The 129,748-nt window shown below is 44.7% G+C and overlaps 2 protein-coding genes across 2 annotated transcripts; both read right to left on the reverse strand.

Moving 5' to 3' along the window:
• Positions 1-40,624: 40,624 nt before the first annotated feature.
• tspan17 (tetraspanin 17) lies at positions 40,625-78,131 on the reverse strand. The gene is made up of 8 exons (XM_056288957.1): positions 77,977-78,131; positions 67,928-67,978; positions 55,452-55,598; positions 47,998-48,168; positions 45,625-45,750; positions 44,198-44,245; positions 40,952-41,068; positions 40,625-40,690 (listed from the first exon to the last, which is right to left on the reverse strand). The coding sequence occupies exons 1-8, from the start codon at positions 78,058-78,060 to the stop codon at positions 40,625-40,627; spliced, it is 810 nt and encodes a 269-aa protein (XP_056144932.1). The 5' UTR covers positions 78,061-78,131.
• Positions 78,132-80,284: 2,153 nt separating this feature from the next.
• On the reverse strand, positions 80,285-95,765 carry LOC130121943 (synaptopodin 2-like protein). Its single transcript, XM_056290934.1, has 3 exons — positions 94,404-95,765; positions 86,425-88,580; positions 80,285-83,397 (listed from the first exon to the last, which is right to left on the reverse strand). The coding sequence occupies exons 1-3, from the start codon at positions 94,576-94,578 to the stop codon at positions 82,525-82,527; spliced, it is 3,204 nt and encodes a 1,067-aa protein (XP_056146909.1). The 5' UTR covers positions 94,579-95,765; the 3' UTR covers positions 80,285-82,524.
• Between the last annotated feature and the right edge of the window lie 33,983 nt (positions 95,766-129,748).

Consider the following 129,748-nt stretch of genomic DNA (forward strand, 5'->3'; position numbering starts at 1 on the left):
TGAAATTGTTTAACCAACACACATCAAAAGCTTGAATGTTCTAATAAACAGTTGTATGAATTAACCCCTAGTGCAGTGTTGGTTTCAAAAAGTCGTCTCACAGATAATTTTTCAAAGTATGACTAGATAAGGATCTGCCTTCTCATTTTTTTCCTTATGGTTTTAGGAGACTGTCAGTGGTCTAACCACAGGAGAACTACACACTATCTCTTTCTCTTTTTACTTCGGAAAAGGTGGAGGGATACCAGAAAAGTGTGTCCAATGTCGAAATGTTCTTACATTTGCTTCTATTATGTGGTCAACTGCCTTGTAATTAATGGATGTTCTATGTAATTCAGTTTTTACACTGTAGCCATGGTTGAAAATAAATTAGTACAGTGGTCCAAACTATAGCAATTTATCTAAAATTTTCTTTTTTCTATTTGTGAAGACCGTTGCCTCGAGGTAAGTCCCTCATGGTTGTTAGTTCTTACCAAGATTGAGGGAACTGAAGTCCAACCAAGTCAATTCTTGACTGGTCTGAAAAATAAATCAAATATATATATCACTGGAAATGAGATAAAGTGGATTCCCCCCACACAGGAATAATGTAGAGCAATAGCAGAGGAAATCTGTATAATGGAAAAACTTACACGTCGTTTGAGATTGCAAGAAACACAGCTGGAAGAAAAGTGGGAGAAATGGACATTATTCAGGACCCAAAACAATGACCAAAACTATGGCAAGGACAACTGATTTAGTTGATGAAACTGTGAAAATGGACAGACTACTGAAAATGTAACTCACAAACAAATTTTATTTTTAGGTTTGTTTGTTCATTTGCATGTTCATCTGTTGGATGTACACTACCGTTCAAAAGTTTGGGATCACATTGAAATGTCCATATTTTTGAAGGAAAAGCACTGTACTTTTCAATGAAGATAACTTTAAACTAGTCTTAACTTTAAAGAAATACACTCTATACATTGCTAATGTGGTAAATGACTATTCTAGCTGCAAATGTCTGGTTTTTGGTGCAATATCTACATAGGTGTATAGAGGCCCATTTCAAGCAACTATCACTCCAGTGTTCTAATGGTACAATGTGTTTGCTCATTGGCTCAGAAGGCTAATTGATGATTAGAAAACCCTTGTGCAATCCTGTTCACACATCTCAAAACAGTTTAGCTCGTTACAGAAGCTACAAAACTGACCTTCCTTTGAGCAGATTGAGTTTCTGGAGCATCACATTTGTGGGGTCAATTAAACGCTCAAAATGGCCAGAAAAAGAGAACTTTCATCTGAAACTCGACAGTCTATTCTTGTTCTTAGAAATGAAGGCTATTCCATGCGAGAAATTGCTAAGAAATTGAAGATTTCCTACACCGGTGTGTACTACTCCCTTCAGAGGACAGCACAAACAGGCTCTAACCAGAGTAGAAAAAGAAGTGGGAGGCCGCGTTGCACAACTGAGCAAGAAGATAAGTACATTAGAGTCTCTAGTTTGAGAAACAGACGCCTCACAGGTCCCCAACTGGCATCTTCATTAAATAGTACCCGCAAAACACCAGTGTCAACATCTACAGTGAAGAGGCGGCTGCGGGATTCTGGGCTTCAGGGCAGAGTGGCAAAGAAAAAGCCATATCTGAGACTGACCAATAAAAGAAAAAGATTAAGATGGGCAAAAGAACACAGACATTGGACAGAGGAAGACTGGAAAAAAGTGTTGTGGACGGATGAATCCAAGTTTGAGGTGTTTGGATCACAAAGAAGAACGTTTGTGAGACGCAGAACAAATGAAAAGATGCTGGAAGAATGCCTGACGCCATCTGTTAAGCATGGTGGAGGTAATGTGATGGTCTGGGGTTGCTTTGGTGCTGGTAAGGTGGGAGATTTGTACAGGGTAAAAGGGATTCTGAATAAGGAAGGCTATCACTCCATTTTGCAACGCCATGCCATACCCAGTGGACAGCGCTTGATTGGAGCCAATTTCATCCTACAACAGGACAATGACCCTAAACACACCTCCAAATTGTGCAAGAACTATTTAGAGCAGAAGCAGGCAGCTGGTATTCTATCGGTAATGGAGTGGCCAGCGCAGTCACCAGATCTGAACCCCATTGAGCTGTTGTGGGAGCAGCTTGACCGTATGGTACGCAAGAAGTGCCCATCCAACCAATCCAACTTGTGGGAGCTGCTTCTGGAAGCGTGGGGTGCAATTTCTCCAGATTACCTCAACAAATTAACAGCTAGCATGCCAAAGGTCTGCAATGCTGTAATTGCTGCAAATGGAGGATTCTTTGACGAAAGCAAAGTTTGATGTAAAAAAAATCTTATTTCAAATACAAATCATTATTTCTAACCTTGTCAATGTCTTGACTCTATTTTCTATTCATTTCACAACATATGGTGGTGAATAAGTGTGACTTTTCATGGAAAACACAAAATTGTTTGGGTGATCCCAAACTTTTGAACGGTAGTGTATATGTTTATAAATGTTGAAATCATCAATAAATTCTAAAGTGCACAAAAAAAAGATATATATCATTAGAAGATGGGATCATACAGTTGCATGCATGTTCCCAAATTGACATCATGCATACCTTAAAATCAGGAGATTAAACCAATGGCATTATTCAAAGGGCTTTGCTTGAATGCCGGTATGATTTAATTTACCTCTTCTACCTGCTTCTTGCAGCAAAAACACCCTCATTAATGAGCTGCCAAGGGTATATTCAATTTCTGTGAAAAGGATCAAAGAACACCTCTTGTCCCTCTAGGTAAAGTCAAAATCCAAGCAAGATTACACATACGTTTCTAAAAACTAGTTTCTTTTAGGTCACAACACAGCTACGTGAGCACTGTTGCCAAAGATGAGGCTGTTCAGAGAGAAGAATGATGTAAGTGTAAGGAGAGCAGTCCTCCCGTGTCTATGTTTCACCTTGTACATCTCAAAAGATTTTTTTTCAATCTTTAACGAAAGTTGAATCTGACTGGATGGCTGAATAAAAAGTATTGACAATACTTCATCTGATTTTATCTTCCATTTAGTACTGCTCTTTGCCTTTTACACAGATTCACAATTGTGATTCTCCCCACTTCGTCTTGCATAAGTATAAATAAATATAATATTCTGTCTCAGTAAATAGCACAACTTGTTTTGTGTTGACAGTTGATAAAGGACATGAGCCAGCTGCATCTTTCTACCGTCCCCTTCACCTCCATAGAGAACACTTGTTCTGCACAGGTGCACACTGTCCTGATACAATATACACTGCTCAAAAAAATAAAGGGAACACATAAGCAATGCAATGTAGCTCCAAGTCAATCACACTTTTGAGATATCAACCTGTCCAGTTAGGAAGCAACACTGATTTGTAAATCAATTTCACCTGTTGGTAAATTGTCTAATTTCCACCAGGTGGAAATTAGACAATTTGCAAGACAACCCCTATAAAAGGAATGGATTTGCAGGTGGTGGCCACAGACCATTTGCCTATCCTCATCTTTTCTGGCCGATCTTTGGTTAGTTTTTCATTTTGCTAGTGCCCTCACCACTAGAGGTGGCATGAGGCGGTATCTGCAACCTACAGAAGTTGCTCAGGTAGTGCAGCTCATCCAGGATGGCACATCAATGCGTGCTGTGGCAAGAAGATTTGATGCGTCTCCCAGCACAGTGTCCAGAGCATGGAGGAGGTACCAGGAGACAGGCCAGTACACCAGGAGATGTGGAGGGGGCCGCAGGAGGACAACAACCCCGCAGCAGGACTGCTATCTGGTCCTTTGTGCAAGGAGGAACAGGAGGAGCACTGCCGGAGCCCTACAAAACGACCTTCAACAGGCCACTAATGTGCAGGTTTCTGCTCAAACAGTGAGAAACAGAATGCATGAGGATGGTATGAGGGCCCGACGTCCACAATTGGGGCCTGTGCTCACAGCCCAACACCGTGCAGCCCGATTGACCTTTGCCAGAGAACATCTTGGTTGGCAGATTTGCCGTTGGCGCCCTGTGCTCTTCACAGATGAGAGCAGGTTCACACTGAACACATGTGACAGACGTGAGAGAGTCTGGAGACGCTGTGGAGAACGTTCTGCTGCCTGCAACATCCTCCAGCATGACCGGTTTGGTGGTGGGTCAGTGATGGTCTGGGGAGGCATATCCTTGGAGGGCCGCACAGACCTCTACGAGCTAGCCAGAGGTACCATGACTGCCATTAGGTACCGGGATGAGATCCTCAGACCCATTGTCAGACCATATGCTGGTGCAGTGGGCCGTGGGTTCCTGCTCATGCATGACAATGCTCGTCCTCATGTGGCCAGAGTGTGTCAGCAGTTCCTGTATGTCGAGGGCATTGATGCTATGGACTGGCCTGCACGTTCCCCAGACCTGAATCCAATCGAGCACATCTGGGACATCATGTCTCGTACCATCCGCCAACGCGATGTCGCACCACAGACTGTCCAGGAGTTGACCGATGCCCTGATCCAGGTCTGGGAGGAGATCCCTCAGGAGACCATCCGTCGTCTCATCAGGAGCATGCCCAGACGTTGTAGGGAGTGCATACAGGCACGTGGAGGCCACACACACTACTGAGCCTCATTTTGAATCGTCTTGAAGAATTTCCACAGAAGTTGGATCAGCCTATGTTCTCATTTTCCACTTTGATTTTGAGTATGATTCTGAATCCAGACCTTAATGGGCTAATGATTTTGATTTTCATTGATCATTCTTAGGTTATTTTGCTCTAAACACATTCCTCTGTCTAATAAATAAAGATTTTCAGCTGAAATATTTCATTCATCGAGGTCTATATTGTGTTTTTAGGTGTTCCCTTTATTTTTTTGAGCAGTGTATATGGAGGTATAGAAGTCCTCCTATCCTATGACCAAGAAAAAAATCTATAAATCACATAATTTTCCTTTCCAATAAACTCCAATGACCTTAGACCAACAATTGCCCTTTACTCTCGCCACAAACCAGATCAAACAGACTGAAGAAGAGAATAAAGTCATGCTATTTTCACCATGACAGCACCACTGGAAGGCCATAAGAGACCTACTATGGCTTCACCATACATGCATTCAGCTCTCCCTTGCAAATTAGATCCTGTCATAGTTGTACAGTTGCTGCTGTAGCGTTTGAGAAATTAATGTTTGATTTATTTATTTATTTATTTATTATTATGCAGCAACCAGGACACATACCCACATCCGGCTTCCCACCTGCAGACACGGCCAATTGTGTCTGTAGGGATGCTCAACCAAGCTGGAGGTAACAAGGGGATTTGAACTGCCGATCCCCGTGTTGGTAGGCAACGGAATAGACTGCCACGCAATCTAGATGCCCCTCCACCAAATGCTTTTAACAGTCTCACAGATTAGTGTCAGGACACTGGAAGCCTTTGCGTAAGCTACACTCATCATATTTGATTTGATTTTTATTTGGATTTCTTTTAGGCCAAGAGCTAATATTCCAACAGTCCAGGTTCAGAGTTCAAGTTACATTTGCCTTATACGAACCATGACAAAAACAAGGAAATGTAAAGAAAAGAGGGAAAGACTACAAGACATTAAATTTTCACAGCAAAATAAGCTTCAGACATAAATTCCAGGAGGACAAATGCTCTGTGCTGTATCCTGGGTGCACAGGTTACAATTTTAAGCAAATTAAACGTTTCTAATGGGATGCCCACCAGTTTAAAGCATACTACTGCCATTGATGAAAAAGGCAATGAAACGATAACCCTTAAGGTCACTCTTAAGCTTTCATTTAGCCCACAGGCCTCTCTTGTTGTTTTCATGTTCCATAGCAGTACTCATGTTTCCCAGTCACCAGAGTGGGATTAAGAATGAAATTTGATTATCGCCCGAAATAACCCAATTTATTTACTCAGAGACGACAAAGAAAAATTATTCAATGAAGAAAACTTTAGAAAAACAAGAGAGGCCAAAAGGTTTTTGTTTTTTGGGTTTTTTTTGGACATTCACTTGGCTCATTCTGAGGAACATCAAATGAAGACACAGTCCAGAACGTCCGTCCAGTACGGCGAGGCTTTGTGGTAAAATGTGAAGCTCAGGCCTTCATCAACGTAATGGTAGATAACAGCAGCCATTTTGTCAAAAGCCCTGTATTTTTCTCCCTGGCAGAGAATACGCACAACCTCCTGAGGATTTAAGAAGTGGTATTTTGAGGACTTTCTCCTGTGTTTTTGTTTTTAGTACTGAGTAGTTTTCAATGCTAACGTGGAATTAGACGGGGGCAACCGCCTGTGAAATGTTCCTGGTATTCGGTTGATTGTGCACATAAAAGTTCAATGCTGGAAGGCATTTGTGCATTGAACTAAGTGCGTAAATTTGAATGTCATGCCTTCTGCCCAATGAGACATAATGACCAGCCTTGTACTGATAAACGCTTTCCCTTGGGCCTCGCTAAAGATGAGTATAGAGACACAAAGCAAGCTTGTACATCCTGGCCTCATGCAAGCTATTCTCTATAACACTATTCAAAACTCGCAGCGAGGAAAAAAAAATGTTTTTGAGGGATTCCTGCATGACTTAGAGAGATCACAAAGGTCTAATGTGAACTTTGAGTAAACATAATACAGACCAGTATTGTTCCCTCCTCGCTGGGTCTTACTCATGAGGTCAGTGTTCAGAAAAACAAGCTGTGCGGCAGTGCTTCAAGCCAGCGCTATAGTTTGCAGTGGGTTTTTCCACTGCACCACCACACTACATTATAAACAGTGTGATGTGGCAGTGAATGGGCTACTTTGACGTGTCACTAGCTTTATTGATGCTGTGTATAAAATATTTTTCAGCATAGCGCGCTTTTCCTGAGCAAATATGATTACAGCATCTCTGGCTGAGAATCACACAAGAGAAAGGTTGGTTTAAGTTTCTTTTACAACCCCCCCCCCAAAAAAAAGAAATCGCTATGTGTTATCTTTAGAAGAGAGAAAACAGGCTGCATGGCCACTTAGCTTAGCACTTACTTACACCGCTCAGCACTGTCGCCTCAGATGAATGGGATACTTGCTTAAAGGTGTGTATCTCTGTGTGTCCACATGTTGTCTTGACAATGCGCCGTGACCTGTCCAATGTATCACCTTGTCTTCTGTCCAAAGTATGGTGGGAGAGGCTCCAGCCCAGTGACTCTTAAAAGAAGTAAGCAGGCAAAGAGAATGAATGAATGAAGGAAGGAAGGAAGGAAGGAAGGAAGGAAGGAAGGAAGGAAGGAAGGAAGGAAGGAAGGAAGGAAGGAAGGAAGGAAGGAAGGAAGGAAGGAAGGAAGGAAGGAACGAACGAACGAACGAACGAACGAACGAACGAACGAACGAATGAAAGAGCAACAAGTTTTTACAGACACAAAAAGCTGTAATTAGATCCAATGACTATATAATGTTTCTTTTGCTACCCTGTATTTTTACAACAAAAATTATCCTGTGGCTAATCTATCTACTATTAGTATGACTTCACCAATTAAAAGACTACAATTACAACCAGTATGCTCATCCTACAGCTTAACAATTCCACATTGGAAATAAGGATGGCCCAGTGGCCCAGTGGTTAGCGTTGTCACCTCACAGCAAGAGGGTCTTGGGTTTGAATCCCAGGGTTGTAAAACCTTGGGGGTCATCCCAGGTCCTTTCTGTGTGGAGTTTGCATGTTCTCCCTGCGTCTGCGTGGGTTTCCTCCAGGTGCTTTGGTTTCATCCCACCATCAAAAAGACATGCATGTTAGGGTTAATACTCCTGTCTGTGCCCTTGACCAAGGCAATGGAAAGAAGAACCGGAGTTGGTCCCTGGGCGCTGCAGCTGCCCACTGCTCCTAACTACACAGCTAGCATGGATTAAATGCAGTGCATGAATTTCCCCCAGGGGATTGATAAAGTATAAAAATAAAATAAAAAATCAAAATATAGTCCAGTACTGCTGTTTAGTTGATTATTCTCCCTTTGTAAGAATTTCACATATGCTAACCGTATATAAGCCACTGAAGAGATTCCAGAATGTAGTATATATGTAGTATGTACTGCAACGTATTGTTACAAATGTATTTTGTTGTAGATTTGTTTATCCCTCTGTTGTCTGTGAGGCAATACATGTGCTGTTCTGTTCCACTCTGTACTTCCTCCATTGGCCCATCCATTCATTCAGCAATCAACTAATCCAACAAAACAAGATGGATTACTGGATCACTGTAAGCAAGCAAGCTAACGACAAACTAAAGAATCCCACATTTTACCTCACAAATACACACTGTTTTACTTCGATCAGGCATCTCCATTCATTTGTTTGAATGAATGGAGCCTATAGGGCACAAACGGAAGTGCACTAAAACCAATCAAACATGGAGCACACATCCTTTTGTACTGTAAATAGCAACATATCCAGTCAGATGACGACGGGCATGGAGATGGGTGAACCGCTGTCAGGCGTGGACACAGCCACATTTGAGGCAATTGAGCGATGTTGACTGGTACAATCTCTCCATTTAGATAGACCACCTCTTTAACAGGTGGCATCAGGGTTGGTGTATAGTGATTATACGGCTGGAGCCGACCTCATCTTCTATAATGAAGAGATTCCTTTCGCCAATATTTTCTCTGTCTTTTCCAGCTCACATGAAAAGCACGTGTCTAGGCAGGGAGAAAAACAGAGCACCCAAAGGAAACCCACATGACATGGGGGGAATATCTTTGTTTTTAGAATAGGCATTGTATGATGAGGTCCCTGAATATATTGCTGAACGGTTGTCCCCTGTTGTAGCAGGTGAAATCTCTTAGGTCCTCCAACCCGGGGCTGCTGGTTATACCAAGTTCAAGTTCAACTTTATTGTCATATGTATTTTGAATATAATGAAATTCTTGTTCTCTGGCTCTCTCTGCCTTAACACAAGGGACACAAGGACAAAGGAAACCCCCCCCCAAAAAAAAAACCTCCACTACAGATCTATATATACTATGTACACATTAATTCGTACATTATATACACAATATACAGTACATGATAACGCAACAATTTAAGGTGCATATGGTTATGTCAGCTCTTCAGCAACCTGACTGCCTGTGGAAAGAAACTATTACTGATATGGGTGGTGTGTGATTTGATGCTGCGGTAACGTTTTTTAGATGAGAGGAGTGAGAACAGAACATGAACGGGGTGGCTGGTGGCCTTTATGATGTTTTGGGCTTTCCTTTTGCAGCGAGTGGTGTAAATATTATGAAGTTGTGGTAGTTCCATGCCGATGATTTTTTCTGCTGTCTTTACAGTTCTTTGAAGCAGTCTGCAGTCAGGTTGCCAAACCACACTGTGATACAGCCTGTCAAGACACTCTCGATGGTACTGCAATAAAAGTTCATAGGAGTTTTGGTCCTCATACTAAAACTCTTGAGACACCTCAGAAAATATAGTCTCTGCTGTGCCTTCTTGAAGATGCAGTTGGTGTTGAGAGACCATGTGAGGGCATCTGTGATGTGTAAACTAAGAAATCTAAAATTGTCCACAATTTCAACATTGAACATTCCAACATTCCATTGATGGAAATAGGAATGGAAATAGGAATTTGATTATGGCTGATCTTTCTGAGGATAACAATGATTTCATTTGTCTTACTGACATTTAGAGAGGTTGTTATCATGGCACCATATGGTTAAATTTTCCACTTCCCTCCTATAGGAGGGAAGTGGAAACTGTCGCTTATTCATCCTATCCCTGTGGTGTCATATGCGAATTTAATGATGCTGCTGTTGACATATTTGGCAACACAGTTATATCAATCAATCAAGTTGCATTTTTATAGTGCTTTTCTAGCTGCAACAGCCACTTAAAGCGCTATAAAACAGTTGTGTGTAAACAGACTGTACAATAGGGGACCAAGACAGCAGCCCTGAGGTACCTCGTCTCAACTAAAACTAAAGAGCATGTGCTTTTGTTGTTTTTGCCCCTTCACTATGGCACAATCTTCTTCTTGACATAAGATTATCCAACTAAACGGACATGTTTAAAAAATGTTTTTTATATCTTGCTTTTCATGGTTCCTCGTGCTGTTTTGTGTCTTTTTTATTTGTTGTGACCGATTTGATGAGCTATTTTAAATAAAGTCTATGACCCAATTTGTACTATTGCTTTTTATTGGGGGTCAAGCAGCAAGTTGCATAGGCATCCTATGTGTTCCTACCTTTTTTATTATTATTCCTCATCATCATCTTTTTCTTCTTCTTCTGGCTAGGGTGTCTAAGGCAGCCCCTAGAACTGTATTGTAAAAAAGTTTTGAAATTTAACACACTTGACAATCCCATGATTCTTTTCAACAAGTTTCATGTCTGCGCCTTGAGCGCTCTAGCGCCACCAATGGGTCAAATTTGGAGGTACGTTTATGCATGTTACCTTTGAACTGTAAGCCGGATTTTCGAAAATGATGCGCCATTGGATTCCTTGGATCAAATTGAGTTCAGCGCACCCCATGACGTCAATTTCTGTCATTTTGGATTTCCGCCATATTTGATTTTAAGAAAAAGTGGGGGGGGGGATTAACAGGCCACACATTTTATCCAATTTTCACCAAATTGCCGCATACAGGTGATCATCAGGCCTCACAAAAGTTATATGGATTTTTGATTTTCAAAACTGTTTGACCGTTATAGTCAGTCGAAATTGGTGGCAAAGCTGCCAAACAGGGGAGTCATATCAGCAACTGCATTGACGCCAAACTTGGTACACGCACTCAGGACTCCTTCCGGAGGTTTTGCAAAAACAAATTGCATCGTTTGACCACTGGAGGGCACTTTAATAAGCTAAAACGCGTTTTTCCTATTAATTTCTAATGTGTTTGCCTTAAAAAAGTAATTCTTGTGGTCAATGGAGATCCCAAGACAAAGACACAAGTGTACGTCCATTACAGTCAATTGAAAATGGCAGCGAAGCCACCAAACAGGAAGGAAGGCCGTAACTCAGCGACCGTTTGATGAGTCAAAATCATGGATGTATTATAAGCGGCTTGGATAATGGATGGATGGGTGGATACCGGACCTAAAAACGGCGCCTGTTCATTCCTATGAGAATTGCTCGCCTGGCGCATACGCCGAAAAAGTTTCTGGCTTCCAGGTTACTTCCGGATACAATGTTACTCCCATCACGCCTATGAGAACGAGCGAACCTCGTTCAGGTTCCGGCGCTGCGCGTTCATGAATGCTATGCTCGCGGACTTCATGGATGCATAATAAGACTACTACGGGACTTGGGACTTGAAGCCATGGATGTATTTATACAAACGGCAAAAAAACAATTACGTTCAAAACAAAGTCTAACAAGTGACCAATAAATGCGCCACAAAACCACAAACTCAAAATAGCTTGATGTGTGAAAGAGAAGGCTCAGCTTTGTGTCTTTTATTCACCTTTACCTTTGATTTTTGTTCATCCGATCCGAACAGCGTTTGTTTAACCTAGCAAAGATCCTCGTTCCCGAGACACAACATGACCGCGCGTAGAGCGCTAGTACACAGCCGTGACGACATGCAGAAAAAAAGTTGTTTTTTTTGGGAGGGGTTTCTGGGCTTCGGAATTTAAAAAAAAAAGATTAAAACCACATGGCTTAAAAATATACAATACAAAGAGTAACAATTGACCATGACTATAGCTGCAGGTGTCCTGTTTTACAAGCATCTCTTTTACAAGTGTAACGGGGGCAGTCCTATGCTGTTCTATGCTGGTCAGCCTGCTGCATGCCCGTCACTCTCATCAGTAGCTCTGCGTTGTGTTCTAGTTGTGTGGGGCCCCAGGTGTTGTGGGGGGCCCTCAGTCTCTCATCATCATCATCATCATCATGATCAAGGAAGGAGCGGGGACACACAGGACTCTATTTGGCCCACCTTGCCATTTATTTTGGTTTCAAACCCTTCGACAACCGTCCAGTCCTCCAGCGGGAGCGGTGTTTCTTACGGACGTGGGGGTCGAAGTTCAACCACTGCCCGGACTCCACTCGTGTGCGTTAGAAGTAGAAACCGTTCACGGGACTCCGATGTAAGAAAGGATAAACAAGTATTTTATCCCACAGCTTGCAGTATCTTCTTACAGGGATACTCAAGGTTACGTTCTCCTCAACCAGCAAAACTGTCCCACGGTAAGAAACACATGTGGCTCGGCTCGATTGCTGCTTGAGACTCCTCCCACAAAACAAAAATGGCCTCTCCCGCGTTCCGTCTTCCGTGTACCCATAAGACCTCTCTCTTAAAGCGACAGTACACGTATATGACGGTCGTTGTAAAACGCATAAAAGTAAATAATGACATAAAATAAAATGTAGTAAACACAAATAACAGCACACAGACAGGATTTGGTGATATTTCATACTCAAACAAAATAAAATAAAAACATTAATTTTAACCTGGTTACATTCACCCCTCCTGAAATTCACCAACATCCTGACAGCAGGATAAAAAGAGAAAGAGGAAAGGAAAAGCCCATCACTGACTACTGGCACAAGTGAAAAGAAGGACCTAGTCCTCCAGTCAACTTAGGAGCTACCTCGGTTACGAGGTCCAGAAAATAATGAGGTTGATCAAGTCTCAGAATTCCCTTAGATCAATGTGACGCCTGATACGCCACACTATGCACTTGGCCCAAAACAACCCTGTCTGATAGACACCTAATAACTCACATTAAACTAGTTTGAATGACTCCAACCTCCATCAAAGTTCAAACCCTCACACTCCGTAGAAATGGCATCTGAGCCATAGATTCTATTAACCTGTTCACTGACCTCACCACCCTCCCTGTGCGTGTCCTAACCCGACCATCGCTCTCTACTTGTGTGCGTGAGACAGTGCGAGCTGCAACATCTGTATCGAGTGAGGGTGGTGCCCCTGTGTGCGAATCAGTGTGAGATATAACACCTACATCGAGTGAGTGTGATGCCTCTATGTGTGGTGCATGTGTGTTGTGTGGTGCGTGTGTGTTGGGTGGAGACTGAGCAGTGGCCCCCACAGGACTGACTACCAGACTAGACGGAATGAACTCTTCCGCTTCTGCCCACTCAGATCTAGGTGAGTCTCCAAGTGATGAGACTGCTAGCCCCACTGCATCCCCTGAGACCGTCAGGCCATCTGCACTGTCCTCCTCATCGGACCCTGCGCAGTCAAGCAACTGACTGGTTGTACTGGACTCCTCACCCTGATCTAACTCAGGAAGGGGCAAGAAGTTGACCTCCAACAAACGGTTCCTGTGCACCACCCTGGTGTGCCCCTCTGCATCCTGAATCTTGTAGACGTGGATATTGGGGTTGACACCGACAACCGTGTACACTCCGTTCTCCCATTTGTCAGCCAACTTTCTCTTCCCTCGCTCACTCTGGTTCGCAACCAAAACACGATCCCCGACAGACAGGACAGTGCCCTTGGCATGTCTGTTGTACTGTCGCGCCTGATGCTGCTGCTCAGCCGTGGAGTGCTTCTGAGCGATCTCCATTGCACTCCTTAGACAGGAAAGCAGAGCCTGAGCATAAGAGTCATAATCAACAACGTGAGGGTCATGCAAAACCTGCCTGAACATAACATCCACCGGCAGTCTTGGGACACGCCCATACATCAGGAAGAAAGGCGCGTAACCCGTGGTCTCGTGAACAGTGGCATTGTACGCGAGCGTGAGAGAATGGATCTGCTGAGGCCACTGTTGCTTCTGCTGAAGCGGAAGGGAACGGAGCATATTCCCCATCGTGCGATTAAACCGCTCTGTCCCGCCATTACCCATAGGATGGTAGGCCGTCGTGTGGGACTTCGCTACACCCGCCAACCTGAGAAGCTCTGCAATCAGGTTGCTCTCAAAGTTTGTGCCCTGGTCAGAATGTATTCTCTCCGGAAACCCGTAAACACAGAATACATGATCCCAGAGTTTCTTGGCGACCTGCTTCGCTGTCTGATTGGCGCAGGGGAATGCGTGAGCAAGCTTAGTGAAGTGGTCAGTAACCACTAGGACATCGACTGACCGCTGCTTACTGTCCTCAGCGGACCAGAAATCCATACACACAAGCTGCATCGGTGCGGAGGTTTTAATGCTCTCCAGGGGCGCGCAAGCAGCTGGCTCTGGGGTCTTCCCAAACACACATCTCCGACAGCATCTGACATATGCTCTGATATCCCTCTCCATGTCAGGCCAATAAAAACGCTGCCTTGCAAGAGAGAGAGTACGGTCCTGGCCCTGATGACCAGCGTGATCGTGGATGCCAGACAGTGCCTTGTCTTTCAGACTCAGAGGTAAAACATACTGAGACCTCCTCTGCTTGGACACTGGGTCCTTTGTCACCCTGTACAAGACACCATCATTGACTTCCAACTTCTCCCACTGTTTCAACAGCCTGAGGACCTTCTGGTCAGCACCATGCCTCTCACGCCTCGATGGCCGCTTCCGAACAGCGACAAAGGGCAACACCTTGGAGATGCAGGGGTCCTGCTCCTGACTCAACCTGAGCTCCTCGGTGGATAACATTGGCAGTGTATCCTGACCACCCGACAGATGCTGAACGTGCTGGACCAAACTGAGTGCTGTGAATACTGATGCATCAGGCCAGTCACATTTGGCTTGACAAAAAGCCCTGACCTCAGCTGCATCACAAGCAAACCCAGATCGCGCACTACTCAGTGTTTGGGACTGGCAACTGAGTCTGAAAACATCCTGCACAGAGTCCCCCTCAACCCCGTCGGCTTCCTGAACAAGGGCCGGGTAGGGCTCCCTAAGTAGCCTCTGACTGACGGGCTTGGAAAAAGGGTCGCGACTCAATGCATCCGCCACCACGTTTTTCTTCCCTGGCAGGTGTTTGAGATCGAAGGTGTAAGATGCCAACTTAGACACCCAGCGGATCTCACACGCGTCAAGCTTCGGCTTCGTTAGGAGATAAGTCAGCGGATTATTATCTGTCCAAACGGTGAAGCTTTGACCCTTCAGCCAGTGGCTGAACTTTTCACAAACACTCCACTTCAGCGCCATGAACTCCAGTCTATGAGCTGGATACTTCCGCTGTGAGGCACTGAGGGACTTGCTTGCAAAACCAACAGGTCTGGCCTTGGACTCTCCTCGGGGCACTTGAGACAGCACCGCGCCGAGTCCGTCCAAAGACGCATCGACCGACAAAATGAAAGGCACCTCAAAGTCTGGATGGGCAAGCACCACACACTCCAGTAACATCGTCTTCAACAGATCAAATGCTTCCCCACATTCCACCGTCCAGTCTGCGGAGGTAAGCTTACGGAAGCTGCCATGGGGCTTCTTATCCTTAGCCGACCTCCCCCTCCTCTTTTGTCCAGCTGTAAGGGCGAACAGGGGCTTAGCCACGGAGGAGCAGTTCGGGAGGAAATGCTGGTAGTAAAATACCATACCAAGGAAAGATTTGATCCTACGAACAGAAGGCGTGCACCCATCACCTTCCATGAGATCCTGCACTGTCATGTTGGAGATGACCTCTACTTTGGAGGGATCGACAGACACACCTCCGCCATCAACCACGTGGCCCAAAAACCGCACCCGCTTCTGCAGCAGATGACACTTCTTCGGAGCCAGTTTCAAGTTGTTCTCCCTCAACCTCTGAAACACAGTGCGGAGCCTCGATAGAGCCTCAACCTCTGACGGCGCGAAGACAAGAAGATCATCAAGATAGCACAAAAGCTTCGTGAAGTTCAGATCCCCAAAGATCCCAATCATCATTCTCATGAAGGCTGCAGGGCTATTACAAAGGCCCTGTGGCATGCGATTGTATTCATGCAACCCAAGGGGAGTCGTGAAAGCAGTGTACTTCTTGTCATCTTCATGCATTGGGATGTTGAAGAAGCCAGAGGTGAGGTCCATCGTACTAAAGAGGCAGTTACCACCCAGCGCGGCAAGGGATGAGCGTCTTTCAAGGTCCGAGCATTCAGCCATCTGAAATCAGTGCAGATCCGAAGCCCGCCATCCTTCATCCATACCATAACCAGCGGTGAAGCGTATGCGCTCGAGGACTTCCGGATAATCCCTTTCTCCTCCATATCAGTGAGAACTTGTCTCAACTTCTGATAGTGGGCTGGGGGAACCCTCCTGTAGGGCAAGCGAAAGGGGCGCTCATCCACCAGATGGATGCGATGTGTGTATCCTGTGACCTCGCCACAGTCCAGAGAGTCCCTGGAGAAGATGTCATGGTACTCGGTGAGCAGCTGAGTGAGCTGGGACTTGCATGCCTCACTAACCTGACAGGAGCTGAGGTCAATGTCACTGAGTCCGAGCTCTGACAAACTCCTAGCTGGCTGGACAGGGGGACAGGCACTATCTGTGGCGTTGGACTCATGCCTCCCTGCAACTGATTGCAGTCCCTGGAAAACATTAAAGTCCTCAATCGCCAAGCATGGAAACACATCAGCCAACTTGCAGTTCCTTTTCAGTGTGATGGCTTTGTCAGATGGATTGACAACAGTCATGGGTACCCACCTATCACCCCAGAGCGGTGTGACAAGTCGACCTACGAGGACACTGCGTGGCATGGCCTTGGAGTCTGTCGGCTCCACAACAACAGTGCTTCCAGCTGACATAGGCACCTTAGCAGGAAGTCTGCCCCAGACTAAGTGCTCGTGCCTCGGTAAGAGTGTCACAGCCTGGGTGAGCTTAACAGTACCTATCTTCTCAGGAACTGCACCACCCCTCCAGCGCTCTACATTCGTGAACATGGACAAGAACTGTTCAACGTCAGGACTAGACGGATGTTCCTGTCTGGATGCGATGTCCCAGTACTCAGTACCACTCTTGAGTACATGGGCCACATGTTTAATGACGTTTATGCCGACTATCAGATCATCATGCTGACCGGGCACGACCAGAGTGGGTATGACAAAGGAAACACCATAAAGCTGCATGTTGAGGTCATAAAAACCATCAGGCCTAGTCTCCAGACCACCGCAGTCAATCAAGACAATGTTCTCTTCAGGCTGCTGCTTCTCAGGTAAAACACCCCCAGAGCGGAGCTTCTCTACTGCATTTTCACTGATACTGCATGACATAGAGCCAGTATCCAACATGCCATTAAGCTGCACACTCTGGTTGATAAGAACAGGAGCATAGAACAAGTCACTGAAAGCCTGAATCCTCTGTGTCGCCTGAATGACCATACGCGAACCCTGAGGTGCTTTGGCACACTTGTCTTCATACAAGTGAGCCAGGTCGGAGACATCAGTGAGGGATACATCTACATTACCCACACCATCCCTCTCTAGGTGTGGGTTTAGTAGTTTAACGGACGAAACTGACGACCAGCTCTTCCACCAGGCTGAGAATGGAGCTGGTTGGGCGGCTGAGGGTGAGGACAGTCCCTCTTCCAATGACCAGGAGACAAACAGTTTATACATCGGTTTCCCGGCTGCAGTGGGAAAATGTGGAGTGATCCGGAGACTTACAAACCCTGCACAACCGCTGCGGTGCGTCTGGCACCCGCCCTGCGGCGCTAGCTGGCGGTTGAGTCCGCGTCGGTGTCTGGACCGCAGCGCTAACTGGAACCTGAGTCTGCATTGTGACCAAATGGTCTAGCAAGCTCACCAAACTCCTCATATAGTCATCACCGCCAAAGACAGGTGCGGGAGACGGTGTAGGACACCTTGCACAAAATGGTGTAGATGACGCATGAGCCGGGACGGGAGATGGCACCACCGGCACGGTCGTGTTCAAGTCGGGAGCCACGTCGACTACAGGGACATGAACCTGTGAATGGAACCTACGCTCTACCGCGCCTGCTTCACGTTGTCCACCTGCAGCAACACGGTACTTCCTCTCCAGCATGTGCTCATCAAGCCTCTCTTGGATCTCGCTAGCAGACCATTTCCCTGCGGACTTGAACTTAAAAACATTGGCAAGAGACTGATCTGGACAGTGTTTGATAAACATCATGCTTACCTCATGGCTTGGGTCTTCAATACTACGGCCTTGCCGCTTCAAGCATTCGTCAGCCACCTCCACTGTCTTATTAAGCCTAATCCAATACTCCATAGCGTCCTCACCTGGCTTGGGCAGCGTACTGTAAAAGTCCGCCAGGGGCATGCTCGAGTATGTGAAGTCACTAAAGTGTTGCTTCAGTACATCAAAAATAATGTGGGGGTTCGCTATGTGGTCGACAGATGTGTTGCGCAGCTTTATCCTCACCACGTCCCTTGCTTTCCCCATAAGCTTAGCTAGAATCTCATGTGACTGCTCACTAACTGGAATGGCTCGCTTCCTCAAATACAAAGTCATAAGGCTCTCCCACTCATGAACTGTAAACTTATCAGAGCTGTCGCCCCTGAAAATAGGAGGCTCCCTAGCGTCTGTCTGCATTACTACTCTAACACTAGGCACTGTCTCCGAACACTGTTCAGCAGACCTAGCACTGTCTGTGTGTGTGTTTCTAAGCATTTGTGTTTCCTGCAGCTTAGCAGTGATTGACTCTCCTATCTTCTCTGCTAACCGAGTAATGAGCATGGCTAACTCACCCACTGGCTGCTCGCTGTTACCTAGCACAGCCCCTTCGCTGATACCTGGCCTGGCCCGTTCTACGTAGCGTGTGGAGGTGAACTGAGGAGTGCCAAATGTGGTCGGGTCTCTAGGTCCTGGTGCTCTGGTGTCTGGTTCCCCGCCCTCTAAGAGCTGCCCGAAACTCCTACCTACACCTAGCCGTAAACCCCCACCCACATCTAACTGGTACCCCCTCTCCATAGCACACTGGCGATCCAAAAGATCCTGATCAGCAATGTTACCCCCACCTACGTACGAACCACCCTCTGCCATGTTCCTACCTCTAACACTCAGATAAAAATAAAAAATAAAATAAAAAAGTGAAAAGCTCAATTCATTTAAATAATTGAATCTAGAAATCACTAAGAGATTGAAACAATCACACACAATCAACAAATTCACCAATAGATTAATCACATATGCACATATCCAGTAGCTTAGATCAATAGATTATTCACACGAATCCTTCAATCACATCAACATTAACCTTTTTTTCCTTTTTTTTCGTGTGTTTTTCTTCCTTCGGTATATACAAATGTCCTGTTCACAAGCCCAGTCCATGGTAACCACAGCTATGACTGTCCAGTGTCCACACAGCTCAACTCCAGTCCACTGTAACATGAGTGTACAGTCTGTAGAAATACCTGAGGACGTCTGGGGCTTGATGACGACAGCAGCCTCCCGCGGCGAGCAACTGATGTCACTCTCAGGATCCAGGAGGGTCACGGCACTAATGTAACGGGGGCAGTCCTATGCTGTTCTATGCTGGTCAGCATGCTGCACGCCCGTCACTCTCATCATTAGCTCTGCGTTGTGTTCTAGTTGGGTGGGGCCCCAGGTGTTGTGGGGGGCCCTCAGTCTCTCATCATCATCATCATGATCAAGGAAGGAGCGGGGACACACAGGACTCTATTTGGCCCACCTTGCCATTTATTTTGGTTTCAAACCCTTCGACAACCGTCCAGTCCTCCAGCGGGAGCGGTGTTTCTTACGGACGTGGGGGTCGAAGTTCAACCACTGCCCGGACTCCACTCGTGTGCGTTAGAAGTAGAAACCGTCCACGGGACTCCGATGTAAGAAAGGATAAACAAGTATTTTATCCCACAGCTTGCAGTATCTTCTTACAGGGATACTCAAGGTTACGTTCTCCTCAACCAGCAAAACTGTCCCACGGTAAGAAACACATGTGGCTCGGCTCGATTGCTGCTTGAGACTCCTCCCACAAAACAAAAATGGCCTCTCCCGCGTTCCGTCTTCCGTGTACCCATAAGACCTCTCTCTTAAAGCGACAGTACACGTATATGACGGTCGTTGTAAAACGCATAAAAGTAAATAATGACATAAAATAAAATGTAGTAAACACAAATAACAGCACACAGACAGGATTTGGTGATATTTCATACTCAAACAAAATAAAATAAAAACATTAATTTTAACCTGGTTACACAAGGATGGTCTATGGGGGAAATGCTTTTTAGGCCGCAGGGTATTTGTCGCTGCAATACCGCGAGTGACCACTGGAAGAATTGGCTGCAAGGCTGAGTGGTGGCGCCGTATCCAGTAAGTATGGTCAAAACCCGACAAGGGCCCAATGTCCACATTCAGAGACTGAGACTTGGAGGCACGTTCCCGCTAAATCCATGAGGATTTAGAGTTGTCCCACTGTCAACCCGTCAAGTGCATGAGGGCTCTGTTGCAGACATTTTGAGCCCTTTATGTTATGCACATTTTCTTAAGTCTAAATTTCTGCACTTTGCCTGAGGGAATTACCCACAGTTCATAGTATTGTGATGTTAAATACGGGGTTACCAGGAGAAGCCCGGAAGCGTTTGATTAAAAAAAAACAAAAAAAACAAAAACAAAAAACGGTAAACAATCTCTGAAGGATACATGGGCCCCCGGGTGTTCAGGTTGTCATATTGGGTGTGCTGGTATGCCTAAATTTACAAATAAACACTACATTAACAAGGTTTTAGTATGGTACATAAAAACAAATGAAATCGGAGGAATGCAAGCATGTACCGTATCAACCATTTATTTTTATTTTTGCTTGATTATGCTGTTTTGACAAAAACTAGTAAATTGATTTTTTTTGACAATTACCTCTCACCCACTCTGTAAGGCAAGAGCCTGGAAGACGTTCAAATCAGGCAGTCGGTCCTTAAAGTGCCTGTAAAATAAAAAGTCCCAAACCCACAATAATACGAAATATGTTTTGATATGTTTTGGCATCATCAAGGTCAAGTCAAGTTAAGTCAAGTCAGCTGTATTTGTATAGCCCAATATAACAAATTACAAATTTGCCTCAAGGGGCTTTACAGCGACACAACATCCTGTCCTAGACCAGGGGTGGGCAAACTTTTTGGCTCAAGGACCACACTGGGTTTTCGAAATTGAAAGACTGGCCACTAATACTAGTTGATGAGGGGAGAAATTAACTCGCATAATTACATGAATGTGAAATCTCTTTCCCAAAAAGTAATGAAAATGAAATCACCCCGAGTGTTTGATTAAATGGGAACAGTTGTTGCTGGTCACCCTTTGTTGCGAGCGCATCAAAGTCCGGTGTGATTGTTGTGGCAATTCGCAGGACAGAGCTCAAGTGTTCATCAGTAAGCTAGCTCTATGGCGTGCTTTGTTGAAGTTCATCACACTGAGCATTTGTTCACACACATAGGTAGAGCCAAACAACTCCAGCATCTTCTGTGCCATCTGTCGGATATTTGGAAACTTGGTCTCGTTTAGTGAGGCATAAAACTCATTCAGTTTGAAGGAGTTGAACTTCTCCTCCAAGACAGTCACACTGGAGATCAGTCAGGATGACAAATTGCTAGCGTAGTTAGCATGCTTGGTGGAAAAGTGTCGGCTGATGTTGTATTCTGTGGCAGGAATGAGAAAAAACACAGGAGACCAAGGCGAGTTCGATGTTTATTCCTCAACTCCAAAAACCAACTGCAGCAGGAACAACCCTGCACCGGCAAGCCCGGGAACGTAAACCACGCCCCCAGCTCACAGTCCTGCTGGGTGAGAGGCATAGCCCCCAGTGTCAGCCACACAGCCCCCCCCCCCGAACACCCAGAAGGGACTCCTGGAAAGAAATTAGTGTCTCACTGGAGGCTTAAGCAGCCTGCCATAACGGCTGCGCCGTCCCTCAGCCGAAACAGTAGGTGAAACACAGTCCAAAGCCGGCTGAGAAGCAGAACGCTGAACCCATGAAGACACTGCCGGGGTCCTGGAAGGAGGGTGACCCCGACGGGGAACCTGGGCCGGAAACACAACTTCGCCTGCCACCCTGTGCGCCGGTTTAAGCCTATCAAGCGTGACACGCTCCCTACGCCCACCCATATCTAGCACAAAACCCTTAGGACCCGTCTCAAGAACCCGAAATGGGCCATCGTATGGGGGTTGGAGGGGCGAGCGGTGAGCATCATGCCGTACAAAAACAAAACGAGCCGACATGAGCTCCGCAGGCACGAACGACCGCGGAAAACAGTGGTGAACGGGGCCTAGAACCCGAGTGCTGTCGGACAAAAAAGGATAAACGGCCGGACGGGGTCGAGGAGCGGAACTCCCAGGCAAACATTCCCCAGGGACGCGGAGTGGCTGACCGAGCACCAGCTCAGCGGGTGACGCGTCGAGGTCCTCCTTAGGAGCCGAACGCAACCCGAGCATAACCCAAGGTAAACGATCCACCCAGTTACCATCCGAGAGCGCAGCGCACAGCGCTGCCTTGAGCGACCGGTGAAAACGTTCACACAACCCGTTAGCCTGAGGGTGATACGCGGTAGTGCGGTGTACCTGCACACCCAAGGATCGCGCAAGACCAGAGCTGACCAGAGCTCTGACACGAACTGGGGGCCCCTGTCTGAGGTGATATCTGGCGGAGTGCCGAAACGGGCGACCCAGGACGAAAGAAAAGCGCGTGCAACATCCGAGGATGTTGTGGAGGATAGAGGGACAGCCTCTGGCCACCTGGTGGCCCGATCTACCATTGTGAGCAGGTGCGTAAAACCCTGTGAAGAAGGTAGAGGGCCCACCAGGTCCACATGCACGTGGTCAAAACGTCTGGCCGGGATCGGAAACGGTTCGAGGGGCGATTTAGTGTGCTGGTGGACCTTAGCGCGCTGGCACGCCACACATGCAGCTGCCCACCCCTTGACGTCCTTGCGGAGGCCAGGCCAGACGAACTTGGAACCGACCAACTTCACCGACGCCCGAACTCCAGGGTGCGAGAGGGAGTGAATCGAATCGAAAACTCGACGGCGCCAGGCCACTGGAACAACGGGGCGGGCACGGCCGGTGGAGACATCGCAGAGGAGGGCAGGACTGCCTTCCTGCATCACAGCGTCCTCTAGCTTGAGACCGGTACGCGTTGACCTAAGGGCAAGGACGTCCGGAGAAATCCACACCGAGGTGCACAGGACACACAAGCACACGCGACAGACAATCAGCAACAGGGTTGGACTTCCCGGCCACATGCTGAATGTCCGTTGTGAACTCGGAGATCGCCGCTAGGTGCGCTGTTGACGAGCAGACCACAGCTCAGTCACCTTGGACATGGCAAAAGTCAGCGGCTTATGATCCACATAAGCCGTGAAGGGCGACCCTCCAGCAGGAAGCGGAAATTCCGGGTTGCAAGGTGCAGTGCCAGCAACTCCCGGTCAAAAACGCTGTACTTGCGCTCGCTATCTCGCAGTTTGCGGCTAAAAAATGCGAGTGGCCGCCACGCATTCGCCACACGCTGTTCAACCACAGCCCCCACGGCTATGTCAGACGCATCGGTTGTTAAAGCTATGGACGCCGTGGGTGTGGGATGGGCGAGGAGGGCAGCGCTAGCCAGGGCGCACTTAGCTCCGTCAAAGGCCTGGACCTGTTCGGGAGTCCAGTCGACAGGGTCGTTAGCCTTCTTAAGCCGCAGGGCTTCGTAAAGTGGCTGAAGGAGGTGGGCAGCGCGAGGGAGGAAACGGTTATAGAAATTCACCATGCCCAAGAATTCCTGCAATGCCTTAACAGAGACTGGGCGGGGAAATTCCGCCACCGCTTGCACCTTAGAAGGCAACGGGACCGCGCCTTGCGGCGAAATGCCGTGACCCAAGAAGTCAATCACCGGCAGTCCAAACTGACACTTGGCCGGGTTGACTATCAGGCCGTGTTCGTCCAGACGACGGAAAACCTGTTTCAGGTGCTCTTCAGCTGACGGACTGGCCACTGATATGTCGTCGAGATAAACGAACACGAAAGCAAGGTCACGCAACACCGAGTCCATCAGCCTCTGAAAGGTTTGCGCTGCCCCCTTCAAGCCAAAAGGCATGCGCATGAACTCAAAAAGCCCAAACGGGGTGATTACTGCGGTCTTGGGTACGTCCTCTGCGCGCACCAGGTCCACCTTAGAGAAGATAGTGGTACCTGCCAGGCGTATGGAAAAGTCCTGTATGTGTGGGATGGGATAGCGGTCATTGGCGGTGACGTTGTTCAGGCGGCGAAAATCGCCGCAAGGCCGCCACGACCCATCCGCCTTGGGCACCATGTGAAGCGGCGAGGCCCACGGGCTGTTGGAACACCTCACTATACCCAGACGCTCCATGACGGCGAACTCCTCCTTAGCTGTAGCCAATTTTACTGCGTCGAGGCGCCGCGCGCGCGCGCAAAAACTGGCGGTCCCAGAGTGAGAATGAAATGTTGTACCCCGTGTTTAGTAACCGCGGTGGAAAAGGCAGGCGTAGTCACCGATGGAAAATCCGCCAGCAAACGCTGAAAAACATCCCCTAATGCTAAAAAGTTAGCGTGTGTTAACGGCCCGGCTCCCCCTGTCTCGCACGGAACAGTGGCGAAAGACACAGCATCAATTAAACGGCGGTTTGCAACATCAACCAGCAGACCATTAGCACACAGAAAATCCGCGCCGATAATAGGAACAGTAATGGCGGCCACTACAAAGTCCCACTCAAAATGGCGCCCGTGGAAGCAAACAGTCACCAACCTTGTGCCAAACGTCGCAATGGACGAACCGTTAGCTGCACTTAACTGTGGGCCGCCGCCTTCGGCCGACCTGTCTGTCTTAGCAGGAGGGAGTAGGCTCTTTTGCGAGCCTGAGTCCACCAGAAGTCTTCCTGACAACGTGTCCTTAATGAAGAGCAGCTCGCTACGTCCGCCAGCGCCCACAGCTGCTACTGAGCGCTGGCCCTGGAGTTTCCCGCCGCCTCAAACGTGCACGGAGGGACGCAGCGCCTCGCCTTGCCGCCGAACCGCTGGTGGAAGAAACAGAGGCCTCTCCCGCGCCGTCTCCGGGCAGTCACTTCAGCCACCACTGCCGGGTCCGCGTCCTCCGACGTCGGCTGCAGAGGCTCCGATGCCACACTCTGCACAGAGAACCGTCTGGTAGCCAGCAGGACCCGATCAGCCTCCTCAGCCAAACCTCGGCAGTCACCAGCGGCCAGACACGGGGAGTTAGCCAAAGCCGCGCGCACTGGAGACGGGAGCTGGCGCAGGAAAACGTGCGGGAAAAGGAACCCACCTTCGTCTGAGCCTAGCAGCGACAGCATATTGTCCATGAGAGCCACAGCCGTCCCGTCGCCCAAACCGGATAGGGAAAGGATTCTATCTGCCCTCTCTGCGGTAGATAGGCTGTACCTCCGGAGCAGAAGATGTTTGAGGGCGACGTATTTATCGTGTTGCGGAGGGGCGCGCAACAGCTGCATGGCCCGGCGTGTGGACTGCTGGTCCAGCGCAGCGACGACCAAATAGTATCTGGAGTCGTCCGCGGAGATTCCACGCAGGTGGAACAGCGCCTCGACATGCTGGAACCACGAGGCCGGGTCGCTCTGCCAGAACTCTGGGAGTTTCACAGCCGCGGCGAGAACGGCCGGCTGTGAGAGTTGGGGCGGCGTGGCCGAAGTGGATTCACACTCCTCTTCTGCTCCAAACATGTTCAATTCGGGGTCACCAATGTGGCAGGAATGAGGAAAAACACAGGAGACCAAGGCGAGTTCGATGTTTATTTCCCAACTCCAAAAACCAACTGCAGCAGGAACAACCCTGCACCGGCCAGCCCGGGAACGTAAACCACGCCCCCAGCTCACAGTCCTACTGGGTGAGAGGCATAGCCCCTAGTGTCCGCCACAATTCCTTGAATACCGCAACGTTTCCTTGACAAATCAGACATATGGTCTTTGATCGGACTTCAGTGAAAAAAAATATTTTGCCGTCTACTCTTTCTTAAAACCCCGGCACTCACTGTCGACTTCGCTTCTTTGGTCCGTGTGAAAGCGGGCGGTTGCTACATGCTCTGACGCTCAATGCAAGAGGCAAAAGTGAAGGTCAGGTCATGTGAAGAAGAGACGAGTGACTATTGGCCTCTACATTAGAAAAGGCCTGTTGTATTTGCAAAGCGCCATCTAGTGGAACCAACCGTAACGTATTGCAGGACAAAAAATAGCGAATACCAGTCATTTAAATTAATTTAAATGCCCGACGGGCCGGATTGAACAGCCCAACGGGCCGTGTCTGGCCGTAGTTTGTCCACCCCTACCTTAGACCCTCGCATCGGATAAGAAACAACTCCCTAAAAACCCCTTTAGAAAGGGGATAACCACACTGGCTAACACACTGGTTTAGGGTTATGGTTATAGTTAGGATTGGGTTAGGGTTTGGGTTAGGGGATGGATTTTGGAAAATGCTGTGTGCTTCTTTTCCTCCGTGGGGAGTTGCTGGCATTGAGTTAAATCATCGCCCCCTGCTGGCACTGCACCTTCATACACGCGTGTACTTTTCATGCCTGAGCGGAGGCAAACCGTGACACTGACACGATGGACCGGCGGGTGTATTTATTGTATTTAGAAATCACGTCAGGACACAGCGCTGTCGCTCGACACAACCGCTACGTTGCATTCTTTATTTAGACTGACACAGCATCACAGGCAGACCCGATCAAACAACCCAGAGCCTGCAGGCATCACCAATCGATCCCAGCACAATAGAACAGCACCAAATCAAATGCAGCACTGTCGATGTGTGCAGACATAACAGTATTCCCTCTGCAACGCTTCGATGTATTGACACCAAACTTGGTATATGGACTCCGGGACGCCTTCCTAAGGATGTGCTTGGACCTCTTGGTCCCCTCCTATAGTTGTAGTTGATGCTGTTTTTGATGTTTTTCTTTAAAATTTTCTTTTTTTATTGCGTGTATGTTATGTTTTAATGTTTTCAGTCACCTCAACATTGTGGATTTTTTATGTTGAATTTTTAAGCAAGCAAACGCCACACAGAAAGTGTTGGATACCGCCAACACTTTGTGCATAGGCTGCTTGTTCCAAGTAAGTACAGCTTTATCTAAAAAAAATTTAAAAAACTCTTCACAAAGGTTACGAAGTGCTTCACAATTGGATATTTACAAAAATTAAAGGGCTTCCGGGTAGCATGGCGGTCTATTCCGTTGCCTACTAACATGAGAATCGCCGGTTCGAATCCCCGTGTTACCTCCGGCTTGGTCGGGCGTCCGACACAATTGGCCGTGTTTGCGGGTGGGAAGCCGGATGTGGGTATGTGTTCTGGTCGTTGCACTAGCGCCTCCTCTGCTCGGTCGGGGCGCCTGTTCAGGGGGGAGGGGGGACTGGGGGGAATAGCATGATCCTCCCACGCGCTACGTTCCCCTGGCGAAACTCCTCACTGTCAGGTGAAAAGAAGCAGCTGGCGACTCCACATGTATCGGAGGAGGCATGTGGTAGTCTGCAGCCCTCCCCGGATCGGCAGAGGGGGTGGAACCGCGACCGGGATGGCTCGGAAGAGTGGGTTAATTGGTCGGATACAATTGGGGATAAAAAGGGGGGAAACCCCCCCAAAAAAGAAAAATTGGATACCCCCAACACTTTGTGCATTGGCTGCTTGTTCCAAGTAAGTAAGTACAGCTTTCTCTAAATAGCACCTCTCTTAAGCAAGGTTACAAAGTGCTCCACAATTCGACATTAAAAATAAATTAAACATGGAGCACAAACAACTAAGAATCATTCTTGACTGCACCGCAGACTCACCAGAATATCTCTACATCTTTTAAACACATTAGCTAACATACAGCTATTGATCCCACTAAATCTAGTTACTTAGTCTGATTAAGTTGTTCTCAGTCTTAATGAGTGGCGAAGGCCTTCCAGTCATTGACTGGCCCTGTGTAGGGTGGTCATGTGAGGTGAAATAATTGAGATTGGCTATTGATCAGATCCCTGTGTACAGCCCGAGAGGCACTTCGATAACCCGCTTGTACACTTCCTCTGTCTCCCGCTGAGCTGTGTTGATGAAGTGAGTGACAGACAGACAGGAGACGGAGTGTTTCCAGTTGGGGCCCTTACACTGTGGAGTCGCCTTGTCCTAAACCGCCTGAATCAGCTGATGTTTTTAAATCAACCAAAGTTTGAGTGATATTTATGACATATTATTACTTTCCTTTATTGTGAAAAGGGGATGATAAAGATTTCATAAGTGAAAATGCTTAACCATATTGAAACTGAAGTGGGCCCGACATCATCCACTGAATACAGGGTTTTATCAATGCATGAATTTCACTGCACTGTCAGCAGACTTTAAAACACGCCAAACAGGCAAACAAACAGTACGTAGGCGGTGTTGAGATGGAGAGAGAAAGGTGAGAGTGTCTCTGAGTCATATTGATCAGTTGCTCGGGGAGGCGAGGATCCTCCATATCAGAGTTCCTGGCAACACCTCCCAGGAGGCATTCATCTTAATGTGATATGACAACTCTCAGCTATGTCAAAACTAAATCTGGACATTGATTTCGACAATCAATTGCGGCTTTGAAAAAAACCCTTCTTCGCTTTCATACACACAGCTGGACAGAGCCTCGGAGGCATCGGGTGTTTGTCTTGCAGCGAGGGACTCCTGCTAGGGACTTGCACAGTTCCTGGTGGCAACACAATACGTATCCCCAAAAGCTTTTCTGAGACCTTTCAGCAACTGCAATTTGAATGCTGATTTTTTTTTCTTTCTATAAATTGAATAGTGTCTGACCGCAAGCCAAAGCCATAAATGGATTCTTTGCAACAGGCGTTCTAGGAAAGGCCTTTATCTGTTTGTCTCCAAAAGGAATGCAAGAAAGTCCAGCGGCAAGCTGATTAGCATTTTTTTCTATGTTTAATAATGTCCACCTTACACAGCAAATTCTTATGCAAGAGTCATCCATGTACCTTAAAATTGGGGAAGGACAGCACTTAAGTTACAGTGCATGGCTCAGAATAGAAGCGGCAATAGAGGATCAGGAGATACGAGTTTCAGCGGCAAAGAAATCCGTTGACCAGGTCTAATGAGCAGAGAGGCACGCAGGTCCAGGCAGTGCAATAATTTTGGCTGACATTAAGAGATAAAAATACCACCCGCTATGACATTCGTGGTATGCTGGAGCTGACATGTCCATTTGCTGTACAGTACGTCTCGGGAACTGATCATTAATGGCACGGGAAAAAAGATGGAAAGAAACTTAATTTCGTAAGATAAGAGAACACGATATTGTAAGGAGATAGAAAACAGCAGTTTTGATATGACCCTGAGTCTGACATGCATGCATACATACATACATACATACATACATACATACATACATACATACATACATACATACATACATACATACATACATACATACATACATGCATACAAGCCGTGAGTCATACGAGAGGAGGTGTTAAAAGGGTTAAAAGTCATTGGAAACAGATGAATAATAACTCTGCCAAACCTTGAATTAATTTTTGAATTAAAGACAGAGATGACAAATTAGGTTTTGACCACTATGGAATTTGTGTGTCTGTGAGGAGCAGACTGCCAGCCTGATGCTGAGCAATAGATTGTAGATGAGTGGGTGGACAGTGTGTGTGTGTGTGTGTGTGCGCGCGCGTCAGGTTTTAGTATCCTAATGAGGACGTTTGGTCCACATTAGGATACTAAAACCTGAAACCCCCTACCTTGTGGGGACATTTTATGGATCCCCATGAGGAAAAGAGCTCATTTTAGGACTTGGTTTTGGGGTTAGGTTAGATTTAGGATGAGGTTAAGATTAGGGTAAGGTTTAAGGTTAGTTATGAAGTTATGGTGGTTAAGGTTAGGGTTAAGGGCTAGGGAATGAATGTAGTCAATGGGGGTGGGGGGGGTCCCCACAAGTATAGGGTGACGTGGTGTGTGTATGTGTATGTGTATGTGTATGTGTGTGTGTGTGTGTGTGTGTGTGTGTGTGTGTGTGTGTGTGTGTGTGTCTCTCTCTCTCTCTCTCTCTCTCTCTCTCTCTCTCTCTCTCTCTCTCTCTCTCTCTCTCTCTCTCTCTCTCTCTGCTGGTGCTATTTTACCTCCGTATGCCACACTGACAGTCCCACAGTTGTCATTCTGAAAGGAAATTGCTCCTGTTTCCTGACATCAATTGAACAAAATAAGGACCAAGTTGTTTATTTATTTGGTTTCGTTTTTAATGATATCTTAGCTACCTGCGGGTCATTCCTCTTGTGAAAAACAACAATAATGGAAAAAAAAGAGTAGGTTAATTTTGTCAACAATATATATTGCATACTGTGTATTATCAACAGCTTCTTGATCAATGATATAACATTGTGATTACAAAGGGAGATAAACGTGTGTGACAATACTGTACAAGACTGGTATAAATTGAGTTGATATTCTGGAGAAACCTCACACCATTAGCGCACATCCTCAGACACCAGCAACATGGTGAAGTGTGACTAGCTGACAGCTGCTGATGCGATACAGCCAGACCACTGCTCAGAGACAGTGTGCATTTATGTAATAAGGAGAAATGTCCTCTGAATAGGAAATCATATTCACACATAGACATAAATATTCAATGAGTTTGGTACCAGAGCCCTTGCTATGTGTGGAGGTGAGCCCAACTATAGCTAGTTGGTACCGCTCCACCTCCCTCACCAGCTCAGGCTCCTTCCCTGCCAGAGAGGTGACACTCCACATCCCGAGGACCAGTCTGCGATGCCGGAAGTCGAAACACCCTGGTCCCCGGGGCCTTTGCCTGCCGCCCGGTCTGCACTACACCCTACCCCAATGCTCACCCCCGCGGGTGGTGGGTCCACAGGGTCAAGGATGTGTACAATGTGAGACTAGAGATGCACCCCAGCTGTAAATGCCGTCAGAAGGAGACAAAGCCAATCCCGCTGCAGCGTTATGAAAACTGACATATGCTTAATTTTCAGACAAAGTGCAGAATAATTCAGCTGATAAACACAACCAACAGCCATATTGTTGGTCTTTATGCATGCTCATGCCTACATCTGTCGCCATCTTACATCTTACATCTGTGATTGCAACTATTCCCCAACCCTCTGTCAACAGTACACGTGGCCTTTGTAACTCTGGTTAATGATCAGGGAGTAATTTGCATATGAAACTGGTTATTAGCTGGGGTCGCTATGCAGCTATTGTTTATAAAGGTGGGGATACCTCTAGTCAGTTTAGACTGCAGGTGTCACTTAGATGAGTGGTGAAACATTTCTCTCGTTGTGTCCTGATGAACTGATTCAACTTTCTGTGAGCCGTTTTATTTATTTCTGGTTGCTGCTTTTCTTTTTTTGCATGACAGCTGGGAATAAAACTATTGTTTTGGTATTTTTGTTTTGTTTTGTTTTTTTGGGGGGGGGGTAAGGTCAGAAAAGTAAGTTCAGAGAAGTAACTATGTCGGCCATTGTGTGAGCCACCGCTCATCCTATTCGATCTGATCCAGAGCTGAGAGCTGTTTGGATGGGTTGTGGTTTGCTCCAAGTCTGTCCTCCAATGTAGATGGATTAATCTGTCAATGCCAAGTGTCAAGCTGCCCCCTCAGTGAGGTGTGGGCGGACTAGTGCTATGAGTTTAGGCTTTGGGCGATACCCCCCCTTTTTTTTGCCATCAATTGAAAAGTCCCCCTGATTTGATCATCGCTTCCTGGTGGCCACTAATGCTCATTCAATTACACCATCAGCCAGTAAGGTCCATTAGACCACAACACACCCTGCAGAGGCTGCAGCTCCCATGACATCATCTGACACTTCTGGTTTAACCAACATGTTTTAATGGGGGGAGGGGGGGGCAATCGCAATAGATGTATAGATCAGGTGTATCTCATATTAAGATACGGATCCTGCTCCCTTTCTTTCCGGTCTATAAATTAGATAAAGACGGATTATGTCTCCTTGCCCCTTGCGACTGAAAAAAACAAATAAGCCCATTTATTTTATAGAAAAGGTGTGTTTCATTTTCAAAACCTTTCCAGGAAACGTTTATCATTGCTGCCTTCGCCGTGTCCGTCTCCCTCCCTCTCTCTCTCTCTCTCTCTCTCTCTCTCTCTCTCTCTCTCTCTCTCTCTCTCTCTCTCTCTCTCTCTCTCTCTCTCTCTCTCTCTGTGTGTGTGGCTGCTCTGAATGTGTGGCTCATTCAACACACCAGATGATGAAAAGGCAGAGGGCTAAGCACTGTCATGTGATGGCTGTTTCCCCAAGTTCGCTGACGCATTTATGACGGCATACTATATTGAATGGGTGCCATTGAAATAGTTCGTCTGGGAGGGATCACTCTGCTCCACATACTTTGGAGGAAATTGATAACCTTCAAGAATAGGGGGGCTAATAACTTTATGTTCCTCCCTGCTGGTCCACATCAGGGCCTCTTTTCCACTGGCCATTAATATGTGTGAATTTTTCATGAACTATCATTATTTGTTCATATGGATGAATATGTCTCTGTTGTTATGGTGGGCTAACAGTTAGTATAGAATAGAATAGAATAGAATGAGAGGGAATAGAATAGAACAGAATGGGAAGGAATAGAATAGAATAAGAGGGAATAGAATAGAATAGAATAGAACAGAACAGAATGAGAGGGAATAGAATAGAATAGAACCTAATGAGAGGGAATAGAATAGAACAGAATGAGAGGGAATAGAATAGAACAGAATGAGAGGGAATAGAATAGAACAGAACATAATGAGAGGGAATAGAATAGAGTAGAACAGAATGAGAGGGAATAGAATAGAATAGAACAGAATGAGAGGGAATAGAACAGAATGAGAGGGAATAGAATAGAATAGAATAGAATAGAATAGAATAGAAAGGGGTTGAAGAGAAGAGAAGAGAGAAATGTATTTTTCTCAGGGGGAACTTCAGGTGTTGTTAATAATGATGATAACAACTGTGATAGTAAAGAATATAAGTAGAATATAAAGAAGAGCATATAGAAATTAAGGGAAAGTGTATCTGATAATATTTTAGTGTATGGTGAATACAGGTAAAGTGGGACACTTAATTTTCATCATCTTTATATTTATGTGTATATACTTCCATCACTAAAATCAACTCCAAGTTTATATTATGAGTGTCCTTATTATTATAAGTGTCCGTAGCTCTGACACTTCAGCCATTTGGATCATAATCTAAAACAATGCAACATGCAAAAATCATCAGGAAGTGTTCCACTTTACCTGTATTCACTCTACAGTTTGAGGTCTGAATGATTTAAGAGCCAGACGGATGTGGGCCCTAAGATACCGGGAGCTCTCCTTGTTTTGAAGGGCAAAGACCTTAAATCTTCACTCGGATGGTGAGGATTACAACTCATGTTTAAGAGGATGTGGTTGAGGAGCCATTATCCTTTCTCCTGCCCCTCTTTGTGAAGCTGATTGAATTCTTTCAGGTTTCGTAAGGATTCTTCCACATAATGATGTCGCCCTCTCCAGTTTAATTGGTCAGATAAAAAAAAAAAAAAAAAGACACCCATCCAACGTGTTTACTTTTAGGAAACTATGATAAAATGTCATCAGAAAAATCTGGCTTCATACATGCAAGTGAAAACAGATTCTGGGAAGCTTTAGTTTGTGGACTTCAATCTTCTTTTTTTTTAACTGATCACTTTCTATCTTTATGCATGCTCAATAATGCAGGTAAGGAAATCACAGGAAGTTGAATCAGTTCATCTGATTCAACTTCCTGTGACCACTTTCTAGCTTGCAAAATTGTGTACATAAATAAATGTGTAAATAAATAATGCAGCAGCACGGTGGCGCAGTGGTTAGCGTGGTCGCCTCACAGCAAGAAGGTCCTGGGTTTGAGCCCTGGGGTAGTCCAATCTTGGGGGTCGTCCCGGGTTATCCTCTGTGTGGAGTTTGCATGTTCTCCCCATGTCTGCGGTGGGTTTCCTCCGGGGGCTCCGGTTTCCTCCCACAGTCCAAAGACATGTAGGTCAGGTGAATCGGCCGTACTAAATAGTCCCTAGGTGTGAATGTGTGTGTGTGTGTGTGTGTGTGTGTGTGTGTGTGTGTGTGTGTGTGTGTGTGTGTGTGTGTGTGTGCGTGTGTGTGTGTGTGTGTGCCCTGTAATGGACTGGCGGCTTGTCCAGGGTGTCTCCCCGCCTCCCGCCCAATGACTGCTGGGATAGGCTCCAGCATCCCCGTGACCCTGAGAGCAGGATAAGCGGTTCGGATAATGGATGGATGGAACAAGTGATGGATGAGGCCCAATGTACTCATAAGCACAAGCGCAGTGAAAATCTTAGACAGAAATCTTCATGTTCGTCCTTTCACAGAGGTCATATTTTGAAGAAACTACCAGGCCCTCCGTTGAATAACACGGCGCTACACTGAGACGTCTTACTTCCAGTACTCAGACACGGCTGGCTGCTTCTCTGACTGTGCCTCAAGGTAACGTCTGTTTTGTGGTTTGTATGTCAGCCCAAGTTCCCACCGAGCCAAAAGGGAAATGTCAGTGCATTGCTTGTTAAAGGTAGAAACAAGGTTAAGGAAGACTATCCATGCACGTCAGGGACAGCGAGGACAGATGTGATATTGTGGCCTGTGGTTTCGAAGAACACACGAGAGGGAAGCGAAGCACGAACACGAGAAGGAAGCGGAGCATGCAAGAAAACCCTGTTCCCCCAAAAGAGCACGATGATAAGCAGCATTACCACTTGTGTTATTATGGGTAGACCTTCTTTTGCTCGCAGATAGCGCCAACGGGACAATGTGGAACGGCGGCATCCTGGTGGGGCCTTGGCAGGAGTACGATTACAGTCTTGCCATTAAAGTGGTGAACTTCATTCACAGAGGAAATGGAGTTGTACCTAGGGCCAGCATCACTGAGCTGCACCCCTTTGATAATATAAATGGTATTTTGAAGGGTAAAATGATATCACACTGATTGTCTACCGTGCATTGCATTTCCCGTACAGCAGTGTACTACCTATTGAATATGCACGCTGTGTGTGGTAGAGAGAACTTTAAATCAAAGCAGCTGCAGCCGTGAAAATGTTTTATGTGAATAAGAACATCGTCGAATATGTGAAATAACATTGTTCGTGCCTAAGGACAGTTACGTTTCCTTAAGTGAGCATTCACTGCAGTTTTCCCATGGCCAGAAATGAGAGATGAAGGTTCCCATTACATTCTCTTTGAAAGTTTTCTTCTGCAGAAATGCCACGACATAAAAGCCCATCTGGGCGTATTACCATGTGTCCTCCAAAACATTCTGCCGGTTTTGTGTCTGTTGCACGGTGCAGACTTTCCGTTTTGGGTTCAAGTATTATTATTAGTGTTATATATTATTTAATATTATTCATATATTCTCGGTAGTATTAAGACCAATTTATTAAATTAAGACTATATATGTATATAAAGGCTCAAACGACAGCGGTAACATCAGGTCTAGTCATGATGTTTTTGTCCAACAATGACTGAAATAACAAAAGACAAAAAATTAAAAAAAAAACACAACGATGTCAATTTAGCAACGTGATAATCTAGCACTGCGTTTTCTGTGGTTAAAAGAGTGACGTCATGACACGATTTGACCATAAGGTTTAGAGAGTAACAATTATTACCATTTGTCTCCCCCTACTGGCTGACTCACAAACTTTTGCTGTAATTTCAAGTTAAATCTCATTCCTTAATTCTTTAGATTACTTCTAACATCCCTAGCGCCCCATGAGTAGGAAACTTTGCCTGCAACAACACTTTTAAACGCCTAAGAGAAAAATACTGGATTTTTTTTTTTCATAAATCCTTTATTTCAATATATGAAAGGAGCATTTTTTCAACATAATAAACAGTGTAAGAGACCATGTCCACAATTATTTTGACACTTCTTCACAAGACTACCCTTTTAAAACAGGCAGGTCTAAGTAAAAAAAAAAAAAAAAGGAAGAGAAGAATGACTGATAAGTGCAATGTTTCCTACATTCTGCTGCAATCCTGGATGAGAGCTGAAAACAGGATACAACAGTGAGTAAAAAGCTAACATCGTTCAGCTTAGAAGACAAATATGGCTCCAAACATTGCACGGACAAATATATCAGAACTGAGTCCATATCTTTTGTGAGCAATGCAGTTAGTTTAATGTCAGTTTCACAGGTCACCCCCATTTTAAGTAAAAAAAAAAAAACTTAATGAGAAATGAAGAAAGCACGCAAAAAAGAGCGACATTCACTCATATGAAACCAGACTTGTGTCTCAGTCTGCAGTGGCACGGGCTGTCATGAAATGCTGGTAATAGCCTTTGTAATGCTTGTGCCACAAACAAGCCAATTACGGGGATTGGCTCTGGCTAAAGCCAACTCTGATGTGAATAAAGTTGGCTCACAATGAGGTAGCCATGGAAATGTCTTACAAAATGCTAAGCTGAGAGAAGCAAGAACAAATATGCCTTGCTATTTTAGCAGAGCTGCAAAATAAGTTTTCAAACCACAGAAGAGATTAACAATGTCACCACAACAGTCATCCTTTTGTAACATATTGGGGAAAAAAAAAAGTTCAGTCAACTTGTATGAAACATCAACCAGGTAAAAAAATGAATCCTAAATGCACACGTTCAGAAACAACATAAACATGTCATGTCTATATAACGGATTATCAAAACCTCTCGGGGCAGATGGGGCGATACAGGAGACTGAGATACTGCCCACGGTGCTTACAATTTTTGAACGGAGATGAACACATAGACGTCTTTTTTTTTTTTTTTTTTTTGGCGGCTCCCGATGGTTAAAATGTATGTGTATAATTTGACATGTAGGTCCGTACACATATTTAATGGAGAAAAAACAGAAAAGACCAAGCCCATAATGGAATGCTCATCTGCTTCCACGCTCACCAAAAAAACATCCATTAAAAAATAAAAGTAAAAATCAGAATAATCATCTCATGAGAAAAAAAACGCCCATTTTTTCACATTCCTTATTTTCACATCAATTGTGCATTGTGCTGCATAAGAGTGGAGAGAACAGTTAAGTAGGGGTGGAGGAATAGGTCCATAGGTTTATAGACATGTACATTCATGGTATGCATAAGGCTTCTCCTTTGGAATGACTTAACTGTCCGCAGGGAAGACAGAACTCAAGGTGGCATTTCGTCTTGCAAGGCCTTTATGATAAAAGGCAAAACATAATCGGCAACAATCTCTTTCGCCGCCTTCCCCTAGATAAAAACGATACAAAACAGATTTTTTTTTTGTAGCAATAATAAGTAACCATTGTAAAGACTGCCACACCGCCCGCTATTGTGGCGTTAATGCCAAGGTAACTGCCTGGCCTTTCTCATATCCAGACAAGATCATGGCTGCGGAGTGAAGAGCAAAGTACATTTTATTGAAGTCTGAGGTCTGTAATGCAGCAATAACTTAATACACACCGGATACCACTGGCCTCTCCCATCTTCCCTCAGCCATGCCCACTTAATCGCTCACGGAGGCTTTTCATTTTATAATGGAAAAAAAATCTTGCATGCATAAGTAAAACTTAACGGGGAGGGGACATCTTTTAAGACCCTGAGAAAATAAACTTCTAATTAAGGCAATAAAAACAAAAACCAAAAAAAAAAAAAAAACCCAAGCCAGGTATTCCAACCAGCTTTAAGGAAGACCAGGGTACAAGTGGTAGAGAAGAAGAAAAAAAGAATAAAGATCCTCTATATTTTCAACAGACGGTATGATTTACCGGTCGAACTGACACTCAAAGCAGCCCTGTGTAAATTCAGTGTATTGGTGAAATATGCATGCCGCAGTTGCCCTCCTGCAGATTTTCACATCCACCCCAGAATACACAAGAGTCTGGGCAGCTGGCTGTCTGGGTCGAGTGAGAACTCACAAGTATCCTGCATTTTCCTCCACAAGGGGAACGCATCTGTTCTAGCCGATAATAAGATAGGAAATATGTTTGTACCCATAGATCACACTGAAGCGTCGAGATGATAAATTCTCGAAAACTCTTTCATTTCGGGTTGGAAAGGTTACAGTGAGGATAATACACGTGTTAGAACCACTGGACTGGTGCGCTGAGCATGTATAGCCACATTAAAATGAATCCCGTCTTAACCCATTTTCTGCTTGAGCTTTGCGAGGTGTGTGAAAACATTTGGTTGGTGAATGAAAGTTGCCATGGAAATCCAAGTTGTAATAACAATAACTGACGGGCCACAATTTGTTTGTTTCCTCTTTAAAATGAATGTTAAAGCCATGGAATCTTTGAAATGAATGTATTGTAGCCCAACAGCGATGCTGGCATTATAAAAAAAATAACCCACCATCTTATTACTACAGCCATAGAAATGCAAATTAAATGCTGATTTCAAGTGTGAGTAGGCCTTCTTCTACACCAGCTCCTAGATAACTCCAGGCCAACTTTTTTTTTTTTTTTAGTTTTAATACACATACACAGTCCTGCATACTCCACTAGAGGAGGAGGCCTTGGGAGGGCAGATGGTCTGACCACATCCAGACACCACCACTCCTGCTTTCCTCTGCATGGCCTGCATAGGCCAGAAAAACCAACAAGCCGACCACAAAGATTCAGAGGGAAGATGTGAAAATAGTACAGAAATGTGTACAACATGCCACTCAAACCCAACCTATAGGTGCAAATGGCGGGGCTGCGTACTTGTGGTGTACAGCTCACTAGCCATTCTTCCAGCTTGTCAGCCTACTTTGTGTGTCTGAGTACTGCTCCAATCTCAAACAACTTTAGTGGTTACATGCAGTCACTAATGTACAAATCATAAAGTTAAACAGGCCACGACAGCTGATCTTAAGAGGGACAACATACTACTGGGATTCTTGGTCCAAAGTCAAAGGGGCAAGGGGTACACTTCTTGCCATTTCAAATTAAATGGGATTCTGAAAATCTGAGTGCTGTGTATGATAATGAACAATGTTGGGCAAAATTAACTGGGAAGTACAAAGTGTAAAATGTTTCTTTCGTATAGACAAGTAGAATGATGCCCCAGCCTACTTTGTATGTATGTTGATAGTAACAAGGTGGCAATATATTTCCTATCTCGTCATTGGTAAGCATCATTAGCCTAGTTACTGAATTAAATATCAATCTAGTCAAATTTAAAGCAGCATTCATGTTAGATTAAGATTGCTGTTATTATAAAAAGGTTAGCATGAATTTACTATGTCATCTATTTACAAATGTTTAAAACCAGTCCAAACTAAAGATGGACAATTCAAACACAAAACTAACGAAAAAAGCATTATTGTGACATTTATCATTTCATTTGTTATTTGCTGTAATCGGGCCCTTGTTACATAATGGGAAACAGTATTGACATTTGGATTGTAGATAGTAAGAAATGGCTTGCCAAGATTATTGGAAATTCTAATGGAAACCAAACACTAGCAGCTAGATAAATGTTACTTGCAAATTTGTTTTGTTGCTAGCTGACAGCATTTAATTTTTTGATTTGGCTTTGTAACAACACTAACAATCAATTTAGTGGTTGAGGAGTGAATGGAAAAATGTGTTCCTGTTATGTGGCAAAGACCCAGTGAAATAACACCAAAACTGAAAATGGCACAGCAACACTAAAAGGACAGGAAAGAGATTTAAAAAAAAAACTTCAACTGGCTTATCCTCTTTACTTCTTTGCACGGTGGAAAAAATAAAAGCATAAAACCATACTTTGTAACATAGGTCAAGTGAAAAGGTGTTGAACCAGCAATCCCACGTGCTTCAGGGATGCTCAGAGATATACAACAATCTTAAGGATGAAACTCTTTCCCATATGTACTGTTTAGCAACTCTTCTGAACAGGCCAGCCCACACATACACCACCATGTATATTGGCCAACAATAGAGCAAGAGACAGAACAATCATAATGGAAAGATAGGATCCCCTTTGAATCTTTATCAACACTTCACTTGAAAAGTTGACCCATCAAAGACTAACAATCCATTAAGGATTATTAAAACTGTGCGAAAAAAATAGACATTTTTTAATCTGCTTCATATCAGGCTGAGCAACACATATGGTTGGCCACAACCTACATTGCTCCACATTGGCACCTGTGCCCAGATGGCACCGTTTTTACATTTATGGATTGGGAATTTTAATACCTACCCCTGACTAAATGCTTGGGCATTGCCCTCTTGACCAGCCAGTGTTCAGTTTTTCAGTGGTCATAAAAAGCTCTGATGGAGAAAACGACACCCATAGGAAAGAGAAAGTTAATCTGCTCGCCAGCCTCCCATTCTCCACAGCAGGAAGTGCAGACGCAAGGGAGAGTATTTCACGACCTAGCCTTGCTGGCATTTTTTGGAAGGATGTTATGCTCGAACCCTCGCTGAGAGGACGTAGGCTGCGTGATACGCAAACAACCACTTTGGAGTTAACCTCTCCTTATCCTACCTATTCTTTTTGTCCAACTCCTCCCCAACTGTCGTCCGAGGCTTCCTTCCTCCCTGTTGTTGGGAGTCCTATGCAACAGCGTCCTGTAAATAAACTTGTCCAAAGGATGAAAGATTAAAAAAAAAAGATATCAAAAGAAAATACAAAGAATCCAACTGTGGAACAAGCAGAGACACGCAGCCACCAGGGTCCCGTGTGCGGGAGTAAATCCCCAGTACAATGGTAAACAAGGCTTTGTGTTGATTGAGTTAGTGTTGTTTTTCTTTCATATCCTCTGCAAGAGTCACTCATAAACATGAACGTAAACTTGTGTGTTTGCACGTTTGTAGGTATGTGTAGTTGTGTTTGTATAATCATGCTGCCCACTGGGACTGAGTTCTGTGTTCTCAGCTCTCGGTCCTTAGATAAGTGGGAGCTGTTCTGTCCTGAGCTGTCACAGGCAGGGTCCAAGGAGGGGCTTCCTGAAGTCACCCCAACCCTGGCGGATGGCGTCACCAGTTGGCTTTGACAGCTTTGACATCACTAACCAGGTTCTGAGCAAGGCAGATCCCAAATATCTGCACAGGAAAACACAGGACGTGAGGTCAAGTGATAGTCACAGGAAATGAGATCACAGTTAAAAACATTCCTGTTGAGGGAGGGAATGCATGTGATCAAACCATAGCCAATTGATTGCATGGTATACATGATGAGACTTCTCACCAGCAGATGGCAGTAATGATCTGAAACCGCCACACATACTGCTGGCGTCAACTCAGGACCTATAATCTCAATGTGAATGCATAGAAATTATATAAACCCCGAGTTTGACTCCTTACCTGTAAAAGTGCAACACCAACAAAGATTCCAGCTACAACAATCAGGTTATCCTGAAGCCACTTCTCAAACTGTCCAACACAACCCTTGGTGTAGATATGTTTCTGTTGCTCCAATTCCTTTTCATAATGAAAAACAAACAAATGGGAAATTTTAAACAGAAGAAAGACAAATGTAACTTTTTCAAAACCTCATTAACTAATTATCAGGAGGGGCACTTGCATGAGTCAAACCAAATGCCCGAGTCTTGATCTACAGAAAAAGCTGGTGCATCCCCTTTGGAATAGGACTGTCTTCAGTCCTGTCTCTTCTAACCATAGGAGGAGGGAATGAGGTTAGCCAACAACACAGCAGTATTTAAATGTTTGAGAGAATAGAATATGTTTACATGAAACCAATAAAATTTGATTTAGGTGAATGATCAAATTAAGAGGATAGCGTTATTAAGGTGTCTACATGTGCTTATAATTATGTGGTCTCTTCAATAATTTGAGTTCAGAGCTGCGCGAGTTTACAAGACTCGCTGAATAGTCGACTTGTGGAACGGGAGTTGCGTTGTGTCCGACCACACTTCCTACACTGTGTTCCATATTACACTCCATTTTATTGCACATGAATGTACAATGTGTTAGTCACGGTCTAGAAACGCAGTGCTGGGTCTCCCTATTTGTATAACATTTCACCCGAATGATGTCACCTTAACAACCTCCAACTTTATAATTTTCTACTTTAATCCCCACCCCAACCCCAGCCCTAACCCTAACCTGAACCCAACCTTAACCCGTATGTTAATCTAATGTTAACCCCTGGACGAAATGGTGTCCCGTTGTTACTACCATGTTGTCCTTTTGTTTATCATTTCTGGGTCAGATACTGGTAGCGGAAATCCCTAACTTTTTGGTCCATATGCACAATCAATTCTCCAAAAGAACTCTGCTTAAGGTAGAAAAAAAAAGAAAGTACAATACATTGAATGACTGAATATCTAGCTTTGTTAATTTCATTATGCTTGCGTTGATTTAAACTTCGATTTGATTAAAATAGCTCGATTAAGATGTTTACATGGCAGTTGCGATAGTCCAGTTATTGCCTTAATCTGATTTTCAATTTGCATGTAAACAGTGATTGATACTGAGGCAGGACCTTGTCATGGTTGACTAGAAGAACAGAGGATGTTGTGTTCTGCCAGATTAAACTGATGACCCTGTTTACACATGACATTTGGATGCATCTTGGCTGATCTGACCACAAGTGGACAGCTCTAAGTATGTCAGTTCACACCTGGCATTAGAATGCATCTCCACATGCGTCTTCGAGTGACCATTTGTGATCGAATCGCAATTCCCTGCTGTATATGCAAATAAACACATACGTCATGTCTGTTTGCAAAGACCAAATGCGTTGTTTTTAACTGGTGAGAGATAGCAATGCACTTCCTGTGCAGCATATTGTTGTGGCTTCTTGTTGTTTCGTACTTTAATGGTCTTTTCAGGAGAGCGATTGACACACCTAAATAATTCAGTTTCAATGAAAGGCGAGTGGGTGGGAGGCGTGGGCAATCGGTCAGGCGGAAGTCCTCATTGTCAGGTGAAAAGAGGCTGGCGACTCCACATGTAACAGAGGAGACACGTAGTAGTCTGCAGCCCTCCCCGGACTGGCAGAGGGGATGGAGCAGTGACCGGGATGGATCGGTAGAGTGGGGTAATTGGCTGGATACAATTTGGGAGGAAAAAAAAAGGGGGGGGGGATAATATGATGCCACTGGCATGCGAACGAGTATGTACTTCTACTTACACAGAGGATATCAGTTGAGTAGGTGGTCCTTCAATGTGGCCCAGGACACATTCGCATATACACTGCTAAAAGAATGTGGCCAAATGCAACCCAGACCACCTCCAAATGTGGTCCAAGCGATCGGATCTCAATGCTTCCCCAATGCGTCTTGGGTGCTTTCGCACCTGTACTTAGAACTGTCCACTAGTGATCAGATCACCTCCGACGCATGTTAATGCCAGGTGTAAACAGGGCCTTATAGCCACCAATGACACTATGAGGTAGCAAGAATGGGTGCAGAGAAAGAGCTTTCCACAATGCCCTCTTTGTTAATCTGAGTGACAACCCCACCAAAGAAAACATTTGTTCTTTCATAAAACCCAAGGAGCCAAATCTCAACCAATGGGAGGTCACAGGAGTCCCCTGGTAGCCAATGAGATGGCAGGAAGCCGTGCGTTGTTCTGACCATGAACTTCCCCTGAAGCGGTTTCAGCCCCTCTGCCTTTGTTCTTCTGCCACCCTCCCCATATCCCCTGCTATTCCTCTTTCCCATCCTGCTCCAACCCTCCATAAACAATCTGCACAGGAACTGATTGGGCTTCACCGTAGTAAATGTCCCTGGCCAGCACACTGGCAACAGAGCACACATAGAAAATAAAATCATATAAAGTCAGTGGCAGGTGGTTCACTGTACTGCAACGCGCCTAGCAACAGCACTCTCTCACTGCAGTGCAATGAGTTGTAAACACCACACCCACACACAGAGGAAAAGGCAGCGGACAAGCATAACCCACCAAGTTGCCAATTACAGAGTGTAGTAAGGCTGTTCTCTGGGCTATAACTGGAGCTTAATTATCCCTGTTAGAAGAACAATCTGTTATTAAGGCAAGAAAGTATAGGAGTACATCTGCTATTTAACCCTGTACAATCTCTTGTTCCGCTTGATGACTGTGTCTAACTATACATGTTTGTTTCTGAACAACATGGAAATGGTTTAGAAGAGCCCTATTATAGGAGTTCAAATTCTATGTTGTTTTTTGGACATAAATTGCATGTTAAAACAAGAACATTACACATTAGAATTCAATTTGTCCTTTTTGGCACTCTGCCTGTGACAACTGCTTAAATAATTTTAATCGGGAAGGCTTGCAGCATTTAAATTAAAGCAGCTTCTGAAATGCCTCCACTTAGCAGCTTTGCATCATTTTAATCAGGAAGGTTGGCACTGTCTCCAAGCCATGGCCAAATATCATGACTGCAGGTGTGAACATATTCTTCAAATTCCTTGAAGGTGTTGTATTATTTAAATTTATTCCAAAAAATGTAGTGGAGGGACACAAATTCCTATCCAGAGCCACAGTGCATTTATAAGCAAATTCCCTATAGGATTATAGTGACCTTTAAAAAGTAAAGAAAAGGCATGCAGACCTCATAAACAGACCAGAGGTAATGGAGGCATGTTGAAAGATACTAACCACTTTAAGTCGAACGTCATAGCCACATTGTGTGTTGATAACGTCCTCCTGTAGGGAACAGCACAAAAGTGCAAGATGTCAATGTTTCAACCACTGCAAATAATGTAACAGGGCTTCACTATGCATCACTTTGTCATCACCCAACAATGAGATCAGCTAACCTGTGACATTTACTGTCCACTATGCACAAATGTAGAATATGACATACACTGCGGCTGCCTGAATAGGTTAAAGTTAGAGACCACATCAAAACATTATGATGAAGTTGAGAATAGGTATTTTTTTTTAGATGACTGAGAGAACAAAATCATTTTTTTGCTTCTTTTAATAACATTTTGGCCATTTCAGCAGCAGAAAAGAGGGCTGTCTGAACGATGCTTAAAAAATAAAAAAATAAAAAAATAAGCATTGCGATATTCTTGTTTTTTTAAGATATATTTAAGATACTGGCCCTGTGATGGCCTGGCGGCCTGTCCAGGGTGTCTCCCCGCCCGCCGCCCAATGACTGCTGGGATAGGCTCCAGCATCCCCACGACCCCAATTGGGATAAGCGGCTTGGATAATGGATTGGATTTAAGATACTGCAATTTTTAAGAATAAAAAGGAGTTACATGATTTCATCAGGTATATGCAGCTTTTAAATTTCAAAGTTCCATCTGCAAAGAATTTATCACTCTAGCAATGATTCGATTTTAGGGGAGAAATAAGGCTGTTGTCCAACAAATCACTAAGCCAGACTAAAATATATTATTTGTCACGTGTTAAAATATTTTTCTTCAAGAGTGGTCATAAAAAGGCAGACCAAGCTGAAAAAACATGTTTTTATATTACTGATAAGCCAACATCATTTGATTTGAGTGGAGAAATAAAAATCACGATGTGTACGATTATACATTATAATAAGATTATATGTTAGGGCATACTTCTGCCATTGCCCTTGACCAAGACGCTGCAAGGTGGCTGCCCTTTGCTCCCAAGTAGTTAGGACGGGTCCAATGCAGAGGACAAATTTCCACATGATTAATAAAGTATAATTTAACATAATTAAATACACAGTACTACTATCCAACCGAATTCGGAAAATCTTGTTTTCATCCATCATTCATAATTCTCATTCATGAATTTCATTCATAATCCATAATCATAATCATGATGATCATAATAATCTCAGTGGGCTTTCTCCGGGTGCTCCAGTTTCCCCCACCATCAAAAAGACATGCATTTTAGGGTTAATACCCTTGTCTGTGCCCCTGACTGAGGCATGGCAAGACGAACTGGAGTTGGTCCCCGGGCGCTGCATGGCAGCTGCCCACTGCTCCTAGCTACAAAACTAGGATAGGTTAAATGCAGAGAGGAATTTCCCCACGGGGATTAATATAGTATATTAAAATCAAAAAAGAAAAAAAAAAGTGTTTTGGATGTCTCACAGCAGGGTCTTTCACACAGCAGGAGAAGGGAACTCCACAACGCTCCCTGCTGGGGTTTAACTCTGTGCAGTTGAAGTAGATGTTCAAGTTCCAGTCGTTAGGCCCATGAGCTCCACAGCATGACCACTGTGCAGAAAAGAAACGTAGAAATTAAATAAACTCCTATTAGCAGTGGAAAGAGTTCCTTCCTCTAATCTGGTCTCAAATCAGCTCTTCCAAGCCGGCTCAGGTCAGCTTGAATGATCAGCCAACCTGCTGTAGCAGGTTTGAGCCACAAGTGGTGAGATAACAACAGATTAACAGCCGTTACGTCACAGCAGAGCACAGTGATTACACACCTGAGCCAACTATCTAAATTGGTTTCATTCAGATAACTGGATAATCGTTTTAATTCATTATAATCATATTATTCATGAGATTTACTCCACGACGACCATGTTCATTCATACCCAGATATATTTAGGAATACAGACCCAGTCTGGAAATTAACATGAATATAATTTATTTAGAGGCCCATGAATAATCTTGTGTTGGTTGTTTTGCAACAATCTTGATTGTGTTTTGTTATCTAATGAATCCTCTCAGATTGTCAGTTTTCTAGCGCTTTCCTCATCACCAAAAAAAAACAAAACAAACACATAGGGGTTTTTCCATGGCAAAGCAGAACAGTTCTGAGTACGGAAAGAGCCATTCCAATCACATTTCCATTAATGTTTAATCTGGAATGGTTCCAAACTGTGCACAGTCCTGGACTGCCGGCACTGTTTGGTAACCTAGCTCAATGCAGTCGGATTGTGCTGGTGGAAAGCCCTAATGACAGTGGTATTCAATGATTTGCTTTACATTCATGTGACATCCAGTGATGCCCCAATCTGATACGGTGTTGATTTCTAACTACGACATCATTACCGATTCTACAGCATGTACTGAAATCACAACAAGCAGGCGTTTGTCTTTTTCAATCAGAAAACAAAATAAAAATGTCTGAATTTGTGTCATAGTCAAGTGGGTAGACGCTGGCGTTGATCGACATCTGGACCGACAGCAGTTGTTAGCGTCATTTAAGTTTCTCTATGGCATTTCCTAGTCAAGATTTCAACTCCAATGCTAATGGAAATACAAACAATTACCATGCACACAATTCTTTGTTGGCACGTGGCCTCATTATGGCCTCAGCATCATAATGGAAAAAGAGACCGGTTGAACGGAAGTTTTAGCCATTAATGTTGTAGTATGAGTTTGATATTCTTAGATTGAATATTGCCTTAAATATGCCAGCAAGTATTAAAAAGGATATTTGTTTGGATGTGAATCTAAGATACTAACATTAAGTTATGTATGGGGTGGCAGTGCCTTAGGGAGTAGAGAAGGTTGTCTGGTAACAGGAGGGTTGCTTGTTCGATCCTCATCTCCTCCTGGCAAAAATGTTGAGATGTCCCTGAGCAAGACACTTGACCTTATCTGCTCCCAATGAGCTGGTTGTTACTTTGCATGAGTGACACCGGCACTGGTGTGAGTATGTGTATGCGTGGGTGAATGTGAGGCATTGATTAATAGTAAAGCTCTTTTTGAGTCGCTGTTGCAGCTGGAAAAGCAATGTATGAAATGTAGTCCATTTACAAGGAAAATTATCATTATCATTGGGACAGATATTAAATTTGCACACTACTATGCTGTTTTCTGTTCAGATCTTTATTTCTCTATAGGTTTCGAATCAACTGGCAAATAATGTTCTTACAGCGTCCAGGTAGCGCAGCAGTCTATTCCGTTGCCCACCAACATGGGGATCGCCGGTTCAAATCCCTGTGTTCCCTCTGGCTTGGTCGGGCGTCCCTACAGACAAAATTGGCCGTGTCTGCGGGTGGGAAGCCGGATGTGGGTATGTGTTCTGGTTGCTGCTCTAGCGCCTCCTCTGGTTGGTCGGGGCGTCTGTTCAAGGGGGAGGGGGAACTGGGGGGAATAGCATTCCCCCCAGTTCCCCACACGCTATGTCCCCCTGGTGAAACTCCTTACTGTCAGGGGAAAAGAAGCAGCTGGCAACTCCACATGTATCGGAGGCAGCATGTGGTAGTCTGCAGCCCTCCCTGGCTTGACAGAGTGGGTGGAGCAGCAACCAGGACGGCTTGGAAAATAGGGTAATTGGCCAAGTACAATTGGGGAGAAAAAGGGGGGAAAAATAAAAAACAAATAATAGTAATATTTTTACCTTTCTTTGCCACCAGTTTAAATTGAGGGAACGTGGATCACAAAAAAGAAAAAAAATTACAAAATAATTAAGTGGGCATTCCCAAATTGATCCTTTGCAGTTTGACAGTGACTTTCTCAAACTTTCTACTGACTTTCACTAGTTCAAGTCCAGAACTGCACACTCACATATTCCTGAGCAAAGTCAATAAGATTCTGCAGGTCGATGTCATCCCGGTAGGCCTTGACGTTGTTATTGATAAAGAAGTTCAACTGGTCTTTGATCCAGTCCTTGAAGACAAAAGCGAGGATTCCTGCGGTCAGCTCCAGGAAGAAGATCAAACTCAGGAACACTGAGAACTGAAGGATACGGATACACCAGTTTTAATATGTGTGCACACAAATGTGCGTGTAAAAACAAACACTAGAGAAACACACGGACTATCACGCACACAGAACAATCACATTGGATGTTTCAATCAGGGTGCACCCAAATGGGTGTACCCATACTGAGAAAGTGGGATGAAATGAAACACAACACAATACTTTTTTCTATGTTTGTTTTCTACAAACTAAACACAAGAGGACGGCAGTGGTGTATTGTGCCCGTGTTTATCTATCTACAGCCTTTATCCTCACTAACAAACTGAGAACATGGTTATGAGACTGTATCCCAGGGTAGCCTTTTGTCAACCCTTTACAGTAAATGCAAGAGAGACATAGGGGTAATGATAAATGCATAGGGTCATAAAGAACTTCCCAACCTCCACTGCCAAATAAGCTCCCCATGTCTCCTCTGCAGTCTGACCTACTGATGCTAATGGATCTTGGTGGGAGTTAATAGCCTTTCAGAGTGGCAGCCAGCTATCAGGCCACTTTGTGTCCATCAGTCACACATTATCAGTGCAGCTGAACCAAAAAAGCTTCTCAAAATGATGTGTCATGGCTTTGGGTTATAAAATGACCCTTGGCTTAGTTCCGATCATATGCCAAAATTCACTGGTGGAGAAAATATTTTGACAAAGTCTGACAACGACAAAATTTGATTTTTGATTCGTAGGGCAGGATCCTTGTTTATGGCAGTAACTTTTCCAATACAATGAGACTTGGTTTAACAATGCAATACGACACATTTGAGACATGCAATCACCCGTAAAATTTCAGTCCCTAAGAGTCAAAGTAACACCTGCTGCAGTGACAGCCTCAGCTATGGTGTGAACAGCAGATTACAAGGTTTAGTCCATGGGCCAGAGCCCAAAATTTCCTATTTCGGTACACTCAAGGTGGCAAAACTTACTTATAATTTTTGAAAGGATCCATGTCTGTAGATGATATTTTGGTATGATAACCATTCCTGAGTGGCAGCTGTATCACAGTTATCAGCTCATGAAGTTAACCACCCCCTAAAGTAAATTGCATTTTAGACGCTGGTGCATATCCTGGTTTAGCCTCATGGTCAGGACATTTTTCAATGTTCTATAATATTGTCTTTGGTATCATTTTAAAGGGGACCTTCTTAGCTTTCATTCAAGCCCTGTTGTGGATATTTCTCACAAATATAGAGGTCACTTGAGCTCTTCAACCCGTCAATAACACACATCTTTCTGCAATGTTCGCCTAAACTATATACTTTCTTTTAGCCCTGTGGCATCTAGGAATATCAGGGACACAAAACACAAAAACTGGAATACTCACAGGACTGTAAAGATTCAGGAAATGTATAATATACCCATACTATTTCATTGTGTGAGGTGATTGTGAACCTTAAATTAGAAGGGCATTATTACTAAGAAACTAACTAGACCAAAGCCAGTTAGTCCATGGGTCAGACCAGATATCGATATCACCCAAGGTGACACAACTTCACTGGTGCCATTTTATTTGGTACACTAACAGAAGTAAAATAATACATGATAACCTTTCCAAATGAGCAGCTATTTCATTTTTCTTTCAGGAAACCTGTTTCTGTGCCTCTCACGATTGTGTATTTGCCCAGATTTTTACAAATATAGCATTTCAACACCCCTGGTACTGATTAGCCTAGCTTAAACTCTGGGACAGTTCTTAGTTGGCCAACAACCAAGGATAACCAGTACTGTGTACTTCCATTCATTGTGCTAAGCTAGGCTAACGTGCAGCCAGATAGCTTTCTACTAAACACATATAGAGGAAACTGGTATCTATCTTCTTGTCTCACTCTGGAGAAGATTGTAAGCTAATTTCCCATAATGTTAGCATGTTCTTTTAATGTATATGTTAATATGATTAGTTAAAGTGGCTACGAGGAACTTTCATCTTGTGTTGATTTTAGCGGCCACATGTGGACAAAATACAGCTGTTGCATAGCAACTAGGTAATGTATCTATTTGTGGCTATGTAAGATAAATAATGGTAATATGACGCTGGTGAAGCAAAGTAAACTTTGTTTTAGTAGTGTTCATACACCTAAGTTACATGTATTTGTTTGTATGTGGCAGGTGAAAACTGACTGAATATGGCCACTGGTGAACAAGCAAGTTTTTACCCAATACCAAAGCGCCCACGGGTGGAGTGCATTATCCACTGTTCTGATGATACAGATAAGCTGGTTTCACTACAAAGTGTCGACTCATGGAGAACTCTGCTCAGGCCAGCTCAGATACGAAATCATGCGCCAGTTTTGAAACTGGCAAAATACATTCCTGAGGGACAGATTCCAGCAATCTACTACCACAGAAAGTGTCGCAGTATCTTCACTATGAAGCAAATTCTTGATGGCCTCCTTGCAAAAGAAAAGAAAAGTTGTGTCTCTGCTGAAGAGAAACAATCTAAGAGAGTAGCTCGACATGCTCCAAGTACATCTAGGACTTATGATGCAGAGTGCATATTTTGTCAGAAAAACAGCAAATATTCCAAGAGACAGAATACGAGAGAAGTACTGGTGCAGTGTCGAGAACTGCGAGCTGATGCAAAGATCAGGAGTGCAGCCACAAAGAAAAGGGACAGCAGAATCCTTGCCATTGTGAGTAGAGACCTTGTAGCAGCTGAGGGGCACTACCACAGGTCATGCTATAGACTTTACACCAAAGAAGAGGTTTCCAAAGGAGAGGTCGCCAGCAATGAAGATGATGATGCTGCAGCCCAGTATGAAGCTGCTGTGAATAAGGCATACAATGAGCTGTTCCTCTTCATCAGGATGGAGCTTTTTGGCAATCCTCAAGTGATGACAATGACTGATCTCTCTTCTAGACTGGTAGCTTCAATGAACTCCCAAGGCATTGCCCAAGTCAAGGAATCAACCAAGAAGCACATAAGGCGAAACCTGGAGAGTGAGTATGCTGGAGCCTTGCAGATATTCCCTGATGAGAAAGGAAAATTCCTCCTCTATCCCGATAACTTGTCCATGAGGGGACTTGCCAAAGAGAATCAGTCTATCAAAAGGGAGCTGCAGACCCTGAAAAGTGTCAGTGCACAAGATGTTATAGCCAAAGCAGCCATCAAATTGAGAGCAGACATTAAAAGTCAAGATGTTCCTCAAACCTGGCCACCTGAAGTCAAACCAGAAGCAGAATGTCCTACCATTCCAGAGTCGCTCATTATCTTCCTGTACTCTCTACTCACAGGCTCAAATGATCCTGATCATGCATCCCAGAGAGTGCAGTGCCTTCTGCAGTCATTTGGCCATGACATAGTATATGCAGTGACATGTGGAAATACCAAGCCTTCCAAGCACATTGTTCTGCCATTCAGTGTCAAATCGTTGACAGGAAATGTAGAGTTGATAAACATCCTCAACCGACTTGGTCACAGTGTGTCCTATTCACAGATGGAAGAGATCAACACTGCCCTGTGTCTCCAGAAACTCTCATCATCAGGGAGTGGCATTGCCCTTCCAGCTAACATCCATCCTGGCATATTCACAACTTTAGCCTGGGACAATATCGACCGTCTTGAAGAAACTGTCAGTGGTGAGGGAACATCTCACAGAGTCAATGGGATTGCTGTGCAAGCAAAGCCAGTCAACCCACTTCCTGTCCAACCCATGCCCACTGTTCCCAAAACAAAGAAGAGAAGCATTGATGGACCCCCACCAATGTTACCAACTTACAATGCTGGACAATGGGTAGGGCCACCACAAAGCAAAAAGTCGAAAAACCTTCTTTGGGTCCTAGCACGCATGTCACAACAAGAAGAACAGTCAGTCAGCAGCTGGACAGGCTTCAACATCCTGACTCGAGGAGAGATGACGGTCATCCCCGACAATATAGGCTATCTGCCTACCATCAATGCTCCAGCGACACAAATGTCTACTGTCAACGAGGTGCTTAACCAGTCACTGAGCATCATGCAGTGCTTAGGCCTGAGGAAGATTGTCTGTGTCTTTGACCAAGCCCTGTATGCGAAGGCTGTCGAGATCACATGGAAACACCATGACAAGTTCCATGATATCATCGTTAGGCTTGGGGTATTCCACACCATCTGCACACTGCTGGCAATAATAGGAAAGCGTTTCCAAGATGCTGGACTCAAAGACCTCTGCATTGAGTCTGGCATGATTGCAGAAGGCTCAATTGCTGGTGTTATGGATGGCCGCAAGTACAACAGGGCAGTGCGACTACACAAGCTCCTGTATGAGGCTCTCATGCGACTGACCTTGAATGGTTTCCTGTCCTGGTTGGAAGAAACTCACAGGAATGACATGGTTCACCTGAATGAGACACTGAAGACCATTGACAGCCTTGGGAAAGAAGTCTCACAACATGCTTTGAAGGAGGTCCTCGAGAACAGCTCTTGTACACGCATCATGGATCTATTTGAAGTCTACCGTGAGTTCCTTAGAGGTGGAAACGGCAGCCTCTCGAACTTCTGGATGTCCTATTTGGACAAATGGTCTCATCCAGATCTACAGAGTCCAAGGATCAAGAGAGATGAAGCAGATGTCCAGTCTCTCATGGACCTTATGGAGAATAACTGGCTCAATCCTATGTCCCCTGATGAGATTGATTTGGTTAGCCTCTCCACTGGCAACATGGCTCCACCTGATGTGACCATAGATCTCTTGAGAAAGGAGAAGAGGCCTACCAAACATTCCAGCAAACAAGGTTAGATGCAGACCCACCACCTGTGAAATTCCACGACAAGATGACCAAGCAAAGTCTGAAAACATTCTCCAATGTCAGCACAAAACAAGCTCATGGAAAGAAAGCACAGGATGTGGTTCTGAAGGCAGATAGAAACCTTTTCAGTCACATGATCCTGGTGGCTGAAAGCAGGAAGGTGAATCTGAAGGATGTCCTTGCCTACCCATTGGGCCCACTACCATGGGCACTGGCAAATGCTGATGGGTCCTTACGAAAAACAAACAAGGCTGCACTTGCCAGAGAGCTTGAAAAGAATGTATCTCCTGCAGAAGACATCCCAATCCCATCTACTTCCATCATTGATGGGATGAGCCTGGTCCAAAAAATGAATGGCAACAACAAAACCTTTGCACAGGTGGCAGAGTCAGCCTTGACCCAGGTCCTCCATGAGGGAGCACAGAGTGGGAGGATTGATGTTGTTTTTGATGTCTATCACCAGACTTCGATCAAAGATGCTGAACGACTGAACCGGGGTGGAGACATCACTCTCCAGTACAAGAATCTTGCAGGGGGACACCACGTCCAGCAGTGGAGAAAATTTCTGTGCAGTTCCTCCAACAAGACCAGTCTCATCAAGTTTCTGGTGGAAGAGTGGAAACTCCCACGATACAGAGCTATGCTGCATGGCAAGGTGTTGTACATGACCTGTGAGGAAACCTGCTACAAGTTGACAGAAGATGGGTGTGAGGAAGCAGCAGAACTGCACTCCACACATGAAGAAGCTGACACCCGTCTGCTCCTGCATGCATTGCATGCAGCAAATGCGGGCTCAAAGTCAGTTATCATCACAGCTGAGGACACTGATGTCATGGTGCTTTGTCTTGGCTTCCAGAAGGACATCACCTGTCCCATCTACCAGAAGTGTGGGACTCAGAACCGCACACGGTTTGTCGACATAACCAAACTGGCAAGTTCACTTGGAGACAGCATCTGTGACAGCCTAATTGGCTTACATGCCTTCACAGGCTGCGACACTGTCAGTGCATTCGCTGGTCGAGGGAAGCTGAATGCCCTGAAGATAGTGAGAAAGCACACTTCCTGCCAAGAGACTTTTAGTCAACTGGGACAGACATGGAATGTGAGTGATGAGCTGTTCCAGAAAATTGAGCAGTTCACCTGTCGGATGTATGTTGCTAATAGCAGCACTGCTGAGGTGAACAAACTGCGTTACCAGCTCTTCTGCACCAAAAGGGGAGAGGTTGAGTCCAGCCAGCTGCCACCATGTAGAGACTGTCTCTTTATGCATGTTCAACGAGCCAACTATCAGGCAGCAATATGGAAGTGCTGTCTGCAGGCTAACCCTGTGGTGCCAAGCCCTACTGAGTATGGATGGACAGACGATGAAGGCAAGCTGGCCATTTACTGGATGCGCTCCCCACCTGCACCAGATGTGGTCTTGGAAATCCTAACATGCAAGTGTGTGCATTCATGCAAAATGCCAAGCTGCATGTGCCTGTCAAATGGACTTCCATGCACAGACATGTGCAGGTTACAGACCTGCAGTAACCAAAAACAGCAGGATGGTCCAGAACTGGACTTTGAACTTGGGGAGTCAGATGATGAGAGAAACGAGCAGTTTGATGAATGACAGTGTGATGATTCTGATGGTATTACTGTGGTAGTAGTCTATTGATGCACTGGATGTTGATTCTGGACTTGGTTACCCAGAGCTTGATAACAATAATGTAACCATATTCACATATACCCATTACCCTACCCATTACCATTACATATACCCACTAATGATATGGGATTACATGTATCATTGCCTAAGTATATGTAAATGTCAATGTTGTTTAAAATATTAAAATAGTTCATTACCTCACTATGGTATTCCTTTTTATCATGTATTTTGATTGTGTATTTAAACAAATGTATAGAGACCAGTTTGTGACCTAACTGGCTTTGGTCTAGTTCTCATTTAAGGCTCACAATCACCTCACACAATGAAATAGTATGGGTATATTATACATTTCCTGAATCTTTACAGTCCTGTGAGTATTCCAGTTTTTGTGTTTTGTGTCCCTGATATTCCTAGATGCCACAGGGCTAAAAGAAAGTATATAGTTTAGGCGAAAATTGCAGAAAGATGTGTGTTATTGATGGGTTGAAGAGCTCAAGTGACCTCTATATTTGTGAGAAATATCCACAACAGGGCTTGAATGAAAGCTAAGAAGGTCCCCTTTAAAATGATACCAAAGACAATATTATAGAACATTGAAAAATGTCCTGACCATGAGGCTAAACCAGGATATGCACCAGCGTCTAAAATGCAGTTTAGTTTAGCGGGTGGTTAACTTCATGAGCTGATAACTGTGATACAGCTGCCACTCAGGAATGGTTATCATACCAAAATATCATCTACAGACATGGATCCTTTCAAAAATTATAAGTAAGTTTTGCCACCTTGAGTGTACCGAAATATCGTCTGGCCCATGGACTAGTTTGAAGTGCATGTAAGGGAGGTGTAAACTGGTTAAATTCTACACAGTGCTTGGAGCGAAGGGGCAGGAGATGACTTACAAACTTCAGCAGGAGGGTGTTCTCCCGGAGCGCACCAATACAGCCAGCAAAGCCCAGGATGAACATGACACCTCCCACCACGATGAAGAGCCACACAGGGTCAAAGCCCCCCAGGTCTGTGATAGATGACAGGTTGGACAGCACCCCCTAGAGGGAAGGAAGGCAGACGAACAGCAGCAGTTAAAATCCTTAGGGTTGCGATCCCAATTAGGCCGACAGCTTTAACAGCTTGCTTTGGTGTCCCTCCTGCTGACCTGCCATTACCATCATATAAAGCGGACCTGGTAGCTTTCACAACTCTTCTGGCCAGACGCCTCATTTTATTATGGTGGAAATCACCCACTGCTCCATCTCACGGTATGTGGCTCAGGGACATTTTGTATTTTATTAAGATGGAGAAAATAAGATGTGTCACAAAGGGTTCAACAACCAGATTTTATAAAACATGGCGTCCTTTCTTATTTGTGGTGATATGCGTGTATCCCTTAACTATTTTTTACCGTTATATTTTTTTCTGTATAATCTATAATTTCATTTTATAATATTGTTTATTTGTCTTGAGTATACAAGCTGTGTTTTTTCTAATTGGCTAGGCGGCAAGGCTATGTTTGTTTGTTTGTTTGGGTTTTTTTTGTTTTAAGTTGAATTTTGGTTGCTGTTTTTTCTTTAAATGTTAACATTGACTTCATATATGTATATACAATATTTTGATTGTAAAATTTCAATAAAAAAAGTGGTAAAAAAATAAAATCCTGGTTCCTTCTATTTAATCAGTCCTTCCTATTCAGCTTACAAGGTCAAGGGACGTGTCACTCTCTAAGTTCATACAATGTAAATCTCAAAACACGTTTTTGATGAATAAGCAAAACTTTTAATAATAATAATAATAATACAGCTAAACACATAACTGAACAGCTAACCAGAGAGGCCCCGGGGTTGCCATGTTTTGGGGTCAATAGCAGTACAGCTAAAATGTATATACATATAAAAAAAGTCCCCTCCCTTGCCTAGAATGTTGTCTACAGATATTATTAAAAAAACAACAACAAAACAAAACAAACACGGTGATAACTTTTCCTAGATGTATTCTAAAAACTGGCATTTCTCTTTCTCTGGGCTTTGATCTATCAGTAACAAAAAAGGAGGCGGAGTTAGGAAACCTTTTCAAGTGTTGTAAAAAAAAATCAATTCACCTTTCCCTTCTGACAGCCCTTCCCCCACACAACCAGACAGTCGGGCTGCTATGTGTTAAAGACGTCTTCCTGTCAGTCTCTGGATTGCTCTAATTCCTACATCCTGTTTGCTTCAGAGATTGTGTGCAAATCGAAATGCGGATGAGACCCACTGCAACAACAGACTGCCTGCAACAGTGGCAGCATTTGGGCCTTTCATTGTTTAAACTCAACTCATATGACAGACACTGAAGAGACTGGTTGGAATTTAATTATGAAGCTAGAAACAATAGCACAGTCTGTCTGATGACAGCAGGGCTAAGACTATCCAAGACCGAGACCAGATGCTTCCATTTCCAAGAACCGCGATTCATAATCAGGCCCATTCCTTTTAAAAATATTCACACTTCCCTATTAAAGCATTCACATGCAGGCCCAGTTGCACAGAATTAACAACCAGACGTTACAAATCAAGTCATATTTTTATGCTAGCACAACATTCACTGAATTAACTGGTACAATCATTTCTGGCTAATTATTGAGCACATTGACAGTTAACTCGGTTGGAAGGAATGCCATATTCCTTCACACGACAAGGCTCTGGCAGCATCTGACCTTTATAGGGTCCTATAGTGTACTGTGAAAATTAAAACAACCAAAGAGGATCTTTAGTTGCTATAATTTCCTCAAAAGTCAAAGCTTAATCCAATTTGTCGACAAACCCTCCTCAGCCAAAGATCCAGCATGCCTTGTGACTGTGTGTCAAATTAATATGCAATATTCACCATAAGGCACCTCATTTGTGGTTGTGACCTTAATATCAGTCAGCTTATCAGCTGTGGTTAAACCTCTGCTTAAAAAAATGCACCTCGATCCAAGGTCTCTTAATAACTATCGACCAGTCTCTAATCTTCCATTCTTTTCTGAAGTACTACAGAGAGTTGTAACTTCCGACCCAAAAAGAAGAAAACCATCTATATGAACCTTTTCAATTGGCTTTTAGGGCCCGTCACGCCACTGAAACTGCTCTGACCAGAGTGGTGAACAATCTTTTACTAGCTATGAACTCTGATCAGGGTTCAAAATTCGTTGTTTTTAGGGCAAGGCAACTTTGCCTTGGATGACGCCTAATTTTACCAGAGCACCAAGGCAAATAGCCAGGACACCAAAGGCAACTGAGAAATCCAAGCCCACAACACCATTGCGCAAATAAATACCACAAGAAAATATTACAAGATTGATTTCAGGGGTCTGCTGGCTAGAGTGAGAACACTCCCTGTCCAGCTGGCTGGTCAGGCTGATTTACTTTATTCTGACTGAAACATATTAAAGGGATCAGAAGTCAACTCTAATTAGGTCTAAAATACAACAAACCATCCAGCCCAGTCATATCAATTTTTAAAGATAGTTGTACAATTTTTATCATACAATTTTTTTCATACAATATACACTGTATATCATTGTGAATAGATTAAATTGATTTACAGTGAATTTTATAAACTGACTCTTTATTGAGAGATAAACGCTGCACATAAGATTATTCTACCTAGCCAGCTGTCTAGCTACTTTAAACTCACCTCATGAAAAAGGAATCCAGTGTTCCGCTTTGAGCAGCAGACATCTGGAGTAGCCTTTCATTTTGTAATCGTTTGCGTTCTTTTCGCGGCATAGTGCTAGAAAAAAAATTACGTAGCATCTATGAATTAATGCGTGCAGTTAATTGGGCTGTCATTTTTTTTAATTCCAATTTGAAATTATTGAATACGTTTAATGCACATCAATATTCCTACATTATAGGTAGTATTCAGATTGAATCATGTAAATGTAACGGTCATATGGTCGACAAATGGAGCTTTGTTTATCGTTATTAATGCCAGCAGACTACATTTCTTAAATTTATTTCTGATTTTTCCCTTTTTTCTCCCAATTTAGTGGCCAATCGATCCCTATTTTTGTTCAAACACCCACCCTCGTACTGCATGTGTTCGCCAACTGTTGCTCTCCGGCCGGCAGTCTCGAAGGAGACTGCCTCGCCACTTTCGTGACAAGGCGAATCCAAGCCGAACCACTGCTTTTTCCGACACACAGAGACGCATTCATGTGACGAACACAAGCCGACTACGTCCCCCTCCCGAAGTGAGCGTTGCCAATTATTACTGCTTCATCGAGTCCGGCCATAGTCGGATCTGACGAGACCGGGGCGCGAACCCTGGTCCCCAGTGCACAACTGCATCGACTCAAAGCCGATGCTTAGACCGCTACACCATCGCGGACCCCAGACCACATTTCAATTATTATAAGGACGTGGATTCTTTTTTTCCTCCCGATATGGAGAGTGGTGCCATATCGACACTGGGCATGATGAACGCTTGCTACCTAGCCAACACAGCGATATAGCTAGCTAAATTGGTTAACAGAAAGATATGAACTTCCAGCAAAATAAACAAAAACATGGCCAATTATTCTTACCAATTCGTTTAAACACACCATATAGCTATGTAGCTATGTGGTATTTGCAACTGTCTATTGCGTTTTAAATACTTTGTGGTGACCCACATCTATATAACGAGAGACATTCACCTAAGAGGACGGTGTACCTTTAAGGGAAGAGGCGAGGGGTCAGACAATGCACTTCCGCTTCCGGTTAACAGTTCAGTGTCGTTGTCGAATGTATGACATGCTAAGCTGGAGCTAGTAAACTACCTCGACTACGTCTACTCTCACGTCTCCTGTCTCGTTGTTTTCTAACTCCACATTGGTGACCCCGACGTGATCGAACTACTAATACCAGTATGTCTGACAACGAAGACGCCGGGAATAATGCTGCCGCGGTACCCGCTCCCGACGCCGGTGCTAACAACATGGCTATTGCTAACGCTAGCATTTACGCCGCTACTGTGAAGCTACCCGACTTTTGGCAGCATAATCCACGGCCGTGGTTTCAACATGTGGAAGCCCAGTTCCAGCTGAGAGGGATAACGCAGGATGCAACGCAGTACTTCCACGTAGTGGCGGCGTTAAGACGCATCGACAACGGCGCGAGCAATGACACTGTTGGAAGCTCCGCCAGCTGCTGGCAAGTACGATGCTATAAAGACATTCCTCCTGAAACTATTTGAACTGTCGGAGCTGGAGAAGGCAGACCGTTTACTGTCCCTGAATGGCCTCGGCGACGGCAAACCGTCTGAGTTAATGGAAAAAATGCTGTCTGTGCTGGGATCGGCTGATCCGGCCTTTCTTTTCACACACATTTTTCTGAGGCAGCTCCCCGCACCTGTATGCACAGCACTGGCCAGTTCTCCTCTCGCCGCCTCCAAGGACTACCGTTCTCTGGCTGCTGAAGCAGACAGGGTTTTCCTGGCCAACCGGCAACAGTTTGTGCATGCCCTGCTACCCCACCAGACCACCCCACCACCACCTGTGTACGACTTATATGGACACCACGGCTGCGGTGACAGCCCGCCGCCAACCTGACGACGGGCTCTGTTATTACCATGCCAGGTTTGGGGCAAAAGCAAAACAGTGTCGCAAACCCTGCAGTTACAGGGTTCAGGGAAACGCCAAGGCCGGCGCTCGTTAACGGCTATGGGCGCCGGCCGTGACTGCAAGCTGTTGTTCATCAGAGACTCCTTGTCGAGCCGGCGGCTGCTGGTTGACTCTGGCGCTCAACGCAGCATACTACCAGCACAAGCTGTGGACACAATGACCGACAGTCACGGCCCCCAGATGGACGCCGCCAACGGCACGTCCATTCGGACGTACGGTATCAGACATGTGGACGTGTGTTTTGGCGGCCGACGTTTCGGCTGAGACTTTGTGATGGCTGCTGTATCCACCCCGCTCCTAGGTGCGGATTTCCTCTGTGCTTTCAACCTGCTGGTGGATGTTAAAAACTGTCGCGTGATTGATGCCGTCTCGTTTGCGTCATACCCCTGCACGCTTGGGGGGGGCTGGAGCGCTGTGCCTCGCTAACACACTCTCCACCGGGGATCCATACCAACGCCTGCTCGCAAATTTCCCCGAGCTCACCACACCCACCTTCTCCTCGGCGGTGGCCAAGCACGGCGTGGAACATCATGTCACCACAGTGGGCCCCCCAGTTTACGCCCGGGCCTGACGCCTCGACTCGGCCAAGCTCGCAATAGCCAGGGAGGAGTTTTCGACTATGGAGCGCCTCGGCATTGTCCGCCGTTCTGACAGCCCGTGGGCTTCCCCTCTTCATATGGTTACCAAGGCCGACGGGGGTTGGCGCCCGTGCGGGGACTACCGTCGCCTAAACAATGCCACGACCCCGACCGGTACCCCATACCGCACATACAAGATTTCTCTACCCACCTGGCGGGCGCTGCCATCTATTCCAAAATCGACTTAGTGCGGGGGTATCACCAAGTGCCGGTCCACCCACTGGATGTCCCAAAAACGGCTGTCATCACACCCTTTGGGCTCTTTGAGTTCTTACGTATGCCTTTCGGCCTTAAAGGGGCGGCGCAGACGTTTCAGCGCCTTATGGATTCTGTGCTCCGCGACATGCCATTTTTGTTTGTGTACTTAGACGACATCCTCGTGGCCAGCGCGTCGGCGAAGGAACACATGACGCACCTCAGACAGCTGTTCGACAGGCTCAGCGAACACGGCCTCATCATCAACCCAGCTAAGTGTCAGTTCGGGGAGTCGTCCATCACCTTCCTCGGGCACCACATCACTCCACAGGGGGCCGTTCCCCTCCCTGCCAGGGTTGAGGCTGTCACCATGTTCCCCCGCCCCCGCACTGTACAGTCGCTGGAGGAATTCCTGGGCATGGTGAACTTTTATAACTAGGGATGCCCCCCGAAACCCGGTTCTAAACGGGAACCGGTTCTAAATGAGTAAAAACCAGAGCATTTTTAAGATCCGACGTTTTCGGTTCTGCTATCGGTAGTCGGTAGGTACTCGAGAAATCATGGAGTGAGATTTATATTGTGGCAATTGTGTTTTTCGAGGAACTTAAACGTCGCGAACATAATCTTGTTTGCCGTTTTCTCCATCTCTCTGTCTCTCTCTCTCTTACTGCGCGAGGGGCGGGGCTGTGCTGTGCTCCACACACTCGCTCAAACACGCACAGACAGCTCTGCTCAAGCGCTCATCATGGCGGAGAGAACTAAACGTTCAAAAGTTTGGGTATATTTTTCAAAAGTCGATGACAACCATGCTCGTTGCCACAAGTGCAACAAATCATTTGCCAGTAAGGGTGGCAATACAAGCAATCTGTCGAAACATCTTTTGTCGAAACATGGTATTAATCTGCAGAAATGCGGCGTTTTCCACTGCTTTGCTCGTAGTGTTCCATCCACATCCACTGCAGGTAAGCCGCATGAGCCATAGATACGGAGTTAGCTAGGCTAATAACGAATTATTACGAATAGGCCAACAAATAAAATATAATTGCTTAGCTAATTGTTTAGCTACAAATATATAAGCCATAGATACGGAGTTAGCTAGGCTAGTAGCCGGGGACACTATAAGTCAGGAGAGATCACGACTCCTGCCGGAGAAGGCAGATATGTTGATTTTTCTGCAGAAGAACTGTTAGGATAATGTTCTAGGTTCTTGTTTGTTTGAACTTCCGTTAGCCTTTTGCTGTAAAAAAATATTTTTAATATATATAGATATATTTTCTTTATCTTTATCTACTTTTATTTTTTATCTTATTTGTTGTTGTTGAATGTTGATTATAAAGTCTATAATTCAGACGCATTTAAAACATTGCTGCTGCTGTTGAATAAATAATATTTGTTTATATTTATATAAAGTTATATAATAGAATAATAAAGCAACGTCGATTCTGTTCTTAATTAAGTGTCTTTTTTCTTGCATAATAATCAAAAAGAACCGATAAGAATATCGATAAAGTACCGAACCGATAAGCAGTACCAATAAGAGCAGTAGTATCGATAAAATCCTAACGATACCCATCCCTATTTATAACCGTTTCCTGCCCCGTGCCGCCCACATCATGCATCCCCTGTATGAGGCCCTGCGGGGTAAGAAGTCTAAGGACGAGCTGGACTGGTCTTCGGGGATGGACGAGGCTTTTGTGGCGGCCAAGACCGCGCTGGCCAACGCTGCGCTGCTAGCTCACCCGTCGCCTGCCGCCCCCATAGCCCTTACAACGGATGCCTCCGACTATGCTGTGGGGGCCGTGTGTGAGCAGTGGGTGGGGGGGGGGGGGCTGGCAGCCGTTGGCGTTCTTTAGTAAACAACTCCGTGAGAGCGAGCGCAAATACAGCACCTTTGATAGGGAACTACTGGGTCTCTTCCTCGCAACCAGACACTTTAGGTTCCTATTGGAGGGCCGACAGTTCACCGCTTTTGTGGACCACAAACCGCTGACGTTCTATATGGCCAAAACCTCAGAACCGTGGTCTGGGCGTCAGCAGCGCCATCTCGCGGCGGTTTCCGAGTTTACCACGGACATACAACACGTGTCGAGCAAGGATAACTTCGTCGCCAACTGCCTTTCACGGGCGGTTGTTAACGCCGTTCACTTGGGACTCGACTACGCCGCTATGGCAGCGGACCAAGCCAAGGACGCGACCGTTCAAGACTACCGGTCGACCCCTACGGTGCTACGGCTGGAGGATGTGACGTTCGACGCGGCCAACACCACCCTCCTCTGTGACATCTCCACCGGTCAACCGCGCCCCCTGGTGCCTACTTCCTGGCGGCGCCGAGTTTTCGACACCGTCCACGGCCTTTCCCACCCGGGAGTGAAGGCCTCGACCAAGCTGGTGAGCGTCAAGTTCGTTTGGCCTGGGCTCCGTAAGGATGTTAGAGTCTGGGCCGGCTCGTGTGTGGCGTGCCAATGCGCCAAGGTGCACCGCCATACCAAGGCCCCTTTGGCGCCGTTTGTGGTTCCAGAGAGGCGGTTTGACCACATCAATGTTGACCTGGTGGGTCCCCTGCCCCCCTCCCGTGGTTATACGTTCCTCCTCACTATTGTGGACAGGGCCACCAGGTGGCCAGAGGCTATTCCCTTGTCCTCCACGACGGCAGCAGAGGTAGCACGGGCGTTCATCGGCTGCTGGGTGGCCCGTTTCGGCACGCCTGGTGACATCACGAGCGACCGGGGCTCCCAGTTTACCTCGGAGCTCTGGACGGCGGTCGCTGAGCACCTGGGGGTGAAGATCCACCGCACTACGGCGTACAACCCGCAGAGCAACGGACTTTGTGAGCGGTTCCATCGGGACATGAAAGCCGCTCTGCGGGCAAGCCTCACTGGCTGCGACTGGATGACCGGCTCCCGTGGGTCATGCTCGGCCTGCGTTCGGCCCCGAAGGAAGACCTCCAGACCTCCTCCGCTGAGCTGGTGTATGGCCAGCCCCTGCGGGTTCCGGGGGAGTTTCTTCCAGATGCTACGGCTCCCTGGTCGGCCGCCTCTCACCTCAGTGCGTCCCGGAGCGCTGCCGGTGCCTTCGCTCCCGTTCCGATGTCTCAACACTGCCTCCCCCGGTCCTACGTCCCCAAGGATCTGCCATCGGCGAGGTACGTCTTCATTTGGCACGACAGCCATCGGTCCCCGCCGCAGCCCCCATACGACGGGCCTTTCCGCGTCCAGGAGGCGGGGGATAAGAACTTTGTGGTGGACATGGGGGGCAGGCCGGAGCGGGTCGCTATAGACTGTCTCAAGCCCGCTCACTTGGACATTGGGGAGCCAATGCAATTGGCCCTACCCCCGCGGCGGGGGCGCCCTCCTAGGTCGGCCTCGGCACCTGCCTCTGTTCCTGCTTCGGCCCCGCCTATGGCCCGGGTTTCGGCCCCATCCGTTTCCCCTCCTGTGAAGCGCAGCCGTTATGGCCGCAGGGTCCGCCCCCCGACTCGTCACCTGTTTTCCCCGTGACTTTGCACTATGTCATTGACTGTTCTGTTGTAGAGTCTATTTTTATGTTCATGACTTGCACTTTTGCTGTTTTGCATTGTTTTGTGTAGGTGAATTCTGGGGGGGCCTGTGTTGTGACCCACATCTATATAACGAGAGACATTCACCTAAGAGGACAGTGTACCTTTAAGGGAAGAGGCGAGGGGTCAGATAATGCACTTCCGCTTCCGGTTAACAGTTCAGTGTCGTTGTCGAATGTATGACATGCTAAGTTGGAGCTAGTAAACTACCTCGACTACGTCTACTCTCACGTCTCCTGTCTCGTTGTTTTCTAACTCCACAACTTCTCAATAAATTGCTAGTTTGGTTAGCTAGCAAGCAGCATATAGCAGTTGGAGACATAACAAAAGCATTAAGGCAAGGGAATTACAGCGAGAAAACACATTCGGAGGAGGTAATGTTATACAGGAATATTTCCGGAGGCTGAGTGTATTCACAGCATGTAATCAGTTTATTCAGAATATAGATGTAAACTACTAATAAGACACGTTAGCCCCTAGCTAACGGGTCTGACCCTTTAGCCGAGCGGTTAGTGATGTTGCCTTGTGGTGCAGTACACCCCGTATCGAATCCCGCACCGGGCAAGAAAATAACCGGTTACATAGGCTTAAGTACCAGAACATGGACCTAATATATTCACATGATATGAACGATCAGAATATGGTAACGTTATGCATGTAACTTATCTTCAAACTCACCTGTTAGAGCTGCTTAGCTAGCTAGCTAGCTAACGTAACGTTAGCCGATGCGTAACACCCTACACCGCCGCTTGCCAACCCAGCAGTGGCGCTGGGCAATCATAAATGAGCGCACAGGGTCAGGGGTTGCGAGTGACGTAAATGAAATGGGAGGAACGTGGGGGCACTTTCGCACAGACAGACAGCAAAACATTGTCTTGAAACCGGTTACAATGAGGAAAAAAACTGCTACGAAGGGCACAGCGGCAACGTTGCCTTTACAACTAGTGCTTTTTGCAAGGGCATTAATGCTAAACGGGAGGGTTTCCACGGCAACTGCCGTGGATGCCGTGGGGAATTTCGAATGCTGACTCTGATTTCACTTCTGCGTTTCTACTAGTGGACTTCAGTGGAGCCTTTGACACCATTGATCACTGTATATTATTGGACATATTAAATTGTAATTTTTGTATCTCTGGTATAGCTCTCTCTTCACTTAAGTCCTACTTATCTGGAAGAACACATTGTGTCTGCTATAGTAATATTACATCACAATTCTCTGACGTTAAATATGGTGTACCTCAGAGCTTAGTTCTTGGCCCTCTACTTTTCTCTCTTTATATTTCACCTCTTGGCCAAATTATACGCAGTTATGGAATACATTTCCATTGCTATGCTGATGATACTCAGCTGTATGTGCCTATAAGGGCTGATGATCATACTCAAATGACTAATTTAGAGGCCTGCTTGGCTGCTGTGAAAAATTGGATGTCACTAAACTTTCTGCTATTAAATTCAGATAAAACCAAGGTGCTGGTCATTGGCCCTGCTAGACACAGACACCAATTTGATCAAGTAATGATAAAAATCAACAGCTCTGTGATTTCACAAAGAGTGGCAGCCAAAAATCTTGGTGTTACGTTTGATCCCAGCCTTTCCTGTGATAAGCACTTTAAAAAAAAAATCAACAAGACTGACTTTTTTCACTTTTTTTCTGTCCATGGATGATGCAGACTCTAATACATGCATTTTTTTCATCCAGACTTGATTACTGTAATGTTCTGTTTTCAGGTCTGCTAGTACTAAAAGTCTTCAGATGGTTCAGAATGCTGCAACTAGAATCCTAACTAAATCTAGGAAATTCGAACAATATTACAACAATTCCTGCCGCCCTTCATTGGCTTCCTATCCATGTTAGATCAGACTTCAAGGTGCTTCTGCTGACTTATAAAATCCTAAATGGGCTTGCCCCATCTTACCTGTCTGATCTCCTTAAATTGTACATTCCATCTCAAGCTCTTCGCTCTCAAAATACAGGGCTCCTGTGTGTACCCAAAGTTAAAAAGAAATCAGCTGGTGGCAGGGCCTTTTCCTATCGGACCTCGTTCTTGTGGAATAACCTGCCTGCTGCCATCAGACAATCAGAGTCTGTTGAGTACTTTAAATCCAAACTTAAAAAAAAGCATGTGTTTGCCTTAGCCTACAATTAGTTGCCTTTTAGTTGAGTGTTTCAAAAGTTGTACTGCATGGCGGGTCAGTTTCTGTCTCAATAAATTTACCAAGCACTGTTCTGCCGACGAGATTATAGCATATAGATTATTGACTATTGCAAACTGTTCTCTTCTCTTATATCTCTTTTATCTCTCTCTGAATGATGTCTTCTCCTTTCTCTTTTTGTGTGTGTGAATGGTGTGAATTGTGTGATGTGAGTCTCCCTTGTGTGCACGTGCAGTCTGTCCTCCCAGGTCTCCATGGTGACGATGGACACCACCTGGACACTGCTTGGCATCCCCCTCATCCCATTTTCTTTTTACATATCTTATAAATCCATATAATTTTGTTATCCTGTTTTAATATTATATCCTTCTCTCACTACGATGTGCAGCGTGACTAATTTTTTAATTTTTTTTACATGGTGATGCTGGTCGTGTGGCTTGGGTCCTGGGCTGTTCCGGTGGCATTTAGACACTGCTTGGCATCCTCCTCATCATATTCTTCATAGATTTTATAATTCCGTTATAATTCTATTATCCTCTTTCAATTGTTGTATTATGCAAATTGTGTAAACACAACATCCATTGCACGTTGTCCGTCTTGGTAGGGAGATCCCTCCCTGAGGTTTCTTCCTATTTTTTTCTCCCTGTTAAAGTTTTTTTTTTTTTTAGGGAGTTGTTCCTTATCTGGTGCAGTGGTCTAAGGGCAGGATGTTGTGTTGCTGTGAAGCCCCTTGAGGCAAATTTGTAATTTATATTGGGCTATACAAATAAAATTTACTCATCAAACTGCATTATAACATCATGTTCCAGTTCAAGTTAGAATTCAGTTGCAAACCAATAGGAATTATAATATGTGTGAGCAAGCTAACCCTAGGCAATACATTAAGTCATACATTAAGTCACAAGATCAGCACAAAGATTTTAATCCTCTGAGAGGCCTAAGGCACGTGTTTTAGGGCCATTATCAGCTAATTTGGGTTTAAGCACCATAAAATGTTACATAAATGGTGCTTTCATTCTGCATATGGCTAGAAAACCAATCATTTCTCTCAAAAACCCTTGATCGACCTTAAAAGCCTCCTGTAAATACTTTTTTTTTTCTTGCTTTGGTAACCACAGGAATAACAAGGGGCGGAATGTGAGGTATGCTGTTGAAGCAATCGTGCTGTACCCTGTGCGTGCATGTGCATTTGTGTATTTCAATGTGTAGACTTACCTTCTCCGCCCATGCCCAGAGGCCAATGCCCAGGAATGCTGCTCCGAGTAACTGTAAAACAAAATACACAGAGGAACCCTGAAAGTCTGCTAATGTTCAACAGAACAACCACTCTATTAATCACACTGCACCAGACTTAACTGCATGTGAGTGTGCACCTGTGGCAGTTGGCAAAGAGAAGAAAATCTTATTTGAGCTTTCAAAGGTTTAATTAAAAGCTTGATGTGGTGAGACCAAGTCCTTAGATTGGATGCTGTGGCCAAGTTAAAATCAACAGTACGGTGGCCCTGAAGTGCAAATCACGACAAGTAGGAAAACACAACAACAAATCAAAAAACAAAACAGCGTATAGGAAATCACAACAACAAATATGGAATCACATCAGCAAATCGCAAAACATAAAGGCAAATAGGAGAACACAACAACTCTCAAAACACAATGGTAAATAGAAAAACACAATGGCAAATGGGAAACAACAAAGGCAAATAACATAAAAACAATGGCAAATTGCGAATCAAACAAACAAAAGAGAAAACACAATGACAAATCAGAAAACACAACGGCAAAACAGAAACCACAACAATAAAACAAAAAACACAAGCACAAATCGGAAAACACAACGACATTACTCCTACCGGAAAAGGTGGGTGCCTATCAGCAAGGATCGTCGCTGACTGGACGCACTGTCCGTCTCTTTAAGAGGAATGAAGGTATCTTTCATGTGTCTGCATGAAGGGAAACACCAAAGGAACCAGGACAGAGGAATTAAAAATATTAAGATGTATTGCCGGGGCATCCGGGTAGCGTAGCGGTCTATTCCGTTGCCTACCAACACGGGGATCACCAGTTCGAATCCCCATGTTAACTCTGGCTTGGTCGGGAGTCCCTACAGACACAACTGGCCGTGTCTGCGGGTTGGAAGCTGGATGTGGGTATGTGTCCTGGTCGCTGCACTAGCGCCTCCTCTGGTCGGTCAAGGTGCCTGTTCAGGGGGGAGGGGGAACTTGTGGGGAATAGCATGATCCTCCCATGCGGTACATCCTCCTGGCGAAAGTCCTCACTGTCAGGTGAAAAGAAGCGGCTGGCGACTCCACATGTATCGGCATGTGGTAGTCTGCAGTCCTACCCGGATCAGCAGAGGGGGTGGAGCAGCGACCGGGATGGCTCAGAAGAGTGGGGCAATTGGCCAAGCACAATTCAGAAGAAAAAGAGGGGGGAAAAAAGCACAAAAAAAAATATATTGCCCTCATTGTGGCAAAAAGAATGATATGTCTCACTTCAGCTAGTTGGGAATAGTTCTTTCTTCTATACAACCCTGCTTCTTTTAAACGTGTCTTCAGAGTGCGCATACTCATGGTGACGTTGTGAAAAGCTGACAACATATCAAAGTATCCCCTCATACGTATGCCCTGCATCAAAATAATCTCTGATAGTTGTAAACGTTGAATCGTTGGTAGGTAGTGCTCGTGTTATCATGTGAGAGCAGCAGGTAAACATGGTCTGGGTGTTACACCAAAATCTGTGACCCATCAGATTACGTTGACCCTGCCCTTAAAATGTGCTATTTCGGCCATCCCCCCAGATGCTAATCCAAATCTTACTCACACTAACATTAAAAAACAAAACAAAAAAAATACTCCAACAGAATGCCTAATCTTAACCATTTCTATTTTTATGCTTAAATTTAACTGCATCGATCTGACTGCTGTATCCTGTCTGAAATGGTGTGTTTTAAAAGCAGGGTCATATAATCTGATGTATCAGATTTCAGTGTAACACCGGAACCACTTTGTATTTCGAGCATGAAATACATCCAATCAGCGAAGATCCTTGTCGATCGGCACCCATCTTTTCTGGTAGGAGTTAATGTCGTTGTTTTCCGATTTGTGGTTGAGTTTTCTGTTTTGTCATTCTGGTTTCTGTTTTTCCGTTGCGTTTTCCAATTTGTCATGTGTTTTGTGATTTGTGGTTATGGTTTCTGTTTTGCCGTTGTGATTTCTTTTTTGTTAATTTCATCTGCAATTGTCATTGTAGTTTGTTATTTGCCGTTGTGTTTTTTTGATTTGTTGTGGTTTTTTCCTATTTGTCGTCCTGATTTGCACTCCAGGGCCACCGTAGTACAGACATCTGACAGGCTGCAGCATAGCCAATATTCACCAAGTATACCAGTTTGTTAAGATATACTTTATAAATCCATCCATCCATCCATTATCTTAACCGCTTATCCTGCTTTGTGTCGCAGGGATGCTGGAGCCTATTCCAGCAGTCATTGGGCAGAAGGCGGGGAGACACCCTGGACAGGCCGCCAGGCCATCACAGGGCGGAAATTCATCCTCTCCATTTAACCCATCCCAGCTATGTAGCGAGGAGCAGTGGGCAGCCCCAGTGCAGCACCCGGGGACCAACTCCAGTTCTCCTTTCCTATTGCCTCGGTCAGGGGCACAGACAGGAGTATTAACCCAACATGAATGTCTTTGATGGTGGGAGAAAACCAGAGCAGCCGGAGGAAACCCATGCAGACATGGGGAGAACATGCCAACTCCACACAACAAGGACTTGGGAAGGCCTGGGGTTCAAACCCAGGACCTTCTTGCTGTGAGGAAACGGTGTTAACCTCTGGGCCACCATGGTGCCCCTTATGGTATCCTTAATGTCAGACAAATAATATCAAGAATGCTAAAGAAAGAGAGCCTCCAAGTTCTGACTCGACAACTTTATCAGCCACAGCCTTAGTCCTTGTATTGGCACCCCTATACACAAGAACTTCAAATAACAGTTAACAGTAGTTCAACACTCAGACTTCGTCACCAGAAATGTTATTATCCACATCTGAACAGCTCATTTTGTGCAGTACCTAATATGTTATGGAAATGAAATGTCACTCATAGGGGACTGCAGTTCGTAATGAACTAAAATGAGGCACATCATATTGGCTGAGCCTGATTCAAATAGGCCCAGTTAAATTACCAAATCATACTGGTGGGAAGCTGACAACAGGAAACGCCAAAACAAGCCCAAAAATGGTACTGCTTGCTAACTGACAATGATCTGCACTTGCCCTAATACAATTCTGAAGCCATCCAATTGGCCTGCCTTGATTACATTACTGGCTGTCACCAAGGACACGGCAGCTTCAGCTGAGGGTGATGAGCAAGGGGTGTCAAGGTAAACAGGCAGAGGCGTTCCAGTTGAAAGAATGAGCATTAATCCATTTAGCTAGACTAGGAATAATCTACACAAATGGAAGAGACTAAAAAAAAAACAACGACAATGCGAGAGAGAGAAAAGTAAAAGACAACTTCGTGGCCATGACTTTTTAATGCAAACTTCAGTGATGAGCCATATTACTTTGCTAAATGTTGAACTCATAAATATTGCAATCCGTAAGATTTTGCATTGTTATATCAATTTGAAATGCAATGGTGATGTGGCGATTCTGTTGGACAATCAATTAATATTACAGTCAAACAGCATTCCAACATAGCTGGATATAGGAGCCAGACAGAAACAGACCTGTTGACACAGATTTTCTTGATTACAAACAAGTTGCAGCAGCTGTTGTGGCTCATGGCTGTCAGAGTAACCAGCAAATAGCCCACACCCCTGTAAAAATGTGATCTTCGGACCAAAGTTAAGGAAGGCAGTCAGTCTAAACGTCATCAAACTACATCACCACACTGTTCTACAGTTATATCGATCGTTTGTCTGACAGAAGCATTGCCATATCAGCTGGCGATATTTCCAAAATGTGCATGTTTGCCGCTGTCAACATTTCAAAAGTGGTATATGAAGACTGAAGGGTGTCTCCAACCATGGTATTACGCAACCCTACTCTATGGTCCAATAATGGTAAAATAATTATTAATTACTGGAGAAATTAAGCAACAGACTGCAGCTTTAACATCATAATTTCTCTCAATGATTTGGGGCATAAAATCACTTCATGAACATCTTTAGAGATGGGCAATATTTCTGCCACTTGTATTAGAAATACGTATTTCAATTACTTTTGAGTATTGTGTTGTCAGTTAGGGCCGGTGTGTAAATAAAAGAGTACTCCTGGGGTCATGGACACGGGAGCTACCAATACAAACATCTCTGCCTCTTGACTTCTTCTTCCACGCCAGCTTGCCACATTGGTGTCAGAAGTGGGATTGAGCTGAAGAATGGAGAGGGAGATCCAGAGATTGGAGTGGGACACTGAGCAGATCCGCTGGCACTTGGAAAACCTGGCATGGCGAAAGACGGGGCCCGCCAGAGATGGAAGTTTTCCAGCCAACCCTGACGGCTCCAGTGTACCACGGTCCCAATGACCTCTAGAGGCCAGGAGGGCCAATACAGGGGAACGCCTGCTGCCCGCCGCCACCGACCACCCCCTAGAGGTTAGGAGGGCCAATCCAGGGGAACGCCTGCTGCCCGCCACCACCGACCGCCCCCTAGCAACCGGGAGGGATGCTGCACATGGAACACCAGCCAAGCTGCTCAAGTACAACCGGATGACACAGCAGAGCCGTACGTCTCGCAAGTCCAATTAGCAGCATGGCACAGTGGATGGAGCAATGAGAAGGCTGCCATCCATCTGGCTCTGGCATTGGAGGGGAATACTTTGCAGGTGCTCCTCGACCTAGCCCCAGCAGAGCAGTGGGACCTCCAAGCCCTGACCATGGTGCTGGAGAGGTGATTCGGGCAGCAACTCTTCGCTGACCAGAGCAGGGAGCAGCTAGCCAGCTGCCACTGCCAAGAAGGAGAGAGCCTGGGTACCTTCGCTGCAGATGTGCAGCTACACGCCCAACAGTTACCCGCAGTTCAACGCAGCCGCCCAAGAGGAGCTGGCCCTCCACCAGCATGTTCGCCTTGCCATGCCCCAGTCTCTCAGCGAGGCTTTCTGCGAAGCTGAATGGGCTGAGGTGGTACTCTCCACACAGCTTACCCAGCAGAGGGCCCCCGCTCCCTGACCACATGTCAGGTTGGCTGACGACGATGAAGAGGAAGAGGTCTACCAAGTTCGGCTTGCATCACAGCAGTCTCGGCGATGGCCTCCAACATCCAGGCGACATCCACCCCAGCCAACTGCCTGCTGTTACCGATGTGACGAGCCTGGTCACATAGCCCGCAACTGCCCAGTACCGGCACTGAAAGCCAGAGTCACCCAGCCAGCGGGGAAACAATGGCGCAGTGGCCTAGTGAGGGGACCGCCACTCCAGTCTCCAGCTCCCCTTCAAGGCCAATGCATGCTTGTTGGCCGCCAAGGTCACACCAAAGTACTGTGTCTGTACTGCCAACTCGACAGTCAATCCTGCCGGGCCTTGGTAAACATGGGGTCTACCATTTCCCTGAGGCGACCTGGCGTCCTCCTGGGCACCATCGGCCCACTCTTGGTGGCGTGATCGTCAGCCAACACCCAGCTGATGACGGTGACAGGAGAGAAGGCTGGCATGAGAGTGAACAAGTCCCTGCAAGTCCAAGCTGGAGACCAAGAGCTGGTGCACAAGTTCATCGGCCTGGACCTGCTGACCCGCTGGGGAGCCCGTGTTAACGTGTCGGAAGCAACCATCACCCTTGGCACAAAGACCGTGGTGCTCCGGTCCGGCTGGGGGAGGAGCAAGCTCAGGGACCAGCGAGCCAGTCACCGAGCAGCCGTCACTCAGCAGGTTCACAGCCCCGGTGCGGTGTTGGAGTGCGGCTGCTGCTAGTGGCAGGAGGAACGGGGCCAGATGACGCCGATGGTGGCGGCCGTCCAGACCGCCAGCAACAAGGACAGGTGGTTCCCGTTGACCACGCAGCAAGTAAGGCAGCAGCAGCAGGAGGCAGATATGACCCTGGTGCTGGTTAGGGGCTGGCTGGAGATGGGGAGGCGCCCTGAGTGGACAGATGTGTCAGCATTGGGGCCCGAATTAAAAGCCTACCACTCTCAATGGGACAACTTAGAGCTCCACAACGGTTGGCGTACCGGAGGTGGCAAGCTCCTGGACGAGGGAATGACCTCCTGCAGCTACTGGTGCCCCATCTGCTCTGTCTCCAGGTTCTTCAGATGGTCCATGGCTTGGTAGGGGTGGGGCACTATGGGAATGTCAAGACCCTCGACTGCCTCAGAGGGCGGTTCTACTAGCCTGGCTGTTGACGAGACGTGGAGCTGCACGTGCACTGCTGCGAATCCTGCAACCACCAGGCCTGGGCTGGCTCCAGAGTGCAGCAGAAGAGGGCCTATGACACACAGTGCTTTGGGTGGTCTTTTCGCCAGTGGTGGCACCCTGGACATTTGGGGACTATGTGTTGGGTGATGGGGTCATCGAAGGCTATGTAGCGAGCGGGGGAGGAGGTTGTTTTGACTGTTGGTGGTTCTGCGCTGGGGAAGCACAATGGCTGATGGGACTGTTAGTGCTAGAGTTAAAGTTGTGTTTTAATGATGACGTGTTCATGTTGTAGTTATTGTTGTGTTTGTTTGGGGGTTCGACTCTGACTAAGTAGAGGACTGTTACTGACTGACTGACTTTAGGACTGTGACTTAAGACTGATGTCGCTAGTTGTGACGGGGTGGGTGGGGGGGGTCGTTGTGCTGTTGTCAGTTCAAGGTGGTATGTAAGCAAAACAGCACTCCCGGGGTTGTGCGGTGTATGGGACATGGCAGCTGCCAATAAAAAGAGATCTCTGCCTCTCGACTCCTTCTTCCACGCTGGCTTGCCACAATATTTTCTCCATGATCCATAAATATTCCATGGTTAATTAAGGAAACTAAATTTGCCATACCCTACTTAATTGTGCGATCCTATTTACCATATACACCAACTGAATGTGCAACCCTATCTGAAGTTTATTAAAATCACTGCAAGTGTTGGGGCATGAGTGTGTACTTAAGAGCGATACTCAATAGACCATAATTTAATTCAAAATGTAAACAAAGGTTGCAGTTTATTTCCTAATAACTGTGGAGCCATTTTTGATTAACTGCATTCCTTAATTGGTTGAATAATTGGAATGACAAAGCTCTCACAATGGCAAATGTGTTTAACTCTTATCATGCGTTTTGAGTCTTCCTGTGTGCTTCTATTGTTAACTCTGTCTACAACCCACGTTTTCCTTATGATGCGAGTTTAACTGAACTGAATTAAAATTAGTTTTTGAACTGGAGCCAGCCGAACCCTCCCACAAAGCTTTGTTTGCTATGTAAACAAGAATCATAATTCCCATTTGTTCCCTCCTCACATTGCTTTTTGTTTTGTTTTTTTAGGCAAGATGTTTAACCCCCCCCCCTCTACTAGCTCCCCTACTGTGCATTTTACCACTTCCTCTGAGAGTCTGTGCTGCAGACAGACAGTGCGAGACTAGTACAGCTGTGAATTTTTTTTTTTTTGTTGTTACTTACAAAAGTAGACCTAGATGTTTGTGAATGGGCCATTGTAATTTTTCTATTGTTAAATATGGTAGTGCTTTCTTTCTCAAGGTTTTACCTAAATTGTGTATGTGTGTACAAGTTCCAATGCAAGAGGCTCTCCTCCACATGGACAGCAGGATTATCAACACTTGAGGGGATGCCCCGCTAAGCTAGCTGATCCTATTAACCTCAGCTAACTAGCAAACAAACCCAGCTTCATGCTGACACACACACACACACACACACACACACACACACACACACACACACACACACACACACACACACACACACACACACACACACACACACACACTCCACTCTCTCGCTCTCTCTCTCTCTCTCTCTCTCTATGGGCTTACTCAAGTGTATCTGCCCTCTCCATGACTCCCTAAAATGTTTCAGCGAGCTCTAGTACAGCCCTTGTTGATGATGTCATCTAATACATAGCAAACAGGAACTCAACATTTCTTTGGATTCTGCTTTCCTGTTCTCTATATGTGATACTGTGTAATCAATGAGTCAAACTGCCAAAACGAAGCAACACTGAAACAAGAGCCTTCTGTCCTCTTGGGAGCAAAATGTAACTGAATGAAATTGCCAATACAGTAGAGATATGGGCGACAATGGAAGGCTGAGAGCTGAAACTAGCTAATAACACACATCCTGCATGTAACCAACTCTGCAACTCAGTTACACCCTAACAAGCTCTTAATTACAGCATGCACAGCTCCCTAACATCTCAGCAACTCGGACAGAGAATGTGATTAATAAGGTGAATGTGAGGTATGTGCCTATTCCGGGCACTAGAAGAGGTGTTGTTCTTGAGTGTGAATGTCTGGCTGCCAACAAGCAGCTCTCAGTGCTGAGACAATTCAAGTAGCATTTTTCTATTAGCACTCTTGTTCTGAGCTTAATATTTAGGCCTCTTGGACTATATTTTCTAGCCAAATGACATTATAAGTGAGATACATTGATTTTTTGGTGGAGCATAAATCTCAGCTCTCTATGGTTTTGGAAATGTACCGATTTCCCCGCCAAAGGCGGTTTTACACAATACAAACAACAGTCAGGTCTTTTGGGTGATTATTAACAGAATCAGCCAGCAAGCTGGAGCTTGCTCTATAGACTATGACAACACAGAGAGACAAGCTAGCATGGCCTAGGTGTTCAGGAGTCTGAAAAAAAAAACCAAAACAGTATGAATCACACCCTAGGCAGTCAGCCTATGACTCAGTCTTTCCTGGTTGATTAACGGGTCATATCTGCATCAGCACAGCATTATTTACTACAAATGTTTGGTGGTTAATGTATGCATCTGTCCCACAAAAACAGAATCCCTACATGCTTAAAGTGGGACTCTATTACATTTCAGTAGGAGAATACTGTGAAGTGTCCTGTGGAATTAGAATACAGGAAGATGGCAAAAGAGTAGAAAGACAAGGGTGAGAGCCAAGTGCATATGGATCCCATCTGCCTGATGAGACTAGTGGGACAAGCATCTGAGAGAAGAAAACAGAAAAACACACCCGGGCTCCCTCCAGCCTTTTGTTCTAGCCATCCCCCTGTGTGTGTGTGTGTGTGTGTGTGTGTGTGTGTGTGTGTGTGTGTGTGAGAAAGAGAGAGAGAGAGACAGAGACAGAAAGTGAGAGAAACAATGCCGTCATGCAGCGCATGAGCACAATGGTGGTGGGCAGTGGTGAAGAGGGTGTTTGAAAAGAGGAGGGCTGGATAGTAGGGCTGGGTAGTATTCAGGCCCTTCTGGCCTTTGCGTCAGTGTGTGGGAAGACCCTGTGGGGCACTCAGACACTAAATTATACACCAACAGCAAAAAAGGGACACAGGCTGGCAGTAAGGGAGGGGTGAAGGGATGTGAAGAATGAACAGTGAGACGTATTCAGACTGTGGTGCAGAAATATGTGTGTGTGTGGGGGGGGGATGATAACACACAAATGAAGTTGACACCATTTCTGGAAATACAGAGAGAAAGCAGATTAAAACATAACAATAGCTTAAAAAAACACTATTGTAAGTCAGGTGAAGGTGAAACACAACAATGCAAAGGTCTTGATGTTCCAAAGAAGTTACAGCAGACGCAATGCAAGGTGAGAAATTAAACTAGACAAATGCTCTTAACTCTTTCCCTGGGTCTGCTAATTTTTGTCTTTCTACTCAACCAGATACTTCGGCATATGACCAACCCGCACTTGGGAGGTCCTTTTCCATTTTGCAGATTGGTTGGCAAATGGTAGAAACTTTTGAGTTTTGCCAGCGGGCTGTACACGTCTCATAATCAGATCCATAACCTGACAGAGTTTCAATGAAAACTGAGCTCATTGCAGTACACGGCACCGAGAGGGCAACTCGGGCTAATGAGATAAAAGGTTGAGAAAGCAAGAACTGGCAGTTTGGATAAAAATTTGCCATATTGTGCACCGTACTGTTGTGGTAACTTGCTGGAGCACGGACAAAACATCCCAAATCAATTATCTCGCCAACACAAAAAGTAAACACATCTAAGTTAGCAGTCATTTGTTTCCTATTATAACGGTCATATTGATGGCCCACGTCAAACAACACACCAAAACCCACGTAAGCAAGAACATTTCATGTTGAGAAAACATTTCATCTTCATATCATTTGACTAATTTTCGAGAGACAAAACACATTCACTTACCCAAAATATGATGTTGAATCCGAATAAGAAGTATTTCACGCAGCAGCTAACTTCGGCTCCTTTAAAGTGATGTTTTCTACTCATTCTTTTGAGAATGTTGGCTAGCTGGCTAGCTCGCTAACTAGTTGGGCTGAGTAATGCACTTCAACAGCAGAAATAAAGGTGTAGTTTTCGAAGCACTGAAGCTAACGTTAGCTAACTCCATTAGCTAAACAAAACTGACTGGCCAGCCAGCATTAAAATCTAACATAGACAACAAAGCTAATTAACCAGTCTGACGGGGCTTCTCAATTAGCCTGCTAGGCTTACCAGTTAGCTAGTTCAGAGACTGTTAGCATTAGCAGCTAACAACAACAAATGCAAGGACACTTCCCTGGCAAAAGGCACCGGCACTCATCTGCAGTTCAATCAATATGTAGCTGCCTAACGCTGAATCGGTAACGCGTAGAGGTCGAGGTAAAATCAGCACACTTTCGGCTATATGTGGACTCGATTTGTCTCTCTATTACAGCGTCTGGTTGGCCGCTTGAAATGTTCATTCTTGTTTTGTACTGTTAAAAAAAAAAAAAAAAAACAAGCCCTCGCTGTCAAATGAGGAAAGCCAGCGTTTAGGCAGATCTCGCCCTTTCGACCTCAGAGCGACCTCTAGCGCCTCAGTGGAGACTTCCTACCACTCCCGGATAACAGTCCTGGCAGTAGGCCTGTCTGTTTTGTTTGTTTGTTGTTGTTGTTGTTGTTGTTGTTGTTGTTTTTTTGCATCGGAGATAAAAGGTAAATGAATAGAAGCAATACTGAGCTTGGAAAAGAGATTCATCAAGTCTGACGCATATGCATTTAGAATAATTCACTTTTTTGTTTTGTTTCTTGGCAGCCTCTTGCTGGGGTGAATTATTACTTGTGAATACATCTAAGTTGTTATACGTTTTCAAAATGATGTCCCGAAAACAAGGGTGCGCTCAAAATAGACAAAGGTGGTAACCTTAGATCTAAGATATGGCCAACTTAACTTCTGTATGCTGACAATTTGCATTACAAACTGTCAGCATGGAGTATCACAAAGCATACCAAAGTTATTATAGGATATGACAATTGTGTGTTACCTGGGATGGGTAGGGAATATGGATAAGGGAGGGTTTTCATTTTCATTTTCCTTAACGGGTGAATATCGGCCCTGTGATGGCCTGGCGGCCTGCCCAGGATGTCTCCTTGCCTGCCGCACAATGACTGCTGGAATAGGCTCCAGCATCCCCGCGACCCTGAGAGTAAGCGGTTCAGATAATGGATGGATGGATTAACAGGTGAATGTGGAATGGAAATTATATCTACATACTAAATCAATGAGATTTATTTTGTTGAGATTAGTCAACCCACACTCAAAATTTGATTAGCAGATAGTGGCCATACTAATTAGAGAAACTGTCCAAATCGAAACAATATATCACAAGCCAAGGTCATTATTGTTTTGATATTTAAGAGCACGGTTTTAACTATTTGAAAACTCAGCAAGAAAATGGTTAAGCGCATGGATTCATGATGAACTTCTGTTTTTGGTCCTACAGATGGCAGTCTATGAATGTGCAATGAATGTGGCTTTGGTTCCACCCACACCCTGAGGTGTGGGTGTAACAGCAAAATATTGTTGAAATTTAGTGTCATACCCATCAAATGGGCATTAAAAAATACCCAGAATTGAATTAAAATATGAAATATAAATGAGTTTTTTTTCCGGTTATAAAGGCGTCTTCAAAACATATTCAAAGATTACGCAGGGGTCAGAGATACACAAACCTTTTTAGGGTCCAAGATACGCCACATGCTGTTGGTAAACCTACCACAAAAATATATCTTTAGATATCAAGTTAGCTATAGATTTAAATAGTGGACATAGATCTTTATACTGAAGTACATATGATGTACTTCAGCAAAAAGCAGTATTAGTAGAAATCTGTTTTGCGTGTATCTAAATATACTAAAAATATTCTATCCATCCATGGAACCATGTTGGAGGCCAAAACAAATTACGCTGAAGAGAAAATTTGACCTGTAGTTTCCTGTTTGGAAAGCACTGGCATAACTCCTGCAATTTGAATAATTTTGATCTCAATTGATGCAGTTAAACACAATCTGCATAAATTAGCAACATAGAGGTAATACATAAGATAACACTTTGTTCAAGAGTTGGACATGAAGAGGCCTGAATGCCGGTAAACTGGTCTGTTTTCTTTCATCATCCAAGTTCTGTGTTACCCTGTATTTGGGTTAAATGGCAGAGGGAAGGAGGGAATACACTTTATCACTTCAATTAGTTTGTCATCACATTTTTTTATTTTATGCTCATAGTCAGACAACAGAAAACTGGAACGGGATGTTCGTCACAATTCAGGCATTCAATATGACATCTAAAAACCCTGTTTGCGAATCACAAATCTAACACTAATTCTTTTTCTGTTCTTCAGAATAGTAACCTGGGCTAGACTTGTCCATAGATTGACCCAGGCTGAATCCAATCCATGACACCGATAGGGTTATTCCTGCTAAAGATGCCAAGTCACTGTAGCAGGTGTCCCTGCCACTCAAAAGATGCAGACGTATATAAATATTTAGAAATGTGCTGATGCTTTTTGGCATACACGGAACGAATGAACGATCACTTGTTTTTACTGGTGATAAGGCAGGTGGAAATGAAGCAAATGACTCTCTATGACCCCATACTTGAAAATACAAGAAAAACAGCCTGGGTTTAAAGGCAGCTAATCGCGATTGCAGCTAATTACCTACCACGTTGATGTCAATATGCATTTGTATTGCATTTTGTTAAATTAGGTGTCTGAGATTTACAGGGGACTATGTATACATTTATTAACACGCTTGAATGCGAATAATCCCTGTTTGAGCAAATCATGTTTAAGTGACTACCGACTTTGCTGAATGGAAAGTGAATGAGTAGAAGTGCAAATCAAGTAAAAATGGAAAATGCGAAAAATGTGGATGTCAGATATGTATGTGATATATATGCCGTTGCTATAAAACCTTTCTCGGACCTTATTTACAAACTTTTAGTTAAAATCCCTTACCTCTTACAACATTCCATTTACCTTTTCTCATGAAAGCTGAACAACTTGTTGAACCTGCTCTTCTACTTGCTAGCAAACACACATTTGTCTATAACTAGTCCAAACAGGCATTTTGAAATGATGCATTGTTTTCCACACTCTTTGACAATTTGTTGCATGTGCAGGACATTAATAATACAGAAAACGTATGATTGCTCAAAGGCCATGTTGCAACAAACACTGTTTCCAATATCTTTTTCACCTAAACCAAGCTGAGAAATTGTTCACAGACTGCAATCAATATGCTTTTAGTATACGCTTGTTGACAGATATTATGGGTTCATTAAGTTGCTCATGAACAACATTTGAATTTCAGCCAAACAATATTGTCGCTATTCCTCTGAAACATGGAAACAGTGTTTGATTCTCTAGGCGCTAATGTCCCATAAAACCCTTGCATAATTCTTCTCGTTCACCCTTTCCTTTTTTTTCTCTCATTCTCTGACAATCTCGCTGTAAAGTTATACATTCATTTGACCAAATGCAGTACATAAAACAAGTTATATACAATGTGATAAATGGAGTATTGCACTGCAGTAATAGAGTATTGCATTAGAAGCTTTTTTCTTTCCTACTGATTAAAAAGGATAAAAAAAAACAATATTGAATGCTTTTTGCCATTTATGATATTGTCAGTACCAAAATGGCAGCTCTTTTTAGACTTTTGAATCTTAAAGTTATGGAATGTTGAGGTAAATGCATTTTACTCAATCTATTCAAAATCCATACTCATTATATAAAGGTTTAGTCTCTTTTTATCGTTTAATAATACAGTACTCTATCAACTCTCAAAAGAATACCTTGATTAAAGTACAGTCCAGCAAGAAACATGTATTTACACAATCCTAACTCCCTGCATGCCTCGTATGCATCATAGTTATTAGTAATCTCTCCCTGCATAGACTTGTGTCAGACCAGCAAACATCATGTCATTCATGATCTAATCATTATTCATGTACCCAAACCTTATATATATAATAACTGGTGTATAACACTGTTGACACTGCGTGTCAAAGTTTAACACTATTTTCAAATGATTTCAAACATCTTTGGCATTTTCATCCTTCACACTTTTTGGTGTTAGAGCCTTTTAGGCATGGCGACTGATTTATGGAGAATATATGTCCTAGTTAGTCAATACAGTGAGTACAAGTCATCTAACATGCAATCACTGCCTTAATGATGCATCAAATGATGTCTTTCATTGGGTCAGTATTCAAACTTGCAGACAGGCAACCTTTGGCTTTTACAGCAGTATATCCCTTAATTTCCTTTCATGTGATCTATTAATCTGAGCACTGTTAGTCTGATCAAATTATACCATTATTACTTTTGATAGTTAGTTGTACGCTTCAGAGGACTCTCTGAGTTGAAAAAGTCCAAAACACCCTTCATTTGCCTTCCAATGACTTCTCTGCAAGGGCTGAGCTCATCCTTACAGGTCAGTGGAGATGCTGCCCCTCTTCACCCTCAGGCTGCCACCCCAGCCACGAGGACAGGTGTTGTAGCTGCGTAGACCGGGCGATCTCATGCCTGAGTCCTCAGACTCAACTGATGCATCAGAGTCAGTGAGGGAGCGAGTGTTATAGAGCCTTACTGGGGAGCAGATCCTCTGTGTGGGGGTGGGAGGAGGGCTGGTGAATGTAGGGGACTGTGCCCCCAAAGCCCGTGACTGGAAGGGACTGAGAGCTGGTTTGCCACAGTCATAGCCATGGTGGGAACTGCCAAGTGGGGAGATGGGGAGGCTGTGACTGCTCAGTGCACCAGGAGAGGGGCTGTTTTTACGCTTGGCTGCATTGATGATGTTCTTTGCCAGAAGGCGATGGTTGGCTTTCGAGTCTAAATTACTGGCGATGGGGGACATACAGCGACTCTCCCTGGTTGGGGACACACGAGAAGTGGCAGTGGATGTGTAAATGGGTTTAGCAGTAGGGCAGGACTGACTGGTCTGAGAAATTGAGGGAGACTGGCACCTCGAGCCCCAAGGAGGAGAGATGGGAGAGGTGGCTGTAGATGTTTGAGATAGTCTAGTAGTGGAAATGGGGGAGAGCATGGAGGGTTGACTACTCTGACTGACCATGGGGGACTGACACCTTGAACCCCAACGAGAGGAAACAGGGGAAGTGACAGAAGGTCTGGAGCTGGTGATGGCAGAAGAGGGCCGGCTGGTGAGGAGGTCTGATGCCGGACTGGACCTAACGCCAATTGCAGGGCCTTCTGGGTTGTTGTAACGTCGATTTAAACTGGGTGTCCTGGTTGGTGTGGGAGTCTGACTTGGGGTTGTGGCAGGGGAGGGCTCCTTTTTTGCCTGTGAGAAGATTACAAATATTATTTTTAGAGTAAAACATACAACAACAAAAAAAAACCCACAAAAATGTGTGCAAATCAATATTTCATAGAAGGCAAACTATGTATTATGTCTATCAATAATGTAATACTAAATTATAAATGTCTGTTAATCTTAGATGAATATGACTGGTTTTTGCACATTGCAGCATTACATAATTTTCTCTGCTTTTAGTAGGTTGGATATGTACAACATAGTGTGCTTGGTCTTGTTAATTTTGTGCCTTTTTAACTGTGAAATACTGCAGTAACCCCTTTGCTGGTTATAGAATATTGTTTACATCTTGTTCCCCAACGATACCCCTATTATGACAGGAACATAACAAGGCTGAATGGTCCAATTTCATCAAGTGGCACAGCATTGCCAAAATAGTATTGCGGTTGCAGACTAAGTCTCAGTGACATCCAGATTATCTATCTGTGACACCCCTCTCACATTCTTTAACAGGACTGAATACTGCAAAACACAGATCTGCTCTTTAGTATATCTCTCAAGTTACTTGCATTTGACCTTTTAGAAGTCAGCATCCAATGGGGATAAGATGTTACCCCCACAGGAGCTGCTGCGTAACATTCCTATCTACTGAATCTACTGATTCCCAAACTGTGGTACGCGAGGCTCCCCCTGGTGGTACGCAAGAGCCTTCCTGGAAGGCCTAACAACTGTACCCCAACTGAACCAAGTCCTTAACTTCAAACCGAAAAAAATGTCATTTACTTTTATTACAGACAACAGTTATTACATATGCATCGCATGTATGAATTAGTTGTTAATCATTTAAATATTTTAGAAATAAAATTTGCCCGTGCTTAGCCACGTAGGGGGACGTCACGTCACGTCCGACATAGCATGAACTAGCAACGCAGACCTTGACCTTGACCTTGCAAGGGTCGGTTCGGACTCCTCAGTCATTGATTTTAGCTAATGTTATTAGCCTGTCGTGATCAAGTACCACAACTGAATGGATGCAGAGACAAATCTGTGGCTTATGCTGACTGCTGTCAGGCCTGGAGTTCAAAGACTATGCCAATGCAAACAGGATGATCCATCTCATGGTATGTGTATTATTATTATTATTATTATTAGGCTATTATTATTATTATTATTATCATTATCATCATCATTAGGCTATTATTATTATTATTATTCATTATCATTAGGCTATTATTTTATTTTAATTTCTAATATTATTATTATCATCATTAGGCTATTATTTTTATTATTATCTTTAATATTAGTAGTATTAGTAGTAGCAGTAGTAGTCAGTGGTGGACTTAAATAGGCGAGCTGGTGCTTTCATTGTTACATCGTTGGTACCTGTAGTGGAAAGTGGTACTTGGGAAATTTGGCTTAGTATAGTGGTACATGGTCTGAAAAGTTTGGGAACCTCTGATCTAGAGCATGTACTTGATGAAGAAAGGTTCTCTCTATTTCTGATAATAATGTTAGTACATTTTTGCTTGTCAAAACTCTTAAGATAATTTTTTTTTTAAAAAGGCAATTCTAGATTTGTATGTATACCATTTGCTACACCATAGAAGCTGAGTGTGCACACAGAAAATAATAGTTGTGAGGTCAAGGGTCAACACATTAGTCAGAAAGCCTTGGCCCTTTGGGCCCTTTGAGATTACTAAGCTTCTTTAAAGGTCAGGTCTTCATGTGCGCATACAGTGCCCCGAAATGAAATGACCTATGTTTTAAATGAAATTACTTATGTTTTAAATATCACATACCGTGTCATAAATTATATCCACCTCTAGAATCACACTACTTGCTTACATAGTGGGGACAGAAAATGGTGCACCTTGTGCAAGTGTAAAAGGCCTACAGTGAAAGCTGAGATTGAACAGAGTAGAAATTAATAGACTTTGACAGACTAAAGTAATGAATGTAATTAGTGAAAAAGACAGCGAAACCAGGAAATATAGAAAAGAGAGGGAAGTCACAGGAGGATGTTAGGATAAAGCTTTAATTGGAAAGGAAGAAGCTGTAAACCACCAAAGTCAAGAGACAGTACTAGAGTCAGAAGAAATAGGTATATCAGGTGTAATAAAATGGGAAAACAAACACACAGATATTCTCTATAGTCAGGAGCAACTTCAAATTTGGATCTTTAAAAGTACTATTGTATCAGCTTGCATATGTGTGAGAATATCATGTGTAACACTTCTGAATTACTGCTTTGTTAAATCGAAACATTTGAAAACACTATAGCTCCATCGCATACAATGTCATGCAGTTGGCAAAAATATGAAACATCTAGGACTCTAGACAATTGCCTCATATTTATGTAGAAAATGTTGGAGAGCGGTTTAAATTGAAAATTGTGGAGCATAAAGTTCATTTTAAACCATCTGCTAGAGTGTTTTGTAAAGCAGCTTCTTGCTGATGCCAACAGACATGGGAAAGGAAACACTCGAAAAATATGTGGCACAATCTCATCTCTAAGTTATTTGCTTAGTTTGAAAAAGGGAGGGTTTGCACACTGAACCGCACTTTGGGGACAATGACAGCCACCCTACTTAAGGCACGTTTTTATTTCAAGTGAGCTAAAGTCACTGTAAGGATTTCTAAATGTGTTAATTTGAAAAATAAATATCAGCAGGTCTTTACACAACAATTAAATAGAGTCCAAATTGGCCTTACTACACCGATTAAAAGGTAGATGCATTGTAATACGGAGCATTTGCTCTTAAAGTGAAAGTGGATGTTAGAGCAAAGCTTATGCTCATACAGGGGGTATAACTGCAGAACAAGATGTAAACATGCTCTAACCAACACAGCTACAGCCCTATTACATAGGCCCTTGCTAAAAAGGTCAAAGATAAAGTGCAGCATATTGTAAGTATTCGGCCATCTAGAAGCAATAAATATTTTGTAACTGTGTCGTGTATGTACTTACGACACTAACTTCTATTCCCTATGATATACCCTGCTCGTACAGTACAGACAGGTTATCTAATAATAATAGAGAGAAGGTCTCCACACCTGGGGCTCAATCCCAGCTTTCTTAGCTGAAAACGTGGGCCTCGGTGCCTGGACCCCCGACCTTGGGGTGGACACACGCCCTGGAGAGAAGGCAGACATGGGAGAAGACAACCTTGGATGCCCAGGGCCACGAGCTGTCCCATGGTTTGAAGGATAATCCATTCCTCCTGTGGAGCTGAGAGGGAGCTGGGGAGACAGGCACTGAGCAGGCCTATGACCAGTCTGGGAAATAAAGTTAGGGGGTGAGATGTTGGGTAGGGAGGTCTGTCTGGGGAAAGTTTGTGATGAGATCAGGGGCTTGGGAGGTGGTGCTGCTTTGGGTAACGAGCTCATGGGATCTTTGACAGGGTTAAGAATAAAGAGGGAAGAGTTTATCTGGTATGGCTGGTGCCTTGAAAGGTCCATTTCGATCTTGGTGCAGCCATTCTCCAGAGGAGGTTCCTCTGGGACTGGCGCAGGTGGTGGGGCTTTTTCACTAGGTTTTTTCCTGATCGACTGTTGGGCCTGAAGGGTCTGTGAAAGTTGAGAACACATGTCTGAGTTTTTAGCAATAGCTTTGACCCTCCCAGGCATGTTTGATGGATACACCCAAGATGGTGGCAGAGACATAGTGGGAGAGGGAGACCTCATCTGCCCTGTATTTTGATTATCCACCACATATTTCTCCATCCTAGATTGGCGCTTTGCAAATAACTCAGCCCCCTTTCCTGATGCATTTGTTAGGGTCTGCTCTGGCCTGTGCTCAGCTCTTACTTGAGTCCTGGAGCTCTTGAGGCAGGAGGCCCACTCAGGAGCTGAAGCCTCCTCGGCTCTCTCTTCCTCCTTGGCAAGGAAGTTGGAGGCTTCAGCACCCAGTTCCAAAAGCTCTTCTTCAGCTGCCAGTTCAGGTACAGGTCTGTGTAGATGTTTCTTCCTCTCGTCCGCACCCTGAACCAGGGACAGCAGCTCAGGGTTGGGTGCTACCACTGGCTTTTCTTTGAATGTGAACATCGACTTCCTGGTTCCCCTTCTCACAGCACCTTCCTCAAGTATTCCTGATTTAATCGGTGATATAGGCTTCCTCTCGCCGATGGGTTGAGGGACAAAGGTGGAGGGCCTGGGAACCATGTGCTGGCCATGTTGGGGTGCGGATGGGTTGGGGGAAACATACTGAGAGACAGCAGGAGCAGCAGGATGGAATTGGGATGCCAGAGGAGATGTGGGGGTCATGACAGGAGACACTGGAGGTGGTGGACTAGTGTAGGTCTGTGGGGGTTGTTTAGTGACAGCTGGTAGAGGAGGTGTGGGGTATGAAGGAGGTGGGGGCAGAGGTGAGAACGCTACAGGATGGGGAGCTGTGAAGTCAGGAAGAGAAGGGGTGGCATAAGAAGGAGCAGGAGGGATGTCCATGACTGGACAGTTAGCGTCAGGAAACTGCACTGTCGTTGGAGAGAGAAAAGGTCTGGCGGTTCTGTTCATGATGGTGGTGGCCTGCTTGGACGTGGACACAGAAATGTTGTCAGGGTCAGAGTTACTGTGGCAACCATTAAGAAGCTTTCTAGAAGGACCTGGCTCCATGTATCCCCCATTTATCCTCTCTTTCCCCTGAGCTTGTGCTAGTCGAACTGGATGGCCATTATCGCTTTCAGGGGTAAACCCATCTTCAACTTTATCCTCCAGCTCCTTGAGGACTTCATCTTTTTCCTCCTCCTCCTCCCTTATTTTCACCTCCTCATCCAACTCCTCTTTCTCATTGACAGGAAGGAAATGTCTCTCATGGATGACACTGTCCTTTACATCCTCTGCCTCATGGAAACTTTCCCCTGGTTCCTCCATTATATCACCTACTCTGTATGCACTTCCAGTGGGTGACCAGAGTGCTTTGGTAGCACTGTTCTTACAGTTCAGTTCTCTATTTTTTTCCTCACTCCTCCTCTCTGCCCATGTCAGTATATTAGAAGATGGGCTGGCTTTAACATTATCTGCTTTGTCCTTCTCTGACCCTTTGCCGGAGCTTTCTAGTGTAAAGGCGTTGACTCTTTGCTTGCGCCTGTTGAAGAGCTGGACACCTCTGGAATTAGAGTTGGAAGGGATGGTGAGCTGGGCAGCGATGATTTGACTCCTGACACGTGCCTCTTTCAGCTCCTTCTCTGATAAACTGGCACTCCTTGTCAGATCTATAGTAGAAAACAGAGAAAAAAGGAGGATCGCCTAATCAGTGAGAGAAGCAGTAGGTCAGTTTTATACATCACAGAGTGGGTAAGTTTGAATGCAAACAAGAGATGCTGCAAAGAGTTTATTCAGGATTTTAATGGATGCTAACTTTGAGAAGCTTGGACTAGTGTGTTATATCTGCTATTAAAACACACACAGATTCCCTGACATCTACTACAAAGGGTCCTCAAAACAGTGCAGTGATGCAGTGAGAACCAACATGGACAAATTCTTGACAAGTCCAGGGAGAAACAAACTGTTTAAAAGCCCACATAATCGTTTCTCCAGCATATGGCTTTGATTGTCTCTTGCTGTACTTTTGATTCCTTCCAATCTAGACAGAAAGGACACGGCTTAGTTAGACATTTTACTCAGCCAGCCAAAGTCATAGACAAAGCTACAGCTCGACCACACTGAAGACAGTTAGAAAATAAACATTTTAACAGGAGACACATGAAAAGCATTTTGACCAAAGTTGAGGACGTGCAGATCTAGGTCAACATATGCTACAGGGTCTTACAAAATGTCCTTTTGGCCACGTGATACGTTGACTCTGCAGTTTCACCCAGTATTTTGGAAATATGTGATAAAACAGCAAAGTTTGTTGAAAATAATTGCAGTTTATTGTCTGAGCTTAAGGGCTCCATTCCAGGCTATACAAGTATTTCCTCTGCCATCTGCAGTGGTCCCTCCCTGAGCATTCCTCAACTGCTGAGAAAATTCCCTGCCTGAGTTTCCAACATGCCTTTGGTTTCTTTCTTGGGTTAATTTCTTCAAGGCTGCGGCTCAATCCCTTAATAACACGCCCTTTTTGAAATCTACAACTTCCAAAGGGAAAACATTTTGACAGTTCTCTACAAGCTTACACTGCAATAAAGTGTTCCCATCATAATATATATATATATATATATATATATATGTGTGTGTGTGTGTGTATGTGTATGTATATATATATACACACACACATATATATATATACACATATATATACACATACATACATACATACATACATACATACATACATACATACATACATACATACATACATACATACATACATACATACATATACATACATATAATGTACATTAATCTTAATATTCCACTCCTCATTTGTTGAGCACTTTTATCAACAACACCATTGACGGTTTCTGGAAAAAAACAAAAAACTCTCTCTCTCTCTCTCTCTCTCTCTCTCTCTCTCTCTCTCTCTCTCTCTCTCTCTCTCTCTCTCTCTCTCTCTCTCTCTCTCTCTCTCTCTCTCACTCACTCACTCACTCACTCACCCACTCACTCACTCTCTCTCTCTATATATATGTATGTATGTATGTGTGTGTGTGTGTATGTGTATATATATATATATATATATATATATATATATATATATATATATATATATATATATATGTGTGTGTGTGTGTGTGTGTGTATGTGTGTATGTGTGTATATATATATAGACACTTTCTTGGAAAGTTGGCAAAGACTTAAAAACTGACCCCCCATTTTATGAAGTGGCTTGATGGCTCAAGACAGGTACTTCATTTGATGTGCCAATCAAAATAGTTGCAGGTAAATCAGTTACCTGTAAAGATGCCACATGATAATCACATTGCATGCAGGTTTTCCTGTCTCAGAGTCCTCCATTAATCTAGCATGATCATTACTCCAGCCAAATAAGAATATTGTGTTTCCATCACATTACAAGCATAATCTGCCCTTGATACAACTAATCACAGAACAGTGCAGTAATCAAGTAATCAAAATGGGAAGTTTGCAAGGAAATACGTGAATGTCACTACCAAATATGACAAATAAACCAGTCCTTTACTGTTGAATTTGTTGGCCTCGGTTAAACACACAAAGAAATATGCTGGTACTTACATCAAGCCAGGGTATACATGACCATAACAAAACAGGTGAAAAGGAGCTAATCAGCATACAATTGAAAACTGTAGCCACAGGTACACGCAGCCCCCTGTATAGACTTTGAAGCATAGATGAGCCAGCATTCATACAGGACCTTATTAATGCATCTCTTAGCAAAGTTGTTCGTGTGGGTGTCACTGCCTCCAGAGTGCCACTCGAGAATTTAATTGGCTGTTTTGTCTTTATAATTTGCATGACCAGAACACATCCCAGTTGTGAGCTGTCTTGGAATAACACTTATGAAATGTCACCAGTGAGATATATTGACTGTAACCTTTACCTCTAATCGATGCCAGATGGCTTATCAAGTAACATGCCGGTGCAAATTCCACCACTGATTTATATCATGGCTGGAATAGTGAGAACTAAGTGTCTCTTTAAAAAAAAACATTTAGTTGAATGTCTAGCTCGGTCCAAGTTTCATTAAATGTTTTGTCCAGTGTTTATTACTGGGGGAAAAAAACATCCAGATTAAAAATAGATGACGTATTAGCCCACACAGCAAGGTTTGTCAATACATTTAGTGATAATGTTGAATTTAAGAAACTACCCAGCTGTGGTCTTTGTCGATCTGACAGCGCCCACTTAACGCATATGAAGTGTCTACATAATTGCATGGTTTGCATATGGACTGACAGAGAGACTGGCTGATAGAGCATATGGCTCAGAGCTCATCGCGCATCAACTTGACAGCCGCGCCTAACTGATGCGCAATCCGTCGCAAATGTCGATCTCACCATTACGACTTAAACATCACACGCAGACAGTTCGACTCACAGTTTAAACCGGTGCGTAGGGGAAACGAGTCGTCATTATTCGACAACCAGCAAACACACGTTTCATAAGTAAAAACTACTTAAACGACAAATAACGCGGCTCCTTTCCTAGATATGCGTTTTCCCTGAAACTGTTAAGATGAGTCGTCGCCCCCCCCCTCCCATCCCATCCCCTCGCTTTGCTTACCTCTGTGTAAATCAGAGCTCCGCTCTTTTTGTTGCACTTCCACAAGCTTTTCCACTTTAACTGCGCTTGGTACCTTTCACTCACACCCTCCCCCCTCCTCCCCTGTCCTGACTGGAGCTGGATTGAGGATCGTATTTCTTTTTCCCCAGCAAATGTTGGTCCGCAACGCGAGTTTGTCATGCGTCCAACGCGCTCAGCTGCGCCGGAGTCTGGTGGATGGTGGTGGTGGTGGTGGTGTGTGTATGTGTGTGTGTGTGTGTGTGTGTGTGTGTGTGTGTGTGTGTGTGTGTGTGTGTGTGTGTGTGTGTGTGTGTGTGTGTGTGTGTGTGTGTGTGTGTGTGGTGGTGGTGGTGGTGGTGGTTGGGGGGTTGCTGTCAAGGCTGTCAATAAAAGCCGGAGTCTGACTGGCAGTACAGTCTCACACCTAATTACATTATTTTCTTTTTCAAAGTAATTCCCCATATGCAATAGTTATAACCTATATAGCCTGTGGTAGATAACCAGGTGGCGTCGTGGTCTGGTGGGAACAACCGTCCTGGTGATGGGTGGAGGGGGGTGGCGACTTCAAAAGGCCACAGTCACCTTTTACGCCACCATAGACTTATTTCACAATAAGTGAAAGATTTTCTTACACTCTGTATGACGGAGAAAAAAATGTCTGTTCTTATAGTTTAGTTTTGTGATTAGACTAACCCCTTGTGTTTATATTATAACAGAGCATTTTTTCTCTCAGTAATTATACTCATTAGAGTTTTGCCTGTGTTAAGGATTAATATATTAGAATTCTCGTTCACTACAATGTCCACAGCACATGGGGAGTCTCTAACATGGTGAGAATTTAAATAAGGATGATTCTTTATATGTACAAAATTTCCTTAATTAAGCTATATCACATAGCACCATTAACCTGAGGAGGATAAAGAAAGGGGGGATGGCAGTTTTACAAAGGTTTTTTTTTCTCATTTTGCTAACGGGGGGGGGCAGCATCCCCTTGCCTCCCCCTTCAAATTGACCCCTGCCTATGATGCAACACATCTCAAACTCTCACTGAAAGACAGCAATATTGATGTTTCAGTGGTTGTATAGACTCTACTTTACTTTGACACTGCTATTGATGTGCAATCGATGGGAAATATCAATCAACGGTACCTCTGCTTCGCATCCCATGTCGGTGGGATCGGCTGACCCTTGTTCCTTAAATGTCTTTTAAGTTTAAGGGCAACTCAAGCGTAGTCAAAACTCACTCAGGACACTCTGGAGCCCTAGCACCTGACCTCTCCTGATACTGCTAATGCCCTGCCTGTCTGTCTGGATATCATGTGTTGAGGAGGGGTACGTGGGTGGGTGGGGGGTTGGCGGGGTGGAGGGTTACGCGTCTTGCTCCGGGACAACTGATGCTGCCCCTCCAAAACGTTTGCCCTCTGTGAACCCCAGAGCCATCAGCTTTAACCTGTGAGGGGAGGAGAGGAATTTCCCGTCCTCCAGCAGACACGATTTAGCCCCTGGCGATGACGTAAAAGCCCCAAACCCCCACCCAGCCACCCCCACCTCTCTGGCCGTTCCCTCTGTAACCTCTAACTCTCTCCAACTTCGAGCTCTATCAAATGCCCTAATCCCATTCCCCCTCTCTGAGAGAAGGCAAATGGAAAACTCCCGTAAATACGGGTAGGATCTGAGTCACGGGCCAGCCCTTCATTTGTATATCAAAGGTCAGATTACCCAGCCGGATGTTATCTTTCACCGGCTGATGGTGGCAGGGTGAGTTGGGATGACAGCGTCAGCCCCTGTGGGTTGATGTGCGAGGCGATATGGAAGGACGGGGATTAACCGAGGTCCTGGGGTCTTAACCGATTGAATGTGACCTAACCTCCAGCTGAATCCCATAGGGGAGACAAAATCCTCACCCAGTGGCGGAAATCAAGCTCCACACATACTGCTACCTCTCTGTGTCACAAAAGGCATTTGCAATGGTTGTCAAACAAAAGTCGAGGCCGTTGCTTTCTGTTTGCATTGTATTTTATCAGTTCTCTCACTACACACATGGCCATTTTGTGATGGCAAAGTAATTTGTCTGCCATTTTTGAAAAGCTAATTAGAGGGTGCTGACTGGGGTGGGAGGGGGGCCAGTGGCACTGAGGCAGTAGATCCATATGGGTGTATTGAAACACTGAAACATTTCATACTGGGCCCTGGGCTTTCTCACTTACTTCCTCACAGCACAATGTTCTGTGAGTTCCTCTGATTACCTCGACTGGTCTGACAGCACTTTCACAGCCCAGAGGTAATTATCTTACCAGTTGCTTATTGTTTAAGTGTTTTACCACGTTACAACTTAATGAACTATCAATCTTTGGTGTTACCACTTGTAAACTCCTCCTTTTCTTGCCTTTTTTTTCAGCAACTGCCAGCTGTGAAAGTAAAAAGACGGGTCTGAAGAAGATATTATGGATTCTTTCCGACCAGCTTTTCCCACAAGTTAGCCCAATATTGCCGGTGGCTATGTTGCATGTTCAGATTGCCCTTTATGTGTGGTGCATGATTGCATTTCCATTGCTGTTAGGTCAGCCTGGCTTTTTTTAACGGCACAAAAACAGATGTTTCACACAGCGACTCACTAGCTTAAATTGCACAGACAAGGCAGTATTGTTTTCACATTGCTTTTTCTGCTCATTTGTTTTTACCTTAATCAAGCAAATTCTCACCTGAAAGTACACTTACTATGCAATAGTGTTAAGATATACTGAAGCACTGAGGCAGAGTTAGGAAGTGTATCTAAGGCTACACCTTCCTCTTGTACAACAAGAGAGTAGCCCAATATAATCTACATTGTCCTGTTGCATTGACCTCTTGACCAAAAAGGCAAACAAACATTAAGAAATGTAAATGGTACTTACTTGTTCTGTGGCCCATCTGATTAGTGTTAGGGGAAAGGCTTGGTTGTCCCTTGAAAGACTTCTCCCAAGATGCATTGCACTCTGTGCTGGGGGAATCTATGTCCTGATGAGGCTTTCTCACCCCACCTGGACTCCAGCTTATCCCTCTCCTCACAGACACATGTTCCTTCTCCATCTCTATCTCTAGCCCAAGTACAGCGCCCCAGCTGTGGAAGAGATGATAGTATGCAACAGAAAGGTGGAGGTTTGGGTCAAATCCTCTTTCCTGATCAGGTGAGCTCCTCTCTGACCGTCCGGTCAGGTTGAAGGTCACAGGACAGGCGTGTACTGGGAGATTTCAGTCCATACTAGCAAACAGTGAATGAGCTCGGAGGTACAACAGAACACACAACTGGGAGGAGGGCAAGGGAACAAGTAACTCAGCTTCCCAAGCTGCTGTTTCCGGTCACAGGTCCACTTTCAGCGGTAATCCCTCCAAATGTTGTCCTGCAGCCTGCCGCAACTTGACGAAAGAAGTGCACTCTTGCTTTGGTCTTTGCAAAGTATTCAAAATCTTACAGGACCTCCCAGGAGAGGCAGCTCCAAAGTACTCCTGGATGAGTTCCAATGGACAATTGCCAAGAAAATTTCACAACTGCAACGTGCTCTATTGCAAATCCAGCAGAAGGAGGCTGAGAAACCATCCAGTTCTCTCTGTTTGGGTCTGTCTACTGGTCTCTCTTTCTTTCCAACCCAGACATGTTCTTCCTCTTCTTCTATTTCTGTCACCAAAGTATGCCTGTTGTCTGCATTTCAATCCCTTGCTCACAGATTATTTTTCTTTTGGAGAAAAGGGTCTGCTCTTTATCTTGGAAGACCATAACTCAACAATGACATGCAGGGGAACCATGTAGATAGTAGCTTCCTGGTATTAGGTGGGATACGGTGAGCAACATTTCACTTTTCAAAAGGTCATCCCCCAGACTTTTCTTTTTTTTTGTACCCACAGCTCAGATTAGATTTGCTTTTTTCAGGGTTCCCCATGTAATTTTGAATACAGTGAAGTCAGAAAAAGTTTCTGTGGGCACAATAGGCAATTCCTTCCCCTTCCTTTGACATTTAACAAGAGTACATTCAAGGGAGAAGGTTCTTACTTGTTGAATTATTTGATACAGAGATGGTCCTTACATGTTAAAATGTTGAAACTCGGGCCCAACAGTGAACCAAGTCATTCCTCAGCTAACACATCCATTCAAGATTTCCGTTTGCTAGGTTTGGTCTGCTGAGAGTGGATGGGATGTCTGTGTTATGGCAAGTAAATTGTTAAAGCAGTCTGTGAGACAGATATCACACTTCGGTCTGACTCAGCTGAGTGATTATATAATAGGACATACATTGATAAGAGGAAAACCAGGTGTTATGAAAGGCTGTGCAATCCCCTAGGTGTCCATGTCGTATCCACAGCCACCTGCAAAACAAGAAAATATTCAGTTTTGACTTCAGTGGTGTCAAAAAAAACTCTCGTGAATTATCACATTTAGAAAGACAAAAGGAATATTGTTACTTCCACTAATGGTGATCCACTGGCAAAAGAATCCTATCCTATTTTCCATTACCACCCATCAAGTCACATCTTAATACCTTTGACCCTACTGATTTGTACAGGAGCAAACCCCAAACCCAAAAAAGGTCTAAAGGAAGCGGCTCCATAGACATTTTCTGATGAAATAAAACCACTTAAATACCTTTTTTTTCCAAGTTACAGTCGGTGCCTGTCTCCGAGAGACGCTTGAAAAACCTTTTGCTTTCCTTTACTCACCCAATAATTCTAATGAACGCATTTCCTGTCAAATGTAATAAATCTCATCCCGTGTCCATACTGGAGACCCGTAACAGGCCATTGCTTCCTGTTGAGAGCTTCTCACATGAAACTGTATTCAAGCTAAAGGGCGGAGATGGGAAAAATAGAGCCGCCCTCATAAAAAGACTGGACGTGATAAAGTCAGTGTTCTTTACAGCGAGAGGAAGGAAGGTCTCACTTCATCAAGTCACGGATGTCGGAAACCTCTCTTAAACAAGCCAAAAAATCAGTGTTATCTCCTTGGGGTGCGGGATGTGATACAATATGTTCAACAGCGGACAACATGCACGCTGATGGAGGATAGGATTATAAATATGGGAGGTTTTTAAAGCTGCACAGTGACAGACACTGTACTGTGTCTAACACATTCCATGTGTCAGTTCAAAAAGTATTTCATTAGACAAGGAGTGTCATGTTCGTTCTCCTTCAAAAGCTATTAGGACTCGCTGGTGATGTTTGTAATGATAAACCAAGCTCTGTGCTTCTTCGTCCCTGATCAGACTTGCCTCTCCATGAAGCTGATCACAGCTTTATTTGTTGTGATAGTGACTCATCGCTACAGCACTCAGGATAGGGAGGGCTACAGAGAGAGACAGCACCAGAAAAACACTTAGCCAGTAGTTTGAAATAAATTTTTCAGAGATTTCTAAGAGGCAAAATCAACCGCAGTCACATTTAGCCTCTTCCAAGGTGCACGAGCACCATAATCTTATGTGAGTCTTCTGATGATTTTACTTCATGAGGGACACTCCCCCAATATAAATGCTCAGTCACCCCCTACAGCCCAGAATACAGACAGCCTGACATCAGATAAAACCAAACCTTGCTATCTCCAATACCTGCCAGTCTTTAGGGAGATCAAGTCCTACATAACTGACCCTTTGACTCAAATAGCTTCTGGATTCCCCCCAAAGGTGTGTGGAAAAAAGCCATCCACAGGTCAACCCGGATGTCATCCTGTGAACTACAATGTGTTTTGCTTGTACTTCAGTGGTTACACAATGAGGTTAATGTTGAAATAGATTTCATCACTGCTTACTCCCTGCACCCCTGCCTGCCATTTTGAATTAGAACAAGAAGAAACACCATGAGGACTTGTTCAAACTGCGTTTCACCAAAACCATCAGAATTTGTCCTGATCACCGTCTTTGATCTGGTCTGCAAACATGCATCAATTGCCAGACAAATAACATGTGCAGGATTTTCACAACTGACATCAGCAGAGAAGCAGACTTGAGTCTGACTCCAAACAAAACACTGACATATGCACGCTTGAAATTTCCATCTGATCTTTTTATTTCCCCCAGCTTGTTGCTGTCAAGTTTGGGTGATTGTGTCCTTTATGATAAAGCTACATATCCACCTACCACAACCTGATCCCATCCTCTTGTCATGCCTGAAATCTGGATCACATGTCATCTAATCATCTATCATCTTCCCCCTCAACCTTCTAATTACCTTGACGTTCAAAAGGTAATTTACTATACCAGCTTGGGTCGCCCGTACCCGTACACAGACCTTTTCCTGTGCCACCCACTGACCTCCGCGAATGGAGCAAAGGGTATCATTTACAGTCTCCCCCTTGGGACATTTAAGTGTGTAATCACAGAGTTCCTGTACATCTTCAGCCTATGACGGGTTCAAACACAGTCTATCCATCTGTTCTCCGCATTGTCTCTGAGGTTTTGGCCATGTGTGTGTGTCATTTTAATATATGAAATCAGTCATATACCAAAGATGGGTAGTGCCGCTTGCTTTTATTATACAGCTGTGTCACTGGGCTACATGTAGAAAGCATGTCAGCCAGCTTGTAAATCTTAACTCACACGCATGGTACAGCTAAATAATCAGTTGCTCCAGGTGCACATGTGGTATGGAAATGTGAGATGTGCGGATGTCAGGTGAGTGTGCATTCCACCCAGGATTGCAGGTGTATCAGTTTCCTGGTCTGTGTTGAGGTGTCTGGTCAGGACACCAACTGATGAGTCTTTATGACAGCAGCCCTCAAGGCACAGCCTCTACCTGTCTATAATCTCCATAACCTCGGCCTGGATCCTTTACAGTTTGGCATGCAAAAATCATTCATCTGTAATGCTCTCTCTCTCTCTCTCTCTCTCTCTCTCTCTCTCTCTCTCTCTCTCTCTCTCTCTCTCTCTCTCTCTCTCTCTCTCTCTCTCTCTCTCTCTCTATCCCTCCCCCCCCTCTCTCGCTCTCTCTCACTCGCTCTCTCTCTCTCTCTCTCTCTCAGACAAAAGCCCATTCAAGGGCCCATGGAGCGCTCCAAAATAATTTTGGCTAGCGCTCCCAAATTGGCATTCCCAGTTCATAACTCTTCAGGAGGCAGTGATAGTCAGCATGCCTTGGCTTGTGCAGGCTGATGACTGACGTGCAAAATACCGCAAGTCACAGATGCCAGTGAAATTCACAAGTGTCTCTCTTTCTCCCTTTAGAAGATCGTTGTAGAGAGCTACCATAAATCAAGCAGAGGAAAAGCTCCTAATCGTTTGACTTCTGCATGTGTACATTATCCCACACTCACTTACCCAAGAAGAACTTCAAGGATGAAAGATAAATACCTTAAGTAGATGTGGATAAACCAATGCCAAGAGGGAAGAACCTCTCAAAATGCTCTCAACTTAAAATACTTTTCCATCAAATGATTTAAAAAAAAATCAGGGTGCTGTCATTTTTTTTTCATGCACAATGACTAAAAACTGAATAGCCAATCAGGAGTAATTCATCAAGGGATCTGAGCTGTGTGATTATCCAGTTCACGTTAACCCATTTAACTGATCAGTGCTCTACAGTTTCAAAGCCTGTTCAGTTGTGCCAACATTAAAGGCGTATCATTGACTAATTTACATGGTAACATATGGCTGAACAAAACCCGCCGTTGTCCCCCCTGTAAAACAGTTAATGGGCTTCACCTGTTGCTTTAGCAGGAAACAATTACTTATATATGTAAGTCAATACAGTCTCCAGCCAGGTCTTTCACTGGATACACCCTCTAATGTTACATGGTATGTACAACTCCATAACCAGGTTTACACACCAGGCTCCACACAGTCAGGACAATGGGCTAGGCTATCGGTGACCGCAGCACTAATGCAACGCTCAACCCCCTCTGCAAGTCTGCAGCTTCCACTGAGGGAAAAACAACAGTCACAGATGTTTGTCATCTATTCAAAAAAGGACTTGCTCTTTCAAAGTTTCCCTCCTCTTCCGCTTTGGTCCATGGTGCACCCCACTTCCTCCAAACAAAGATAATGTCTTCCCCCGCATAGATAAAGATAATTGACTGCAGGTGAGTTCATTTGCAAGTTTGCAGCAAAGCAAGGAGAAGAACAGCAGTTTTCGCAGTGGCAGATAAACTTCCATTATTCCATTGTGTTTAGTGTGTGTTGCTCATGCTGCTCACCTGTACTCTGGTGGGTCTGGCTGTGTGAGGCGGTTTGTGTGTACTGCCCCTTTTCAGTTCTTCAGACTCTGCACACACCTCCCCCTTTAACCTTTTCTCGAGTGTGACTCTCTCTCTCTCTCTCTCTCTCTCTCTCTCTCTCTCTCTCTCTCTCTCTCTCTCTCTCTCTCTCTCTCTCTCTCTCTCTCTCTCTCTCTCTCTCTCTCTCTCTCTCTCCCTCTCTCTCACTTTCTCCCTCAATCGAAGCAGACAGAGAGGAGGGGGGTAGCTGCTGCAGTTGGAACACAGAAGACTCTTTGTCTGGGACCTTTTCATATGGTTTCCTTCAAGCTTGCATACTGAACACATTAAGCCATAATATATTTTCATATTCAACACAGGGATGTTGAAGGACCTACGGGCCTCCACTCCGCACCCCCACCCCTCCTTTTACGTTCTCGACCCATTTTCCCGCCATGCACACCAGGCAGAGAAATCCAAACAAAGAGTGAAATATATGCAAGCAAAATGTCTACTAAATTGCAACAGAGCCCAGACCATTTGATTATGCTGTCTCTGGTTGTTATGAATAATGAAACTCATGAGCCCAGAAGAGTATTTCCTCCTCTTCAAGATGTAGGGCAAGAAACTTAAAACACAGGAGCAAAAGTCCATGCAGAGCATTTTAAGAGCAATCGCGTTAGACTGAACAGTAACTCACGGACAGTTATACATGTAAAAGTCAACAATACTGCCTGCCCCTTTGCTCGGACGTTAACCTCAAGCTTATGATCCTCCATAAGAGCGCTCCATATCTCACAAAACTGATTCACTCTGAGGATCCCTTAGGTACCATAAACAACCTAAAGTCAGCAACATCTGGTGCACTTAACAGTCACGGAGAGTTACAAATTGTTAGATCTTCAAATGTATAGATTTGTAGTCTCTCCTTTTTTTCCTCAAAATTTTAGTGGAGGAACGTACGCATACTGTATCATTTCACAAATCTGGAAATAAGGTTAAAACTGTAAAATCCCCCTGTAGAGAAACCTGAAGGCTTTCGGAGAGATGAGGGCTGACAGTTTGCATAGTCCACAAAGAACTGCGATGGAGTTTGCTTTGCTAAGTCATTTGGTGGAAAACTTCTAACCTGAATGGCTGCCATGTTAGGAGGAGTATCTTCATCCCCTTGCAGTCATAGGAGGAGCACACTTGAATTAATGGCGCATTTATTTTCCTCGTGGTATACACCACTGATTTCAAACAGGGCTTTTGACATGTAGCATTTGATGAAGGGTCTCACAAATTCTCACAAATTCTCACAAATTACACAAAGAAAGCAAAAATTAGAAAATTGCACCCAGGATAGGCCAAATTATTTACAATTAAAACTTCTTTTCATGGCCTGAGAGAGAAATAATCTGAAGTCTTTTGTATGTCATTATGTTTGCCAGAACCATCCAGCACCATTCTTCACCTGATGGATGGTCCTGTCAAGCTGCCCTGACAATCCATCACATAGAGACTACATTAGGTAGCCTCTCCCCCCACCTCTTCTCCTCCCTTGGTGCCCATTTTCTCCTCCTCTAACTCTCCTCTCTCTATCCTTTCATCACTTTCTTGCACGTCACACCTCCCTTTCCTCACTCTCTCACACCTCTGCCTGCCCCTACTTTTTATTCATCCATCATCTCTCACTTTCATTCTCTGTTCACTTTCTACCTCTTTTTACCCCCCTTGCTATATTCCCAATTTACTTAACTCCTATCTTCTTCCAAGATTCCTCTTTCCTCCCCTCCTCCTCCTCCCACAGCCCCAATACCACCCATCCCCTCTGCACTCTCTCCTTTGACCCAGCCTCCCCTTATATGTTTGTATGTGTAGGACCCCATGCAGCTGGGAGAAAATCCATTAGCCCTTATCTCTGTCTATCTGTCTGGCTGTCTCTCCCTTTCTCTTTCTCTTTCTCTTCTTCCTTCTCGCTCTCTCCAGTGACCTGCTCGGCTCTGCTGGCGTGACTCTCTGAAGGGCAGCTGTGTGTGTGGGAGACACAGGGGAAATGTTAGCACACATTCCTTCAGAAAAGAGGGGCTTTTGCTGCACAAGAGCGGCGTGGAATTTCCTAAGTGATCTGGTTTGCATTCGCTCTCAAGTCAGATCCTTCGAAACCTTAATCCTGGAAGAAGTTATTATAGAGCCTTTGCTATGGTTGAGCCCGGCACTGATTAGAATCATACACACAGCCCCTCTCTTGCTCCCTAGCCCACCATACCAGTATCAGCACATCCCACTGTATGTAATAGGATACAGCCACGGGGACTATTCAAAGGCGCAGATTTAGTATAAACAGAAAAGGAGTGAGAGGAGAGAGAGAGAGAGAAAGAGAGAGAGCAAGAGAATCCTTACTGATTTGAGGGGGAAATCCAGGTAAATGTGGGTCTCGTAACGGAGCGCTCGGCAGCATTATAACTCCAGACAGAGTAGCCTGATTACCAGTCCTCAGGGATCCTCTGACTAATGTTATTAAGACTCACTCATGTTTCCGAGTTGCCTCTGTTTATTTTTCTGAGAATACCAGGCCTCTGTTTTTCTCCTGAGCTACGACTCGGGGTGTTGTGGTGAAGCTAAAATGGCCAGGGCATGGAAGAAACCAGGGTGTGTCCATTCATGGTTAGATAAAGTATACTTTGCGTCCCCATCCTTGTCTCAGCCATGCTAAAAACAGACAGATTTATCTGTCTAATAGATCATCAAATACAGGATTACTTTTTAACTGCTATGGTATGGCAGTGACTCCAAGACAGAACTCTTATTTCGAATGCCACTAAACCTGGTTGCCAAATATGGTGCCTGGTTTTATTCTCAATCTCACGCTAAATTTTTCCACATTCAATATATATTTCAGGACACATGTCCCCACTACAAGCGGGAGAAGTTTTGTGGTCTAAATTGCTTTCACAGACTGGGCAGGGTATGAAAGCTACTGGGGGGATCTGATGTTGTATGGGATTATGGCTTTTTTCTGTTTAATTGTATATGCATGTGTACTTGTATGTGGTCATATATGTCCACGTGTGTATGAGGGGCTGTACAAGCCATAATATATTCTGGCCCTCTTACATACATACATTCTCCTTTCAAATACACATATATTGTCATATATTTTCATTCTCATATTTATATATTTAATTCACACATTCAAAATATTTTCACTCACACATTCATGGCGAGTGATCCATGATCCAGGGGTGAGAGTGAAAAAATGTATGAAAAGAGAATGTATGTGTATGAGAAGGCCAGAATGAACTATGGCTTGTACGGCCTCTCATATAGTGTGTGAGTATTAAGAGCAGGCTGGGATTGTGGTGGCAGGATGGATGGGAAAGCAAGGGGTATGACACAAGTCACAATCCAGACTCAAACCCACAGCACCACAGGCATATGGTATGAGAAACAGCACGCTTATCCACAGACAGCCTTGTAGGGGTGTTAGGGACTGACACACTGGCTGGCCACATCTGTCTTTCTGTCTGTCCATCTGGTTAATTTGGAAAAAAACAACACCAAGAGCCAACACTACACAATTTCACATGATAAAAAAGCAATGATTTTGCAACATCTTGATACGTACTTGGCGACAATGCTTAACAGACATGAATCAACAAATTGAATCGTATATCAATCTCGAGAGACGTGCCCTGGACACAATCATTGTTCCATATCACCCTCAGCTGCCCTGTATGGCTATTTGATATGAAAGATCGTCAGTGGTTCCCACTTGATAATCTTACTCAGCAGTGCACAAATGGGCTCGACGGCCAATGCAAACAAACACCGGATGTTAGAGAAAGACTACCAAAGGAGTCTTAGCCATTAGTCTCACTTTATTAGTTGAAGAACAAAGAGTACTTCCCTGATTCTTTGTTTCCTTATGAGGAAAATTGGCTAACGAACATACATATCTCACTCGCATATCAAATCGTACTTTATTTATCTCCATGTTCTCTGTGCTCAATGGTAATGATGAAAGCACCAACAGAGGTAATTTAGACCTTTGAAGGAGGTGGGGTGGGAATACTACTGAACAGTACCGGGGCCCAAAGTCTCTGAGACGGTATCCAGCTTCCACTCCGTACAGGATGTTACTTATTTCAATGGAATGTCAAGCAGCACCTTTTCACTCCTTATTCACCACATTGCTGTGTTAAACGTGAAAGAATAAAGGGAAATGGGTGGGAGTTTAAATACTTGACCGAAATAGAAAAGAAAAAAAAATGCAGCACTCACATGCTGTTATCTAATTCATCCTTTGCACCGATTTTTTTTTTCAGGGCCAATGTGGTTTGAGCAACAAAATGTTTAAAGTAGAGCACCTGGCGCAGAGATTACACAGTTTACATGTAAGATGTGAATCGAGTGACGTGACGGTCCTTCCTGATTTTGTTCGGCTCGGCCGATTTCCATCCTATAGTGTCTTTCTGCTTGGTAGCAGGGCCTCTCCGCAGATGGTTCGGAACAAGGCGGGAATTATTCTCCCAACAAGAGGCTCTGTCTTTGTCTGGACCACCGCTCTCCAGAGTGCAATCAAAATTGTACCAGGAGACAAAAACAAAATGCCAAACAGTGATCTGGTTCACTGCCACACAAGCTAAGGACTCAATCCGTGTCACACAGTGCTAGGTCTCAACAAAACATTTATTCCTCTGCCCTCTGGCAAATGACATTAGACTATGAACCTAAAAATATCTACTGAAATCATGGTAGATGTGTGATGGGGGTGACATTCCAGGAAATCAGAGGCCCCGGTGTGTGTATGTCTGTGCATGTGTGTGTGTGTGTGTGTGTGCACCTGTTTTTTGTTTTTTTGTTTTTTTCCTCGAAACAGCCAATTCGTTTGTCTTCCACTAGCTAACGCTGTGTTCTGGAGCTCATGCTCACTTATAAAACCACACTGATGAGGCAGCACCTCCGCTGCACAAAAACAGCCTTCATCTAGCAAGCGCTTACGAACTTGACATGACAGCACAAAGAAAAGAGAGAAAGCTTTGAACAAAGCGATGTGTCCTCTGTCAGAGTTGCTACTCATGGCGGGATCAATAGACAGGCTTGATGTCATCAGAAACGACAGCATCCCAATGTACACAGAGGCCCCGGGCCTTGCTAAGCACCACGCACAGCACAAACGCCGTTTGTTGGGTGCTCTCATTTCTCCAGTCAGTTTCTGCATACCGAGCTCCTCTTTTAATCCGTCCGAGTTCGGACAGTCGCACGAGTTGCACGTTAAATGATTTGCAGCTGAGGTTGCTCGTTCAGTCACTCTGTGCTGAAAATGTCATTATAACGGCACTGTTTATATCTGTTTCAAAGGTAATTTTAGCCCGTCCAGACATTTGGACTTGTAATAATATTCATCTCAGTTAGAAGTCTCACAGGGTGTATTTGTGTAGCTACAGTACCGAGTATCCCCTCCTGCCTCCGCTGTGTCTGGGAGCAATTAAACTCATAGCTCCTGCCATCTGGACTTTTGGCTTCTCACATTTTTACTTCTCTGAATTAAGAGACAAGGACAAACCTTTTTCCATTCCAAGGCTCCAGGTATTTTTATTCTCAAGACATTGGAGGCTTTGTTAGATCTCGCCCCCCCCCCCCCCTTCTCTCCTTTTCTCTACCCCTCTCATTGAAACCCTGTCCAGCGGAGGCAGTTTACATTAATAAGATTTTATAAGTTAACACGCAGAATGATTCAGAAATATTTCTGTCATACAAGATAATGAAATAGTTAATTGTCCGCAACAGTGCACAGCGATTTCCTTCATAATGCAAAACCAGCTCACTGCACCCACTCAGATCGCGTTAGTGTGAAACTATGATCAAAGACCAAAAACTGAAGCTCGACGTCATTTCTGTTACAAGGCAATGCCTGAATGTTTGCCAGGCGTGCAGGTCTGGTTGTAATAGGCATTCCTGCGGTTTACAGTTAGTAGAGTCTTCTCTGTGTGTTCGACCCATCTCTGTCACTCCTTGGTTTTACGCTCTTTTACTGGGCAACAGTGAATCCCATTATTATTTTGGGTTGAATGGCAACACTGGCAGCACCATGATTTTTCCATTAAGAAGAAATGGTGCTGCAGAACCATGACAGGCCTTTAGAGGCTAATGAAATAGACATGGTGAAGGGGTTTCGGCGGAGGGCGGGACAGGTTGTTTATTCTCTATGGCCAAGCGCAAGAGAACATGTGAGAGGACCAGGGCTGAAGAGAACCCATCTGAGCTGTCCACCAGCTGCCTGACAGATGGGACTAACAGGCGCTGAGACAACTTCTCCCATATCTTGGAAAACTTATGAGCAGACCGTGGACCAGATACTAAGCCTCGACATGCTTCTGACTCTCACCATTTCCACTCACCCGATCAAAACACTTAGAAATCAAAGGGTTAGGGGGCGTCCGGGTAGTGTAACAGTCTACTCCGTTGCCTGCCAACACGGGGATCTCCGGTTCGAATCCCAGTTTTACCTGCGGCTTGGTTGGGCGTCCCTACAGACACAATTGGCCGTGTCTGCGGGTGGGGAGCTTGATGTGGGTTTGTGTCCTGGTTGCTGCACTGGTGCCTCCTCTAGTCAGTCGGGGTGTCTGTTCGGGGGGAGGGGGAACTGGAGGGAATAGCGTGATCCTCCCACGTGCTACGTCCCCCTGGTGAAACGCCTCACTGTCAGGTGAAAAGAAGCGACTGGCGACTCCACATGTATCGGAGGAGGCATGTGGTAGTCTGCAGCCCTCCCCGCATCGGCAGAGGGGGTGGAACAGCGGCTTGGAAGAGTGGAGTACTTGGCCAAGTACAATTGGGGAGACAAGGGGGGGGTCAATTCGATGTATTTAGTACACAGAAACTAACATGCTCTCAACATCCTACGGCCTGTAGGGTTTGATTGTAAACCTGTTATAGATATCTATGAATGTGTAGGAGCAGAGAAACATTCTGTGTTTTTCAACCATCTCAAAGTCCCATGGAAATTACCCACAAGCAGTGGGGGCTTGGTAAATCTTGTCCTTTTAGGGCCCTCCGCAACTGGTCCATGGAACCACAATGGCTTATTCAATAGTGGTCTGTGCCAGTAAACAGATTCAAAATCCCCTACTGCCACCCATCAAAATCTTTGGAAAAAATGTCCTATGTGAAATTTATGAGCAACTCGGTAACATTTCCCCACAGGGAATGCAATGAGACAGTTCACAAGGGGTCACAGGCAAAGTTCAACATGTGCATGCACACACACACACACACACACACACCCTATATACATATATATAAATGTATGGTATAAAAGGTACAAGTGTTTTCGGTGTGTGTGTGTTTGTGTGTTTTTGTGTGTATTTCTGTGTTTATGTGCGAGGCCTGATTGTCCTGCAGAGGCATTTCCTTTCTCTCAGAGGAAAGACGGGAATTAGGGAGTGGAGGGTGTAGAAGAGTGATTAAAGTGGTTTGACTTTACAGTGCATTCTTCCGAGAAGAAATGTGCCCTGACCAGGATGAATCAAGGCTGTTGTGAGTTAGACGTATGAAGATGTTACTCATGCAATGGTGTTTGAGAGTCACCGACAGGAAGGAGGGTGAAAGAAAGTCCAACCAATGTCCGACCACTTTTAAGTTGACCTAAACAGCTGGGAGAACATTTATTGTATCTCCCGCAAAGGAGTAATAGGCTACAGTATCTTGAACCTCCTATGGTCAACCCTGCTTGTATCTGTTGGCTCTTGGTCTATTCGTACTTCATCCAAACATCATTTTGGATTGTTAATCTGATTTATTAGCCCTGCTAATCAAGTTTATATGCCTAAATGTTTTGGGGGACAATATAAGGTTCATGCTGAGAGCACACAGCTTCTGCGGCGTTGAGTGTCCCTGAGTGACTCCCGTGAGTGCCGATCAAAGTTCAGTGGTGCGATGTCGTTCAAGGCTTTACAGTTTAATTTTTTCTTAAAGATACAGTACATATTTTTGTAAAATTCCCACATTCACACACACAAGAAGAAGGACAGTGGAATGGTGAGGATGCAAAGAGTAGAGGTGATAAAGGCATATGAGTTGAAATACTTTGGGGTCAACTTTTCAAAGTAATGGGGTGTGCAGAAGATAGATGAAGAAGAGAGTTCAGGCAGGGTGGAGAAGAGTGTCAGCAGTGATTTGTGACAGAAGGGTACCAGCAAGAGTGAAAGAAAAGGTTTACAAGACGATAGTGAGACCAGTTATGTTGTATGGTTTGGAGACGTAGGCACTGATGAAAAGACAGGAGGTGGAGCTGGAGGTGGCAGAGTTGAATGTGCTAAGATTTTCATTGGGAGTGATGAAGAAGGACAAGATTAGGAACGAGTATATTAGAGGGACAGCTCAGGTTGGACGGTTTGGAGGCAAGAGAGACAAGATTGAGATGGTTTTGACATGTGTGGAGGAGAGATCCTGGGTATATTGGGAGAAGGACGCTGAATATGGAGCTGCCAGGGAAGAGGAAAAGAGGAAGACCAAAGAGGAGGTTTATGGATGTGGTGAGGGAGGAGATGCAGGTGGCTGGTGTGACAGAGGAAGATGCAGAAGACAGGAAGAGATGGAAACAGGTGATCTGCTGGGGCGGCCCCTAACGGGAGCAGCCGAAATTAGTAGTAGTAGTAGTAGTAGTAGTAGTAGTAGTAGCAGTAGTAGTACTAGTCTCTTGTAGTAGTAGTAGTCTCTCGTAGTAGTAGTAGTAGGAGTAGTCTTTCATTCACACGCACTAAAACACCCTATTAAAATATTAGACAAGTTGATGGAAAATCATCTCTAGAACCTTTTTTAATATGTCATACATCATATTACATGTCTGTTATCCTCCAATGCAATAGTGTGGCATAGGACATGCATAGAGTCCAAAAGGTGTATAAATTTGCCAGATCAGAATCAGAAATTCTTTTACTACCATGTGCATTATTACATGCATAGGAATTTAGCTTGGAGTTGATGGTACAGAGAATAAATAAGATAAGATAAAATAAAAACAAAGTAAAATAAGTATGAAATATATGTATACAAAAGCGCACTATACACAAATATACAAAACAGATCTAGAAAAAATAAAAAATAAAAATGGCAAAAAGTAAGTCTTTCAGTGGGGGGCAGGGGCCCTGCTCATTAGTCCGACTGCAACAGGGAAGAAACTGTTCTTGTGGTGTGAGGTTTTGATCCTGATGGACCTCAGCCTCTTGCCAGCGGGCAGAATCAAAAAAAGGTGGTGTCCAGGGTGGCAGGGGTTGGCAACGATCTTCCCTGCACCCTCAAAGTCCTGGAGGCATGCACGTCCTGGAGAGATGGGAGGCGGCAGCCAATCACCTTGTCCGCCGAGCGAATGATGTGCTGCAGCTGCCATGGTCCCGGTAGCAGCATCAGGAAACCAGGTGGTCAACCTCCCATCTGTAAGCAGATTTGTCATCCTCAGATATGAGTCCTATGACAGTCAAACTTCAGGAGCTTGACAAATTGATGTCTGGAGGTGCAGCCATTCATGTAACGTGAGAAGAGCAAGGAGACAGGATGCAGCCTTGGGGGGAAACCAGTGTTAATGATCAGAGGGCCTGACACATGCTTCCCCATCTTCACATCTTCACATGCTGACTCCTGTTGGTCAGGAAGTCAGTGATCCACCTGCAGGTAGAGTGGGGCATGTGGAGTTGGGAGAGTTTGTCTTGGACGAGAGCAGGGCTGATTGTATTAAATGCGGAGCTGAAGTCCACAAACAGGATCCTGACATAGGTACCAGGAAAATCCAGGTAAAGGGGGATGGAGTGCCAAGCCATTTTGACTGAATTGTCTTTCAACCTGTTGGCTCTGTATACGAACTGCAGTGGATCCAGAAGGGGGTTGGTGATGGTCTTGAGGTGGAACAGCAGAAGGTGTTCAAATGTCTTCATCACTACAGAGGTCAGAGTGACAGGTCTGTAGTCATTTAGGCCTGTGACCTTTGGCTTTTTGGGGACAGGGATAATAGTGGAGGCTTTGAAGCAGGCTGGCACCCTGCAGTCCTCCAGGGAGGTGCTAAATATGTCTGTGAACACTGGAGACAGCTGGTCTGCACAGTGTTTAAGGGCTGAGGGGGAGACAGCATCAGGTCCAGCTGCCTTGTGGGGGTTCTGTCTTCTGGACAGCCTGTTAACATCCCTCTCCTGAATCAAGACAGAAGCTGTGGTAGGGGGGAGGGAAAGTGCTCAGACTGGGAGTTGGGGAAGATGTTGGTTATGGAAATGGGGCCCGGGGGGGAGGGGGAGCTGCTGGAGTACAGGGGCTGTTTGCTGGGGGGTTGGGTGGTGGTTTTACATCACCAATGTTCAAAGGTTTCTATATTATCAGCACTGGATAAATTCGTTGCTAAAAGCAAGCATTTTAAGGATTTCCAAATCGATTTACAGTAGTGCTGACCTTCAGCTACTACACACTGTCAGGCCTCCAAAAACCCGGTCAGTAAATAGCAGTGCCAAAAATGGACTCCAATTCAATGCATCACTAATGCTAAGATTCATGCAACACTTCTTTTTTTTTTTGCAGATTAAGATTTGCTTATTTGATGTACATGCTTAGGATTTTGTGAGGACCTTTTCTCAGGCTGTTTTTATTTTGAAAAAAGAAATCTTTATCCTGTCCATCAGTATGGTGGGAAATAAGAGCGCTAGGATTTTTGTTGTCGTTGTTGTTGTTTTAAATCATTCCTTCGTAGCAGAGGATCACCATTCACCTTTATTTATTTCTTTTTTTTCTTTTTGGATGTTTCCCCATTTTTCTCCCCAATTGTATCCAGCCAATTCCCCACTCTTCCGAGCCGTCCCGGTCGCTGCTCCACCCCCTCTCCTCCAACACATGTGGAGTCGCCAGCCGCTTCTTTTCGCCCGACAGTAAAGAGTTTCGCCAGGGGGACGTAGCCCACGGGAGGGTCACCCCAGTCAGCGCCGTGTATAGAGAGAGTCTGGCCATCCTTTGATCTTTGGCGCTGTGATTGGCTGAGAGCCTGTCATGTGCTTGACGGGCGCCATGTTGCCTACCAACGTATGGCTCTGTCATCATGACGTTTCAATGATTTTTCTTTTCTGCGTTTTCGGCCCATTTCTCGCCGATTTGTAGCAGTTGAAGGAGAAATGGTGGGTTGTGCAACATGGGGCTGTTCCCCTCGGCCGGGACAAGGCCGTATGATGCATCGATTTGGAGCGTGAAGATTCGCAGGCTGGGCTGGTCCCCCTCAAATCATTCCTACTTGTGCTCGGTGAGTTCATTTCAGTGTTTATGATTTTTCGATAAACCAACTTCCCTAGAGCAATCCGAGAGAGTGTGTGTGGGGGGGTGGGGGTGGGGGGGCGCTTTTGGAATTCTCCCTGCCATAAATTTTTGAGGGGGACTCTGGGTTGTTTTGGACGACCTTGCATTTTGTCACGGGAGTCCAGCAATCACATTATCCGTGAAGCCAACTTGTAACATTAAATGTAATACACATTTTATTTTTAGAAATAACACACTCCAGGTGTCAAACTTTCTATATCTGTGCATCACACCTATTATTCACACAAATGTACATTTATTGCTGTCTAACTGCTAATTGTGGACGACTCACGCCCTACCCATAAGAAATTTTAAAAAATCATGAACGTTGCCTTAAATTTAGAGACCTTTTATTGTGATAAAGAAATACACGACCTTAGGAAGACCACAAAACAAGCCCAAACCCAAACTTTCGGAGTATCGATTTCTACACAGTATCAACAGTATTCGGTAAACAAATACACGTGGTCGTAAACAAATACACGTGGGCGAATGTAACTTACTGATGCTGTTGCTCCCCTGCTGATGACGTGTACCGACCTGCATCCTGGTCGGAACAGATCAGAAACCTCTAGGCCAATGCGTTCTCCATTGTTATGTCGTTTGGGGGGGGGGGTCACGGCCCACCCCCTGGATCCGCGCATATTATATATCACCATCCAGTTCAGTCACGCTGACTTCAACTTCACTCACAACACTCGAAATGTACCCGCCGCTTGGCGCGTCCTTTCCGTCATGCCCGCCGCGGCGTTTGTCACGCCTACCGCACCGTAGCCACGCCCACCGTGCATGAGAACGTCACCCGGCTGGAACCCCATCTCTGTTTCCCCTTATTTCTTCTAAAGAGCAGTGAGCGCGATTTGGATTAGCGCGCATAGGGCTGTCTACCTGTTGGTAGGCAATATGGCAGCCCGTTGGCCAGACTCTCTCGGCGCTGACCCCAGTTCCCCCTCGAACAGGCGCCCCGACCAACCAAAGGAGGCGCTAGTGCAGCGATCAGGACGCATACCAACATCCGGCTTCCCACCCGCAGACATGGACAACTGTGTCTGTAGGGACAGCCGACCAAGCCGGCGATAACACGGGGATTCGAACTGGCGATCCCCGTGTTAATAGGCAGCGGAATAGACCGCTACGCTACCCGGACGCCCACCCTTATTTTGAGTTATACGTTTTGTTTGGTAACTTTCCATCGGGACATTATCTAAATGAAAAGACAATAAAAGATACTTTCCAAATTCTGAAATGTTTTACAATATTCTACATTTCCACTAATACAAACGTCAAGTCAAGTCAATTTTATTTGTATAGCCCAATATCACAAATTACAAATTTGCCTCAGTGGGCTTACCGGCAACACAGCATCCTGTCCTTAGACCCTCTCGTCGGATAAGGAACAACTCCCTAAAAAAAAAAAAACCCTTTATCGCGGAGAAAAAATAGGAAGAAACCTCAGGGAGAGCAACAGAGGAGGGATCTCCCTCCCAAGACGGACCACGAGCAATGGATGCTGTGTTTACACAATTTACACAATACAACATTGAAAGAGGATAACACAATTATAATGGACTTATAACATTTATGAAGAATATGATGGACAGGATGCCAAGCAGTGTCCAGACGTCATCAGAACAGTCCAGAACCCAAGCCACGCGACCAGCATCATCGTGTAAAAAAAAACATTATATGGATTTATAGAAAGAAAATCATCAGCGATTGTATTTTAATCTTTGAGTTTCTCAGTTACAAATACGGTTTAGTTCACATAACTAACAAGCCACTCTCTATGTGCAGTGACTTCTCTTATGTGAGCAGACAAGGGTATCTAAAAAGGGAACCCATGGGGGGCTGATGAAAACCTTGAGTATACAACATGACCAGGTCTACATCACACAGCAATCTGTTGTTCATAAAATATTGTCTTGACCGCTGAACGCTGTCTCTTCCATTGTTGCCTTTAAATCAAGGTCTGAACTGGAGCCTTTGAAACCAAAGCTGGTTGTCTTTACAAAAAGTCGGTCACTCTGTTGAAGAACTAAACTTAAAGTGCTATCAAATTTCTTAGTCTTCAAATACGATCCCTCAACAAAGACGTAAGTATTGTCGCACATGAATATAATACAGAAAAGCTGAAATATATATATATATAAAGACACCTTAAAAATCCATTAAATGACTGCAGAATATTTTGTCAGTGGAAAAATATGTGAGAAGCTGGTCTCAGGAAAACTCCTTTCAGTGTAAGAATGGGATTGTAATTTTATAGAATACGACCGTAGTTTTTGGTTTTGGCTCAAGTCTCAAATTGGCCTTGATTACAACAATGCCTAATATCCCATAACCATTTCAACTTGAACCATTTAACATTTCTTCTTGGCTGTCGTCCCTCATCTGTCTGTTGATGACACATTGCTCAGAAGGTTGCTCACTGGAGAAAGAGAATACCAGATGGGACTGAAAACATTCTTCTGTACCACAGGTAGGTGATTCACTCTATGAAAACACAACAAAGAAAAATTTTCCCACGAAAGCAAGAACATTGATCTCTTTGAGCTCTGCTGTTTTTCCGTGTGCCTTTGTTAAGTTCTGGTTGAGGGATTCAGGTGATGTCTCCAGCTGAACTCTGTGTGTGCATGTGCATGCATGTGCATGCATGTGCATGCGCATGTGTGTGTGTGTGTGTCTGTGTGCATACACGTGTTTGTGCGTGTGCATACACGTGTGCATTTGCAGCAACCATGTACACACACACACACACACACACACACACACACACACACACACACACACACACACACACACACACACACACACAGACACACACACACACACACACACACACACACACACACCAGAATAGCCAGATCAACCTCAGGTGGACTCATCTGCACCTCGCTGACCGCAGACGCGGCCTCACCCCGGATGTCTGCAGAAGACACTATCCGCATGACATCATTGTCTTTCTTCCATAAATTCCAGCTACTTTACGGCATCTTTTCATCATGCCCTCTCTTGCACCTGACCCCCGAGAGGCACTTAGCAAGACAGAGCGATTGTACAATCAATATCCAAATTATTCAAACACGGTGAAAGGGAAGCACCCCATGTAATTTAAAGTGAAATCATTTGTTATTATAACGAGAAGTTTATAGGCAAGACCGTGTACACTGTTTACGCCGAATGCTATAATTGCCGTTGAATGTTGGTTGGGCTTAATGTTATATGCCCATCTGCGCGGCACATGGGCTTGAAGAAAAAGGCTTTAGAGTGCACAATTAGGAAGACTTGTTGTTTCACCTGAAACAATTTGTAATGGAAAAGCTATTTCACCCTCAAGAAATCCCCTTATCCACTACCGTTACCAACCACCCACCTGGATGATACCATGGTGGCCATTTTGTGCCAAGCAATGAGGCATACTAAATGAAAACAGAAAGTAGAGGATCTTTTTTTTATGTAACCACACAACCTCTGTTTACGGCTTTTTGACCCACTGGTCTGACTGGAGGAGAAAAGCAGCACATGATGAAGACAGACTAACCATATTAGGACACAACTGCTCTTGTATGCAGGCTACAGACTGCAACTCCTCAGATTATTGCTGTTCCAGTAAAATATCGGCATTCCAGACACCAGAGACAAGAGTGTTGTAAATAGACATAACATGCTTTGACAGGCTTCCTACAACAGTCTAAGTGTTTTTTTGGGGGGGGGGGTTTGCCACCATTTTCTGCCTTTGCCTATTTCTCCTACTCTTTTTTTACCTCTTTCTTGCTTTCTCCTACTCCACCCAGTTTATTAGAACGTCTTAGACCACAGATATTCCCTATTAACTTTGCCGGTGGAGCTCAGAAAATAGAGCGTGAAAATGCCCCACTAGAATAACGACTAGGCTTTAATAGCTGTTTGCCGAGTTTGGGAGGCAGTTTAAGGGAGTTGAAAAAAATCCCCCCCTATACTTCTCGTTGCTGTCTGCACACGATCTGGGGAGGTCTCGTGGTAATAGGTTTTGTGACACAGTCTTTTAGAGCCCTGTGGTTTGTCTATGTCTGTGAGGGACGGGGACGACAACAAAGTTTTAGAAACAGTAAAAGTCACCACTGAATAATTGTCCCCCTCTTCAAGTGGCGGATGAATGATGCAGTGCTTTGTATGGGATATTTGACATATGGTTGGGGTGTGTGTGTGAGTGTTATAGTGTGTGTGCCTGCTTGTATGTGTGCGCCAACTTATGTGTTTTTGTGGTTGTGTTTGATTGTGTGCACCCATATGCATGCATGCATGCTTGCAGTGTGTGTGTGTGTGTGTGTGTGTGTGTGTGTGTGTGTGTGTGTGTGTGTGTGTGTGTGTGTGTCGGCACATGTGTTTAGTCTATGAGCAGAAGAAAGGGGCTTGTGGTTTGACAGAGACAAATGGCTCAGTTTGCCCCTCTACAGTAAACGAGTATCTCCACATGAGATCATTGCTTCCATTTGCATGCTGTTGGCTGGCTGGAGGGTTTGCTGTGGGCATGCCCAGGCACTTAAATATATGCGAAAACTTATGCGCTCACCACCACATATTTTACAGAAGTTTATGTTTGCTTTCATCCACTCTGTCAAAGGAAATTGTGTACGTTTGCAAATATATCCTCATTCATTAGTTACATTGATTACTGAATAACAAACAAGTGAAATATGTGAAGTGATTAAACTCAAGCAGTCGGGCCAGAGGTTGTTGCAGAACTCAAGGATGCAAAACAGAACTTCTTGTCCATCTATCCACTCTTAAAATATTGTTGTCACATCAGATGGAGAAAGAGGAGCGTGTGTGTGTGTGTGTGTGTGTGTGTGTGTGCGTATATATGTATATATTTATGTATATATATATATATGTGTGTGTATGTATGTATATGTATATATATATATATATATATATATATATATATATATACATACACATTTATCCTGTCTTAAAATAGTCTTGTTCCATCAGATGGAGAAAGAGGAGTGTGTGTGTGTGTGTGTGTGTGTGTATGTATATACATATATATATACTAAATATACATTTATCCTGTCTTAAAATATTCTTGTTCCATCAGATGGACAAAGAGAAGGAGTGTGTGTGTGTGTTTGTGTGTGTGTGTGTGTGTGTGTGTCTAGTGGGGGTGCAGTGGGTGATTAGGTTGGTGGTATGTGGTATGTCATTATCAGAGGAAGGGACAAGCTCCTTTTGTGGTATTACCAGAGCGTTATCATCATGCACAACAATAGCACGAAAATGTGCTGAGCAACATTATCGGTGCTGACTCAGTGCTGGAGATCCGATCAGAATTTAGAAAATTAAGCCGCACATCCGGGTCTAACAGTGTTACAGAGGAAGTAGGTGCAGTAAAACACAAAACATACCTGTTTGCCTGACATCGTGGAGTAAAAAAGCTGCGGTGTTGCTAATGGTATTTGCACATGTTCCAGAGAAGAGAAAGAAATCGGTCACACAATAAATCATTTGACATTTGCTTTATTCGCGAAGTGGAGAGCGGCGTCCAAGCTGCCAGTAATATAAAGTTCACGTCAGTGTGTATATATATTTACACAATATCCCAACCAGTAGAAAAAAGAAATTACTCTCCAACACTGATTCCCAAGTGGTTCTTTACTCCTACAGTGAACAGCTGATTAAAAATGGCATCCGACATCATGGCCGCACCCCCGCACCAGCAGTTAATATCAACTCTGGTCCAGCAGTAAATTTGTTGGCTGGCGCTGATGAAAAGCAATGTAATTTGTTTCTGCTGTTCGAGTCTTATCACACTTCTTGTGGTCCCATTCCTCTCTTCTTGGCCTCAGTAACATTTCCCGCCATATTCCTTTGATTAGGAGCACATCTGACTCCCATTAAAACTTCCACACACAAATCCAGGGGTTGCTTCGGAGCAGGATGGAAAACTCCCCCCCCCTTCATCCCCTTTTCTTTTTTAATCCGTCCATAGGCCAAATTGAACCTTTTATATGGGAGGGAGCGGTATCTGCCTGCGAGGGAATAAAGATTAGAGTGCTGGATGAGAGTCGAGGCATCCGGTTTTCTCATTAACACGTTGCGATGTTGGTGACAGAGTCCAGGCCTGAGGGTTTTCTTCGCTTTTTTTTCTGCTCTTTTTTCGTGGCAGCAGCACAGTGTTTTTTCTAATGATTTAACCGACGCCATAAATTGATGTAGTTCTGAAATATTTTTGGCCCGAACGCTGTCTGACTTTGGTCCCATGATTAAGAACTATGCTAAATGTGCTGATCAAAGTGTGAGAATGATCTCGAAATGGCTTGCGGTTCAACTTAAGTATCATTTGACATTTTCCCTTGTTAAACAGAAGAGGAAAAGCAGACGGCAAAATATCCTTTTGCCTGTCCTGGATATGTGCTGACCATGGCACAACCATGAGGCCATAAAAGCAGCCAGGGACAAAGAAGGGTTTGGCCAAGTGGGCCACTGGTTGGCAGGACAATAGGAAGAGACATGACTAATCCATGGGTTCCAGTGAGGAAATGACATGCTGTGGAAAGCCTCGGGGTCCTTGGATCCCACAGGACATCAGGCCATGTGGAGCCGAGTCCGCCCCAGAAGAAAAGGAAGTCATTTCACAGACCAGGCACAGATTCTGATGTCTGTATGATCGTGTCGTTCGGGCCAACTTGTCATTGACAGCAGTGAAACATGTAATAAAGATGAACAATGATTAACAGGAAGCGATGAAGATAGCACTTCCTCTTCGGTCTGCTGACAAAACTATCTCTGCTGTTTGTATTCACTGTGACCCATCAGTGGTTAAATGTCATATTTTTGATCCTAGAAGTGTGTGTGTGTGTGTGTGTGTGTGCGCGCGAGAAAGAAAGAAAGATAGAGGGTGAGAAGATGTGTGTGTGTGTGTGTGTGTGAGAGAGAGAGAGAGAGAGAGAGAGAGAGAGAGAGAGAGAGAGAGAGAGAGAGAGAGAGAGAGAGAGAGAGAAAGAGAGAGAGAGAGAGAGAGAGAGAGAGACATAATAGTTTCAGGGACACATTTCAGACTAAAGACCAGTTAATAGGGAAAGGAAAAGTTTAGTTTTTTGGGTCAATGGTTAGGTTAAGGTTAGGGTTGGGTTATGGTTTGGTTATGGTTAGGTTAAGGTTAAGGTTAAGGTTGGGTTATTGTTAGGTTAAAGTTAAGGTTGGGTTATGGTTAGGGTAAGGGTAAGGGTTAAGGTTAGGCTTGTAGTTCAGATGGTTAAAGTTAGGGTTAACAGCTAGGGAATGAATGTAAGTCTATGTAATGTCCCCAAAAGTGACATAAGTCATTACATAGACTTAATGTGTGTGTGTGTGTGTGTGTGTGTGTGTGTGTGTGTGTGTGTGTGTGTGTGTGTGTGTGTGTGTGTGTGTGTGTGTGTGTGTGTGTGTGTGTGTGTGTGTGTGTGTGTGTGTGTGTGTGTGTGTGGAGGCATAAATTCATGCTTGCGTTTTTGCATGCATGTCTGCATGCCTGCCTTTGGTGTGCATTACATGCATGCATGTTTATGATTACGCTGCCCCGAGTTTATTTGTGTGTCTTTGCTTGATATGTGTAGTTTATCCAAGTAATCTGAATAGGCGTCTTGAAACATTTTGACTTCACTCTGGATTGATCAAAGCCCGGAATAACATATGGGCTGCGTTACCATTCACGCCCTATTTCAAATTGGCTACCAACCCCACTATATACTAGCACATTTATGGCACTGACAGGCCAACTTTTTCAGGTCAGGCACCCCTGCCACAGCAAACCAAGCGTGTTGTAATTTCAGCACACTGCCAGGAATTAACTGTTTGGCTTTTGCCAGAAAACATAAATCTTATTTTCACATCCTTTCAGATAGACTGCCTTCCTTCCCCCTGCACAGCGAGCGCAGCCCAACGAGGAGAGAGACAATCAGGCCTACACACCTTTGAAACGGGATTGTGTCAAACACTGCAATGGACCACAGGCAACCATGAAAAATGAGCCATTTGTGATGCTCAGACAAGAGATACCAAGGAAAGTGCAGGTGACGTCCAAAGAATTCACTCAATTTAGAGCAAGTAGAACGAAACGACCGTAAGAAAATGGTAGGGAGACACCATTTTTAATGCCTCAGCATGAAAGGAACAAGAGAGAAAACAGAATAATTATTTATTTCTATTACAATGTTGTTGTTTTTTTTACTGATAATAAATTTTCTTTTATCATATATAATGTATGAGTTCTCAAGACAAAAACAATGTATCTGATAATGTCTAGACAAATAATCAGTGATAATAACATTTTTAATGAAGGACTTTGTCGTAATGATAATGCCGAACATGCAGTTTGTTTTCATAAGTCCATATTTCCTGCTTGTCTGGCTCTTTGCTAGGATTAGCGAAGTGTTCATAAGGTCCAACTAAAACAAAGATGACGTTGGTAGCCCGAGTACGGCCCTAAAACCACCATCCAATCTATCTGCTGATCTCAGCCCAGATCCTGTCCAGACAATACAGCACTTCCCCCTCTGCACCAATCAAAACACATGCCATTATACAGCAGCCGGGAGAGAGGCAGCGAGGAAAGAAAAAAAAAGAAAACAGAAAAGAGAAGGAAGGTGACAGTGGGCGAAAGAAGGATTGGGAGAGAAAAGCGCAGGAAGGTTAAAGACTAAATCTGAAAGTTCTTTGAATTGACAGAGGCATTTGTGTTGTCGAGTTCCACCACCCTCGACCCCCCCCCCCCCGTGTTGTAAACCCTTGTTCCTTTCATGCTCGAAGTTCCGAGGTGCATTGCTGACTCCATTGCCTGCACTCTTCATTGGTCTCAAAGAAAACTCATTCAGTGGTGCGGAGCGCAGACCCCCCCCCCACACACACACACACACACACACACAAGTCCCCAGTACTGTCCAGACACCCCGCTGACCTCACGGACCTGGGGCTTCTGGTCAGGGGGAGTGAACACGGTCCTACTCGGGTGCTTTCTGTCAGAGTCTCTAATCCAGTTAGGTCAAGTCTTGGCAGAGTAGCTGAGGCCTGACAAAGCCCAGCTCTGTCTCTCTGATCCAGCCCACTAAGCTCTTACAGATGTGTGCAGAAAGTGGGCATGGAGCAGGCCTGGTCTGGGCCGGCTGACTAGCTGGATGAAGAGTGCTAAATCTCCCTTCCAACAAACTGTCTGATGACTCCCTCACTATGCACCGCACATCTGCTCCCCTTATCTCCGCAGCACCAGCAGGGAGTCTCACCAATATATACAAAACCTTTGGATGGGCATTTGGATCAGCTTGGGTCCCTCGGGGGCCTCATAACTGTTGTGTTGATTATATATTTAGAGTAATCAAGACCATTTCCCCGAAGAAATATAGACCCACTCATGTCTACGACCAAAACTGATAAAGCATTATCCAGATTTCTGGCTCCGATTTCATTGTTTGTGATATACAGGGGCAAGCAGCCAAGGGCCTCTTATCAGTTCTGATGTTGTCTGCCCTAGTCCGTGTACTGATGAAAAGAGGAGAATCTGACAAAAGATTTGCAATTTCTCTTGACTTGAGTTTCTCCCAAGATCCCTCACGGGTAATGTGCTTTTACCATCACGCAAACCGCTGGAAAATCTGGAAAAATGTTGCATCCCAAACAAGTTGCGGCAGCCATTATGCTGAAAAGAAATGTGGGGTCTTCAAAGCAGATAGATAATGTTGACTTTGATGATAAGGAGTACATCTCGATTATGTCACGGCGGGTTGGATACAAAAGGTTTACTCAGCGATGATGTCGAAACAGATGTCCTCAATATGTTCTGCCATGTGGATGCCTTCCCCATTTCCATCTTAAGTCAAAGAAAGTAAGCGATCCACCATACTGTTGACCAGATCCCTCCACCCCCAACCACACCCCGACATGCTTTGACGCCATTTAGTGCTTCCTGTACTGTCAATGTGATTGCCTACTATACCGCATTATTGTACAAATTCTGATGCTTCTCCCTTTCAACAAAGTACTAGCCAGGTCAGATTTAGATAAGCACACAATAGCCAATGGTTGATGAGGGCTGTGCCTGAAGAGAATAATGTCAAGTTGTTGAGTTGATTTAAGCCCGAGCTAACTTTAGACTAATCAAACAAAGCCACTGGCCAAGATATACATTTAATACAATGGAGGTGCGTACTGGATGTACATATGGCTGGCTTTTAAAGATGGGGCGATGTGATATATGGATGAACAATACATCAGTTCATCTAGAGAGGACGGGCAGTTAGGTTCAAACCAAGGATGAATGATTATGGGTGTGTAGGTGCAAAGTGATGGAGTGGATGAGGATGTGGTGGTTGGCTGAAATAAAATAGGCGCAAGGGAGATGCAATAGGAGCCTCCGAGCAGACGTGTTGTTTTAACATGAAAAGCCCTGTACTGTGCTGTTCTGCCTTTGAAAGGAACACCCCTCCTTCTTCTCTCTGACTCAGTGCCGGCTGGCACAGACTAGGTCAGGCTCCATTGGAGAAAAACAGTGACCCACACCATGCCATTCTGCTGAGCTCTTTCTACAGAAAAGAAAGGACCCGTTTCTATATTTATAGACTATCAGCTGTGTCAACCTGTGTCTCTTCCAATTTAACACTTGGAAATATCGTAAATGGGTGGAGGCTGAATGTTAAGGAAGTGGCTGAAACCTAACATCTTTCGAGGTGGAAACCTATCAGATAGTCTGATACCGAAAGCCAGAAAGTCATCAAAGGAATCTCCCTTCAGTTAAAAAAAAAAGCAATAAAAGTGCACTCCTCTTTTTGAAAACTTTTTTTTGAATATTTCTTATGTGCAAAGGCCCTAAGATCTGCACAAATGGCAAAAAAAAACCAAAAACAAATCTAAATGCAAGCATTGCAAGCAATCAAGTCAATACAAGAAGGAAAACCCATACCATTGCAAACCAACAAGGTTATTATTGTCTGTAGAATCAAAGCAAAGGACAGGACATTTTGTTTGGGATTAAATCCAAACCAGCATTTTGCTTCCTAAATCTGAGTCAGTAACCATTATGTATGCTTTCCAGCAGCAAGTCTAATTACTGGCTAGAGCCAAGGTTAACTAACAATTTGGGCTCTCCAATATTTCCCCTCATAAACCTTTAGCAATGTAAGGCAAGACCGAACAGCCCAATAGAAACAGCAGCAGAGTGCATGTGACAAATATTTCTTTCTGCAGAGACTGAAGAAACTCGGGCAGGTATCGAAGGTTATTAAGTGTGGAGAAAATATTGAGTCACAATAGCAAAGAAAGCGAATTTAAATCTGGGTTCTGTGACTAACACGGCCACTCACTCTACCTGATCAAAACTTGAAAAAAATAAAAACTTAAAACTGTCAATATATGTAATATATACTGAGTCATAAGATCACAAATTTAAAATGGCGGAGAGAAATTATGATCTTATGTAACTATCTAGCTAGGCAGCAATATTTGTAAACAAATTGTACTGATACAAGATCTGTGGGTAATGAGAGTAGCCCTAGAGACTCGCCCAAATATAAACAGTCTGAAATAAATGCATGCCAATCTAGTCGTAGTCAGTCACCTTGGCCTATCGGGTTACAATGCTGAATAAGAAAACATGAAAATAAATAGCTGACAGAGTTCAGAGGTCCAGGTTAGGCTGAGTCAAGAGAATCACATTTATCCATTCAAGTCCTGTTCCAACCCACAGGTGATCAATCCCGCATAAAAGCTTGCTAATGAAATCAGTGCTGGGGTCCCTGAGGTCTCTGGGTTCTGGGGGCCTGGCCAAGGGGACGTCTGACCCTTACGGTGGGGTTCTGGGTCAGGGCTCTGAGCGCCAAGCTCTCACCCTCCAGAGAGCTGTTTTGGGGGAAACAAAATTGCCCCCGGGTTTCAGTTACGTGACCCACTTTGAGGCTATGTGTTGGCAAACACGTCCGAGAGATTCTCGTCTGGCAGCCGACCTGTTTCGCTCCCCCTCCAGGCCTGCCAAACGCACAGGCTTAGCAGCTCCAGTCTTATTTTTGCTCCCCTCTAATTAAGGGGGTCGGGTAGACCAAAAGGAGAGACACGAGAAAGAGATGGACAGATGAAGAAGAAGGGGATGATGTAGCGGGGAAATGGGAGAAAGAAGTAAAGGGAAAGATGGCAATAAAAGATGAGTGAGAGAAGAAAACATCAAGGTGGTGGTTGTGGGGGGGGGGGTTGATAGCAACAGAACATGCAAGTGAGAAAGAAAGTCGTAGGAGATTTTTATTTGAAATGCCTAAGGAGAAGGAATGCTTTGTTTAGCTTTTCGTAAGGTCATGTTATGATAACCTCAGGCAGGAAAATATTTATGAACTCAGTGGAGCAGGGGAAAAAAGCCCCTTAATAACAGAGCATGTTGGACAGTTGCTGGCATAAGTTTCTGTTAGCAACGTTGTGCAAGCTACATCAGAAACTAGAAGTCAATCTGATACTTTTGCAACCACGTTAAAAATCTAACACAGACCGGTCCCGGTGTTCAAACAAGATGTCCACCTCCCCGTCCCTTGGCTTTTAAGGAATAAACTGTTCATCTGCCTCTCCGAAGCGACGCCTCCCAAAGGTAGTCTCACAGGTGGTCCCTGTATCAACACTGGACAAATTCACAGTTTTGCAAGACTTGAAACATGTTGGCTGTGTAGCTAAAGTGCTCTGGAGGGGTAACGAAAGGAATGGTGCTCCAGCGGGGAACGTCTTGCCCTCGCATTAAGAGAACCTCAAGGTCAAGCCCTTCAGATCAAGGTCACCCATCCAACTTGGAAATGTACCGACGTCAGGGGCCTCATGAGCGTTTCCCACATAGAGTCTGCAGTGACCCTTGGGAACAGTCAAGTTGTGCATGACTTGTAGGAGCACTTAGCGATGGCTTGTGCTTTTCCATTCCTTTGCTGTGCTATGAGTGTCGTAACTTCGTTGTTGTGCACTTGAACGTTGATATCACACAAATCATTGGTGTCAGCGAAGCACCTTGCCTTAAGGGGCTCATGAAATGGAAAAACCCAAACGCTCTTTAATTTGCACTTTATTTACATCTATTCAGCATGTTCTGGAAATTCACAAAAATATTCCCTTCTATTTATAAGAATGTTTTTCTCCCAGTGACAAATGCAATATTTTTTTTTTAGTTACATCATCCTGCATTTGCAGGACCGAAGGACCAAAAAAGCCCAACGGATGGGGTGCGATTGAAAGACGATGAGCAATCTTCCACCACCAAGCTGAAACTAGCCAATAGCATATTGATGTCCACAATCCTCTATAAATGGCTGGCCATGATTGACTGTTGGTCAGATCAAACTCCCTTTCCATTTCATTCAGATATACGTCAAAATGGGGGAGGTTTGCGGTCCTCTTAATGCCGTTTCATGGGGACCTTTATTCATGGGGACCTTTAAGCACAAGTGCCACACGGAGGGAACAAGATACATCTATATTTGATTGTGGGGTTGAGGTGAAACAGGGTGAGAACTTGTGGCAGTGCCTTTCCGGGTATGAGGGGACGTTACACGTAAAGGTGGGGGCGGGCGGGGACATCTAAAACTGCACCACCACCACCATCCTCTCCACCTTCCGTCCCATCCTTCCTTTTCTCCTTCATTATTCTCCTTCACCACCTCTTTCTCATGAACTCTCAAAGCCAATCAATTGGGACTGCACAGTTTTTTCATTGCACTTATTTCAATAGATACTGGATGTAGCAGATTACTCCACTGCTTTACTAGTAAAATACTCAACCAGCATACTTTCTCTCCTTCTCTCGTCTGTCGTCGCTCTCTCTCTCTCTCTCTCTCTCTCTCTCTCTCTCTCTCTCTCTCTCTCTCTCTCTCTCTCTCTCTCTCTCTCGCCGTTAACCTCACACTCGACAGGCATGAAAGTACAGCAAGGTCTGTCTACCCAGATACCAAGGCAAGCGAGGACGGGTGGGCTAAATGGGGGAGGTATTAGATACACAGCAGTCCTGGCTGACGTTAACGAAACTCTCCACCTGGTCGGTGGACTGACGACAAGATCACTTTTCCCTCAGAGGCAGGAAATCAAACCTGTGAGTCACCTCAACAGGAAATTAAGGAGAACAACATGGCTTAGACAAAAGCCCACAAACTCCAGCCTACCCATACCCTAGCAACCTCCGCCCAGGGACATCACTTCAAGACCTCCATACAGTCCAACACTCCTTAGACCCATCCAGTCTGCAGATAAACAGTAGTCAGTACATCCAAATACCAGATATGTTAGATATGAGAACCGTGTGCACTTGCCAGGCTTATCTGGACTCAGATTATTGATATCACTTGTTTTGGTTTTGAAAACACGCTTAGTTCATAATTGCTGCAAGATCTGATTAGCAGGAAATGGATGGAGTTCAGCTCACCAGCCAACAAGCTAAATACGTTTATTGTGCTCTACTAGGAAAATCAAATCAAATTAAACTCAAACACTGTCCGGGCGCTTTTTGTTTGAGGCTGCTCTATAAATACGCTGGCATGCACACAAGACACACAAGGTATAAGCCCACAACTAAACCATGACAGTGCAGATGAGCTGTTCATCGAGGCTATGCCTTTAAGAAATACCCAAAAGGGTACTTCGTCTGAAAATATTAAAAGTATTTAATGGTGTATGAAGTACTAATAATACTATGGTAACTTGTTTGAATTGCATCTTCTATTACAGTAAAGAGGTTCTGCAGGGTTTGTTGTATGAGCATCAGTGACAGAAGGAGTGCATGTGAATGCACTGAGCACTGGTTTCTACAAGGTGAAGCAGTTCAATGGAACCACTGTTAACTTGATTTGACAAAACATTGTTTCATGGGGCGTCCGGGTAGCATAGCGGTCTATTCCATTGCCTACAAACACGGGGCTTGCCGGTTCGAATCCCTGTGTTACCTCCGGCTTGGTCAGGCGTGGGAAGCCGGGTGTAGGTATGTGTCCTGGTCGCTGCACTAGCGCCTCCTCTGGTCAGTCGGAGCACCTGTTCAGGGGGGAGGGGAACTGGGGGGGAACAGCGTGATCCTCCCACGTGCTACATCCCCCTGGTGAAATGCCTCACTGTCAGGTAAAAAGAAGCGGCTGGTGACTCCACATGTATCGGAGGAGGCATGTGGTAGTCTGCAGCCCTCCCCGGGTCAGCAGAAGGGGTGGAGCAGCGAGCAGGAAGGCTCGGAAGAGTGAAGTAATTGGCCGGATACAACTGGGGAGAAAAGGGGGGGGGGGTTTAAAAGAAAAAAAACATATTTCATAATACCAGGATGATTTCATTTACAATTTCTTGACACTTTTTAGTCCTTCAGCATATACCAACAACATATTTGCCTTCAACATAAAAGCAAAGTATGTCTAATGTTTCTTTGGGTATGACTATGAGATTTCTAACTTGTGCCCTCCTCTCTCTGCCAACCGCAGTCCCTGTGGGATGTTGTGTCTGACTCCTCTTCCACAGCTAATTGCTAACCATGAGCTGTTTCAAATAAGTATCTGTAATCCAGTCTAACTGGCAACCACCAACTAAGGATGTTCTCTCTTTAGACCCCTGGGCGTGAGTTTATAGTGTGTGTAGTGTGCAACCAGCAATCAAAACCACTTTGGTTGTACGAAGGCAACCAACACCGGATCAAAACACCGACCCCGACAGCTGCAGCGAGCCCAGGTGATTCACTAGGCTGGTTTACAGATCAAACCTCTGCGTTCATAAAGGGCTTGGTCTTCTTTTTGGAGATGAAACCTAGTAAAAAAACATAGCCATCAATCAGTACATGACTTATCTCTGACACACTTTTCATGAAATGTCCTATAATGGATGTTATTTCACCAATCAGGATAAGGCAAGTCAAGTCAAGTCAAGTCAATATTATTTGTATAGCCCATTATCACAAAATACAATGCAAAGATTCTCACACTTGGTAAATGTAGAGCCATTTACCATCCTCACCATTCTACACATGCTGTGGTCTTCATGAGTCTTGTTCGGTTGCTATATATGTTCAAGTAGGAAATTTATGGGGTTTAAACCTCATATGAACCCCATCAGTTTTTTCAATGCAAATTCAGTAGTGTTTACAATAATCAATACAATGATTCAACCGTCTTGGTTGAAATATTATGTGCTTGTGTTCTGTGTGTTTGATCTTTTTTGTGTTTAAGTGAAACTGTGTGTGTATTCTGGATGGGGACGTAATAGTGATTGTGGTGTGGTGGTGGGCCATGTTGGGCTGGGCTCTGCTCGGTTTGGCTGCACGCCTTGGGAAGGCTGCAAAACGGAGACTGGTCGTCTGTGTCTTCAACATCCTTGCACACATTCTCAGGAGCCAGACCCAATTTAAGCAGGGCCCTGATGGGGCTTGGCTGCCTACGGAGTTATTGGATTTACTGTCTATGGCAATACAGCAGTCGAGCTTCTGTAACAAGTGATCCTCTTGTCGAGATCTTTTATTCAATGAGCTTGCATTCTTGACAGGGTGTGTCTGATTTACCCTGGGATATGCAGTTCGCCAAATGATAAACCATCCAACAGTTATTTACCCAAGTTAACAACCATTGGATGGCTCAGAAAGGATTGTCTTGTTTTGACCAGTAATTTCTCAGTGTCGTGGGCCAGAAGAGGCTTGATCCCTTCCTGTAAATAGATCAGCGAAACTCAAGCACTGCTCTGTTTGCTGGTATGTGCTAAGAGCATGATGCTATTGTAGCAACAACACAAATAATAAAAAAAAAATTTTAAAAATACCCCATGACTGTTCTTTTTCTCCTCCTGTTCCATGAGCTCCAATGTCCCCCGGAACGTTCAGACCCAGGTGTGTATGGGTATTTAAACACGACGGTTCGAGGTGTTTTCCCTACTAAGTCAGTCAAAACAGCCAAATGTCAAGTCGCTGTCAGTAGCTTTTGATGTCACGTTGCTCCGGGGAGTGTCCTGGCATTAAAAGCATTAGATGAATGGAAACACAAACAGATCCACTTTAACATGCACACCACACTTGCTTAGCCCACCATGGTGCTGCTAAAAGATCACACCTTATGAAGACATTCCGTGTGAGAGGCGAAACTTTCCTCGCTCGGGACTATTTCTCAAACCCCTCTTGGTCCACTCCAGGGAGTGACAGAGAGGGAGTAGGAGTGGAATATCACAGACCTCCTCCCTCCAGATGCTGATGACTACCATGGGGCCTAGGTCTGTGGGACCGGCCTCAGCCCATTTTGCTGGTACACTTGCACACCATTATACATGATTCACCTGGTTTGAGACTGAGCAAATAATAAATTAAAACACAGAGCGGGCTGCCATCTGGGTAGCCATGTAGTCAAGATTACCTAAGGCGAGACCAAGACCAGACCAAGTCTTTACGGGGACGAGTCCGAGTCACGTTCAAGACTGAAGCTCATTGAGTTTGAGTTTGAGTCAAGTCAAAGATTTTAAGACAGCAAGTCAAGACTAGTAGGGTCAAAACTTATATAAAGACTGACACCAGTCCGAGAGGTGTGGCGGTCTATTCCATTGCCTACCAACACAGAACTTGCCGGTTCGAATCCCTGTGTTACCTCCGGCTTGGTCGGGTGTCCCTACAGACACAATTGGCCGTGTCTGTGAGTGAGAAGCGGGATGTGGGTATGTGTTCTGGTTGCTGCACTAGCGCCTCCTCTGGTTAGTCAGGGCGCCTGTTCGGGAATAGCGTGATCCTCCCACACGCTACGCCCCCCTGGCGAAACTCCTCACTGTCAGGTAAAAAGAAGCTGCTAGCAACTCCACATGTATCGGAGGAGGCATGTGGTAGTTTGCAGCCCTCCCTGGCTCGGCAGAGAGGGTGGAGCAGTGATCGAGACGGCTCGGAAAAGTGGGATAATTGGCCGGATACAATTGTGGATAAAAAAAAAAGGGGGGGGGTCCGCAAAAAAAAAAAAGACTGACACCAGAACAGTACAAGTTCAACAAAATACATGACTGTAACAGTAGCAATCTACCAGTCTGTGGTAAAAGTCAAAATATCCCTGCAAAGCAATATTCACTTAGACTTTTTTACCTCCATCAAGACAGGATGGAATATTCAGATTCCAATTTTCCAATGTTTGAGAGACACAAATTAACAATAATTTGAAAAAGAAACAAATTAGATTAGATTGCACTTTCTTAGTCACCTTAAGGGAAGTTTAATATTTATTGAAATACAAAAATGTAAAAAGTAAATGAAAGACTTGTACTTGACCTCTCTAGAAAATTATCTTGAGTCCGTACCGTCCAAGACCAAGTCAAGTCCGAGTTATTATGCGTTGAAATCCAAGACGAGACTTGGACCTTCGATCAGACTTGAGACCAAGTCCATGCTTGAGTACTACCGCCCCACATCTGGGTTTGTGTTGGGTGAGGGGGACAGGGGCTTAGAGGGGGTGTGGAAGGTCAGCAGCTTTCTCAGTGTTCGTTTTCACTCCAGCCTCCAAAGTCAACATTCCAACCAACCTACAGCCATCAGCAGCCAGCGAGAGAGTGAAAGGGAGAAGGAAATGGAGAGAGAGAGAATGACAGAAAGGGAATCAGTGGAGAAGTGAGACGGAGATTTCTTGCGAAGCTAAGGTTTCACAAGTTTGGCTTTCCTTGCTTTGGGGGCCCACATGCCTACAGTTATTCATCTGGGCAGACATCATCAATTACCTCTAATTAACCAGATGATGGTCCGGTGAGCAGAAAATGAAGGAGGCAAATTAATCAGGCCACAACCTGCCTAACCTGAGGAGGATGTGGGTGAAAAGTGGACGAGTAGAAAACTTGAAA

Source organism: Lampris incognitus, chromosome 1, assembly GCF_029633865.1.
Source record: "Lampris incognitus isolate fLamInc1 chromosome 1, fLamInc1.hap2, whole genome shotgun sequence".
Taxonomy (NCBI): Eukaryota; Metazoa; Chordata; class Actinopteri; order Lampriformes; family Lampridae; genus Lampris; species Lampris incognitus.

Bases quoted from the DNA above. Each gene is read 5' to 3' on its own strand.
- tspan17 (XM_056288957.1), bottom strand. From the start codon at position 78,060: ATGAGTAGAAAACATCACTTTAAAGGAGCCGAAGTTAGCTGCTGCGTG. The intron at 48,169-55,451 runs GTAAGTCATCTC...CGTATCCTTCAG, and splicing joins ACACCCTCCTGCTGAAGTTT to TTCTCAGTGTTCCTGAGTTT. The intron at 45,751-47,997 runs GTGAGTGTGCAG...TTTTCTGCACAG, and splicing joins TTGACTTTGCTCAGGAATAT to TGGTCATGCTGTGGAGCTCA.
- LOC130121943 (XM_056290934.1), bottom strand. From the start codon at position 94,578: ATGGAGAAGGAACATGTGTCTGTGAGGAGAGGGATAAGCTGGAGTCCA. The intron at 88,581-94,403 runs GTAAGTACCATT...TTTCTACTATAG, and splicing joins TCAGATGGGCCACAGAACAA to ATCTGACAAGGAGTGCCAGT. The intron at 83,398-86,424 runs GTGTGGAGACCT...ATCTTCTCACAG, and splicing joins AAGCTGGGATTGAGCCCCAG to GCAAAAAAGGAGCCCTCCCC.